The sequence below is a fragment of the Panthera onca genome, chromosome B1 (assembly GCF_046562875.1).
Source record: "Panthera onca isolate mPanOnc1 chromosome B1, mPanOnc1 haplotype 2, whole genome shotgun sequence".
NCBI classification, from domain to species: Eukaryota; Metazoa; Chordata; class Mammalia; order Carnivora; family Felidae; genus Panthera; species Panthera onca.
In genome coordinates this window covers 74,243,027-74,387,205 of record NC_138342.1, presented here as the reverse complement: position 1 = coordinate 74,387,205, position 144,179 = coordinate 74,243,027, and the positions used below count along the sequence as shown (strand labels likewise).

General features: G+C 36.4%; 1 protein-coding gene across 4 annotated transcripts; it reads right to left on the bottom strand.

Annotated features, from left to right (window-relative positions):
- Positions 1-48,739: 48,739 nt before the first annotated feature.
- Positions 48,740-124,701, bottom strand: MMRN1 (multimerin 1). 4 transcript variants are annotated; one of them, XM_078445889.2, is made up of 10 exons: positions 124,286-124,338; positions 123,142-123,247; positions 118,640-119,458; positions 100,013-100,132; positions 96,947-97,053; positions 80,217-80,321; positions 78,209-78,382; positions 68,555-70,543; positions 50,786-50,938; positions 48,740-49,604 (listed from the first exon to the last, which is right to left on the bottom strand). In XM_078445889.2, exons 3-10 carry the CDS (start codon positions 119,212-119,214, stop codon positions 49,183-49,185), a joined length of 3,645 nt encoding a protein of 1,214 aa, XP_078302015.2. In that variant the 5' UTR covers positions 119,215-119,458; positions 123,142-123,247; positions 124,286-124,338; the 3' UTR covers positions 48,740-49,182. The 4 variants fall into 4 exon arrangements, with proteins under 4 accessions (XP_078302015.2, XP_078302017.2, XP_078302016.2 ...); XM_078445891.2 differs by lacking the exons at positions 123,142-123,247; positions 124,286-124,338 and adding an exon at positions 124,601-124,701; XM_078445890.2 differs by lacking the exons at positions 123,142-123,247; positions 124,286-124,338 and adding an exon at positions 124,471-124,577.
- Positions 124,702-144,179: the final 19,478 nt, after the last annotated feature.

The following is a 144,179-nucleotide window of genomic DNA, read 5'->3' as shown; positions in this document are numbered from 1 at the left end:
GTTAGAGCTACAGAAAGTGCTCTAAGTTTCTGGAATGAAGCCCTAATACCTGTGCACTGATAGACGACTGAATTTCATTTGTTAAAGGCACAAATTTAATTTCAAAAATGAAGCAATGATTGTTATTTCAAAATAATGTTAATTCAAACCATTAACAAGTATATAAATTATAAATGCTTTTTAATTTTTAAACATATTCCTTATATTTTTACATAAACCAAACTTCAAACATATTATCCACAATAAATCTACTTTTAAAAAACATAATTCTAGGGGCGCCTGGGTGGCTCTGTCAGTTAAGCGTCCGACTTCGGCTCAGGTCATGATCTCACGGTCCGTGAGTTCGAGCCCCACGTCGGGCTCTGTGCTGATGGCTCAGAGCCTGGAGCCTGTTTCAGATTCTGTGTCTCCCTCTCTCTCTGACACTCCCCCGTTCATGCTCTGTCTCTCTCTGTCTCAAAAATAAACATTAAAAAAAAAATTTAAAAAAAACATAATTCTATCTTACTAGATATCTTTTTATTACTATTTTTATATATAGCAAAGTGATATACCTATAATATGATTAACAGTTCCATATATTAGAATAAAGAAGCAATGAAACTATTCTGCTAAGAGTTCTATTGAAATCTCCCCTCATGAGTATTTGAGGGAACAATGAAAAAAGACAAAACGTTATTCTGCTAAGAGTTCTATTGAAATCTCCCCTCATGAGTATTTGAGGGAACAATGAAAAAAGACAAAACGTTATCCTAGATTCAGTGATTCCATTTCTCCTTTCCCATCCAGTATTCCAAGTGGCAACATTTGTAAAACATACTTCATACAAGATCTGAGAAAAATAAGAGGGGCATGAATATAATCCATATACATAAACAAAATAGAATATTACTTGATCTTTAAATTTTGCCTGTCATCATTTATAAGTTTGAAAATGAGTCTGTGCAGTTCTAAGAAACAAAATTTAGATTAGAATTACCAAAGTATTACCCAACAAAAATAGAACCAATGAAGGAATATGTTATCTAAAAATGACCTAGCTCTACTCCACTGGAAAGGAAAAGATCCATTGTTGGCTCTTGTCCTCAATATTTTATAGAACCTGCTCCCTTCCAGAGTCTTCTCTATTTTTAAAATCTGGGGATTATATTACAATATTATATGGTAACTATATTTCCATTTTATGTGAATAGCTTAGCATCTATACATAGTAGTCGAGCTACACTTTTCTTAATAAAGAAGGAAGAAAGGAAGGGGATGTTTTGTTCGAGGCAAATTATGCTCACACACTGAGATTGTCTTTGACAATAATTTATTTAACACAGGGTCACTGTGGGAATTGTAATTTAAACAATAATATTTTACAAGCCAATAGCATAGAGAATAATATCTCTAATAAGCCAATAGCATAGAGGACAGCAGAGAATCTATTGCTACAGAGATCAAGGGACTAAGAAATAGTCATGAGGAGCTAAAATATGCTATAAATGAGGCACAAAATAAAATGGAGGTGGTCACAGCACAAATTGAAGAGGCAGAGGAGAAAATAGGTGAATTAGAAGATAAAATTATGGAAAAAGAGGAAGCTGAGAGAAAGAGAGATTAAAAAAATCCAGGAGTATGAGGGGAGAATTAGAGAACTAAGTGATGCAGTCAAGTGGAACAATATCTGTATCATAGGAATTCCAGAAGAAGAAGAGAGAAAAGAGCTGAAGGCGTACTTGAAAAATCATAGCTGAGAACTTCCCTGATCTGGGGAAGGAAACAGGTATTGAAATCCAAGAGGCACAGAGAACTCCCTTCAGATGTAACTTGAATCGATCTTCTGCACAACATATCATAGTGAAACTGGCAAAATACAAGGATAAAGAGAAAATTCTGAAAGCAGCTAGGGATAAACACACTCTAACTTATAAAGGGAGACCCACAGGACTAGTGGCAGACCTATCTACTGAAACTTGGCAGGCCAGAAAGGAATGGCAGAATTCTTCAATGTGATGAACAGAAAAAATATGCAGCCGAGAATCCTTTATCCAGCAAGTCTGTCATTCAGAATAGAAGGAGAGATAAAGGTCTTCCCAAACAAACAAAAACTGAAGGAATTCATCACCACTAAACCAGCCCTGCAAGAGATTCTAAGGGGGATTCTGTGAGTGAAATGTTGCAAGGACCACAAAGTACCAGAGACATCACTACAAGCATGAAACCTAAAGACATCACAATGACTCTAAACCCATATCTTTCTATAATAACATTGAATGTCAATGGACTAAATGCTCCAACCAAAAGACATAGGGTATCAGGATGGATAAAAAACAAGACCCGTCTATTTGGTGTCTATGAGACTCATTTTAGACCTGAGGACACCTTCAGATTAAAAGTGAGGGGATGGAGAACTATCTATCATGCTACTGGAAGTCAAAAGAAAGCTGGAGTAGCCATATTTATATCAGACAAACTAGACTTTAAATTAAAGGTTGTAACAAGAGATGAAGAAGGGCATTATATAATAATTATAGGGTCTATCCATCAGGAAGAGCTAACAATTACAAATGTCTATGCGCTGAATATGGGAGCTCCCAAATATATAAAACAATCACAAACATAAGCAACCTTATTGATAAGAATGTGATAATTTCAGGGGACTTTAATACCCCACTTACAACAATGGATAGATCATCTAGACACAGAATAAATAAATAAACAAGGGCCCTGAATGATACATTGGATCAGATGGACTTGACAGATATATTTAGAACTCTGCATCCCAAAGCAACAGAATATACTTTCTTCTCGAGTGCACATGGAACATTCTCCAAGATAGATCACATACTGGGTCACAAAACAGTCCTTCATAAGTATAAAAGAATTGAGATCATATCATGCACACTTGCAGACCACAATGCTATGAAACTTGAAATCAACCACAAGAAAAAGTCTGGAAAACCTCCAAAAGCATGGAGATTAAAGAACACCCTACTAAAGAGTGAATGGGTCAACCAGTCAATTAGAGAAGAAGTTAAAAAATATATGTAAACAAATGAAAATGAAAATACAACAGTCCAAACCCTTGGGATGCAGCGAAGGCAGTCCTGAGAGGAAAATACATTGCAATCCAGGCCTATCTCCAGAAACAAGAAAAATCCCAACTACAAAATCTAACAGCACACCTAAAGGAAATAGAAGCAGAATAGCAAAGACACCCCAAACCCAGCAGAAGAAGAAAAATAATAAAGATCAGAGCAGAAATAAACAATATAGAATCTAAAAACACTGAAGAGCAGATCAATGAAAACAAGAGTTGGTTTTTTGAAAAAATAAACAAAATTGATAAACCTCTAGCCAGGCGTCTCAAAAAAGAAAAGGGAGATGACCCAAATAGATAAAATCATGAATGAAAATGGAATTATTACAACCAATCCCTCAGAAATACAAGCAATTATCAGGGAATACTATTGAAAAGTTATATGCCAACAAACTGGACAACGTGGAAGGAATGGACAAATTCCTAAACACCCACGCACTCCCAAAACTCAAACAGGAAGAAATAGAAAACTTGAACAGACCCATAACCAGCGAAGAAATTGAATCAGTCATCAAAAATCTCCCAACAAATAAGAGTCCAGGACCAGATGGCTTCCCTGGGGAATTCTACCAGACATTTAAAGCAGAGATAATACCTATCCGTCTCAAGCTATTCCAAAAAATAGAAAGGGAAGGAAAACTTCCAGACTCATTCTATGAAGCCATCATTACTTTGATTCCTAAACCAGACAGAGACCCAGAAAAAAAAGAGAACTACAGGCCAATATCCCTGATGAATATGGATGCAAATTTCTCAATAAGATACTAGCAAATCGAATTCAACAGCATATAAAAAGAATTATTCACCATGATCAAGTGGGATTCATTCCTGGGATGCAGGGCGGGTTCAACATTCACAAATCAATCAATGTGATACATCACATTAATAAACGAAAAGAAAAGAACCATATGATCCTGTCAATCAATGCAGAAAAATTATTTGGCAAAATTCAGCATCCTTTCTTAATAAAAGCCCTCGAGAAAGTCAGGATAGGAGGAACATACTTAACCATCATAAAAGCCATTTATGAAAAGCCCACAGCTAATATCATCCTCAATGGGGAAAAACTGAGAGTTTCCCTGCAAGATCAAGAACACGACAGGGATGTCAACTGTCACTGCTATTGTTTAACATAGTGTTGGAAGTTCTAGCATCAGCAATCAGACAACAAAAGGAACTCAAAGGCATCAAAATTGGCAAAGATGATGTCAAGCTTTCACTTTTTGCAGATGACATGATATTATACATGGAAAACCTGATAGACTCCACCAAAAGTCTGCTAGAACTGATACATGAATTCAGCCAGGTCACAGGATATAAAATCAATGTACAGAAATCAGTTACATTCTTATACACTAATAATGAGGTAACAGAAAAAAAATAAAGAAACTGATTCCATTCACAATTGCACCAAGGATGATAAAATACCTAGGAATAAACCTAACCAAAGATGTAAAAGATCTGTATGCTGAAAGGTATAGAAAGCTTATGAAGGAAATTGAAGAAGATACAAAGAAATGAAAAACCATTCCGTGCTCATGGATTGGGAGAATAAATATTGTTAAAATGTCAATACTACCCAAAGCTATCTACACATTCAATGCAATCCCAATCAAAATTGCACCAGCTTTCTTCTTGAAGCTAGAACAAGCAATCCTAAAATTTGTATGGAACCACAAAAAGACCCCGAATAGCCAAAGTAATACTGAAGAAGAAGGCATCAAAATCCCAGTGGGAGGCATCAAAATCCCAGACTTTAGCCTCTACTACAAAGCTGTAATCATTAAGACAGCATGGTATTGGCACAAAAACAGACACATGGACCAATGGAATAGAATAGAGACTCCAGAACTGGACCCACAAAAGTATGGCCAACTAATCTTTGACAAAGCAGGAAAGAACATCCAATGGAAAAAAGACAGTCTCTTTAACAAATGGTGCTGGGAGAACTGGACAGCAACATGCAGAAGGTTGAAACTAGACCACTTTCTCACACCATTCACAAAAAATAAACTCAAAATGGATAAAGGACCTGAATGTGAGACAGGAAACCATCAAAACCGTAGAGGAGAAAGCAGGAAAAGACCTCTCTGACCTCAGCCGTAGCAATTTCTTACTTGACACATCCCCAAAGGCAAGGGAATTGAAAGCAAAAATGAACTACTGGGACCTCATGAAGATAAAAAGCTTCTGCACTGTAAAGGAAACAATCAACAAAACTAAAAATCAAATGATGGAATGGGAAAAGATATTTGCAAACGACATATCGGACAAAGGGCTAGTATCCAAAATCTGTAAAGAACTCACCAAATTCCACACATGAAAAAAGAAATAATCCAATGAAGAAGTGGGCAGAAAACATGAATAGACACTTCTCTAAAGAAGACATCCAAATGGCCAACAGGCACATGAAAAGATGCTCACCGTCGCTCCTCATCAGGGAAATACAAATCAAAACCACACTGAGATACTGCCTCATGCCAGTCAGAGTGGCTAAAATGAACAAATCAGGAGACTATAGATGCTGGCGAGGATGCGGAGAAACGGGAACCCTCTTGCACTGTTGGTGGGAATGCAAACTGGTACAGCCACTCTAGAAAACAGTGTGGAGGTTCCTCAAAATTTAAAAATAGATCAACCCTATGACTCAGCAATAGAACTGCTAGGAATTTACCCAAGGGATACAGGAGTGCTGATGCATAGGGGCACTTGTACCCCAATGTTTATAGCAGCACTTTCAACAATAGTCAAATTATAGAAAGAGCCTAAATGTCCATCAACTGATGATTGGATAAAGAAATTGTGGTTTATCTATACAATGGAATACTACTTGGCAATGAGAAAGAATGAAATATGGCCTTTTGTAGCAACGTGGATGGAACTGGAGAGTGCGATGCTAAGTGAAATAAGTCATACAGAGAAAGACAGATACCATATATTTTCACCCTTATGTAGATCCTGAGAAACTTGACAGAAGACCATGGGGGAGGGGAAGGGGAAAAAAATTTAGGAGAGGGAGGAAGGCAAACCATAAGGGACTCTTAAAGACTGAGAATAAACTGAGGATTGATGGGGGGTGGGAGGGAGGGGAGGGTGGGTGATGGGCATTGAGGAGGGCACCTGTTGGGATGAGCACTGGGTGTTGTATGGAAACCAATTTGACAATAAATTTCATATTAAAAATAAAAAAATAAATAAGCCAGTAAAGAAATAACATACTTCAAACCAATGATAGATCAATCACACTGTTGTTTGAGCAAAGGGGAAATGAAAGATCTAAAATCCAAATTTAGTTGAGGTGTACCTTTCTACTAGTTGATAATCAGTAGATATGGCCCTTCCGATGACTAAACTCTGGGGATCTGCTACTGGCGTAGGACCCTCCCTGCTAGGGTACTTAGCCAGAGGGGGGTGGCACTGGAGCTGACAGGCAAAGTGGGCTGCTCTGAAGGTTATCACTCCAAGGACTGTCACACAGTTTGCACCACTGCCTACAAGGCGTAGCCTGGCCAGTCCACGAACAGATGTCCCTTCCCCTCCTGAGACTACTGCGTGGCTTAACACCACTGATGCACAGGAGCGTCTTGCCCCCTGCAGAAACAGGGTTGCAAGATCTTTGGAGACCTATTTAGATCAGCCAAAAGTAGACTGGCCCAGACTTAACACTGCCAGTAAGTCCTCACAAATTCTTGGTATTTAAAGTTTAAATGTTAATTACATAGTAGAAGCTCTTCCATTTATCATCAACAGGACTTCAGTGGTGCCCACTAAATCAACAGTTGGGCTACTGAGTGCTTATCTACAGCTAATGTCAGTGAAAACATCTTGACACAGCTCCCTCAATGTAAACAAAGTCATCCTTAGATCAAAGCAATGTTGCTTAAGTCATAAACAAGGGGATTTGAAATCATAACAAACCAAGAGACAACAGTGAGGGAGGAAGGAAGGAAAGAACGGAAGAAGGAAGAAAGGTAATTTAAATTTGAAACCGGAAAGGGATTTTTGCCATTGTGCTCCAAAGCCAAAGCCACAACATCATCTGTGGGCAACGGCACAAGTGTTCGTGTGGACAAGTCTAGTGTTGGCATTTGTGGTTTCTGTTGGTGCCAGCCGCTTCAGCAGCTGCAGGAAGCAGTGGTGAAAGAGGTGATAGTAAGTGAGCAGTGGTGCTGACAGAGCTGATGAGGAAGCTTCTGATGGGTGATTCAGCAATGGAGGTCTCAGAATAGAGGACTTACGCAAGAGCGTTCAGGAAGGACTTCTTGGGGACTCTGCAGAAAAGTCTTTGAAGAAGATAAGGATACTCTGTTTCCAATGAAATAGTTTTACTTACTGGGAACATGGCACATTTTTTATACCTGGACCAGAGCAGCTAGAAGAAATGGAAGTTACGTTTGTTAACTTTTTTCCTAAAGAAACTGAAGCTGATAAAAATGAGATATATTTCCCAGAAGTGATTCCTTGGAACAATATTACGTTCAGGGAGGCCACAAAGCCCAAAGCCAAAAGAACCAATCTCTAATTTGAGATCTCATTCATTAGTAATCAGTGTAAGATATTTGCAAGAGATACAAAGGCTCCTTGAGTACTCCTAAAATCAGTCTAAATTTTTCTCTGCCCTAACCCTTTAGTAAGTGTAATAGCCACATCAAGTCTACCAAAACGGCATTGCCTTTCCAGTTGACATTTTTTATAGACATTTTCCTTACAGAACATGTATTCATTCTCCTTTTCAAAAAGTTTATAAGTAGTTGTAAGTTTATTAAAAGAAAATCAAATCCTTCTTTCTTGAGAAATCTGATGGTGCTGGTTAAAAGGAAACTGCACCCTCAAGAAGGGAGAAAGGACTGGTGAGAGCAGATGGAAACATTTTACCTTTTGTGAACTCATTTCACATCAGGTGAGTTTTATAGTAACTAAAAGCAATTTTATTTGAACTTCTCAGTGACCTTTATGAGATTAGGTATTGGCAGCTTGAGGCTACCTCCTAGAGGAACCTGGCCATATTTCAAAAGCACCAACCTAATTGGCACTCGTTCCAATAACCTTTTGTGAGTCACAAGGTTAAGTGGAAACAGGGACGAAACCAAACATCCACAATGGTCTTTCTTGAACAAGGTGAAAGTCTTTTTCGTGGTGTGTGTGTGTGGGTGGGTGGTTGTTGTTTAGTTTTATCCTGTTTTGTGGTTGATTTTCATTACAGGGAGGTCTGTCTACAATTCTGCCAATCTAGAAACTTTTATAAATAGGGAGATAAAATAAAGTCAGTTGAACATTATATTTATTGCCTGTACTATTTACAATCACTGCAAGAGACACACAGATAAAAGTCAAAAACTGACCATAAAAATACCCACTTATGAAGTCTCTTCATAGTCAAAATACTATAGAATGCTATAGTTAAGCGCTGTACGTGAGAAAAATCACAACAGCTTTTTTTCTTTTCTCTTTTTCTGTGCTGGTAAATTGTACAAATGGTATGAAAGTCATAGAGTTGACAGTGTATCATTCTGTTCCTCCACAATTTGGTAATTAGTGGAATGTACCACAGTAAATTAATTGGAAGTATTTTTTTTTTTTTTAATCCTATGCATAGGGAAAGTTAAATTGCTCCTGCTTCTGGCCCAATGTGTTTTGCCATCTGGACTGCCACTAACTGCTGGAAGTGCCCCCTTCCTCCCAAAGAAAAAATAAAAGATAAATGCTTTTGAACACTACCTTATGCCTGTTTAAACATCAATTTCTGACTATACACAGTAGCTCCCTGTGTAGCTCCCTCCTCCCCTCCCCCTCATTCTCATTTTTCCTCCCTCCAACTATCCTGACAAGGAGAAAGAAAGGAGGAAATCTTACATGTAGAACATTTCCATTATGATCCCCAGTGTGGTGCCATTAAATAGTACCCTTTCTGAGTGGGTCTAATTGGCCAATATGTGGTGCTTTCTATTGATGCTTTTTAGTCACTACAGAGTTCGATTTACTTATAGGTATATAATTCATCACGTGAAGGTCACTTTCTTCACTCATTGTTCTGCTGTTTAAATTGTTATTCTATGTGGATTTCCACGTAATTAACTGGTTTGGTTGCAATTTCAAACACTTCAGAAAGACAAAGGGAAAACTGAAAAAAAGCCACATTTGTGAATGGTTTACATTCAGAAGCGTTACTTGTCATTTCCCTAGACCACCAGATGTCAGCCTAAATTGAAGAATGGAAAAGAAACCGTGTATGGTGTGAGTTTCTAGTGTGCCAGATGGAGTTTTACACAGCCCTGCAGGAAGAGTTAGCCAGCAGCAGTTACAATTCAGTGTTAGAAACAGCACAGTGACCCTGCATGCACGGTAGCATTTTTTGATTATGGGACTTAATTATATCATAGATCACTGATAGCTTAATTTATGAGGATTGATTTTGTTAATTCAAGCAGTTCAAAAGTCACTGTTAAAGCTTCAGTCCGTTTAATTGTATCTGACTTAAGCTTTACTCATGCTACCAGAAGACAAATGGCTATACAGAGGTAATACATTTTTATTTTTCCTGCTGTTTGTCCATTTATTTCATTTATTTCTACAAGTATCATTGACTGCGATTTACATTTCGATGAGCAGTAGTTTTCTCTTTTTTTGATTTTCACTGAGCAAAAGAAAATTCAAATATTAAACTATGTTAAAAGTGTATCACTTTTTATTTCACTACCACTGGAGTACCCACCACCTTAAGAAGTTAAGATTTTCCTCTCAATATTACCATCCATTTCAAATTGGGAGATTACAGATGTTACTTCTTAGGACCAAACTGTGCTTTGGGCTAATCTAACAGAAGTGGTTTGCTGTATTTTTTATTAATATATGCAACATTGAACATGTAGGGAAATTCTATTAAAGTATGCGGTAAGAATGGCAGTCAGGAATACATTTAGAATGATTTTACTTATCTTTTGAATTTAACATAGGAGGATGAGTAATACATTAAATTGAATAACAGAGGAGTGAATTTAAAAGATTGAGCCTGTGAGAGAAAAGAGAGAGAGCGAAAATGTATAATTTGCCCTGATAGTTTATTTAGGATTCAATCCTGCTCAAGCTAGCTCTCATTACTGATGTATCAATGAAACAGGGCTTTTCTCCCTGTCTCTTCACCTTCTCCTTGAATTTTAACCCTGACGTTTATTTGAACACCAGCAGCCAGGCTCTTATCTTTTTTCACCCCACAGAGCTATGAAAGCCAAATTCCCTTTGAAGCCAATGATAATGATAATGATAATAAAACCTCACATTTGCTTAACATTCTGAAAATAAAAGAGCTTAAAATACTCTGTGGACATGATCTTATTAACCTCATAATAAAGTCCTTTTTGACATAGTAAATGCGAATTTCAAAAAGGTTAAAGGCCTATTCCATGGTTGCACAGTGTATCGACGGCAGAATCGAATCAAACTTCTTATTTTATCTCAACAGTAGCTTTGACATCTGAAGTTCATTTTAAAATCAGATCAGCAGGAAAGAGGAACAAAATAAGAAGCTAGCTTTTTATTCAGTTTTTCCTAATCCTTAATAAGAAGTTCTTCTATAGTCACTTTGTAGAAAATAAAATCTGAAGATTTAGGTTTGATTATATCTTACATATTATGTTTGCATATTTTGAATCTCAAACATCTATATGTCTTTCAATGTTACCAAATATTGCAATACCCCAGAGCCTTATTAATCTCTAGCACATTACAAAACAGTTTATGATACAGATTTTGTATTATTTCCAAAATTAATAATCTTCAAATGGTAGAGATTTTGATATCCTAAAGAGGGGAGAATATTCTACTTTCCCAACATAACTGCACCATATGTTAAGGAAAAGTAAAGAATGGATTTGATTTGATATGTATAAATCCAGAAATAAATTGTGAAGAAAACTGAAGACATGATGCTTAATACAAGCACATTCAAATTATCTACACCAATAGATGTGGGAGTGACATAATGTGCTCTATCACCAGGGGTGTGTTTAAAGACTGAGTCTAGGGGCACCCGGGTGGCTCAGTTAAGTGTCCCACTTCAGCTCAGGTCATGATCTCATGGGTCGTGGGTTCAAGCCCCGCATCAGGCTTTATGCTGACAGTTTGGAGCCTGGAGCCTGCTACAGATTCTGTGTCTCCCTCTCTCTCTGCCCCTCCTGTACTTGCATGTGCATATGATCTCTCTCTCTCTCTCTCTCTCTCTCTCAAAAATAAAAATAAACATTAAAAATTTTTTGAAAAAAGACTGAGTCTGAACTTCTGCTTTCAGGCACAGAAATGTAACAGTACCCTCATACACAGTGGTTTTGTTTCTGGCGGGTGTTTCTGTTTTGTTTTTCTTGTACAAAGTGGTACAAGAAGGTTTGTTTGTTTGTTTGTTTGTTTTGGATTTTCCTTTGCCTGTCTATGCTCCAAAGTCTCAAGTTTAAATAACGAAATAACTAACTAAATAAATAAATAAGAAAAAAAAAAAAAAAAAAAAAAAAAGAAAAGCTTCTTACTGTGTAGAAGCCACAAAAGAGTAGACAGTAGCAGTTGATGTATTCCAAGTTTCACCAAGTAATTGCTTATAGTTTAGGTCACAAAAAGCTTTGAGAATTTCCATGAGGACCTGTTTGCTACTCCACACAGCCTTGATGCAAATTGAAGCTAGGAATGTGGGGCCCCTCTGTCCCTTGAACTCAGATCAACAGCCCAAGTCCACCACAGGTAGAAAACGTGGGATGATTTCCCTCCCTCTCAATCTGCATCATAATCAAAGCTGTTTTTCTTCCAACTCTGTCAAGTCTCTCAGTCAAGCAAAATACTTCTCAGAATGGCATGCAGCCCCTTTGTTCTCTGCTCATGCACCTTCCCCATTATGTAGCTTTGAATATATAATCTGCAACTTTCTTCTTCCCCTTTCCATTCTCAGAGCTATTCAGCAAATATGTGCTGTTAGACACTGCAGACAGGATTCAAGGGGTCTTACTCTTCCTGCTGTGCACAGTCCGGCAGGCACAGCGGACACAGTGAACTTGGTGCTTTATCAGTGTGGTAAACCTGTGATCGAGGTGCTTAGCAAATGCAACAATCCGTTCTTCCCTAGATGCAAAGGTGGTGTTAGGAAAGACCCAGCCAAGTGGACTGGAAGCATGGGTAAGATGTGAGCAGTTTGAGAGAGGTTATTCTAGAAAGCAGAGGCACATTTACATAAAAATGCAGAGAATGTTTACAGAAAGGTGTGTGTAGAGTGTCCTGGGGGAATGGTATCCCTCAACACTAACTTCATCTAATTGTTTTACTTTAGCTCACAAACCTTCTTTTAAAATGCATTTATTCATTACAACTCCTATTTAACACCTACTATAAGTGTTAGACTATGGGGGGCTACGTATAACCCATATATCGGAACTTTACAATTCTATTTTTTCCCCAATCCTTATAAACTTTACAACAGTCTGTTTATTACCTTCCACGTCATAGGGAAAGTTAGCAGCTCCAACCTTTAATGCCTATTAGAGTCACCAAAAGAGCTTTTTAAGAAACCCATACCCAGAGACCTCTTTGGACAAATGAAAGCACATATTTCGGTGATTCTCATTGAGAACCTCTGGTATAGGTGATCTAAGGAGGTCTGGTCTTGTGTGTTATTTATAAGCAGGGCCCCTGAAAAGAATTAGCCACACAGACCCTTCTACTGCCTCAGGGCTGTAAGTATGCAACAGATTAGCCTCCCTCAATCTCTTGAAATCCTAGTGCTTCTATCTTTCCTGAATATAATTCTTGGAATATCTTTCTTTGGGCCTCCATGGACTTCAGAATGAAGTTAAAATTCTTAACAGAGTATACAAGACCCTTCATTAATTGCTCATGAGTTGCATGTTCAGTCTCATCTTCTGCCACGCACACATGCACGCATGCACACACACATGTATGTGCACACTCACGCACATGCACACAGAGACACACACACATCCCTTTTTGCCCAGTAATATGACACACTTGACATTCTCAGAATATGTCAAGATCCCTCACAACTTCCAGCTTCGAACATATTTTTCCTTCTTATCCCAGGGTTATCCCTTCTTCCGCTTCATACCTGTGCAAGACTAACATTCTTTTAGACTTCATAAGCAAGTGTTCTTTAACCATGCCCGCTTCACCAGGATGGATTAATTAGTCCTTTCTTCTCTCTACCCTCCATGCAGAGATCTGTTGCAGTACTTTTTTCACTATATTATAATTGCTAACTTTTCATTAGTCTTCTTACTAGAAGGCAAGCTCCTGCTGAGTAGGCAGGAGGTCATGTTTACTTCTGAAATCCTTAATATGCATGCTTGGCACAAAAAAGAGGCTCAAGTGTGTATTGGGAAAAAAGAATTATATGACTTCATTGAGACATGTTTCTCTTCCAAAATATTTCCAAATTTCTGCATTCTCACTGAATGGTTTTTAAACTCTTGGCGCATTGAAGAACCAAATTTGTGTAGCATATTTTAGCAAATGCTAGACATATGCATAACTTTCTGTGTATAAAACTCCTTAATTTAGGATTATGTTATTTGAAAGTTATTTGATACTTAAAAAAGACTGAAAGGGTCCTTGGGTGGCTCCGTCATTTATGCGTCCAACTTCAGCTTTGGTCATAATCTCAAGGTCCGTGAGTTTGAGCCCCCTGTCGGGCTCTGTGCTAACAGCTCAGCCTGCTTTGGATTCTGTGTCTCCCTCATTCTCAAAAATAAATAAAATATATTAAAAAAAAAAAAACCCTGAAAATGCAGACTCAGGAAATGCTAAAGAGTGTTGTGATTTCTTCTTTATACTAATAGCAATTACCAGAATATCTTTTCTTTATTTGGAGCAAAATTGCAAGATAAGAAGTAAAGATCTTTTCTTTGCACTTAATTCACTGTTTCTATTTCAGGCTTAATAGGATAAAGGAAATGTGAAAAATAAATTTATTTAACTTGGATAAGCATTGACAGATCAGTAAGAAAGAACCTGTCCTACAAAGATCCCTTTCCTTCGGGTTTTCCCCCATTAGAAGGGCAAAAGAACATTGAAATTGCATAAATAATGCTAATTAATATTTAATGAGTGATTGACCAAATGCCAGATGTAAACCTACCGTGACCAAACACAAGGAAATATCTTTTGATGGTTTCACAGCCAATGTCTTTTGGGAATCATTTTTGAAATAGGCTGTTAAAATATTCCTTGTTTTCATAATTAGGCATTTAACCTCTGCTGCTATATTTAGGCGAAGAGTAAGAATCTTTGGACTTGTATCAATGAACCAAAAATTGTGTCTCATGAAAATACAACATCGTGTACTTCAAAACTGCTGGAAGCACAAAATAATTTAAATCCCACTATGCCACTTTGACTACTATAGAGAAATATTCTTGTAGTAGAATGACACTTTTTTTTTTTTAATTTTTTTTAACGTTTATTTATTTTTGAGACAAAGAGAGATAGAGCATGAATGGGGGAGGGGCAGAGAGAGAGGGAGACACAGAATTGGAAGCAGGCTCCAGGCTCTGAGCCACCAGCCCAGAGCCCGACGCGGGGCTCGAACTCACGGACCATGAGATCGTGACCTGAGCTGAAGTCCGCCGCTTAACCGACTGAGCCACCCAGGCGCCCCAGAATGACACTTTTTAATACACATCATTTCCTTTCTTACTATTTTATCAGCATCAGTTGCTACTTGCTTTCCGATTACCAGACTGATACTGCCAAGATGTTACAACTAAAATTTTCATTCTTAAGTGTTGCAAACCTTAATTATTCTGCTTCATACTCCCTCTCTTATCCTAAATTGTTTTTTTAGGTCTCTCCACGCTAAGGTTTTCTCCATCCCTCTCCAACATCTTTATTTTACTTACTACATATTCCTAATAAGGCACTGTTGCATGTTGTGTTGTACAGAAGCTGACTTTAAGATGAAAAATTCCATTTAGAAAGTTGATTAGAGAGTGGTCTTTGGAAGAACAACTATGGAAAAGAAAGGAGGAAAGCAGGGTTGAGGACAGGGAGGGATTGAACAGTAATATGATCAAAGCAAAGACTTCAGTTGAGACAGCTGGTCCCTCAGGGAGCACCAGGACTGAGGTGGCCTGTTAAAATCTCCTGCGTGTAAGTGAGTGGTTAGGCCTTTATATGTCCACTCAAACCAGTTATTAGTTCTGAGCTGCCCCTAGAATGGCAGCCTCACCCTGGCCAAGGAGATTCTCTATGCCTGAGCCAATTCCAGGACCCACATAGATATGACCAGTGGCTATGGAAGAAGTCCTTCTTGAAGGAGAATCTTGGTGGCACATCATAGTGCCCACTGCAAGATCAAACTGGCTCAACTACGCCTTTTGCCAAAGATCACTCAACTAAAGCTTCCTAAAGGAATTTAAAGACTTTTTCTGACCAACAACTTTAGATAATACAGTGATGTGCAACACGAGAGGCCTCCTTTAGAAAACAATTAGAGGGACTGAATTAAGAAAACAAAACAGAGAAAATGTTGTGGAATGAGAAGAACTGAGTGAGGTAGTTTATGTATAGTCATTCCCTGGAATACAGTGCCAGTGAAAGCCACAAGTAGCATGATAGCCAGAAGAATCTTAAAGAATATGGTTGTCAGCGTCTATTTGGAAATGGTTGGTGTTGCTGCAGTGTAAATCTCCCTCCACTCCACCACTCCCACCAAAGTCTTTAATTAAGTTTACTTCAAGCATGGATCCTGAATGAATGATGGAATTTTAGTGAAGATTAACATACAATCTTGAGATTCACAAATGGGTTGACATAGCATGTGTGTAAATAAAACGCTGGAACTAGAACTGACCATTTAAATATAAACTCTTGAGAATTTTCTTAAATTGTAATAAATATTTTCAAATAAGTCTTTCATAAATCTTAGAGGGGTGTCTGAGTGGCTCAGTTCGTTGAGCGGCTGACTTTGGCTCAAGTCATGATCTTGCTGTCCGTGAGTTCGAGCCCCATGTCGGGCTCTGTGCTGACAGCTCAGAGCCTGGAGCCTGCTTCAGATTCTGTGTCACCTTCTCTCTCTACCCCTCTCCCACTCATGCTCTCTCTCTCCCTCTCCCTCCCTCTCTCTCTCTCTCTCTCAAAAATAAATAAACATTAACAAATTTTCTTAACTCTTAGAAAACTATACATGTGCATAAAATGGGGTTCAAGTTTATCTTAATAGGTTTGAAGGGGTGATGGTATACCAGGTAATAAATGCATTACACTTATGAAAACATATCTAGTACATTTAACATAGTAAGTGAAATACTGATAATTCAGAATTTAGCAAAGAAACGGCTTTTGAATTCATCTGTCTCTGAAATAGTGAAGACACACTAAATATATTAGTAAAGGACATTTTTTTTTTAATTTTATTTTTTAATATATGAAATTTACTGTCAAATTGGTTTCCATACAACACCCAGTGCTCATCCCAAAAGGTGCCCTCCTCAATACCCATCACCCACCCTGCCCTCCCTCCCACCCTGCCCTCCCTCCCACCCCCCATCAACCCTCAGTTTGTTCTCAGTTTTTAACAGTCTCTAATGCTTTGGCTCTCTCCCACTCTAACCTCTTTTTTTTTTTTTTTTTTTTCCCTTCCCCTCCCCCATGGGTTTCTGTTATGTTTCTCAGGATCCACATAAGAGTGAAACCATATGGTATCTGTCTTTCTCTGTATGGCTTATTTCACTTAGCATCACACTCTCCAGTTCCATCCATGTTGCTACAAAAGGCCATATTTCATTTTTTCTCATTGCCACGTAGTATTCCATTGTGTATATAGACCACAATTTCTTTATCCATTCATCAGTTGATGGACATTTAGGCTCTTTCCATAATTTGGCTATTGTTGAGAGTGCCGCTATAAACATTGGGGTACAGGTGCCCCTATGCATCAGTACTCCTGTATCCCTTGGATAAATTCCTAGCAGTGCTATTGCTGGGTCATAGGGTAGGTCTATTTTTAATTTTCTGAGGAACCTCCACACTGCTTTCCAGAGCGGCTGCACCAATTTGCATTCCCACCAACAGTGCAAGAGGGTTCCTGTTTCTCCACATCCTCTCCAGCATCTATAGTCTCCTGATTTCTTCATTTTGGCCACTCTGACTGGCGTGAGGTGGTATCTGAGTGTGGTTTTGATTTGTATTTCCCTGATAAGGAGCGACGTTGAACATCTTTTCATGTGCCTGTTGGCCATCCGGATGTCTTCTTTAGAGAAGTGTCTATTCATGTTTTCTGCCCATTTCTTCACTGGGTTATTTGTTTTTCGGGTGTGGAGTTTGATGAGCTCTTTATAGATTTTGGATACTAGCCCTTTGTCCGATATGTCATTTGCAAATATCTTTTCCCATTCCGTTGGTTGCCTTTTAGTTTTGTTGGTTGTTTCCTTTGCTGTGCAGAAACTTTTTATCTTCATAAGGTCCCAGTAATTCACTTTTGCTTTTAATTCCCTTGCCTTTGGGGATGTGCCGAGTAAGAGATTGCTACGGCTGAGGTCAGAGAGGTCTTTTCCTGCTTTCTCCTCTAAGGTTTTGATGGTTTCCTGTCTCACATTCAGGTCCAGTAAAGGACATTTTTATTAATTGTATGTTCAAGCCACACTTAGCCTAGAAGATGTTTTCCCCCACATAAGTTAGTACTGATAAAACCCCTACTGCAGCTACAGTAGAAGGTATTTTGTGGGAGAAATATGTACCCAGTACTTGTCAATTGTGTCTACACACCTCACAGACCCTTGCTGCCAGAATTCCTCTTCTTACATAGATGTTAGGATTAACAATTTATTTAAGAAATAGAGCAATAAAAATCAGATTAGTAAAATCTGTTTGAGAAAGAAAATCATAGCAGGTTTGAGATTGAACCTAGAACAATTGGAGGGAGAAAAAAAATGAAAGAAAATAAATTTGCCATTTATCGAGTACTTATTCTGCACCAGACTCTGAGCAAGATGTCTCCAATCCTCAAGTGACTCTGAATGGTGAAGTCCCATTTTGTACTGAGGGGTCCACGGATTGGAGGGGTCATGTTACTTGTCCAAAGCCACAGAAACAAGATTTAAACTCAGGTTGGTCTGGCCAAAGATCCATGTTTTTCTCAATTGCTAAGTGGTTTTGGAATTTTCTCATCAATTCTGACGAAAGCAAATGACCAGTCTGACATTTTTCAGCAGAATCCTGTGTAGAATATAATTATCATGAATTCAAGGAACAAAAGCATCCTTACAGAACCGTCAATTGGGCTAAGGTGTCATCAGGACTAAGTAAGAAGGTATTGGTGACTACCAAGAATTTAAATTGTAATTATACCTGCATAGTACTCAAATTTGTTATAAAACACTTATTCTGTTTAGTAAGCTGTAATCATCAATGAATGTCAACATTATTTTGTTGACCTTAAGAGAGGTGTCTGAATTCATGGGCCAAACATATCTGTAGTCATAAAACTGGTGTACCGTGGTGTGACCAGGCAAGGTGTGTTCTTTACCTAGTCTGAATTGAATCTGTCTATGCTTAGTTCTGCTATACCTTAAATTCACAGAGGTCAGAAATACCTTATTTTGAAGGCATCTATTAATAGCTATAATAGAGTTAAACTAATTTTATGTGAATAGCTAGTCACACTACATTTACGGAATTGTTGTGACTTCACTGTGGACACGTTTTGTTTAAACCGGTTTATAAACAATGAATCCATGTAGTGTATAAATATAGGGTTCTATTTAAATTCTAAGGAATTAATGGTGGAGTTTCTGCAATTAGAAGATACCTCTTCAATTCTTATAACATTATTTTTCTAAAGAGGCAGATTAAATAGCTATTTGACACTCCTCATTCAAACTTCTTTTGACTCTAACATATTAATCATAACCCCTACATTAGTACAACTCTACAATACTTTTCCACCCTCTCTTCAAAGAACTATTCAGTCATTTTTTTTTTTCTGTGTCCCTGGACTTTCTGTCTTTGTGACTTTATCTTGTTCATTCTGCACTCAAAAATGAGGTGAACAAATGTAACACTAGAATAGCTTCCTCCCACAAAGCCAGCTTCAGTGTCTTCACTAAAAGAAGATATTACCATACAGTTTAATGAGAACAGATATTTACCAATCAAATCAGGGCTGTCCCCTGTAGGTTCTAGTTCACAAAAGCTTGAATCTCCAATTACCCAGTGTCTGGTCTCAAATATGTTTTCCTTCTAGGCAGGTTTTCAGTAACAGATCCCGTGCCCACAAGACTCTCCCTTGGGCAGAAGCAAGCACAAAGACACCATTGTCTTCTTCTTGAACGGGATTCAAGGCAACAGTCCCAGTTTCTTTGCTTGTGGGTTCTCCAAGCTGTTCAGTGTGACAGGAGGAAGTAGAGTGTGTCTGCGGTCTTCCCACCTGCCACACCACTCCCAGTCAAATGGGAACAAACCTTTGGGTGTCCACGTCATGCGTTTGAAGTCCAGCCCACAAGTCTTAACAGGACTCTTAAAGAAATAATCTTTCTTTTGGTTATGTTTATGATTTGCTTAGCACTATTTCTTCATAAGTACATCATAAAGACACATTATTCTGTCTCAGAGGAAGGACATATTTAAGAAATATCAATAAATACAAATCAATATGTTTTCCACAGGTTAGGAGAAAAAAATAATTTTTTATTTTATGTATTACATACATAAAAGTTCTACATAACATGCCATTCTTTAAGAACCAAAACGTATTGACTTTTCTTCCACAAGTGCACGGAAATGTGTAATGATGGGATGAAACCCCAAGCTTCACACAGGGAAGGCAGGTGTTCTATCAATGAACTACAGACTTTAGGAATTATTGCTTTGTTTGTATGCAACTTGGGTTTCCTTGCTTATTTCTGTTAAGTTAGACTTTATATCCTCTATCCTTCCAACTTAATTTGACAAAATTTGCCAAATGCTATATTTTCCCCTTTGTTATTTTCTGCATTTCTGTTTACCGTGCATTTAATTTACCTTGTTCATCATGCTGTATGATCTATTTAACTTCTCTTTCTAATTCTGAGGCCAACCCATAATCTGTTTCTCTCTGGTGTGTCTATTTTTTATAATCTTTCAACTCTTATTTCTAGTTTTTAAAGATTTTAACCTGTGCTTAGTCACCTTCCCTCTTTATTTCCCTCTTTTTTCATTCTTGCTTTTGGGTTTACATTCCTAGACTGTGATCCCGCTGGGCTACCGCCTGTTACAAAACAGCACAGGAATCTCCCGGGAATAGCCTGTCAAAATTGTCTACTTGGTGATCGTTTACAATGCTTGGCAGGTGGTGTGTGACTGATCACTGCTTGAGCAGAAATGTATTAAACTGATATGTGGCCACATTAGAGTCACCTAAACAACCAATTCTAGATGATAAAGTAGACATGGAGCAGAAAAATAAAATTCTATGAACAAAAAGCAACATTACCAACAAAATCAAATAAAATAATGGTAGAATGCCAAAAATGGGCCAAAATATCCATGTTTCTATTGTTCTGAGCCTTACATTTTCTTATGCCATGAAATAATTCTGTACACATATGTGAAACAGCATATAGTATGGATATAGCTGTGTAAACTGTGATTTTTCAAAACATTTTCCAATTCACATCTTTGTGTTTGTTCCCTGTTTTTTTTTCTCAACATTCACTATAACTGACCTAGATACTCTACATGGAAAGCAGTTAGTAGAAAGGAAAACATATGGCATTATGGAAACGAAGGGGGAAGTGATAAAAACTACTAGGAATATTACCTGGGCCCCTAATGAATCCTGACATTCCATTTAAAGAAAGCAGGTCCCCACAGTATAATGATATGGTGTTCTGCATTTGGGCCTTAATAAAGCCAGAAACTATTCTTTTATATACAGTGAATGAAGAGGAGTAAGGAGTTCAATTTTGGAAAAATAGCAAAGCAACTATGTGAAAAAGAAAATTCATTTTTGAATAACTTCTTCCCCTATAAAACTAGTAATTATAATTAATCACAGGAATGTTTGATTTAAAGACAGCCAGATGGAAAAATAACAGGTGTTGGTGAGGATATGGAGAAATTGGAACCCTCACACTTTGCTGGGGGGAATGTAAAATGGTGCAGCCACTGTGGTAAACAGTTTGGTGGTTCCTCCAAAAATTAAAAATAGAAATACCATATGACCCAGCAATCCCATTTTAGATGTATACCCTGGAAAATTGGAAACAAGTATTCAATAAAATATTTGCATATGAATGTTCAGAGTGGTACTGTTTACAGTAACCCAAAGTGGAAACAGTCCAAATATTTCAACCAATGAATGGACAAACACATTGTGGTGTACACATTCAGTGACACACTTTTAGTAATAAAAAGGAATGAAGTATTGATACATGCTACAGCAAGGATGAGCCCCAAAACATTATAGTGAATGAAATAAGTCAGATGCAAAAACTCACATATTACATGATCTCACTTATATGAAATATCCAGAATAGATAAATCCACAGAGACAGAAAACAAATTAGTGGATGCCAGGGGCTGAGGAAAGAGGGTAGCAGAGAATGATGGCTTAGTGGGTATGGGTTTTCTTCTGGGATGATGAAAATATTTTGGAATTGGATACAGATAGGGATTACACAACATTGTGAATCTGGTAATAAATCCAACTGAATTATTCACTTTAAAGTATGTTTGCTGAATGTCACCTTAATTTAAAAAAAGAGAACCGAGTAAGTCTTTTTCTTGAGAACCAAGAGAAAGGTAAAAATTTTCCTAACAAAGTGTGGAAATATGTATTTTCACAAAATTTTAATAATCTTCTTATATTTAAATGAATGCAATGATAGTTTTGTATCTTTTCTTGAGATTTTTCTCATCATTTATTTATTTAACAAATATTCATAGGGTCCTTAGTATGTTCTGGTTAATTTTAGTATTACTTGATTCCTCCTTCTAGGGAACTTTTCTTTTTTTAAAAGCAATGTTTTATTAGCTTTGGGAATAAAAAGAAATAATCACATGCCAGTTAAAATCTATTTTCATGTTGTCCTAGACTTTAAGAATTGTCAATGAATATTTTACCTTGAAAAGGAATAAATTTGAGACTGGAATCCAGATGAACCTGTCTTCCTCCCTTCCTTTCATTTTTGCTTTCTTACTTCCTTTTTGTTTTAAAATTACTAAATTAGGGGCGCCTGGGTGGCTCAGTCGGTTAAGGGTCCGACTTCTGCTCAGGTCACCATCTCATGGTTCCTGGGTCTGAGCCCCACGTGGGGCACTGTGCTGACAGCTTGGAGCCTGGAGCCTGCTTTGGATTTTGGGTTTCCCTCTCTCTGCTCCTCTCCTGCTAACACTAGGTCTGTCTCTCTCTCTTTCAAAAATAAATAAACATTAAAAAACATTAAAAAATAAAGTTACTAAATAGACATATAAAAACAGTTTTTAAATTATAGCTATAGAGATTTAAAATATTATGTTTATTGATATGTTATGTAGTATTTGAATGTAGCCATGTGGTATATTTTCAAGACATTTCATCTTTTCTATCATTAGAAGACCAATGATTTCCTAATTTACTATAGAGCAGAATCCTGTTTTTTAAATTTAATACCATATAGAAGCTGAATGTAAAAACCAGTTAAAAATGGAGCTGATCTATTTGAACCTGCCTCTGCTTTGCTCTTCTGCGAGTGGCCTCTGACCTTGGAACACAGTTTGAAAACCACTACTTCAACCAGTTCAATACATTTAATGACATTTCTTCTTCCCCTATCTCTATATAATTTGTTGGGCCTCTTACTACAAGAAAGGAATAAATTGCTCATTTTCAGTGATACATGGACTCAGGGATTCCTCCAGAATACATTTAGTAAATTACTCCTAGTGAAGTAAATTGTACTTTAGTGGCCTGAAAGAGATCATGAAATTTAGAAGAAAATAAATATCTATGTCTCATTCAATTCATTCTATTAGGTTCCGGTCATTCTGGACAGTTTGGGTCTTTTAAGTTGTTTTGTTGTTGTTTGTTTGTTTGTTTGTTTCCCATTAGGACAGGTCAAGGATCACAGTCTCAGTCTCTCTCTGGTTTTTCACTGTTAACCTCACAGATCATCTGCCCACTGTATCTTCGTCTAAACACATATGACTTCAAAACTCATTCTTGGGAAATGACCAGACATAGTTAATTGCAGCAGGAAAAGACGGACTGCATTCATTGATCTAATTGCAGCCACCAGGAAGATTTAATTTTAGCAAGATTCATCTCCGTATGGGCTGGAGGAAGACAAAAAGTAAAGTTATCATAGCTGCTTGCATTATAATGTATTAAGGTATTCTACCAAGATAGCTATGTACTAATTAGCAATTCAGAAACTGACCAATGTTTACTCCTACAGAGTCCCAAGACATCTATCTTCCACAAGTATCAGAGACTGTTACTCTTTCCAAGCTGTTTTTCTTTCCAAAACTTAGTAGGGGCCAGGATATTACAAATGACATTCTTTGCTGCCCACCTGTTCTATGGTATAACCATAAATCCAATTAGTCAATATAGAACATGTAATTTTGGAAAGATCTAAGTCCCTCTACCTTCCAATCTCTTCTCCCTCACCCCCCACCCCCAGCAGCATACTGCTTTGACTGATAATTCTGGAAAGCTTGCATCTACATCATCCTTTGTGCTTCACATCCTCCGCTTCTGCTGCCCAGCTTTTTCTTGCCAACATTCATAGTCGTAATCTATTATCTTTTTGTTGTATTCTTTTGGCAAAATGACAATCCTAGATCCACCTAACTCCACCTTTCTTCTCCCACACAGGAGATACTGAATTGTCACAATTGTATAAATTGGTATGATAGCAAATTCACGGTGTCAAATCTTGATGGAACAGACTCCCAATGCTGACTGTTGGTCACTCTATGGTCCATTCTTTAGACGCTTATTAAGTCTTTATTATACATCAGGAGTCATCCTATGCTGTGTAGGTATAAAGATAACAAGAGAGGAGTTTCTTCTCTCATGACACATTACAATTCAGGAGACAGATTATAATCAAGTAACCAATATAAAAGATAATTTTAGTTACTGTGGAGTACAATAAATGGAGTCACCAGGATGATATGATAGAGATATAGGAAGAGTGTCACTTTTAGGTCAATGCTAGGAATGGCATCCTTCTTAGAGAAGGTGACATTTGAGTTGAGCCAACAAGACACAGAATACAGGAAGGCATCTCTATAGCAAATAACCAGATTTGCAGTCGAACAAAGGCTTTCAAGCCAGGGCTTCAAGCCTGGCTTGAACAAAGGCTTTCAAGCCAATGAGCTCAGAGCAGAGTATATAACAGCAAGAGTACAGCAAGCAGGACTTATAACCCATGACAATAATATTATTATGAGTATAAAGGAAAGTCCTTTAAAGGTTTTCAGTATGTTTTTCACTATTAGAAAAAGGGGTTTCAAATAAACAAAATCTAGAATGAAGCCTGTGATGTTGAATTAGGTTAGTACCAGTAGCAACTAATTAAAAATACAAACGTACAAATAGATAGATGCATAAATAAATGGCAGTGTAGATGTGTGAGTAAGGGTTTAGTGTACATGCAAAAATTTCCCAACTCCAACACTGAAAGGAGAGGATTGAAGCAGTCACTAGCTCAATTGCCCAAGAGAACATCTAGTGTCCAGGCATTGGTTTTTGAATGCATTCTCCAATAAGAGAAATAGAGAAACTGTCATTTCAGGGCTGTAGCAGAAAAAAAATTCAGGAGGAGTTTAAAGCATTGTGTGGGACCAGAATGTACAAACATACTAAAAGAAGAAAAAAAAATATGGGGATCAGATGAAAGGGATACCAGATCCAGCCTGGAAGAGTTCCTTGTGGTCATATCTGGATCTATTTGGGAAGCAATATTAATAACCATAGTACTGGATTTTAATCCATAAGGATCAGGGCTGTATTTATCAGTACAAAGCAATCTAGCTTTGATGATTTTTTAGTCTGGCATGTGTTCAATGCTGATTTTCACTCCGGAACACTTTCATGAAGACTTGCATGATACACATTTCATTTACATGGGTTATACATATCTGGCTGAGATCTTGTTACATCTTAACCCCACCTCTGTCCTTTTACGCCAATGACTCTTTGCCTTTGTTGGCCACCCTCTTGGGGAAGGTTCCTTCAAGATGACTCTGGCTCAGTGAAAATATTTATCCTCAGCCCTCACCAAAATTTGCATGCCTGCAGATGTAGTTTAGTTTTTGTTTTCTAATAGAGCCACCTCAACTTATACTGAGGTCAGAGAAGCTAGCCATCCATAATAGTATCTCACCTTTATACTTTCCAGATGTTAATGGCATTGACTAAATACCTCCTAAAAACTCTGGATGACACAAGTTAAACTTGCTGAGTAGTCCTCTTGAGTACTTACTCTATAGGCTCATGGTAAAAGACCAATAACCTGATCTTCTCTTCCTTTGGGAGAAGGAAGAAGGGAGAAGGAGGGGGGGAATGTGAAAGTACTTTATTAGCTTTTCTCAAAGAAACTCTCTCTCCTGTTCGTTCAACTTCAAACCTTTAGAACTCAAAGGGACGATGGTGTATGGGAAGATATACTCAATCAAGAATGAGGAAAGATATTTTAGTCACATAGGGTAACAAAGAATTATGTCTCTTGCACTCTTTCCAAGAGGCTGGAGAAAGTGATCCATTAAAATGAAGGACTAAACCTTGAAAGAGGAAAACAGAACAATTTCAATTTGGAAAGACATGAAGGGAATCTCCACTATGAGAGTAAAAAGAGTCCCTGGCTAATAACTGACATCAGGCTGACAAGGCAATGAAAGTAGATTGGAGTAAAAAAATGAAATTGATGGAATGATTCATGGATATGATCATTTAGGAGAATGATTTAGACAATTGGCAAAGGGTTTAAGACTGGATTAGTGATGAGTATAGAGAAAACTCAGCAAACAAAGATGATTATTAACTCCAGAGAAAACTCATCTGTGACTAGCATTTGCAAAATAATCATAACATACACATAAAGTGTTAATCAAATAATTGAGCTATGTTGGGACGCTTGGTGGTGGGATGGATGTGTGTCTGTGGGACTTAGGAGAAGAAAGTAAATGCTCATCTTCCACAGCAGCAAATAATCAAATGATTTCTAAACCTGAAATATCCAGAAGTAGGAATACAAACATGTTCTTGGGAGCCATGAAGTTAAAGACCACAGTCATCAGTTAGAAGAGAAAATTTTTTTTTGTGATGGAGAAAGGGAATCAATTACAGCCAGTGCTGCTAGGTGGTGTGAAGTTAAAGAGAGGACAGAAATGCATCCCTTGTACTTGGCGGTAGGGAGGATATTAGTGACCTTGAGAAAAATAGTTTTGTCGGAATGGTGGAGGCAGCAGCCAGAGCTGAGCAGATTGAAGAGTGAGAAGGAGGTGAAGAATTAGACAACAATGGAAAACAGAGAAAGAGTGAGTTCCTAAGAAGTATTTGTTGAGTGAATTTGGTATCCAAACCAGCAGGTATCTCAGTAAATGTGAAATGTTGAGCAGGCCACAGAATGAATGGTAGGGTAGGAAATGACAATCGGGAGGGGCCCATATCATAAGGATCTAGAGTGTAAGTATCACAAACTGGCCATTAGGTCAGTTCCAGACTAACAACAAATGACTGGTTTTATTTTTCAAATAAAAAGCATTCACGTAAAGCTAACAAAATTCAAAGCCAATCTCTCTACCCCTCAGAGTCACAGACGTCAAGGAAGCTCTTAACTCCCAGTTGTACGTTAGAATTTTAACTAGCAAAAGTAAGTTGCTCTGAATGCCTACTGACTTTCACATCTTCAGTTTGTTTTTGTCAGTCATACAATTTTAAAGGATCCTGTCTTCATAGAAGGATCCTGTATTTCTTATGACTGCTGTAAACAAATGAATCACAAACTTGGTGGCTTTAAACACAGAAATTTATTTTCTCACAGTTCTGGAGATCAGAGGTCTATAATCAATATCATTAGTCAAAATAAGGTGTCAGTAGCAGGGCCATACTCCCTCCAGAGGCACCAAGGAAGGATCTGTTCCTTGCCTCTTCTGCTTCTTGTCACTCTGGTATTCCTTGGGTATGGCTGCCTCACTCCACAGTCACCTTGCCTTTTCCTCTTTTTTCAAATGTCTTTCTTCTCTCTCTTATAAAGAACGGTGGCTGCATGTAGGGCCCACGAGATAATCCAGGATCATCCCCACATCTCAGGATCCTTACCTTCCGTATTAGATAAACGTTACAGGTTCCAGGAATTATGTTTGAGGGAGAAGGGCATTATTTGGCCTACTCAAGTCCTCAGAGATCACCTAATGTAACATTTCTGATTAATGTAACATTTCTGATGAAGGAAAAAGATGCAGAGTTGAAACGATCTATTCAGGCCCATACTTAGTAACAAAACAGGGCTGAAGCCAGATGCCAGCCTCTTTGCTGCAGAAACCTCACATTAAATTAGAAGCTGGTGACGTGTTGTCCTGTTTTCTGAAACTGTTCTTGTACAGTCAAACGATACATGGAGACTGGGGATGAAAAATTTAAAAAGAAATCATAAATTGTGTGGTTCCATTTCAATGATAGCCTTAAAAACCATTTTTAACAGTTATATAGATGAAACTTCTCACTTATAGCACCAATTCATAATTTAAAGTGTTTTGTTAAATTAAGAGCTTAGTGTCTTCAATTAATGTTTATGAACTGGGATTTGTGGACAATTTTCTTGAGGGTTCTGGAAAATTTTCTTCTAAAGAAACAGTCTTTGGAAGCAGGGTGTAGATCCGTGTTTTAATGTATTAGTCATTCAGATAATTAAATATTATTTCCCCTCAATTACCTGGAGAAATAGAATTAAGCATTGTGTGGCCAAAATCTTCCCTTAGTGAGGGAGCCTGGAGAATTAGCAGGTTTTTCATGCTTCCCAAAGCATTTTTACAGCCAGATCAGCACACTTTTCCATTTTATTTGTTTACACTCCACACATCAGATTTAAATGTGATGATTTAGATGATTAAATCCTACCACTTGAGGGTATTGGTATGGTACAATTACTGTTGTCAGTCATCATTGCAAATGTTTCCAAGTTTCACATCAGTCCTATTAGGTGAAAAACCATAAAATAAGAAAAAAAAAATTCAGATTGAAGTTGAATGTTCCAGTCACTCAAAGCTGTCATAGGGAAGGATGAGAAGATAAAATTGGCATATCTTGAAAATAATTGGGTCGGGCTTAATGCTATTTGAAACTGTCATATGTATCTCTTGAGGAAGCTTTTCCAAATGGTAGCATGTTCAACCCTACCACACCACATTTGAAAGATGAGCTTTGACAAATACCATGTTCTGATTCCTGTTTCTTGATTTTATACTCAGGAAAATTCTTAATTTCATTCCTTACCAATACTTGCTGTATTTGATCATTTTACTTTTAGCAATCCAGTGGTGTGTGCACTTATCTGGTTGCTCCTTCTTCTGCTTCTCTTTGCATTTCCTGATGTTGTGCCTCCTCTTAAATGTTCTGTGTGCATTTGAATATCTTTATTTTGTCAAGCTCCTGTGGAAGACTTATGTCCATTTCTCTCTTAAGCTGTTTTTTTCCTTGTTGATTTATAAGAGTTCTTTGTATGTTCCAAATATAAGTCCTTAATTGGATATAGGTATTGAAAATGATCTGCCATTCTGTAGGTTGCATTTTAGTTTCTTAATGTCAGTTTTGTATGTGGACCAATCGTTAATTTTAGTGTCAGATGAAATACCTATTTTTTTTTTTCTATTTTGATAGGACGTACACAACCTTCTTTAATGCTTGATATCAACCATGTGATCAACCAGCTTGAATGCATTTAAATAGCTATTTTGAAACACCTGGTTTATGGAATAACCTCAGCCTTAAAATAATGAATCTTTAGGTGCAGAACCCAATTAGATTGCATTCCCAATTTTTTAAATGGGTATTATGTGTTAGTGTAGCCTAATAGAGAAGAGAGTGGATTTTGGCATCAGAAATGGTTCATATCCTCCCTCTAACATTCAGCACATAGTAGATAATCTAAACTTTATGAGTGTCTCAGTAACTTCTTTTCTAAAATAGGGATGACAATGTCTACATGGTAGACTCATTTTTAGTTTTAAATGTTATATATAAGATATCTTAATATGATGTTATTTATTTATTTACTTTTTGTTTGAGAGAGCGAGTATGTGACGGGGAGATGGGCAGAGAGAGAGAATCTTAAGCAGGCTTCATGCTCAGCATGGAGTCCAATGTGGGGCTTAATCCCATGACCCTGGGACCATGACCTGAGCGAAAATCAAGAGTCAGACACTTAACTGACTAGCCACTTAGGTGTCCAAATATGATGATATTCTAAGATGCCACTTTTGTAAGCATTTTAAAAAATTAAAGTACCAAAATATCTTCAACCTAAACAATAGTAGGATCCAGTAAAATTTCTTACCGTCACTAAATATATGAATCAAAATGTCCCTATAGCTGTGGAATAAATAAATAAAAGTGCCATTCAAGTGATGGATGGATGCTCACAATTTTACCTTACAAATGACACTCAGGCACTTAATCAATTTTTAAATTGCTTTTTGAGAGATGAAAAATAAACTCATATATCATAAACATAACAATGTCAATTGAAACTGCACTTCAGAATGATGGTCTTAAAAGGAGAATATGACTTAGATTCAACAATTCCAAAACCACCTTTATTCAGCAATTAAATCCCACAGGTCTTAATGGTATGCTTAAAACAAATAGGAAAACGTTTAGCAATATGAGCAGTAAGGTGCTGTATATAATGCGTGAATAAAGAATCAGGCTTATTTAAGGCCGTAACATATGCTATATAGGAATGTGTGGACCTGTGATCAAGTATGTCAAATATAATAGACAGGTCCAACAATGTAGAAGTTGACAGCATGCTGTTATCAGCATACCTGAGCAAATGATTGGTACAATACTCCAAGAGAGGCAGCCATCATGCTGTGGAAAGATCGAAACACAGATAGAAATTTCTCATTAATGTTGTTAGGTTGGAGGCAATTGTATAAGTGTGTTGTCAGCACTTTTTAAAATGCTCTTGGCTGGAGAAGGCAAATTGCTTGGTGGCAAAGTAGAATTAAACTTCCCCTACAAGCTATCTATGAGAAATGATCTCTGCATTCTATTATTATTTTTTTTTAATTCACAGTTAGTGTTTTTCACTATAGACAAATACTTATAAAAATTTGCTTGCTGACATAAATAAGTCATATAGAATTTAATATCTCCTCCTAGTGAATTCATCCAATTTGAACACTTAAAGGTATAGGTGATATGGCATAGATACAATGCTACCAAATTATGTTAACATAAATTAATGTTATATGTTAATATATGTGTCATTGCATATATTGTATATACTTAATACATGTATATATATGATTATATATAATATTACATATAATTATTTTATAATTACATATTATATATGTATTTGCTTGCTAGGGCTGTCGTAACAAAATTCTTTAGCCTAAGTGGCTTAAACAACAGAAATTTATTTTGTCTGGAAGCAAGAAATCCCAGACCAAGATGTTAGCAGGTTTAATTTCTTCTGAGGCCTCTCTCTTTGGTTTAGAGATGGCCATGTTTTCATTGTGCCTTTACATGGTCTTTCTTCTAAGAGTGCACCCTTCTAATTATAAGGACATAGGTCAAAGGATTAGGTCCACTCCAAAGACTAATTTTTAACTTAGTTACTCTTTTTTTTTTTTTTGAGAGAAAGAGAGAGAGAGAGAGAGAGAGAGAGAGAGAGATCCCAATTTTGATCCCACAATCCTGGGATCATGACCCGAGCTGAAGTCAAGAGTTGGATGTTCAACCGACTGAGCAACCCAGGCGTCCTTTCACTTAGTAACCTCTTAAATACAGTCACATTCTGAGGTACTGGCAGTTAGGATTTTAACATATGAATTTTGGGGGGGGGGTGCACAGTTCAGCCCATAGCGATATATTTTATATGAATTATGTGTACAATCTTATGATTCATAGAGTTTGATTATAGTGGCTAAATTTTACCATTAAGTTCAGTGTTTCATGTTCATTTATAGAAATACTCTAAATGATGTGAAATGGTTCTAGACTCATTTTAGATCTCAGCTGCTACACAAGTGGGGAAAGATGTCTATAGTCTTATCTCAAACGATCCTTGAGTGACACTTCCAGGGAAATTGGAAATGTTGAGGGGTGGACATTGGCAATCTCAGTGTCAAGAGCCTGATAACCCTGATAATTCCTGTTCTGAGTTTCCTCCCACATGACATTTGAATTGTTCCTTGGAATACAGCATTGCCTTCTGATGTGACACTCTGAAAGAAGCATTGAGGAACAATAGCAAGACCATGGAAATTATCTTCTATGTGTCAGGCCTATGTGTCTCTATGTGTCAGACCTAAACTCACTTGTGACAATAATAGGAAATCTATTTTACCTTAATATTGAAAACAATATGTGTGCCTTAAAATAGAATGGACTTCTCATTATATAATAACCCCCATTGTCCAATAAAGTATTCAGAGGCAGGCTATCCCTAGAGTGCCTTCCATGAAATACTCTTCTCTTTTAATTTCTACTGTTAGTGTAACTGGATTATTCGCATGTTATCTAAATTCTGTATGTAATTACTGATTTGTCTCCACCCACAGAAAAGAAACCCGTGGATATGTACAAAGCTGCATAACCTTTTAATATCTGAAGGCATTCAGGGTTTTTGGAAGGGCAAAGACTGAAATACAATAAGATAGTTATATTATTGTCCTTAATTTAATAACTTATTATTTATTTTTTAAGTTATTTATTCATTTTGAGACAGAGAGAACACGAGCAGGGAGGGGACAGAGAGAGAGGGAGAGGGAGAATTCCAAGCAGACTCCGCACTGTCAGCACAGAGCCTGACGCGGGGCTTGAACTCACAAACCGTTAGAGACCAAGAACCAAGAGTCAGACACTTAACCAGCTGAGCCACCCAGGCACCCCTAATAATTTATTATAAAATTATTGTTTGAAATAATTGATTATTAAGTTTATTATTAATTTATTACTATTATTAGTTTAATAATTTACAAATCAACATGAGAACTTCTTTTTAGTGACTTCTTTTTGCATGAAGCAGTTATGTTCTCTTCAATATAAAAGCCACTGTACACCGAGGCATTCTTTTTTTTCCTCAGAGAATTAAGTGTGCAGTCCATTGTGTGGCTTAAGAGCTATGATAAAAGAGCTATTTTATTACTATAAAATGCAAATGGATTTTTGGGAATAATTTCAAAAATGTTGACCGCCCCTGATTGTGTATCTACTCTCTGCATTGTCTCCTAATTCATGACAGATCAAATGACTAGACCAAATTGAGTGAAGAAATTTTTATTCTCAATGATTTAGAAAAGCCATTGTGTGGGGGAGCTGCTCTCCGAGAGAGAAGCAGGTGTAGGAAATAAGAAGATGGGGGATGAGGGTTGAGAAGTGTGATTGGATTATATCCCCAAGGGTATTGTGTTCCCTGCACAGGATCATGAAGTCAGGGGTTAGGTTTCACGTGGGGGTGGAGGGAGCCGGTACTAGGAGGAAGGGAAACGGATTTGACACTGTTTGTGACAGACTGATACTTCTACACCTGAAGAGTAACTTTGTCCCTTTTTCATACTGGATGTTCAGTTGAAATTTGTTCCCAATATTTTGTTACAGGCAAGTGAATACATATCATATAAAACGATAAAAAAATGTTACCATTGTGGTTTTTCTTAAAGTCAGGTATTTTTATATAATAAAAATAGTTTGAATCTATAATCATGTTGTAGTTAATGCCAGTGTTATTATTTTCAACTCCAAATGGAACAAAATATTTACTGTATACAACAGCATAAAGATAAGTGGGATTCTGAATTTTAGAAAATAATTTCCTATTACATTATTATAATGTCTTGTCTGTGCTCTCATTTTAAATATCCAGCTTTTTCCTCCCAGATTGACTGTTTTACTAGAGATTAATGACACATTTACATTTCAGAACTAGATGGGACATCCAGACAACAAAATCGTTTTCTCTTGGTGTTTGTTTTCTCTTTCAGTATTTCAGTTTTTTTAGATGTACATGTATATATGTATTTATATATATGTGACCAAAAAACCCCCATAATATCTGTTTTACTATGTTGTCACTTTTCACCTTGTTGCTTTTCTTTCTCTTTGCCAAATCAGTAATCTGACAGCGCAACTGAGTCAGTCTTAACCTAGTTAATTTTAACCCCATCTTGCTCTACCTAACTGCATTCATTCTCAGTGGGTGCAGGGTTGTTTTCATATGCTTATTCCTTCATCAAAGCTCCTTGACTCAGAATACATTTTTATAGTGGCCAACTACTATGATTTGTTTTTTATCTATACAGATACTTCTGACACCTAATGTGTGGGTTTTTCACACCAAGCAATTCTGTATTCTCTGAACACCAACTGGGACTCCTGCAACTTAATTCAATTCTGACACTAATCAGGGTTAGTGTAGAGCGGCAGGGTAAGGGCTCAGTCCCACAAAACTGCCTTCCCACCTTTAGATGTCAATCACACGTGATGGGTCCCCAGATTACCCACATTTCTATCCAACGGGGCTACAAACTGGGGGATCCCATGGCCTCCTCCTCAGGCTTGATAACTTGCGATAGTGGTTCACAGAACTCAGGAGAAAAACTCTACTTGCTATTATCAGGTTATTATAAAGGATAGAGATGAATAGCCAGATTTTGAGTTATATAGGGTGAGGACTGGAATGGTCCCAAGTGCAGGAGCTTCTGTTTCCATAAAGTTTGGGGTACACCATATTCCCACACGTAGATGTATTCATCACCCCCAGAAGCTCTTTGAACCACCTTTGTTTAAGCCTTTAATGGAGGTTTCCATTATCTAGACATGATTGATTTAATCACTGGCCTTTAATGATTAACTCAATCCTCAGCCCCTCTTCCTTCCTGGAGGTCCAGCAGGTGGAGCTGAAAGTTTCAACCCTTTAATCACATGGTTGGTGCCTCTGGCAACCAGCCCTCATCTTGAAGCTTTGTACAGTTCCAGCCACCAGTCATCTAATTAATATAAACTAGGCGTAGTTGAAATGGGTTGATGAATAACAAAAGACAATCCTCTCAACCGTATCACTCAAGAAATTACAAGGGTTTTAGGAACTCTGTGCCAGGAACCTGAGATAAAGACCAAATATATATTTCTTATTATATCACCCACGTCACATGTGGATTTAACCACTCTGTGAAATACCTAATCAGAACATTTCTGACCTTCTGCTTGAGTGACACATAACTAAGTCAAGCAAGCAGGAATCCAAATGGATTAAGTTTGAAATCTGTGATTTACCTGTGCCATAGGGGAGGAACTTCATCAGCTAAAAGAAAGCTTTAGAAGGGCAACAGAGAGAGATGGAAATCATGAGTGGGAAATTCATTTTAGTATCTGAATGTTTCTGTTTTATATTGGCTCACTCTCAAGAGATCCTTTTTTTATTTAAAAATTTTTTTTAATGTTTATTTTTGAGAAAGCGGCATAGAGAAAGAGAGAGACAGAGAGAGAGAGAGAGAGAGAGAGAGAACATGAGTAGGGGAGGGACAGAGAGGGAAACACAGAATCCGAAGCAGATCCCAGGCTCTGAGCTCATGACCTGAGCTGAAGTCAGACACCCAACTGACTGAGCCACCCAGGCACCCCAGAGATTCTTTATAAAATATTTCCTATAACTTTGTTCTTATATTTGCTTCAGGCAAGATTTGGAGAATCTCAAAATATGTGTTTCAGGTAAAATCTTATTTTTTACTTTTATTTATTTTGAGAAAGAGAGATACAAAGCAAGCAGGGGAGGGGCAGAGAGAGGGAGGCAGAGAATCCCAGGCAGGCTGCACAGTGTCAGCACAGAGCCCAATGTGGGGCTTGAATTCACAAACCTGACCTGAGCCAAAATCAGGAGACTGACGCTTAACCGACTCAGCAACCCAGGCACCCTCAGGTGAAATCCTTTTGAAATTAGGAATTGATATTTTGTTAGGGAATAAATTGAAGTGGATAGCTCTGAGCAACACTATACTGACACACAAGTTTGTACTACATTTTCTTAACTTCGAGGTTGTCAAATACTTGTTCCCATTATTATTATTATTATTTATATTAGAGAGAGAGAGAGCATGAGCTGGGGAGAGGGGAAGAGGGAGAGAGAGAGAATCCCAAGCAGGCTCCATGTTCAGTGCAGAGCCTGACACGATGCTTGATTCCAGGACCTTGGGGTCATGACTTGAGCCAAAATCAAGAGTCTGATGTTCAACCGACTGAGCCACCCAGGCACCCCGCCATCATTTTTTACATGAGGAATTCTAGAAACACTACTAGTGAGTACTCAAAGAGTACTTAGTATGTGCCAACCAGTATTCTAAATGTTGCATATGATTTAGTTTAATCTCTGCACCAACCCTAAGAGTTAGATATTATCATTATTATTTATTTTACATACAATTAAATGAGGCTCAGAGAGAGTAAGTTACTAACTAAAGGTCACACAATAAATAAGTGGCAGAGCCAGGTTTTGAGCTAAAGAATCTTGTGGCAATTACCCAATCTGCCTCTTAAATAATACCTTTTAGTTAATCTTTCTTTTTCACGTCTTTTCTAGTGTCCTAGAGTGGGGGATGAATATTTTTATCCAACATTCAAAAATTCTTATCTTAGTTCAATCAAGAAAGTGCAGTGAACCATTTTACCAATACTGAACTAAACAACTTAAAAAAATTTATTTTTAATGTTTATTTATTTTTGAGAGACAGAGAGAAAGAGAAAGAGCACGTGCACACTTGATTGGGGGAGGGGCAGGAAGAGAGGGAGACAGAACCCAAAGCAGGCTCCAGGCTCTGAGCTATCAGCCCAACTTGGGCTCCAACTCACCAACCAGGAGATCATGACCTGAGCCAAAGTCAGACACTTAACCGACTGAGCCACCCAGGCACCCCATGAACTAAAGCAACTTTTAACAATATAAAATTATTTCCTTAATTTTCACGCAACATTGATGCATTAGAACAGCTTGTGAAGTTCCATTGCTTTAACTTCCTGTTCTATGTGATCTGTTATTTTTACATTTCTGATTCATATAACACCTAAAAGAATCTATGAAAACTATGATGAAACTGATTTTTTTAAAAAAATCAACAATCAAGCTAAAGGTAGATTTTTAAAATTTTCTTATGTGAACAATTTTATCTTGGCAATGATTTTTTTCATAGCCTTTCGTAGCTAACCTTTTTTTTAACATCTCTGCAAAGTTAAAACGTGTTACTAAACATAAAGACAAATGAAGAATTAATGTAATTAATATAGCACCTGAAATTCAACAAGTAATTTTCTGTTGCATTTTCTTCTTCATATATCTTCATTCCCTGTATCTCTTCCCTAAACATGGATGTGTTACATTAGGCTATTTCATTTCAGAATTGAAACTGGGGCACGAGGGTGCAAGAACACGTCGCTCTGGGGTGTGGGGGCAGACAGATCAGGTTCAGCCACTCACTACTGACAAAGCCGAAGGTAGACAGGAGTGGTGGAAAAACAAGAAAGGAATTTAACTCAGTGAGGCCAAAATGGGAAGATAGCAGACCAGCATCTCAAACACTGTCTCCCAAGTGCTGAAAATACTTCCAGGTTTATATTAAGAAAACATGGGACAAAGATTGGTGGGTATGTGCAGGTGGGCTGTGGAGATCAAATCGATCACTGTCTTTGGGTCAATCACACGGGGGGGTTGGCTGAAGTCAGGGCTGTCCTCATTGCTTGAAGGGGTAGTTTCCCTTCCCATCACATGATGCTTTGCCTGCCGGGTCTTTTGCCTGAGTCAAAAGATAAGCTGGAAAGAAGAACTTAATCAGTTAGAAAGTACAGACTGAGGTCGAAATGGAGATAGTTAAAGCCCACTTTCAGATGTATGTAATCCAGTGTGTGCGAATATCTTATCTATCTTTTTCCCTTCAGTTTCTCAGCCTGTCACATGATGCTTGTGCAAGTTTTTTCTGGTGACCTGATGTCTTTTGCCCTATTCATTTTCATGAGCTTTATTACTTTACTAATTCTGTTCATTTTGTTGCTTTTCTTTTTCTCTGTGAAAAGACTCCAACAGTAAAGCAGTTATTGAGACCTGGCTAATCGTCTCTTCTTTTCTGTGCATTCCCCTTCCCCTTCACAATCTTCTTTCTAGGGTGACAATGCTAGCCACTCATATATTTGCCAAGCACCAGTCACTGCTTAATGCTTTACATGCATTGTCATCCACATAGGAATCTTAACAATAAGTAGAAACTATTTTTTATGTCTATTTACAGATAAAGAAAATGAGGCACAGGAAAGTTAAAGTCAAATGGCCTATGACTGAGGTTGGAACTCAGTCAATCCTTGCCCATCAGATCTCCCATCCTTTATAGATGGCCTCTCACACAAAATATGTGTGACCTTTGGGTCTGTCCAGCTGACAACTGATTTAATGCAGGCAGGCTGGTCTGAGTATCCAGAGGCGGGGGGGGGGGGGGGGGTCCCACAGGACCAGCCAAGAGGGTCCTTGGCTTTGCACAGTATGGAAATCAAACATGATCAGAGAGGAAGTGAGAGAAGAGTTTACTAAGGACATAAGAGTGCAGGTACAGACAGTGTCTGGGAGACTCAGAAAAGAAAGAAGGGCACACATATGGCTTAGTTGGTTAGGCGTCCCACTTCTCCTCAGGTCGTGATCTCATGGTTCCTGGGTTCAAGCCCTGCATCAAGCTCTGTGCTGATAGCTCAGAGCCAGAAGCCTGCTTGGGATTCTGTGTCTGCCTCTCTCTTTGCCCCTTCTCCCCTCATGTTCTGTCTCTGTTGCTCAAAAATGAATAAACATTAATTTTTTTTAAGAAAAAAGTAAAAAAGAAAGAAGAGTGAGCCGCATTCATCTTTGCTTGGAGTCTGGGGTTTTTATTGAGGATGGTGGTCTGGTGCACCTGTCTTCTCAGGCATCCAGGATCGAATACAAGTGTTTAGATGTTCTCCATAAGTCACTTATGCCCTGTAGCCAGGGGTTCTGATGAGTCACCCATCTTGGAAAACATTCATGCTGCCCCGTCACTCCTTAGATGTTATCTGTTGTTCTGGAGACTCCAAAGAGAACATTAAATCTTTCACCTTTACAACAAGGACATACATTATCTATTGTATAGCTATAGACATACATATCTATTGCATAAGGATTGTATAAGGCAGGGCTGTAGGACCTAGCAAGAATAGAAGCAGGGAAAGGGGCAAAAATAAGTTTTTCATGGGGTCTTTTTAGTTTCCTTGTCTCATTTTCCAGCCTTGTTAATAAAGGAACACCTGATTATCTTGGCATCTAAATCTGTGATTACTTCTGGTCAGAATATTTGATATAAGGTAAAAAATAATGAAATAAAAACTTTTAGCAACATGCAAATAGTCAAACTGTAGTTTTTAAATGATTCGTATAGTCTTCTATTTGGATTTGGTCCAGTTCCATAGATTTAATTTGATTGTTATGCTGAACAGACAGAAGGTCGTGGGAACTGCAGTTATAGAAGAAAGATTGTTTTTATACATATTTGATATGACTTTTAATATTTCACACACCTGTATATATAAACTATGCAATTATTTATGGCATCCTTCTGCTGAAGGAATTTTAGTTACTTTCTTAGGCAACATGATACATTTGTGCACAAGGAAAACATATGTCCTATGAATGTTTCACTCATATATTTATTTTTCAAGTCAGGCATTCAGTAAACAGATACTAAATAAATAAATGCCTGTTCTATGTTGGCCATGGGGCTGGACCTTGTGAATGTTGCAAATATCAAGGAAAACCAATGTTAAAGCCTTGTGAAATAGCTTTAAAATATATAACAAATAAGTAGGTATTTCTGCTTCTGGGATTCTTTTTCTTCCTTTTTTTTTTTTTTAAATTTCTGCCATAGCTCTTCTTGAATATAAATAACTAACTGCCAGTGTTTGTAACGAAAAGCAATATGTATAGGGTTTCAGAAATCTTCTCTTTTTAAAAATTTCCGTCATTTGCAAAGTAGGTTTGATTATTTAGAGAGGTCTATAAATTATCCTTTATTCAAAATGTCTATAATTTTAATCATGTTATTTTAATTGCAATAGGTTGTAAATTTGCAATAAAATAACAAGAAGGGAGGCTGTAACAGATGTTCTGTCAGCACATGTGATTTCGTCTGAGACAATCAAGCATTCATCATGCTTAATCTTCATCAATTGAAATGTACTGATTTTCAATAATGTGAGTTCTGTATACTCAAAAGGCTTCTGATACTTAGGAACAAATTTCTTGACGGGGACATATTTTTATATAATGGCTAATTTACCCTAAGGATTTCTTCAGCTGCTATTATAAATAATTTTATTTAGTGATGAATTATTTTCATATTACTTGATTATAAAGGTAGCTATTGTTCTTTATAGATAGTCTTTTTTTTTTTTTTTTTTTTTGGTCATTCCATGTTTCTTTGCACATGGCAACTATTTCACCTACATAAGTAAAATATCATCTATGCTTAAACTGGATGCAATTTGTAAATAATGATGTTAAATTATTTCTTGGAGATATACTGCTCTGATGGCAGTTTAATTTATTTAGATAGCTGGAGAATCCTAAGAGTGGTACATTAGCAATAATACTTTCATAAAGAAAATACAATTAAGGTCCGCTTCAGTACTATGCACAATGAAATAAATTTCATTGAAAACATAGTACTTCCTAGGCAGTGTTTTGAATTATTGTTGGACCTTAGAAAATACAGGGTAAAAATAAAAGCGGGAAAATGAACATCACAATTTTATAATCTGTACATTCTTTACACTGTGCTTTACAGGAAAGTGTAAGAAATGGAGAGTGGGAAGGAGAAAGGAAGAGGGAGGGAGCAGAAGAGAGACACAAAGAGAAAGAGGAATAGGAGATGAGCAGAGAAAATACAGGCCGTTAGAAACAAGAAGAAAAAGGAGAAAGGAAAAGAGGAGGAAGAGGTGGAGTTGGGGGAGGACAAGGGGAGAAGGTGAAAGAGAGGAAGGGAGTCACAAAAGGAGAAGCAGAATCATGAAAGTTAAAGACTAAAGCTTTTCCTTTCAGGGGCAAGGCCAGACATTCTCTGCAGACATTCAGAGGCTCACGTAGAGAATCAAGCTGTTGGGTAATGGGAAGGTGATCTCCTGCCTTGAGGCTTGCTTTCATAGAGAAGGAGTGGAGGTGGGGGGAGAAATGAATAAAAGTTCCTGCCAAGGGGACCTGGGGAGAGGCAATTAGGTCTTGGCTAGTTCTCAGGTACTGCAAATGCCATTTGTCTGCACCTGGAAGCGTCTTGGTTGCTAGGGAAATGACAGTAGTTTGAGAGGCTCCCAGGGAAACCTGCCGAGTCGCTGAGAAACACAGGGAGTGACTCTGGAGGTCAATGTAAGATTTAAAATGGGCAGTAAAGGAACAGAGTTACTCTCATATCTTTGCCTTTTCCAACCAAATGCTTGGAAAACAAAACAGTGTAACTTCCAGAAAGTCTTTCCATTCATTCTGAAAAATTGTCACTTTAATCTTGCCTGGTGTTCTGTCTCAGGAAGGGAAGATCAGAAGAATGAGCCTCTGATATCTGTTTGGAGATTTTATAGAAACCTCCTCTTCCAAACTCCACCCCCACACTTATTTATTTTTATGTTTGTTTACCAGTATTCTCTCCTTTTCCAAAAGAGATGCAGGTGAAATCAATGAAATGGTATTTTTGGTGGAATTCTCTTATCTTTCGTCACGTGTTTTGGAGAGATAAATATATATTATTACAATCATTTTCTGATCAATTTTTACACAGAACATACTTTATATTAAAGGCAATCTGAATTCAGTACAGATTCATTTTAAAGCCACTACTCTAAGAAATTTTCTAAAAACTTCATAGCATTTTCTTCACTTCTGGAGCTCAAAAAAACATAAAAAGTGTAAGTTTGCTAACTTCTTACATTTATTCAGCAGCAATACCTGGGTAGAAACTTAGCAATTCCATTATTGGAGCTTAAGCTCTATTGATTAAAAAATGTGCCCACTTTCCCCATCCATGCCTTTTATTTTAATGTACAGAGCTACCTCATAGGACTTCAAGAAGTATGAAGAACAGCACACTGATAATCATGTTATTAGGAAACAATTTTGGGATTCTGTTGAAAGATATGTGGGGTGTTAAGTTTTTCTCTTGTTAGATGATTTGTCTGACAATTTGCCAAATTTTAAGAAATAGGGGAATAAAAAATAAGAGCACATTAACCACAAAGAATTTTTGGAGATAGTTATCCATGTTCCTTTCCTTCCTAGTTTTTGAGGCTAGTGTTAGAGTTACTCAGCAAATAGCATACCACAAAGTCCAAAGGGCAACGTATGTCTTAAAAGTTTTTTCAAGACAAATTCACAGGTTTTCAGGTAGCAGCTGGGGTGAGTAGAGACAGTAATAATTTCCCTATCATAAATATTCTCTGCTAGTTTTTTATGTCATGTAGGCTAGAGAGAAGTTGATGAAGTGGTAGCAGTGTCTTACAACTCCACTGTTTTTCACTCTTCTTCCTTGTCTCATCCTGTGTCTGGCCATACTCTCGCTCTCACCATTGACCAATTTAGCTCTTGTTTTTTGTGGTTTTTTCTTCTTTTCCTTTTTCCTGCCTTCCTCCTCTCATCGACATCCACCACCTCCCACTCTTCTTCCTCTTCCTCCTCCTTATTTCTGATTTGCTCTTTTTCTACTTCTTCTTCCTCAAGTTTCTGCTGTCTATTTTCTGACAGTTAGCCACCAGAAGCAATAGGTAAAGAAAATATACAGGCATTTTCTCCCTGAAGTTTGTGTTACTTTTGATTTTGTAATTGTAGGGGGAAATGATGTTATAACTTTTAAATGGTAGTGATATAAGGGAGATTATAACTTGGGGTTTTGTATACTTCAAAGAGAGAATGGCAAACCAAATTCTGCCTAATTCTTGAGAGTGATCACTTCCCTGAGGTGGTAACTGGTCCTATGGAAAATGGTTTTCCCACAAGGTCACTTGCCAAGATAATTTTTCTACTGATGTGAAGATGTATCTTGTTGGCAAAACTGCATGGATATATTAAGGTATATCTAGTGCATGCAGAAGCTGTTTGTTACAGCCCAGAATGGGAGCATTTTAAGAAAATCTGATGCTTCTCATAGACCTAAAACCTCTCCCTAACAAAGATAAGAACATTATCTAAGCATAGATACCACATTTAAATTTTCTAGATACAAAAAGTAAAGGGGTGCGTTGGTGGCTTTGTTTGTTGAGTGTCCGACTCTTGATTTCTGCTCAGATCATGATCCCAGGGTTGTGGGATCAACCCCAGGTAGGGCTCCCTGCACTAAGCATGGAGCCTGCTTTGGATTCTCTCTCTCTCTCTCTCTCTCTCTCTCTCTCTCTCTCTCCCTCTCCCTCTGCCTCCTCCATCACTTGCATACTCTTTCTTTCTAAAACAAAAAAAATTTTGAATAGTTTTGGAATTAATGATTATAAATTCAAGTCTGTCTCCATTTGTCTGAATAAAATGAATTCTCCTAGAAAATTTTCTAAATTTCTAAAATTTGATTAATTTAACACATTTAATTCTTTTCACACTCCCAGCATGTTCTATGCATTTAATAATCTCAATGACTCACCACTAGCTGCCATGCCAAGAACATTATTAATAAGCAACTGGTACCTGGCCTCATGGGATTCTCAGATGCTGTATAAGCATCCTAGTCTATTTTTCAAAATAGACTACAGAACCAGTTTTCAGATACCAATATTACTCATGATATCTATAATGTATTACTTAAATTTAAAAGGCTAGGTTTTTTTTTTATGATACTCATGAATGCCTTTAAGGTATATAGATGTTGTTTTCTCAAACATGTTCTACTTTGAGTATACAGCATGGGAAGAGAGAAGCCAAAATGTTACAGAAACTCAGTGATGGTCTTTGGTTATTGCTTCCATTCATTGCAGGGGGTAGAGTTCATAGTTTGCTGTTAATGTAGAGAGAGCTGTGCGAATGACTAAAACCTACTGATGACCTCTCAGTGTGCTGACCATTTAAAGGAAATAGAATTAGAGCTTATGAAATACAATCCTGATTCAAAAGATTTAATGACAAGATTCAGAAAGGGCAATGAAAGTCACATTAAAAAGACATGCACTCTCTGGAGTGTCTTTTAAATTTCATCTACAGAATAATTTCCACTATTTAGCTGCCTCCTCAGCAGGATTAAAGAGATCTAAATATGTTCGTTAAATAGCAAATCTGCAATGATGGGATAGGGAGTAAGGGATAGTAGGGAATTGAAGGACGATTTGAGATGATGGGAGGCATCTCTGTGGGATATTCTTTGTTAACAGCAAGATAACTCCGTGACAAATCATGAAAATCAGTGCATGTGAATATATCTAAGAAATCAAGATTAAAAAAGACATTTTCTTGGGGCGCCTGGGTGGTTCAGTAGGTTAAGCGTCTAACTCTTGCTTTCGGCTCAGGTCATAATCTCACGGTTCATGAGATAAAACCCCACACCTGGCTCCATGCTGACAGTGTGGAGACTGCTTGGGATTTTGTCTCTCCCTCTCTGTGCCCTCCACTGATTTCTCTCTCTCTCTCTCTCGCTCTCAAAATAAATGAAGAAACATTTTAAAAAGTACATGTCCTTGACATGTATTTGATGTATAAGTAGCCACTATCTTTGTCAAAGTTTGATATTTTTCTTATTTATTATCCATCTAGCAAGCTCAAATCATTTTTGAAAATGGCTAGGTAATAAAAATAAATGAATTCTTTCTACACGTTTTCTAACAAATTACTGTCATCCTAATCCACAGACCTCATTATAGATAAAGAAATAGACATGTGGTCCTCTTTACGCAAACTATGCACAATCAAATGCTTTAGTGGTAACGATGGTGACAGCAAAGATACATGAGGGGAGTAAATTACAAAAAAATAAAATAAAAGTTTAGAGCTATCTGTAATCGTACCCTGGTAAGAAGAATCTAGTGAGTCATTTTGTTAATTCGTGGCTGCAGTAAGGAAAGTAGAATAGTATTTATAAGAACACCCACCCTTTGCATTGTGTCATGTAGTATTTTCACTCAACTTGAATGAATTTGATATAGTATTTATTTTAATCTGAAAAATAGGAAATTCAAGTAAGTGTATGAATCCAAATGTTTGGATTTAGATTCAAATACAATGAAAAGACACTGAAAGAAAAAACGAACAAACCACTAACTCGTAGGTTGTATCAGGTAACACTTTTACTGTGCTCTTCAGTGGGCTTGCTCTAAGTTTCTATTTGGATCTAATAGGAAAAATCACCTTACAACCAGGATCTGCTATAGACTGATATGTTTTCAACCATGAAAGTAAGATTTTAAAATATTCTAAATATTACTACATTCAACACTTGGTAACCGGAAAATGTTTTGACTAAAGCCTTTGACAATTCACGAAGCAATCCATAAAAAAAAAAAGAAAAGAAAAGAAAAGAAAAGAAAAGAAAAGAAAAGAAAAGAAAAGAAAAGAAAAGAAAAAAGAAAAAGTAACAAAAACTCTAAAATTTGGACTCTTTCCGGAGTTTGGGATTGTTTAATTAGGATGTCAGGCCAGAGAAATGAATGCTACTTTGTTGTTGTTTTCTCTAAACACAAACGCGGTATAGCTCAAAAGCTCTCAAGGGAGGGGATTTTAGAACCCTCCTCAGCTTGTTGATGAAACCCTGGGTTTGAAACCACTGCGGCAGCAAACATGTCTGCCTCCGACGGGGGAGATCAACGCCACACTCTAACACGGGTGTGTTGATCATTCCTGCTTTAATGTGTCCTGCACGTGCCTTGCAAGGATAGAGGGTAGAAAGACGAACAGGTTTGAATAATATGGAAAATTTTGTTACATTAAAGATCGCCTTTAATGAAGACAAAGAATATTATTCAACTTGCTTCTAATATGAAAAAGTTGGCACTAAAAGCAATGTTTGTTTTTTTTTAAAGGTACCAAGTTGTCTGTACATTTTCTTTAGACTTGGATGAAAAGTATGTGATAAAAAACTTAAGTTTTATAAATATATATATTATAATTTATATGTTAGATAAAGATATATATTTATATTAGATATATATTAGATAAATGAAAATTTCAACTTTTTAATTATATAACTGAATGTATATATAATGTAAATATATACTATAAATAATATATTTACATATAATGTAATTGAACTTCTACAAATACAAATTCATTTGATTCAGTGAATTTAAATTTTGAAACAGATGAATAATAACAAAAAAATCCCCTCTAAGAAGATTAAATAGGCTAGTCAACCAAAAATCAACATGGCTTATTTTAATAAATTAAGCTTGTCACTTCTTAATGCTCAAATCTTATTAGTTCATTCTTCTAAAATAAGAGTTTTGACTTATGAAAGAGAATAAAGAAGAGTAATTTAGGCACACTTAGCTTTGAATCTGAACTTTCTCAGTTCTTGAGTGATCCAAAGGAGGTAATGGAAGCTTGGTCAGAGATACAGAAAAAGAGGGGATGGTTATTAAAGATACATTTCCCATTGTCACAGAGCTGCTCATGATTTTGTTGGTAGTAAATGCCAGCATGACTCTGGATAATGTATTTCATATGTAGCATCCGTCTGTACTGATTTATTTGGTATTTATTTTTATATTATTTAAAAATATCTATCCTGCCTTCATGAAGTAGGTATTTATTAAATAATCGGTGAATGAATGCATAGGACGTTGTCATGAGTAACTAGGGTCGTATTGTACTTCAGGAGCTTGCTGGGCAGGAAGGTCTGGTGACAGAGAAGGGCTCTGCAATTCAATGTACAAAATAATAGCCATGCAAGTTGCTGTCTCCATGGGAGAAATCAAGAAAACCCCAGTGCTGTATTTTTTATCCATGAGTAAGTTTGGTCATAACAATAACATAACATAACATACTAAATTAATTGTCTTACATTATACTGGCTGGATTAAAAAAAAAAAAAAAAGCCAAACAAGATTACAGCAACTTAAAAGTCACTACAATGACTCTTTGTCATTTATGTATTTCTAAAATATGTCTAAAAACAAAGGATTATATTAATAATTAAAATTCCAAACACCAAAGCATCATTTGATGCTAAATATTCTTAATTATCTAATTACAAACTTAATTAACCAAATTGTTCATGGCAATGAAAAATATTGTCAAATGATTTACTTCCTTCTGTTTTGCTAATATTAAAGTATGTTGAGATCATTAGAATCTATGTTGAAAGTGTCTCTGTAAGACAAAAATTGTATTTAATCTATGAGTACTTGAAAAAATAAAATGAAAAACAGTTTAGATCGTGATGCAATTTTAAGCAGGCACTAAAGAAACTATCAAAACATAATAAATATTTTTGAAAATGACCCATTTACACATAACAGAATTGTGAGTCACCAAGCCTCCACTTGTCAGTATCTAGCTCATACTCTTCCCTGACAGCCCGAGTCTATTACTGAGTGAGGCAAGGGTGTGAATCCCCAGCCATTTCAGCTCAACATGAGATTCTGATGGGCAATACTAAAGTTAACGATACTGGATTGTATATTTGAAAGTGGCTATGAGGGTAATTCTTAAGTGTTCTCATCACTAGGAAAAACTATTAGGTAAAGTGATGAATTTTTTTAAATGTTTATTTATTTCTGAGAGGGAAAGAGACAGAGTGCGAGTGGGCGAAGGGCAGAGAGAGAGGGAGACACAGAATCCCAAGGAAGCAGTCTCCAGGCTCTGAGCTGTCAGCGCAGATACCGATGTAGGGCTTGAACTAAGGAATCGTGAGATCAAGACCTGAACTAAAGTGGGACGCTTAACCAACTGATCCACCCAGGCATCCCTGTGAAATGATGAATGTTAAGTAAACTCATTGTTGTAATCCTTTTGCAATATGTACATATGCCAATTCATCATATAGTATACCTAAAACTAATATGGTATTATATGTCAATTATATCTCATTAAAAAAAACAAACAAACAACTCACTTTATACTTTCCTGCAGGGTTGGCCAAGTTTTATCAGGTTGCAGTTTGAAATCTTCTCCTACATTATTATTAGGAGTTTCATACATGTTGTTGCGTGTTCATTCCTTTTAATTGCTTGGCAGTCTACTGTATGGATATATAAGTGTGCGCTTAACCATTCATCTGTTGCTAGACATGTGGGCGGTACCTTGTTTTTGGCTATCACAAATAAAGCTCCCATGAACATTCATGTACAAGTCTTTGTATGGACATATGTTTTCAAGTTTTGGCCAATTTGAATTCTTCTCAAATTTCTGCTATAAGAAAACATCATTTTCACTTTCAAGATTGGCAATATTTAAAAAATTGTGAATTTTGATGAGGGTGAAGAGGAGCTAAAGAATGCTTTTTTACATGAGCAAAAGGGGACTATGGATCAGCACAAATCTTTTCAAGGGCAATTTGATAGTACTTATCAAAATAAGAAAAATATGCTTGTCCTTTATTACAGAAATTTCCCATAGTTTGCTGTAGTTACCCTCTGTGAGCCTCAGTTTCTTAGCAGTAGAAAGAGGATGATAATACTTAATATGTATGTCATAGGTCTAATATGTATATATCATAGGATTCTAGTGAGCAATAAGTAAATTAATTCCTGAAGAATGTTTGCCAAGCCAGACTTTTTTTCATTATTATTTTTACTATTTACTTATAGGAACCTATTCTTCAGAAATACTTTATTAAACATGAAAAAAATGCATATTTAACGGTGTCCACTACAATAACGGTGTTATAATAAAATACTCTAAACAAGCTAAAGAGGTCATCACGTAAATTGTGGTACATATATGGGAGGCAATAAAGACGAAGGGTGACTCTCCACTCTGGAGAAGACCCGGCCTGGTTCTAAATCCCGCCTCAGTCCTTGCTAGTTGTGGAGCTTGGTCCATCCTATAATCTCCCCGTGTCTGTTTCCTCAACTGTAAAAATGATAATAATAATACCCACTTTACAAGAGTTTTTGTGAGGAATCAAGGAGACATTCCATGTACGTTCCTTAGAAGAGAATCAGGACAGAGCGAACATCACGTAAATCGTAGTATTACTCTGGAATCTTATGTCCCCTTTAAAAGAAGATGAGCAGGCCTGATTGCACTGCCTTGGAAGGATACTCATCAGAGGAAACTTTTATTTTTTTCCGTGTAGATATTGTATAATGGAGGCAGGTAAAAGAACCACTTATACATGCTTAGACATAGATGTAAATGTTCCACTATTTGTCAATTATTACTTTAACCTCTAAATTACAGAGAATGGTAGTTAAGCATATTTCAAGTTTCAAATACAACTTTCTTAAGTTTGATTACAAATGAAAATTTTAATATATAAAACTGATCAACCCAATAATGAAGAGTAAAAATCAAAGTTAAAAAGACAACAACAAAAAAACACTTCTCAGTCTTTCAGTAATTTATTTGAATTTTGAACTTAGGAAATGTATGTTATATATTTATATACATAGGGAATAACAAAAGCTAAGTATTTTATTGTAGAGACTACTGTGACTGACAAAATCGAGTGATTGCCATTTAATCATATTACATTATATTAAAACTACTTAACTGGAGAAGACAAAAATCATTATGTCAACAAATGCACTTCGTTTTCTGTGTCACTAAATCTCTTTACGAGCGAAACTTTTTCGTATACAGGTTATCCGAGAGATAGTGAAATAATTTTATGACATAAACAAACTTACAGGCTTACTCAGATTAAAAGAAAAGTTGATTTTCATTTCATGTAGAAAGCCAAAAACAGAGCAGATGTGCTTGCAAAGATAAAGGAAAACTCTGGCTGCTTCTCAGTGAAGGTGATAGTCTGTCTTTCATACTAATTTATGTACGATATAACAAGTAACCACTAAATGTAGTAGCAGGGGGAAATTTGGCTGGAATTGTTCCTTTTACAAGTCGCAACCACACTTCCTGCCCATAATTTAATTCTAATAAGGCATCCCCAGTTAAAACCCTATCACAGCGTATTTCACTATTAATACTTTCAGATTCAAATGCCAGCTTGTCTCTTCCATCAACCACTAAAAATCCAGAGATATGGGCACTAAATGACTCAATGGTATACTTAAACACATACACCCCAAGATACGGAATTCTGAATTTTCCAGTTCTTGGAGTATACGAAGCTCCATAATTGACATCCAAATTATTAAATAAGATAGGACCAGGTGTAGTCATCCCATATGTGTGAGATGCAAAAAATGCCACCATCGGTGCATATCTGTAAGATCCTTTGGAAAAATCTGTTAGAGGAAAAAAAGTGGAGTCAATTTTCATGTTTTTTTTAAATATTGTCTTTCCTCATTTCTTTATCATTTTATCTCAGTTATAAAAAGGGCTACCAGCAGGGAAAAGGTCATTCATCAGATTTAACAAGGGCATAGGCAGATATGCCTGCCTCTTGGCTGGCTTATCTCAAATCATTTGCCCTCTGTGAGCCTCAGTTTCTCCATTCAGATCCGGCTAGAATGATAATAACGCTTAATACATCCCTCACAGAAATGCCTCAAAGATTAATTTGCGTGTTGCTTTGATCTCTCCAGAGATAAAGGAATTCAAAGCACTCTATGGTTCTTATGTTATGCCAGCATGTTTTAAAGCCCCTAGTAGGAATTGAAGCTGACATGATGTAGAAACAATTTTTCCAGCACCTTGTCAAACAGTTTCTAGAGGCTAAAACGGAAGCCAGACGAAGTCATATGCACTATAGAGAAGTAGACAAAAGCACATTTCTATGTAATTAATGCCAAATGTACTTACAAAGGCTGACATTTAAAAATAGACTAAAACATTTACTCTTTGGCATGCAGCATATTATTGAAGAAAGCCTGAGTTAAAATATGTTTTTGCCATCATTAAAGAAAATATATTTTAAATGTTGCACATATTTTCTTTTATAAAAATCAGAAATGGTACACTCTTAATTTGTAACAAGCAATACTTACGAAGGTAAATGGACAAAAAAGGCATTTGGTTCTACTTAGTACGTCTGAGCATATTCTAAGTCTCACCCAGTCACAATGGCACTGTTAGCTTAACCTTCATAGAAGACATGCTGCTAATTACTTATTAAAGCTTCATTTAAATGACCATATCTGATATGAATCAAAGGTATATTTCTTTATCAACTTGTTTGAGAAGAAAGTTTATATCAGTCAGGTATGTACATCTATGTTTTCTTTTAAGATGTACAAGAAAAAGAAAGACTGCCTCTATTATATCAAAATTGAAAATTTCAACAAGGGTACATCAATATGGATTTACCTGACAGACATTTCCGCTTGTAAACCATGTATGTCATTCGGTAAATTTCAGAAGTAAAAGGAATTAATCCTCACAAGAGTCCAGATTAATCATTTGCGAATATTTTCAAACAATGTTTTTATGACATTGAGCGAATCCAAGGCTGCATGCGCTTTCCTACCTGGAGCCAGAGCATTTTCGTCCACCAGCTTGACGGTGCAGTTACCACCAGTGAACGGATGTCGGCAGGCACAGATAGAGCTAGTCCTTCCGTTTATACATGTGCCTCCGTTCTGGCATGGGGACCTACTGCAGTCTGAATACCCCTCTGTTTCTGAAAAAGAAAGAATCGAGATAAGAGAGGCTGAAAGTGACCTATTTTCTTGTTGATCTTAAATTATAGTTTGCAGCTGAATGGGAAAAACATTGAAGCAGAAATAAGAAAAATGGGTTCCCAGGCCCAGGTTGGCCGCCAGTATAGTCCCAGGACTTCATCAAACCTCTTAACTCTCTGAGCTCCTTTTACTGCTTCTTTGAAGTGAGAATCATTCTGTGATATTCAAAGTGGGGACAATCCATTGTGTGAAAATGTTAAGATTTTGCTTAACTGTAGAACAGAATAGGCTATCTGGACACAGATTTGTATATATTGGAACTGATAAAGGTAGTACTTCAAATCATTGGAGAAGAAAAAACGTGGGTACATACATGGTGCTAATACAAATTAAATATTCCTAAAAACGTACTTTCCACATACAAAAACACTAAATGTAAAAAAAATAAAAAATAAAAAAACAAAAACAGGAACCCAAACAATCCATACAATGATATTACAATCAAGTGAAAAGAATATCTTTGTAGAACTGTAAGATTTTGGAGAACTCAAAGCAAAACAAAACAAAGATCCAGAAGCCATAAGAGAAAATCCTGACCTTTGACCACCCAAGAACAAAACACATTTGCAGTGAAAGTCAATCATCATCAGGTTCAAAGATGAGTGACAGATTAAGAGAAAATTTTTTTGACAAACACAAAGAACGAACGATATCCATAAGATATGAAAAGCTCTGATCAATCCAAAGGATTGTGGGAAAAAAAGTGAAAAATGGACAAGTGATATGAACTGGCCAAATACTGAACAAAACCCACAAAAGTTCATTAACATTTTTAAAGCCTATTCAACTTCACTAATTAAGGAATAGTAAATTTTCACCACCATTTTTATATCAGGTTGCAACATTTAAGAAGACAAAATATTCAGTTATGGAAAAAATGGGCATTCTCATACAATGTTGGTTAGACCTTAAATTGTTAGAACATTTGAGTGAACAATTTAACCATATTTATCAGAATTAAAAAGGCTCATGTGCTCAAAGCCAGAAATTTCTCCTGAAAGAATATAAAATCCAGAGACATTTGCCTATGTATACAAAGAGAATTGTTAAAAAAAATGTTCTCTGTGACATAATTTGCATTAGTGAAAAACTATAAGACACCTAAATGACCATTTCATTGTAAAATAAATTATAGGTATCTTTTCCCTAAGGAATATTAGACAGCAGTTAAAGAATGAGATAGATTTCTGACCCATTTGATTTACCGAAGGCAGAAAGTTCCAGTTCACTCATTAGATATAGAATAATTTCAATTATTTAGAAAACCTCAAATTATAAATATGGTTATAAAGGTAATTCATAATTATGTAAACACAGAGAAAAGGTTAGGGAATACATTACTGGCCACAGTTACCGCTATGGCGCCACCTTGTGACAAAAGTGTAAACAGCTTACAATTTACTCATTTCTAATCCTGATTGTTGATTTTTAAATTTAGGGTTATTTGCTTTGTTTAACCTTTTTCTCAAGAAGTGAGATCTGTAAATATCTTATATACCTTATAATTCATATTGAAGTAATTCAAATTCACATATAATGTGACCAAACTACATGCCTGTATTATTAGAATTTTTTTGCAAAGAAAATATATATTACACAATTAGAAATAGGTTTAAATTATTTTGATGTATTTTCTTCAATATTCCATAAACTGATTTTCTCATTATGGAAAATGCTACATGTATGTATTATCTTTTTAAAAATGTCTCGAACTGGCCTACACTTTTTTTAACATCATTTCTCAACCAAGTGAATAGGTTATTAAACCCTTCCATTTACTGTTACCTATCATTCTAAAACCTAGCTCATTGCTTCCTAGCTTTAAAAATTTCAATGATTCTCCATTACCTATAGAAATGTGAATTCTTTATGTCAAAGCACTGGCTTCATCTGTTCTCATGTTCTCCGAATCTAGCCCAGTGATCGACTCACAGGGTAGTGTTCAATTACAGTGTCTCATTAGGAATGAATTAACTGTGCAGTGGAGCTGAGGGGATACTGAATTATTTATGCAATCTGATCAGCTCTATAAGTCTTATTTTCCCAGATTGGAAAATGCTATTCTCACCTGTAGATTCTGCCCCCATGCGTGAATCAGGGATCAAACCTATTCGAGGCAGGAGAACTTCAGAAATTCTAGAAATGTACTTTTTTGTATTCCTATTGGCTCTACTGTGATTCTATAAAACCGGGGCCTTTGCTTTCTATTTAATGTGTAGGATGTGCTTTTCATTCTTCTCCTCCCTCCCATTCCATTACCTCTAGGAATAGGGTATTTCCTTGTTCTCTCTGAGTTGTTTCAGAGGATGACACTTTATTCTTTATTCTGATTCCTTTGCAGGATCATTCATCTGGAGGAGGGGTTCACTTGAGTCTGATTGCTCCTATTGCTGTAGTAGCTGGAACTTGCTGAGAATACACATGGTTTGCCTTCTGGGGCATCTCATGTTCCTACTGAATACCTGTCCAGGGAGCCTCACACACTGGTCTGCACCTGCTTCTGCCACTTGTGTTTTAAGTCCTTTTCTCTGCCTTCTTTGATGTTTTAGACAACTCTGGTCTCCAAATCCCTGTTTAAACAATCCACACCATGATACATAAAATTATGCCCATGTCTTCCAGAACTGGATATATTGGGAATTGACTCTAATTAGAGCAGGCTACAGTAACAGTTGCCCGTTATGACCTCATACTGAAATGAAATGACCTTATAATTTTGTTAATATTACATAAGTATTAAGTGTTCATTTTCAATTTTTGCAACTGCATTACATTGTGTCATAACAGGTCTTCTATGTTCTGATGTCACCAAAATTATCTAAAATCTCATATTTATTTAATTCATTTTAGTATGGATTTGTAATTATTACCAATAATTACATTTATCTTATTAGACTTGATTTACCATCTGTCCATAGAAACTGTTCTTTAATTCTGTATACAATGTTTTAAATTAACACTCCCAGCTTCATCATTTTCAAACTTATGTTTTATCTAAGTTCATCTAAGTCACTGATGAAAATACTTAATGGATCAGTGTCAAGCACAGAGTTTTATAACAGACAACTAAAGACTGATTGACATTGATTTATAAATTGAAACTATTTATGGTTATACAATCAGTTAAAATCTACTTTTGTACATCATCCGATTCACATTTCTACCCTATTACTAAAATACTTAAAAAGTGGTTAGGCATCTTTATAAGTTCTTGCATACGCTTGTGCTCAAAAGGCAATTTTTTCTTGAATTAACAACAAAAATCAGACCCCCTAAAAGCATCATTTTCTTTTTGAAATCTTCTTTAATCCCTGTCAATAGGATTAATTACATTAATTCTCTTATTGTCAGATGCTGAGAAGTTCTCGTGTTGAATTTATCAAACTTCAGTGTAATTGCTCACGTATCCTCCTGACTCTCGATTAGATTGTGAGCTTTTGTGAAGTCAGGGCTTGGATCCTCTATTAAACTTTGTGTCACTACTGACCAGCACGATGCCTGACATACCAAGTGCTAAAATGTCTTTTTAAAGTGGAATAAAGAAGCACAGGGTGTTGTATGGAATTCTTGAATCACTTATACATCTGAAACTAATAGCACTGTATGTTAACCACCTGGAGTGAAATTAAAAACTGAAAATAATAAAATAAAGTTGAATAAACAGATTAATGAAAGATTGAATAGATGACCACATTCTTAACCCAACACTCTATCCTTTCTTCACATTTTCAAAGACCAGGTAGAGTTTGATGCTATGATGTCATCGGCATGTTTTTCTAGAGACACGGAATCATCTCAAGCAAACTTTCCACAGCTTCTCTCCTACCTTGGGATTCAGTAACCTCTTAAACTCTTTATAACCCATTTATTTTCTTTGGTGGAGGTCAGTATGATTAGTTGAACAGTTCTGCCAACTCAACATTCTACTATCTTGGGTAAGTAGCATAACTAATCTTTCAATATTCATTTCCCTGCTCTGAACATGACTAAAATTCCTTTGCCATTGACTTGGAATGTTTCATAAGCTTCAATTTGTTCTGGTCTTTGCTTTCAGGCTCCTAACATGTACTTAAGTTACACTTTCTTATTAATCCTGCTTCTACATTTCATAAATGTTCATGTAAAACTTGAATTGACTGGAGAACTCCTTACATTTTCAAAGCACTCTACCTTTGCTAATATTTGTCGTTCTCTATTATAATTACTTGTGACATCTATGAGGTCCATGAGAAGAGGGAGTGTGTTGAATTTACCACTCTGTCCACTCAATCTTTCTCAGGGGTCATTCAACACTTACTCAATAGATAGTTAATGAAAAAAATGAAGCAGCAGGGGCACCTGGGTGGCTCAGTTGGTTAAGCGTCCGACTCTTGGTTTCAGCTCAGGTTGTGATATCATGGGTTTGTGGGTTCGAGCCCTGCATCAAGCTCTGCGCTGGCAGCACGGAGCCTGCTTGGGATTCTCTCTCTCTCCCTCTCTATACCCCTCCCCCACTTGTGCTCTCTCTGTCTCTCTCAAAATAAATAAAATTAAGAATAAATCTAAAATAAATAAATAAATAAATAAATAAAATGAAGTGGCCTGTTATATGGATGTCTTCTTCATTTTTATTTTTATTTATAGTACATATAATGTTATATATAATACATTTTATCTAATATATTTTACTGTCATTTTATTTAGTATTTACCTAATTCATTTTGCATTTTTATTCCTTAGTTTTGCTTTAGCATCAAGATCCCTTTCTTTCTTTCTTTCTTTCTTTCTTTCTTTCTTTCTTTCTTTCTTTCTTTCTTTTTCCCTCCTTAAACAATAACATTGCAGAGGGAAGATAACCCTGATCTCTGCTTGGGGCAGAATGGAGTTTCCAAAGAGGAGTGAGGAAACTTGACATTGCCTCTGGGCCAGTTTTGTCATATACAGAGAAGAGTATGATGTACAAATCTACTGCACAACTTAGGTCAAGGTAACATTCCCATACAACATTAGGACTTTATTTTTCATTCCAATTCCGATGCTCTCTAAAATGATTCCACCCTCATACTTATGGATGCATTAACTTTCAGCATTAGTCTGGGTCCGCATTTATCAAAATTGTTCCTTTCAAATAAGGCTTATCCTTCCATTGCTCTAAAATTGCTTCACATGCTCCTTGCCAACAACTTAGAGAAGTGTATTTATTTGCTTGTATTAAGTTTCCAAACTCATTGTTCTAATTACTCATATTCTATCTATTGGTGGATAGATGGATGGAAATACTGTTTCTGACCATCTTTACTACTTTTCCTTCAAGTCATCAGTTTTTACTTTTGTTCTTCTTTTTAACTCACATCTGTTGTTCTTGATACTTTTTCTGGAATCTTTTTTCTCAGCCTTTCAAATATAGCTTTAAAACTCATTTAATCCTATCTGCTATCCTTCGCAAATGTATTCGCTCTGTCCCAGAAGATTTACTCTAACCTTGTCATTAAATTATCATTCACTTATCTTTTTTTTTTTTAAATTAACACTTATTTACTTTTTGAGAGACAAGGACAGAGCATGAGCAGGTGAAGGACAGAGAGAGAGGGAGTCACAGATTCTGAAGCAGGCTCCAGGCTCTGAGATGTCAGCACAGAGCCCGACATAGGGCTCGAACTCACAAACCACAGGATCATGACCTGAGCCAAAGTCAGACACTTAACGGACTGAGCCACCCAGGAGCCCCTATCATTCATTTATCTTAAGACATGACCTAGGAAATTAAATGTTTCTATTTGATATCATCAACTGTTTTCACCTTTTTCTTAAAAGTCATAGCATTTAATCAAAAACAGTATTTAAAAAATGACAAATACATTAAAATGTGTTCAACACTATTAGTCATTAGGAAGATGCAAAATATAATCACAATTAGATACAACTACACACCTACTGAATGGTAAAATAAACAATATTGATGATACCAAGGGTTGGCAAGGTTGTGGAGAAATTCTTGTACATTACTAGTGGAAATGGCAAGTGGTTCGCCATTACTTATAAAAGTAAAACTATGCTTATTTTACAAGCAAGCTATGCTTTTGCTATGTATTTATTCAAAAGAAATGAAAACTTGTGTGCACACAGGAACCTATGCATGAATGTTTATAGCAGCTTTATTCATAATCACCTCACACTGGAAATAACCAAAATATCTTTCAACTGGGAAATGGATGAACAAACTGTGGTGCGTCCATGCAGTGGAATGCTACTGGGAAATAAAAAGGCATGCATTCAACAACACGGATGAATCTCAAACCTAGTGTACTAAGTGGAAGAAGGCAGACTCAAAAGCCTACATACATGCGTTTCATTTATGAAATATTCTGGAAAAGATAAACCTGTGAGGAAAGACAACAGACCACTTGTTGCCAGTGACTGGGAGTAGAGGTAGAGTCTGACTACAAAGGTACATAAGGAAATTTGGAGGGGGTGATGGGTGATGGACAGGTTCTCTGTCTTGATTGCTGTGGTGATCATATGACTGCATTTGTCAAAACTCACAGACTGTGCATCCTTCCACATCCCTATGTTTCTTTTTGTTTGTTTGTTTTCATTTTTTTTTTCTTAAAGATTGAGTTCTGTGATACATATACTTTCCTGATTATTATCACTCCTTTTTTTTCCTTCATTGATCTCTCTCTCTCTTTCTCGCTTTCATCAAACATAGGATATCTCCATGTTTTTATCTTCTTTTCTTTTTCTTTAGCTTTCTAATTTACTTCTGTGTCCTTGAACATCACCTCTGTGCAAGTAATTTCCAACTTTTACCTGCAAACCAGTTTTTGATTTGAGGCTTACATTACTAATTAACTTATGAACTTTTGATAGAAATAGTAGATTTGTTTTAAGTTTATTTATTTATTTTGAGAGAGAGAGAGAGAGAGAGAGAGAGAGGCAGGGAGCAGCAGAGTGAAAGGGAGAGAGAGAGAATCCCAAGTAGGCTCCACACTGTCAGCACAGAGCCCGATGCCAGGCTCCAACTCACAAACCATGAGACACGAGACCATGACCTGAGCTGAAATCAAGAGTTGGCCACTTAACTGATTGAACCACCCAGGCGCCGCTGCAGAAATAATTGATTTTTAAACTAATGTATCACAGACTAAACTTCCCTTCTTGTATATATCTGTGCTTCCTCCTTAATGTTCCTATTTCCATTAGTGGAAATCTTTATGGGATTGATGCTTTATTCAAACTTTGCTGTTATTCTTCATTCTAAGTCTTTGTATTTTCAATTAGATAATTTCTACTAAATATATATTCACATTTAACTGATACTCCCAGCTTCCATTTTATTCCTGTCTTCATCTATTCATGCCAGAGCTGTTATAATGATTTTCTAACTGGTCTGTCTAAAGAACTCAAACTTAATAATGCACATACATGATTAGCCATATTCCTGCTTAAAAATCTTCAGGGTGCCTGGGTGGCTCAGTCTGTTAAGCATCCGACTTCAGCTCAGGTCATGAGCTCAGGTCATGATCTCATGGTTCCTGAGTTCAAGCCCTGTGTCAGGCTCTGTGCTGAGGGTTCAAAGCCTGGAGCCTGCTTTGGATTCTGTGTCTCCCTCTCTCTCTGCTCCTCCCCAGCTTGTGCTGTATCTCTTTACGTCTCTCAAAAATAAATAAATGTTAAAAAAAAAAATCTTTGTTACCAAGAGAATGAATCTGAACATAGTATACTCAACACAGGATGTAAATGGTTGATTAATGAATGTTCAGCCCAAATCTCCCTCTTACATGAGATTTGCCCAAACACCCAGTTCTTAATAAGAAATGAAACCCTTATAATAATGAAAACATATAGCATTCATTTAGTGCTTAGTACATACTTTGGTATATTTCTTTCACATTCAAAATAGTTTTATAACTATGTAGTGTTCATCAGCATATGAAAAATTTTAAAAATAATAAAAATACATAAAACATAACAACAACCAAATGTCACATTGCTCTCTAGGCACATCCTCTATGATCAACTTTTGTTAAAACAAAACTACAAAGTCTCTGAGCCAGAGTCTTGCTTTCTTTATCTTTATATTCCCAGTTTCTTGCCGACTTCACTATTTTTCTATCAATTGAAGCCTATCCTATCATCTTATTTAATAATGTTGTAATCTGCTCCCAGCATATCCTGGTGCATCCTGCAGTACACTGATTCCCTTACCTTCTCTGCTTTTCCTTTTATGCATAGCATTTATTACCTTTTAACATATAATGCAATTTATATTTTTATTAATTGTTTTTTCCTCTATCACTGCGAGAGTGTAAACTTCAGGAAGATAGCTTTTTTTGAAAAAAAAAAAAAACAAAAAACAACATTATGATGTGTCCAAAATACCTAGAACAGTACCTGATTCCACTTAGCACTCAGTTCTATTTGTCGAATTGAATCGAACAGTTAGGAACTATTAGTATTTTCAAATAACAGTAATAATTCTAAAGATAGTTATTTGACCCTAAGAGAAAAACTGCTTAAATTAGTTTGAGCACAACACTTTGGGGTAATATAACACTGAATTATAAAAATTATCTGATGCTTTTACCGCACCTTTAATCTAGGAAGGTATTTTTAAAGATCTAGAGGTAGATATGCAATTTGAGATTTTTAAGAAAATTTCTTAGATTACAATAAAGTCACTGATTTTAGGCGATATTTGGAAAGTAGAGTTGATGCCATCTCATTAGTACCCAGATAACTATTTGGGTTACTTGAGTACTTTTCATAACTTCCAATAATACGGCAGTCTTGCAGAATCTTGCAAGAATCAGATGCTAACATCCACCTGAGGTATGCTTGTCCTACTACTTCTTGCTCTTTTCTCACTATTCTCTCCTCACTTCTCTTTCTCCACCACCCTTGGAGGATGTTGTTCCCCTGACTCTGCTCTATTTCCCATCTCTCTGTAGAATGCATACCTTCCCCTGGCTTATCCCACCCACACCCAGAGTTTCAAAACACTGTCTTTATGCTGATGCCTCTCAAATCTAAATATCCATACATATTTTAAAATTTAACACTTGCTTATGATTATAAAGTCTAGAAAAGAATTCTTAAAGGAGCATTGATTAACCATAAAAATGGCTTCCTTTTTTGGTAAAAGGTAGATGTATATTTTGGTTCCTCTATCATTCTGGCACAATGCCATGCAATAGCTTTCTTTCACTGATTTCTTTAATTCTCCATACACTGTGTAATGATATTATGGGTAATTTTTTGGAGGTGAAGAGTCTTGAGTTTAAATCGATCAATAATGTCGGGGCGCCTGAGTGGCTCAGTTGGTTGAGCATCCAACTTCGGCTCAGGTCATGATCTCACGGCCAGTGAGTTCGAGCCCCGCTTTGGGCTCTGTGCTGACAGCTCAGAGCCTGGAGCCTGTTTCAGATTCTGCGTCTCACTCTCTCTCTGACCCTCCCCTGTTCATACTCTGTCTCTGTCTCTCTGTCTCAAAAATAAATAAACGTTAAAAAAATTAAAAAAAATAAATCGATCAATAATGATATCAGTAAAGGTGACATGTCATATTTTCGCCCCCAAAGAATGGTATTCAACATAAACATATTTGAATAGTTCAAAGTAATCTTATAATAAAATACTTATTACTTCTTTTCAGGGTCACTTTTAAGCTATGTATAGTGAAATTGACAATTAAATGTTTCTCAAACTTCATGTGCAGTTAAAATTTGGTACAGCTATTATGTTTATGCTTCAATTTTTCGTCAAGATGTAACTATAATGTCTGCTCAGACAGTAGTTCACAATATGTGATTTAATAATCCCTACACTTTCCTTCTCGTGTTTGATAACTCATGTATGAAATCATACTATCATGTGCAATTTTCAATTTATAGTGTTTTTGATGCCAGTACAAAGACATCTATTCATTGTATTTAGTTATGGACCTGTTAATTTTTTTTTAATGTTTACTTATTTTTTACAGAGAGACAGAGCATGAGCAGGGGAGGGGCAGAGAGAGAGGGAGACCCAGAATCTGAAGCAGGCTCCAGGCTCTGAGCTGTCAGCACAGAGCCCGACTTGGGGCTCGAACTCAGGAACCGCGAGATCATGACCTGAGCCGAAGTCAGACGCTCAACCGACTGAGCCACCCAGGAGCCCCTAGTTATGGACCAGTTAATAATCAAATCTGTTTTCAACTCTTGGGTGCCAAAGAATAGTCTATTGTAGAAATAGCTCCTGTGATTCAGGAGAAAGAACCTAAGCATGTTCGGTGTCTGTGTAAATGGGGACTTGGTATTCTGTCCCCTTTCCTTTTTTGTGTCAGACCATGTGTTACAAATTTTGGTTCAGATGTGAGTATCAAACACATGGGTTTCTGCCTGCTCACCTCAGATACCATGGACACTTTACTACAAGACAAGGTACAGGAAGGGCCTGTCAGTTTTGTCAGCATCCTCTCCTCAATTGTCATCCTTCCATCTGAAGGAGAATCACATGGAAACCTGGGGAGTCTTTTCTTCTCCCGGGAACCATGAACGAAAATAGTACATTTAATATTCTCTCCAACACTGGTATGTTTTATTGACACAAACTGGGGAGACTCTCCCCAGCAGACAGGCTTGCTAATCAATTCTGACATAATGAATATCTTTACGATCATGAAAAGAAAAGAATTAATGGAGCAGGCCTGAGACTGCTAGCTTTAGAGAGGCCTGCTTGCAAGGTTTTGTCCTTAGCCCACATCTGGGCACTTGGCTTCTTGCCATTTCCTAATTGGTAAGCGTCATTCACCGTGCCCCGACTTTTTGTACAAATAATGTGGGTATCCTGAACATCTGTTTTCTTTCTGAGAGTCTGGAGTTGTGGTAGATGCTAGGCAGAGGGTGCCTACATGACCAGTCCTGTTATAGATGGAATGTTTGTGTTGGCTAAGAATTCATACATTGAAATCCTGACCCCCACCCCCCAGTCTGATAGTATTGGTAGGTAGGGACTCTGGGGGGGGGGGGGTGAGTAGGTCATGAGGGTGAAGTCCTCATGAATGGGATTAATGCCTTTTTTTAAAACAGACCCCAGAGAGCTCTGTCACTCCTTCCCTTTCTGCCATGGGAGAATATAAGACATGTACAGTCTGCAACCTGCAAGAGGGTTCTCTCCAGAACCCAACCATGATGCACCGATGTGAGACTTCCAGCTTCTAGAACTGTGAGGAATAAATTTCTATTGTTTATAAGCCACCTAATCTATCGTACTTTGTTACAGCAGCCTGAATTGACTAAGACAAGCCCCAATAAAACCCTTGAGTGCTGACCATCTGAAGGACTTCTCTGGTAAGAAATATTGCACATACGTTACTGCATTTGTGTGTGTGTGGGGGGGGGGGCAAGGGGGACTAGAGAAAAGAACACACACAAGCGTGCTCCTTTATAGGAGAGAGTGAGCATAAGAAAGCTGGTACAAGATTTCTCCAGACTGCCTGTATCATTTGCCCACTCTGATTCTATCAGGTATCTTCTCACTATAATAAACCTTAGCTCTGTGCATAACTATATGCCAAGTTCCATGAGTGCTTCGGGCAGATCACCAAACTTGTGTGTGGTTTTGGAGACCTTATAAAATATATCATGAATTCTAAATTCAAGCACTTGTCCTTCAAAATTTAATTAGCTTATAGTTAACTATTTTGTACAGAAGTCAACATATTAATTATCTTTTTTTTTTTTTTTTTGAGAGAGAGAGAGAGTACAATCCAGGGAGAGGGGCAGAGGGAGAGAGATGGAGAATTTTAGGCAGGCTCCACACTTAGAATGGAGCCTGACACAGGGCTCAATCCCAGGATCCTGGGATCATGATGTAAGCTGAAATCAAGAGTCAGATACTCAACCAACTGAGCCACCTAGGTGCCCCACCTTATTCGTTATCTTGAGGTATATTTGAAAATGTTAATTTTTTTATAATATGGAAAAACACTTGAAGAGTAGAAATTACCTTGGAAAAGACCATTATTAAACTTTTTGCAGGTATTTTTCAGCAATTGTTAACACAGATACATTTTTTTACACTTAAGCCTTTACATTTTGTATCCTATTCTTTTTGAGTTATCATTATATGATAGGCATTAACTCAGTTATAAACATATGTTGAAGTTATTTTAATATTTATTTATTTATTTTGAGAGAGAGAGAGCAAGCAGGGAAGGGATAGAGAGAGAAGGAAAGAAAGAATCCCAAGCAGGCTCCATGCTGTCACTGTAGAGCCCAATGTGGGCTCCAACCTCCTAACTATGAGAGTGAGAACATGACCTGTGTCATAATCAAGAGTCGGAAGCTCAACCGACTGGGCCACCCAGGCACCCCCATATGTTGAATTTAAAATACAATGACTTATAAAGATAGGGAATGATGGAATACCATGAGTCTGTAAATTATGTTGATATATGTAAATGATTATATGTCAAGTGTTAATTGAAAATATTAGAGAAAAACCATAAACATCAGGTATGGCTAAAAAAATTGTGTCATATGGATGTAACTAATTTAATGAAGTATTGTATACAAGTTAGTTCCATGATCCTCAAAACAAACTTTTGAGGTAGATATATTATTCTATATTTTATAATAAGAAAGCAAGTTTTAGAAAAATAAATGACATGTTAGAAATAAATACATTGCCAGACAGGACCTGAATCTTGGTTTCCTGATTCCAAAATCAGTGCTCCATAGTCATCATAACTGTCTCAATGCACAGTCACAAAAATTAGATATGGTTATAAAGTGGTATAAAACAGTTAAATATCCAGGCTCCTATTTTTCTCTTCTAAATCACTTATATCCTCAGCAATAATTTTACGAAGTGTATTTAGTACACCAGCAAGTCTTATGTAGAATGTAATCTTTCTTAAGAGGAGTGGTTAAAGGGGCAATTATGGATAAAAGAAGTTTATGATGAGAGTTAAGTATATTTGGTAAGCACTGGGAAAGGGTCACAAAAAAAAGTCAGTGGTTTTACGAGGAGGGCGTGCGCGTCCTCAGTGATGTTGCTGCTGACGTGTTGCAGCAGAATTCAGCTCCTCTTAGAAGGCAAGCAGCCAAACCCTCTCTGCAGGGACAAGTCTGCCAATTGCTGTACAAACAAATCTTCAAAGATGAAATAAAACCCTCTTGGTGTCTATGGGAATATTGTGTAGACACAATCAAATATTTAGTGATTCAACTGGAACAGCTTATCAGCACCGGCCTAGGAGGAATCATGATTAACGTAGCTGAATATGGGGATGGCTCACAAGGAACTGATAGGGATGAGGACTCTGAATTTTGCCCTTCTATTGCATCAGTCAGAAAAAGATCTTGTGAATCATTGATGGTGACTTTCAGTGACAACTGCCCACTGGCCATATCACAGAAAATCCAAACTGGAAAGTAGCACCTTTAATTCCTGGTAAGTGCAGGAATGGATGGCAATATTTGGATCTTCAAGAAAGGAAACTCTCTGTGAGTATCAATCCTGGCCATCTGGAATATTCAGGTATGGCCAGACACTGAGATAGATTTGATGCATTGAACAGAAGCAGAAGGAAGAGAAAGGTGGGTGAACGTTACTACACAATCTCTGGGCATAGTGGTTGAGGACTGAGCCCTGAGTCCAAGAGACCAGGGGCGAGGCTTCATCACTAACTAGTTGCACGAACTTAAGCAGAACAGGTCGGTTCATCTCTCTGAGGGTTAGTTTACTTATCGTCAACAATAACAACAATGACAGCTATTTCATAAGTATTGTTAAATGGGCTAATATATAGTATAATTTTTATAGCGCCTGTGATATACTGAGTGTTAATAAGTAGTATTCAATATTATATTATTATAATATTACTATTATTAGGCTTCAAAGGAAGTTATCAGTATGAAAATTAAGATTACATTTTTAAATGACATTTATACGGTTTTTTCATTCTACTAACTGAACTTACTATTCTGCAAATACTGACTATAATCTGAATAATATTATTGTGACATTCATAAGATGATAAATTATCTTCTGATGTTGGTTAGGTAGGGGAACACTCTGGCTACATGGTAGTTATAATAGAATAACAAAGGTCAAAGGACACACAGCCATATTTAGCCAGTGTGCCAGTCTGTCCCACCCCTAGTATGAAGCAGGTTATGAAAAGGAGTAGTTAATTGCAATTGGTTTATTCTTATAGGAGAACTTAGCCTGAGTCCACTGGTTTTATCACCATGCGTAGACTTCACCTGCTCAGCCGTTCAGTGAATGCCATTGGTTTTATGGCCCATAGAAGCCGGCTTAATGAGCTTGCATATCTACGCATCCACTAAAAGGATCCTACGCGTTATGCTGCTGGTCCTACATAAAGTGAATATCTATCTACTCAGTTCACAAATTAGGCCAATATATCTTTATTGCCCTGACATTGTTATTGGCTATCTTTACTGAAATAAAATAAATAACTTTTAATTAATTATTAATTTTGGTAGATAAGCCTATAATTTTTTTTTATTTCCAGTAAATAAAAGAACAGGAAGCAACTTTATCAAGGCATCATTGGAAAAAAGAGGATCAGAACTAAGTTAATTATTAGCCCATTAAGCCCAATACTGAGTCAGCTGCTATATAAATATCTAAATATAATTTTCCTAAGCTCCTAACATGCATTCTTTATACTAAAAAAGTTTATAAGTTCTTAAGTTCTATTAAACATTTTACCTCAACTAATTTTGAAGCTATTCAAATTTTATACTTACTATATGGATCCAGGTATTTTTTGGTTTAAGAAAAAAAAAATGACATGGTTTGCCTGCTGTGTGATCACATGTACTATAGAGCTTAACTGAAACCCATTTGCAGTGTTCACAGGAAGACTGAAGATGGAAATAAAATGCAAAAAAGAACAACTGATTATTTTTTTAAAAATAATTATTATAGGGGTGTCTGGGTGGCTCAGTCGGTTGGGCGTCTGACTTCGTCTCAGTTCATGATGTCATGGTCCGTGGGTTCGAGCCCCGCGTCGGGCTCTGTGCTGACAGCTCAGAGCCTGGAGCCTGCTTCAGATTCTGTGTCTCCCTCTCTCTCTGACCCTCCCCCGTTCATTCTCTGTCTCTGTCTCAAAAATAAATAAACATTAAAAAAATTTAAAATAATTATTATAAGAACATCTTGTAATGAAATACTACTACTTTTGCCTTGGAAACATGTAAGTCTGAATCGTTTATTCTATGATTGCACATGACAAGGTTAGTCTTCCTGGGTCAGACTAATTGGAAGGAAGTCATAAGTAAAATACAATAATTTAGGTAGTCAAGAAACAATTCGACTTTGTATTATTCTGTGATATTTAATATTATCAAAACATCCAGAGATTAAATATGAAGTCATATGATATTAGAATAATGATCACTCATAATTAGAAAGCTATAAAATAAAAAAATTCATCCAACTGGGCGTATAATTTAACAGCAGACTCATGTGAGAGGCACACTGGCATTTCTTTTAGTGAGAATCAGTAGCTATTCTTTTCACTGTGGAAAGATTATTTAATATTATTTATGTGCCAAACATATTCATAAAACACTTCTCTCAGAGAGACTATTAAGTAGTTTATATGCACTGCATTGAATTCCGCCTTCCTCCCAAATTTATGCTTCTCTATGGGTGTTTACAACTTTTATTAATGATATTGCTACCCTCTCATTTCCCAAATTCAAAACCTCAGAATATTCTAGGTTTCTCCCTCCCCAAGTGCCACGCATCCAGGCTGTGATTAGCTCACCTTTTTCACAATAATGCATTATGCAAATATTTCTACCAGTGAGCTCAACAAAACACCTAATGCGATCCCATCACTTAAAAAGAAGAAACAGGGACCCAGACAGGTGAACTTGAGTAAGGTTACAGAGAAACTTACTGAGACCACTAGGACTCGAGTCATGATTTGTTGCTGCCTTGGATCATCAATTTGTCCACTCTTCTGCTGTCTATTAATTTTATTTTTGCAACATGTCTCACATCTGTCCCCTCTGTTTCAACCACCTCTTTCTTAGATCTGGCTCTTATTGTTCTAATACTGTCCTAACTGGTATCTCTAGTTTCATGCTTTGCAGACATGTTGTATACTACTGCTAACTTCATGCTTCTGAGATACAGTTCTTACCACACCCAACCGATTGCTCCAAATTTTCAAAGACCACTTTTTACAAAATCGAGTCTAAATGCCTTAGTGTTTGTGATCTGAATGTGTCTACCCAAAATTTATATGTTGACATTCTCAATCCCAAAGTTGATGATACTAGAAGGTGGAGACTTTGGGAGGTGGAGCTCTCATGAACAGGATTAGCATTCTTTTTTTTTTTTTTAATTTTTTAATGTTTATCTTTAGTTTTGAGACAGAGAGAGACAGAGCATGAGCGGGGGAGAGGCAGAGAGAGTGGGAGACACAGAATCAGAAGGAGGCTCCAGGCTCTGAGCTATCAGCACAGAGCCTGACGCGGGGCTCAAACTTGTCAGCTGTGAGATCATGACCTGAGCTGAAATCGGATGCTCAACCAACTGAACCACCCAGACGCCCCTAGCATTCTTTTAAAAGAGACTGCAGAGAGATCTCTCATAACTTTCACCATGTAAGAGCACAGCCAGAAATCCCCAGCTGTGAGCCAGGAAGAGGGCCCTCATCAGAATATGATCAGGCTGACACCCTGATCTTGGACTTTCCAGCCTCCGAAACATTTCTTGTTATTTGAGAAATACATTTCTTGTTATTTGAAAGCTACCCAGTCTGTGGTATTTTGTTATAGCAGCCTAAATGAACTAAGATGCTTAGCTTGGCATTCATGGCTTTCTGTGATCTACCCAACTGAATTCCTGCTCACTTATGCAGTCATTCAATCAGACAGTCATTGAACAGATATTTACTGAGTTGCTATTGCATACCAGACATTTTGTCAGATGATGCCAAAATGAATAAGACTTAGTATGGTCACATTCATCCAGGAGCTCATTATCTAATAGGTTTCTTAATTACATATGCAAGTAAAAATGTCCTACAGGGGCAAATTTGATTGTATTATAGAGGTCTTGTCAGAAAAGAAGTTAAGAGGGGACCTGGGTGGCTCAGTCAGTTAAGCGTCTGACTTCAGCTCAGGTCATGATCTCATGGTTCGTGAGTTCAAGCCCCATGTTGGGCTCCGTGCTGACAGCTCAGAACCTGGACACTGCTTCAAATTCTATTTCTCCCTCTCTCTCTGCTCCTCCCATGCTAGTGCTCTGTCTCTCTCTCTCTCTCTCAAAAATAAACATTAAAAAAAATAAAAGAAAAAAAAGAAAAGTTAAGAAACATGTAGACAAATATTTGCATTATAAACACTTGTTTTGTTTTGATGCTTAATTTACATCGGATGGAATCTCATTCAAATGGTACATCAGTGACCTTTGAATTACTTAACTATTTACCCAAGTTCAAGAAAGAGCCTTTTATATTTTATGGACTTGATAAACCACACAGATCTACTAAGTACCCTTTAAATTGAAAGAGATTAAAACTTATTTTTTCAGCAATAGCTTACCAGGAACTAGAACGTTGTCTGTGTTTCTTTGGGTCCGGCCTATCAGGACAGTGGTAAGATTCCCTGTTGGTTTTTTAAGTGAATTGGGTTTCTTCAGCAATAGTTTTATTTGCTTCTGAGACTTGACAATATTTGCAAGACTACCAGACAATGTTTGATTCACATACCAAGTTAAATTGGATATGGCAATTCGAGTTTTGATTTCAATTACTGATTCCACAAAGTCCGTCAGACCTTTCTGAAGAAGCTGAATATCTGGCAGGGAACCTTCTATCCACTTAGGTATGGTAGCATTCAGTTCTGATATACTTGTAGAAGCATCATGACACATCATTAAAACTTCATGCAGAGTTTTGTTAAGTAGAGAGAAATTGATTGAAAGGTGAATGGATTTTGCTTCCAGTGCCTTAAATCTGGAACTTAGTACCTGCAGTTGAATACCTTGGTCTCTCTCATTTGTAGCCGTATTGCCTTTTTTTAGTGAAACATAATAAGGTATGAGTGTCTTGGTCACTTTAGACTCAATTCCTTGCAACCTAGTTTCAAAATTTTGGGAAATCTTTGTGGCTGAGAGTATTTTCTCCTCTAAATGACTCATATTTTGCCGGTATTTTGTCACTTGGGAAGTGGTTTCATTGAACATTTGATAAATCTTTTGAAAGTTGGACTGACTTAGTTTCTCATCTTTAGTACTATCTGCAAGGACCTTGGCAACTTGCAAAACAAAGCTGTATCTCTGACTGTCATTGACCAACATCTGAATAGAATCATTCAAACGTTGGAATTGAGGAATAAATGTCAAAATAGTTTCCATATTTTGGGTGCATTTGTGATGGACCTCAGGATCATACTTTATGGTACTTAAAGTCTCTTTTAGCATGTAGTTATCTTGAATGAAATCAATGGCATTGTTTATAATAGTCATTGTCTTATTTAGGCCATCTTCCATTTCCAGGGCATATTCATTGATACGTCTGTCTAAGGCATCACTACGGCTCTGCACTTCATTCCTAAGTAAGTTGTGTCTTTTTGAAAGTTCTTTGATAAGAATATTTAGGGTGTTGACAGCAATAATCAGATTTTCCACTTTTTTCCTTGTAGCTACTGCTTCTTTTGGTTGCTCATATGTCGTTGTCTCTCTAAATGGTGCTCCCCGCTCAAGCAAGGGTTGAAGGATCTCCATATCGTAAGTCAAATCATTTAGCTGCTCATTCATTTTATCCACCTTATTGTCCATGGGAAAGAGAACCTCAGCCAGTGTTTGGTTTAAAACTTGTAAATTCTCTTCTGTGTCCTTAATTTGAAATTTAAAATCATTTCTGCACTTGGATAACATGTCTTCACATTCACTTCTGACAGATTCTTTCTCCATCTCCAAAGCCATGGTGAGATTGTTAATCTTGCTGTCGTGGATGTGCAAATCATCAAACATTTGCAGCATCATCAAACCCTGCTTCTTCATATTCTCATGTAGAGCAGACATGTACTCAGTGACATTATTGCTAAGTGATTCAGCAGCTGGAACACCCTTCTGATCTGATACTTGTTCAGTTGATAAAAGCTGCTCGTGTACTTCCCTCATTTTAGAAAGAGTCTTGTTGAGGGATTCATAATACAGAACACTCCTTGAGTGTTCCTGTTCTAAAGCACCTTCTAAGTGAATTTGCTTTGCTTCTAATTCTTTAATAGGCTTTTCACATGTAAAAGTCATTTCTTGTCTTATATTCACAATGTGATTCTTTAGATCTAGTATATCAGTTAAACTGGGCCTATTTTCTTGCATTAAAACAGACTTTTGCTGGACTGCTATTGAAACCACGGATTCATTAACTTGCCGAATTATTTGTCTGGTGTTTTCAAGGTCCTCTGATAGGCTGGATACAGTCTTGAAGAGCTGTGCTACAGTCTCTTGCATTTCATTTTGAAAAACTTTAAATTGTTCTCTTACTATATTCTTTACCAGATCACTAATGCTTTTGGATTTTAGACCTAAAGAAAGAAATATTAAAAAAACAATAAATGATACATGATTTTAATTATATAAACTTTAGATATCTCTAAACAGATATAAAGTTTGGGACTAAACCCTAATAACATGTAATAATAAAAGTACTTTGCTACATTTACTTATGAAATTTTAAAAGTTACTATAGTTCATAGGAGATCACTTTCTTAATTGGTAAAACTGAAGGAAGAAATCAACTGTGGTGTAGAACGCACCAGAACCATAAACAAAAGATATGAAGAAACTGCTACTGATTTCAATTAATAGGCCCTTGTACCTTACTATTCTAACTCCAGGCTTAGTCTGGTATGAAAATAAATGGCTTTGGGCTTTCTGCCTCAGTAAATAATACCTGGTGTTATCTCATGACTATGTTATTAGGTTTCTAGTAATTAGGTTTCAGAGCTTGTGTTTTGAGCTCATAAAAACTAATAAGCTGACTTCAGAGAAGAAATTTAATGACATTTCCAAATGAGGAACAATATCAAGTAACAGTCACAAGATTCAACGATAGCTTATAACAACAATATAATAATGAGGCGTTTGGGGATCACAAAACAAATCACATGAAAATAGGAATTCAAGATATCCCTCAATTGTCACAATATGACATTAATTCTTAACAAAAATAAGAGTAAACTTGCTACTACTGAAACACATATTAGTATATCCAGTATTAGAAAGCACGGACTGATCCTATATCAGAATTATGGACATCTCAAAGTGGTCTTAAAAAAAAAAAGGAAAAGGAAAAGGGTCCTGAAGTACTCAGAACTCAGAACTATTCAGAATAGGAAATGAGTATTTAAAAATGTAAAAAACCAACCAACCAAACATGTTACATACAAAAACAGGGAAATGGGAAAAAATAAAACATATGCTTGTGGTTTACTTATGGTACGTAGCTACGAAGCACATATAAATGGAAGATATCTCCACTCAAATTCACAATGTAGCAATGGCTGTAATGTAAAATATCGGCAACATACTACAAAGCATTTTGAACAGGAAGTGTACATAATTGTAAAATGTTATGGCTATCATAAAGCGTATTTAAGAAGGGTAATTATAAAATAAAAATATATAGTCTCTACATGTCTCTATTTTGTCAGCATGTTTTAAAAAGTATTTGAGATGCATAAGAGACTTATATAAAAAGCATGTGAAAGATCAATTATAGCAAATAGAATGATGTGTTGCTTAAGCATCTTGATATTAATCTGGCAAAAAGATAAAGCTGTAAATGTTGTTTACATTAATGAACATCTCCCTGGAAATCCTATACCCTAAAGGTCAATATTGGTAACTGATCTTTAGGGAATAGTATTTCTGGGGGGGGGGGGGGGGAGGGAAGAAAAGAAAGTTATTTTACATTTCTAAACATAGCAGAAACTGAAATACATTTAAGAGTCCAAAAAATATAAGTCATTGAAAATCGGTTTGTATGTAATTGAAAAATAAGTATTTTTATTTTCTAAATTTTACTTAGCATTTAACCAGTTGCCTACATATACAAAAAATCTACGTTGAGGATATTCTCTATGCTACACAGAAAATAAAATTTGGAAAGTTAGATTTCTCACACTAAAAATAAAATATATTAGCTTCATTGAGTGTAAGGTACTACTCAATAGTAAAGTTTTTTTTAATTGTACTTCCCACAATATCACTTAGTCATTTCCTGTTAGTTAAAATTGCCTTAAGTTTTCATGATGGCTTGATGAAATACAATAAAATATTTAAGATTAGGGATCAGACATTCTTGGAATTTATAACCTTATCATTTGGCTTTAAAATATTTTTCAAGATTGAAAAGGTAAAATAAAACTGAAGTGTAAGTGAATTGATTAATTGTGGGCAGTAAAAACAGCTGTTTAAATTCAATCAACAAAAACTATGTGATCTGAAAGTCAGGATAAGAAGAGTGAGAGGTAAAAACACTAAACAGGTAAAGTTTAGTTCAGAATCTTGATGGAGGTAACTAGGAAAAAAAAGTGAATGATGAAAATGAAAATTGGGAGGTGCTTTAGCTATTATGTCTTAAATCTTTAATGGAAAAATACATTGGATTAAGGGCAAAATCAGAGCAGTGTCTGAAAAGAAATCAAATAGACTAATAGCTTAAAAACAGATTATTGTTTCTAGAAAAGGAGCTTTAATATATCAAGAATTTGTTGCTAAAAATCATCTGTGTAAGAATCTGATTTTGTGAAAGTATGTCAAAGTGATTTATGTCAATATCTGAGTGGGAACATAGTTTTAACTCTATTTGATTCTGTTTCATGTGACTCATGTGCTTCTACCTCTTAAAAGAGGACATTGCGTTTGGTGACTTAACAGATAGATATGATATCAGACACCTTGGTTGCTCCTCTGTGGTTTTGAATGTATGGCCCATTCATAACATTCAGGTACCTCTTAAGGAACTGGGGCATTTGATGTTGAACATGTTCTATGGCTACTAGTAGATACACAGTGTTTCTCACCTTGGATGTAGAGTAAGCAAGAGAAGAGGATGTGGTTTTGTTAGGCAAGTGCAGTTCCGTGGGGCGGGTTTAGTTTCTGTTGCCTAAATGACCATTCAATAACAACTAGCTCTCTGTTTTTCATAATCAATTGTGCTTAGTACACAACTAATGCCTCCTATTGAGGGGAGGTTTTTTTTCCCTTTGTTATTATTTTTTATTTTTATTTTTATTTTTTTCAATATATGAAATTTATTGTCAAATTGGTTTCCATACAACACCCAGTGCTCATCCCAAAAGGTGCCCTCCTCACTACCCATCACCCACCCTTCCCTCCCTCCCACCCCCCATCAACCCTCAGTTTGTTCTCAGTTTTTAACAGTCTCTTATGCTTTGGCTCTCTCCCACTCTAACCTCTTTTTTTTTCCTTCCCCTCCCCCATGGTTTCTGTTAAGTTTCTCAGGATCCACATAAGAGTGAAAACATATGGTATCTGTCTTTCTCTGTATGGCTTATTTCACTTAGCATCACACTCTCCAGTTCCATCCACGTTGCTACAAAGGGCCATATTTCGTTCTTTCTCATTGCCACGTAGTACTCCATTGTGTATATAAACCACAATTTCTTTATCCATTCATCAGGTGATGGACATTTAGGCTCTTTACATAAATTGGCTATTGTTGGGAGTGCTGCTATAAACATTGGGGTACAAGTGCCCCTATGCATCAGTACTCCTGTATCCCTTGGGTAAATTCCTAGCAGTGCTATTGCTGGGTCATAGTGTAGGTCTATTTTTAATTTTTTTGAGGAACCTCCACACTGTTTTCCAGAGTGGCTGCACCAATTTGCATTCCCACCAACAGTGCAAGAGGGTTCCCATTTCTCCGCATCCCCTCCAGCATCTATAGTCTCCTGATTTGTTCATTTTGGCCACTCTGACTGGCGTGAGGTGATATCTGAGTGTGGTTTTGATTTGTATTTCCCTGATGAGGAGCGACGCTGAGCATCTTTCATGTGCCTGTTGGCCACCCAGATGTCTTCTTTAGAGAAGTGTCTATTCATGCTTTCTGCCCATTTCTTCACTGGGTTATTTGTTTCTCGGGTGTGGAGTTTGGTGAGCTCTTTATAGATTTTGGATACTAGCCCTTTGTCTGATATGTCATTTGCAAATATCTTTTCCCATTCCGTTGGTTGCCTTTTAGTTTTGTTGGTTGTTTCCTTTGCTGTGCAGAAGCTTTTTATCTTCATAAGGTCCCAGTAGTTCATTTTTGCTTTGAATTCCCTTGCCTTTGGGGATGTGTCAAATAAGAAATTGCTACAACTGATGTCAGAGAGGTCTTTTCCTGATTTCTCCTCTTTGGTTTTGATGATTTCCTGTCTCACATTCAGGTTCTTTATCTATTTTGAGTTTATTTTTGTGAATGGTGTGAGAGAGTGGTCTAGTTTCATTCTTCTGCATGTTGCTGTCCAGTTCTCCCAGCACCATTTGTTAAAGAGACTGTCTTTTTTCCATTGGATGTTCTTTCCTGCTTTGTCAAAGATGAGTTGACCATATGTTTGTGGGTCTAGTTCTGGGGTTTCTATTCTATTCCATTGGTCTATGTGTCTGTTTTTGTGCCAATACCATGCTGTCTTGATGATGACAGCTTTATAGTAGAGGCTAAAGTCTGGGATTGTGATGCCTCCTGCTTTGGTCTTCTTCTTCAAAATTACTTTGGCTATTCGGGGCCTTTTGTGGTTCCATATGAATTTTAGGATTGCTTGTTCTAGTTTCGAGAAGAATGCTGGTGCAATTTTGATTGGGATTGCATTGACTGTGTAGATAGCTTTGGGTAGTATTGACATTTTGACAATATTTATTCTTCCAATCCATGAGCAGGGAATGTCTTTCCATTTCTTTATATCTTCTTCAATTACCTTCATAAGCTTTCTATAGTTTTCAGCATACATATCTTTTACATCTTTGGTTAGATTTATTCCCAGATATTTTATGCTTCTTGGTGCAGTTGTGAATGGGATCAGTTTCTTTATTTGTCTTTCTGTTGCTTCATTGTTAGTGTATAAGAATGCAACTGATTTCTGCACATTGATTTTGTATCCTGCAACTTTGCTGAATTCATGTATCAGTTCTAGCAGTCTTTTGGTGGAGTCTATCGGGTTTTTCATGTATAGTATCATGTCATCTGCAAAAAGTGAAAGCTTGACTTCATCTTTGCCAATTTTGATGCCTTTGATTTCCTTTTGTTGTCTGATTGCTGATGCTAGAACTTCCAACACGATGTTAAACAACAGCAGTGAGAGTGGACATCCCTGTCGTGTTCCTGATCTCAGGGAAAAAGCTCTCAGTTTTTCCTCATTGAGGATGATGTTAGCTGTGGGCTTTTCATAAATGGCTTTTATGATGTTTAAGTATGTTCCTTCTATCCCGACTTTCTCAAGGGTTTTTATTAAGAAACGTTGCTGAATTTTGTCAAAGACCTTTTCTGCATTGATTGACAGGATCACATGGTTCTTATCTTTTCTTTTATTAATGTGATGTATCACGTTGATTGACTTGAGAACGTTGAACCAGCCCTGCATCCCAGGAATGAATCCCACTTGATCATGGTGAATAATTCTTTTTATATGCTGTTGAATTCGATTTGCTAGTATCTTATTGAGAATTTTTGCATCCATATTCATCAGGGATATTGGCCTGTAGTTCTCTTTTTTTAATGGGTCTCTGTCTGGTTTAGGAATCAAAGTAATACTGGCTTCATAGAATGAGTCTGGAAGTTTTCCTTCCCTTTCTATTTCTTGGAATAGCTTGAGAAGGATAGGTATTATCTCTGCTTTAAACATCTGTTAGAACTCCCCTGGGAAGCCATCTGGTCCTGGACTCTTATTTGTTGGGAGATTTTTGATAACTGATTCAATTTCTTCGCTGGTTATGGGTCTGTTCAAGCTTTCTATTTCCTCCTGATTGAGTTTTGGAAGCATGTGGGTGTTTAGGAATTTGTCCATTTCTTCCAGGTTGTCCAGTTTGTTGGCATATAATTTTTAATAGTATTCCGTGGTAATTGCTTGTATCTCTGAGGGATTGGTTGTAATAATTCCATTTTCATTCATGATTTTATCTATTTGGGTCATCTCCCTTTTCTTTTTGAGAAGCCTGGCTAGAGGTTTATCAATTTTGTTTATTTTTTCAAAAAACCAACTCTTGGTTTTGTTGATCTGCTCTACAGTTTTTTTAGATTCTATATTGTTTATTTCTGCTCTGATATTTATTATTTCTCTTCTTCTGCTGGGTTTAGGCTGTCTTTGCTGTTCTGCTTCTATTTCCTTTAGGTGTGCTGTTAGATTTTGTATTTGGGATTTTTCTTGTTTCTGGAGATAGGCCTGGATTGCAATGTATTTTCCTCTCAGGACTGCCTTCGCTGCATCCCAAAGCGTTTGGATTGTTGTATTTTCATTTTCGTTTGTTTCCATATTTGAGGGGAGAATTTTGCTGTTTATGTTGTTATGAGTGTATGATTTTTTCCGTGTCATTGCCAGAAATTTTGTTAGTAGTTTCACAAAGAGCTGTTGACAGGCCTAATTCTTTAATTCTCTTTGGTTATGATAACCAAATTTTGTTAAACAAATTTCATTATGGTGGTTATAGTCAATTGTATACTGTTTCTATTTGTTTTCTTTCACATGCTATCACTTCAGGGAAAGTATATTCCTCTCTCATGCTTGCTATTGGTTTAAGTTTAGCCAACGAGGACATGCCAGAAATGTAGGGCGGGGTCTTTCTTTCAGGGGCTTTATAGCACTAATTGTTTATATAATTAAAAAAAAATCATGGTTGCTGCTATACTGGCAAATGTTACACAAACCTCCACCTTATCTCTTTTGCCTGCAAACCACATGTGAAAAATAAAGAAAAACTAACATGTGATATGGGATTGGACAGTGAGGATGTTTTTATGTATAAAATAAAGTGAAAGGACCAGTAATCTTGAAGTTTGGAAACATACAATACACCCAGAGAAGTGAGACATTCCTAGTGATCAAATTACTTAAACCCCTTTGCCTAATTAATTCCTCCTGATCCATAGCTTATTTGTTGAGATAGTTTCTTTTTGTAGAAGCCTTCACTGGTGCCCTTAGACTCGATTTGTTGAAACTATCAAATGGTCCCATAGTGCCCTATGCATAAACTACCATAGCAATTATTCACTATCTATAGATTCCTGTGGTAGGCAGAATAATGCTGTTTCACTCAAAGTGTCCACACCTGAACTTATGAATATGTTACCTCACCTGGCAAAAGGGCCTTGGGAGATATGATTAAGGTTTAAGACCTTGAGATGAGAATATTCTGGATTACCCAGGTGTGTTCAGTGCAATCACTGAGCCCTTCAAAGGGGAAAAGGAAGGTAGAAGAGTGGGTTTGACACATGCCATGAGGACTCAACAGTCTTGCTGGCTTTTGAAGACAGAGGAAGAAAGCCATGAGCCAAGAAATGTAGTTGTGTCTAAAAGCTGGCAACAAGCTTCAGTTTACAGCTATCAAGAAAACAGGACCTCAGTCCTACAACTGCAAGAAAATGAATTTTGGCAACTGGAATTAACAGGATTTGGATTATCCTGTAAAGCCTCCAGAAAGGAACACAGCATGCTGTTTTAAGAGCACAAAACTTGGGCAAAACTAATTCACATTTATAAAGAAATTATTATTTCCATCATCTGAGATGTTTTAGGATATATTTTATTGATTATACTCCATAAACTAGATAATTTCTAGGATAATTATGTATTTTTGATTTATCTTCAATATCTTCATCAATATTATTGAGACAACCATATATCTAGTCCTTGATAATCATTTCTTAGCCTCATCTTTGTCTTGAACTGGAAACCATGATGGAAGTAAATTAAATACAGTTCATTTTACAAGTTAAGATGTAACCAGTACATAATGAAAATAAATTAGATAAAATATTCAGTAAAAGATTTGACTATACAGCAACAAAAAATTTAGATGTTTCAAATTATTTCAGAGATTGATTTACAAATATCTTATTCCAAAATCATAAGCCTTAGAGACTTTACACACCCAGTCTTAAGAAAAAATTCCAAAGCGATATGAGAAAAGATAAATGAGTCATTTACCTTTTGTCTTAACTCAATGAATAATGTATTTGACTTTACTTGTACCTTTTAGAAAAGATTGAAATTCTCTGCCTTTATCTTCATTGATTTTCCCTTCTAGGGAGGAGTATGTGTTTCTTACATCACTAACAGCCAAAGAAATATTGTCAATCTTCTTTTGCAGAAGGGTCAGTTTCATTGCCTGGTGGTTCATCTGCTCAGTCATCTTTTGTGTCACTGCTGCATGGAGAAGAAAGGAATATTGGAAGAATTTAGAAAATGAATATATATATATATATATACATAATATCATTCAAATATTGTGATAGGTTTAAAGTATTTCAAATAAATCATGTTCGTATTATATATTTGAAAACATAGACTACTATATGTGCACTTAGCAAATGGCAGCCTGAACTTTACACTAAGGGTAAAAATTTATAATATATAAATATAAAATACATATAAATGTATACATTTATAATATATTATATTTCTAAAATATTCTAACTTTGCTCAGAGTTTTTAGTCTTTTTTGTTTTGTTTTTAAACCTCAGAGTTATTATTCCATTCTTAAGAGGTGACAAAACTGAGGTACAGAAAACCAAAGTAACTTGCTAAAGGTTGCAGAGCTAATCCCTTATCTTCTGTTTATTTATTTATTAATTTTTATATTAGAGAGAGAGAGAGGTACGAGCCAGGGAGAGGGGCAGAGGGAGAGAGAGAATCTTAAACTCACGCTCATCATGGAGCCTGACTCTGGGCTCATTCCCACGACCCTGGGATCCCGACCTGAGCCGAAATCAAGAATTGGACGATTAACTGACTGAGCCACCCAGGTGCCCCTCATCTTCTGCTTCCAAATCCAGTGTTACAGAATTAAATATGTGTGGCTATATACACATATGTATGTAGTCATATCTATAGTCTAAGGATTTCATACTGTACTGAGCTTTTCTTTCATGAGTGCTAAAGATTCAGATTTACTTTGAATCATTTAACATAACTATGATAGTTTCCATACTTCTACACATGCACTTCACTAATTCAAGGAGGATTTTATAGTATTTTATGAAGATACTGAATTCCAATCCCCTTTAAAAAAGTACAGTTTCTATGATATATTCATCTTTATACCTAAAAAGATCCCCTTAAGTCTCTTTATTCCTAAAGAGATCCCCTTAAGTCACATTTCTCAAGTTGAGTGCCCTAGTTTGTGTGACTAGATCTATGGAAAACACATAGAGGTTTTCAGCAGTAACCAACCTCCTATTTCTAAGAAATAAAGTTAGTCCTAAAAGAAATGGTAAGGGGAGCCTGGGTGGCTCAGTCAGTTGAGCGTCAGACTTTGGCTCAGGTCATGAACTCTTAGTTCGTGAGTTCAAACCCCGTGTCAGGCTCTGTGCTGACAGTTCAGACCCTGGAGCCTGTTGTGGATTCTGTGTCTCCTTCTCTCTCTGTTCTTCCCCTGCTCGCACTCTGTCTCTGTCTCTCTCTCTCAAAAATAAGTAAAGATTTAAAAAAAAATTAAGAAATAAACAAAAATAAAAGAAATGGTAAAATACTTATGATTAGAAAGATGAGAAAATATGGGGCTTCCCAACATTGGATCAACATGAGGTTCTCAATTAGGCACAATGATTTTCCCGAGTCAGTGATCAATATCCTTGGTGATCCCTTGTCAATCAAAGGAAGGGAGGCTTCTTACTTCCTTCAAATGCTCACATCATTCCTTCCACATCAAGATACTTCCATGATTGCACTCTTTGGAGGACAAAAGTTTGACCTTACTTTGGAAGCCTGTGATTTCCTTACAACCTCGTATAACAGCATTTTTAATCGCCTTCTGTGTTTGCACACAGAGCTTTGAAATTATATGTGTTCCCTTCAGGCTGGGAACCTACAGCTCATCCGTGGTTTCTCCCAACGTGGGGCACCAATAGAAAAGGATTGAGAGGTATGTTAATGTGGCACCATGAGACATTTGACAGCCAAGGGATTTCCTGTTTCAAAGTTGTTATAAATAGTGTTGACAATAATTGGGTTAGGGATGTTAGTAATTACAATCTGTGACCTGGGTCACCACAGTCTTTCTGCTGCTCCTGCTTGGCTGTCTCTTTGCCAACAGCTGTGTGACTCTCAGCCTGGTTGCTGTGTATCAAGTGCTGCTGTTCCTGGGCTGGACAGACACAAAAAGAAGAGAGAGAGTTAAGCTTTGGGACTGCCTCATTTTTTCCAACCCCGAGCAGTGCCGTGGCTGCCGTTCATTTTCCCGTGTACTGGAGCATGATGGTCTGCGATGATTGCAGAGTGAGCTGCTCGCCCCCATCCGGGGCGGGGGGAGGGCAACGTGCGTCCACTTTGTGCTGGAAGCGCAGGGCTCTAAATCTGTTTGGCAAAAATAAAATTATTCAGGTCTCCTTTTAGGCACAAATGGATGGTACTTTGTGGCAGCTGTGCGAACCGGGGGACGTAACGTGCCTGCATGATTGAGGGACTTGAAAATCAGCTGTGTGAAAAGCTACAGTGGCTGTATAAATGGACTGCCACAAAGCTGCTTGTTTAACAGTGCGGTTTCCAACTGGTGTCTCTTTGGAAGTAAGGGGGAGCTACAGGTTCCTTAATGAAAGAATATCTGTAAATAAATGGGCCATTCCCAGAATTTTAGGAAATACAGAGACTCAGCATATAGGGAATACAAGTAAAAGTAACTATTACATGACATGTCTCGAGGGGATAGACCTGTAAAATCAGTGAAATTTCAGAAGAATAGAAATGCTTATAAAATAAATCTACTCTGTTGAAGCATTGATTCCTCTTTCCCACGAATCAATATTTTTGATGGAAATATAGTTTTTCACTGAAGAAAATTTAGAGCGAAAATTTACTAGAAATATTGAACACATCAAGTAATGTAGATCTGTAATTTGCAGATCTTTAACCGCAAATTACTTTTACTTTTAATGAACGAATGTATTCATTGAAGTCTGCATTATCAGACATGAGAAAACAAGGGTTTGGTATCTGTGCTTCTAACTATGTGAAATTATGTACCACTGAAACCGTGCCTCTGGCACATGTTAATTATGCTCCTAAGGCATATGTGGCTGTGACAATAATACTAAAGGATCTCTACTCCATAGTAAGAACAATATATTTGTCATTAATGTGAGTTAGTCTCTGTTGTTTGACTGAATTTTCCATTGTCTTTCTTCAGGACATCAAGCTAAACTAACAAATTTCCATTCATGTTCAAGGTTTTTGTTTTGATATTGTTTCTTTTTTTCTCTCCACTGTATTATAGACAGTCCTGTATAATTGATGATTTATTTGGAAGAAAACAATCTGCAGCTTAGGGAGATTATACTTATTTCCAGGCTGTAGTAAGTGGCAACAAGTTCTAATTTTCTGTTAGGTCCTAGCAATAAGGTTCTTAAAGCCTAAATTCAAATGAATTCATACAAATATATCTATTGAATAATTGCATAGATTTTTATCAATTTTCCTCCTTAGATGATGTAAGAAAGCATTTTTCTGGCAGCTAGAATCTAAGTCTACCCATGAGAGTAACTAGAAAGTGAAGTGATGGTTCTCAAACCAGGGTCGCTAGATCAGCAGTATCAGCACCCCCTGGAACCTTTTTTCTTTTCCACCTGCAAATTTTTGAAAGTAACAACTTCTAGGCCCCATCCCAGACCTACTAATTTTTAGAAAGTCTGGAGTGGGGCAATAATTTGTGTTTTAACAAGCGTGGCTGCTGTCTCCAATCCACACTGAAGTTTGAGAACCGCTGAAGAAAGCATCAAGACCTATCTTCCTTAGCAACTGCCCACCTCACAGTCTTCCCGATTTCTCTTAGCAATGGAAGATGGTTCAGGATACAGATGTGCAAGTATTTATAGCAAAAGGAGCATGTGGCTTCAACAGGAGGAACAAATGTTCTTTTCATTTTCTTACTGCTTACCTTTTCGATCAAATCACTCACAAGAAAAGAAAACAAGACAAAACAATCATAGGAAAACAAAAAGAGCTGGTACATTTAAAGGTATTTCCATAATATGATAGGCAGAGGATAGTTTGTTATGAAGTAATGAAAAACAGAAGCTCCTGTAAATTCTGAAACACTAAAAGTGTCCGTGTGCTTTCCATTCCCTCACCTGAAGATTCTGATTCAGTAGATCTGTTCTGGGGAATTGAGCATGTGTGTATATATATATGTGTTTATACATGTATAAATATATATGTGTTATATATATGTGTGTCATATATATATATGTGTGTGTGTATATATAATTTTAAACTCTATAAGTGATTTATAAGTACTGATTTATAATAAAATTTCTAATTCTAATATCTCATTGTTATAAGGCAGAAAATTCCAGATATTTTCATATTAAAATTGTAACCCAGAAATTTATCTTCAGAGATTTTTAATCACACCTGCCTATTGATAACAAAAACGTGTTAAATACCTGATTTATTAAAACTGCAATACATGACAACATGGAGTCTCCTTTTATTCCATAGAGAAGTGGACCTTTATAAGGAGGAAGTAATTTTGATAAAAATAACTGAACAATTTATAGTAAATTATTAAAAACACTAGATAAGAGACAAAAGTTTAAATTTTAGAAGTACTTCTTATGAGTGTGATTTTTTTTTAAAAAGAAAATCATAGAAATTTTATCAATAATGAAATTATTCCTGCATTATCTAATGATATAGTGCAAATCTGGAATGCCTTTTTATATGTAAAATATCAAAGTAAAAATGTCAAATTGATATAAAAATTAATTAATATAAAACAATATTTCTGGAATGAAAATCAACTTGATTTTGTTTTCAATAAAAATTAGTGGATTTTACTTGCTGTATAAATGTTTGATTCAAATAATGCTCTAAACTCGTGTCATTTAAAATTAATATTAAAATTACTTAATTTATTTTTCATAATGACATTCAATTTCTGTTCAATTTCAGTTATAATCAAGAGAAAAATATTAAAGAACCTTATGAAATTAGTTTCATAAGTTTTTGAAATGAAAAGTTTCAAGTAAAGCAAAATTTTTGATATAAAAAATTCCAAAATATTTTATCAAATAATGTTATTAAAAAAATCAGTAAAAGAAAATGTTTAAAAGATAAAATTAGAATTTTAACATTATATAATTGAAATGGCGGAACATTTGAGAAAATAAAATATTATAGAACATACCTAAAATAATTCTGATATAGGCATATCGTTAAGAATCAGTTTTAGGTTTAGCATTTGGAAAATGAGCCTTTTTAAAAAAATGGAGATGACATTCTAATAGAGATGTCAATTATTTTTTTAACTCTATAGGGGAAAAAATATTCACCTTGCTAAACTGGAGATAATTTGAAAACTTAAAGACATTTTAGATATGAAAAAAGTACATATACTATTTGAAACAAAAATTAATAAGAGATGAATTACATGAGAAACATCAATTTTTCTAATTATACAAAATTACATTTACACAACAAAACTCAAAAATATAATAAACGTTTACATTCCTGGATTTATGGTGCCACGAATTTGGCCAAATAATGTTTGCAAAACTGTATGAATTAAATAGGACATCCTTACAGGAATTTTCATGATTTAGTTAGTAACAAATATATCGAATATTTTATTTTATTTTATTTTATTTTATTTTATTTTATTTTATTTTTTATTTTTTAATATATGAAATTTACTGTCAAATTGGTTTCCATACAACACCCAGTGCTCATCCCAAAAGGTGCCCTCCTCAATACCCATCACCCACCCTGCCCTCCCTCCCACCCCCCATCAACCCTCAGTTTGTTCTCAGTTTTTAACAGTCTCTAATGCTTTGGCTCTCTCCCACTCTAACCTCTTTTTTTTTTTTTTTTTTTTTTTCCCTTCCCCTCCCCCATGGGTTTCTGTTATGTTTCTCAGGATCCACATAAGAGTGAAACCATATGGTATCTGTCTTTCTCTGTATGGCTTATTTCACTTAGCATCACACTCTCCAGTTCCATCCATGTTGCTACAAAAGGCCATATTTCATTTTTTCTCATTGCCACGTAGTATTCCATTGTGTATATAGACCACAATTTCTTTATCCATTCATCAGTTGATGGACATTTAGGCTCTTTCCATAATTTGGCTATTGTTGAGAGTGCCGCTATAAACATTGGGGTACAGGTGCCCCTATGCATCAGTACTCCTGTATCCCTTGGATAAATTCCTAGCAGTGCTATTGCTGGGTCATAGGGTAGGTCTATTTTTAATTTTCTGAGGAACCTCCACACTGCTTTCCAGAGCGGCTGCACCAATTTGCATTCCCACCAACAGTGCAAGAGGGTTCCTGTTTCTCCACATCCTCTCCAGCATCTATAGTCTCCTGATTTCTTCATTTTGGCCACTCTGACTGGCGTGAGGTGGTATCTGAGTGTGGTTTTGATTTGTATTTCCCTGATAAGGAGCGACGTTGAACATCTTTTCATGTGCCTGTTGGCCATCCGGATGTCTTCTTTAGAGAAGTGTCTATTCATGTTTTCTGCCCATTTCTTCACTGGGTTATTTGTTTTTCGGGTGTGGAGTTTGATGAGCTCTTTATAGATTTTGGATACTAGCCCTTTGTCCGATGTGTCATTTGCAAATATCTTTTCCCATTCCGTTGGTTGCCTTTTAGTTTTGTTGGTTGTTTCCTTTGCTGTGCAGAAGCTTTTTATCTTCATAAGGTCCCAGTAGTTCATTTTTGCTTTGAATTCCCTTGCCTTTGGGGATGTGTCAAATAAGAAATTGCTACGGCTGAGGTCAGAGAGGTCTTTTCCTGCTTTCTCCTCTAAGGTTTTGATGGTTTCCTGTCTCACATTCAGGTCCTTTATCCATTTTGAGTTTATTTTTGTGAATGGTGTGAGAAAGGGGTCTAGTTTCAACCTTCTGCATGTTGCTGTCCAGTTCTCCCAGCACCATTTGTTAAAGAGACTGTCTTTTTTCCATTGGATGTTCTTTCCTGCTTTGTCAAAGATGAGTTGGCCACACGTTTGTGGGTCTAGTTCTGGGGTTTCTATTCTATTCCATTGGTCTATGTGTCTGTTTTTATGCCAATACCATGCTGTCTTGATGATGACAGCTTTGTAGTAGAGGCTAAAGTCTGGGATTGTGATGCCTCCTGCTTTGGTCTTCTTCTTCAAAATTACTTTGGCTATTCGGGGCCTTTTGTGGTTCCATATGAATTTTAGGATTGCTTGTTCTAGTTTCGAGAAGAATGCTGGTGCAATTTTGATTGGGATTGCATTGAATGTGTAGATAGCTTTGGGTAGTATTGACATTTTGACAATATTTATTCTTCCAATCCATGAGCAGGGAATGTCTTTCCATTTCTTTATATCTTCTTCAATTACCTGCATAAGCTTTCTATAGTTTTCAGCATACAGATCTTTTACATCTTTGGTTAGATTTATTCCTAGGTATTTTATGCTTCTTGGTGCAATTGTGAATGGGATCAGTTTCTTCATTTGTCTTTCTGTTGCTTCATTGTTAGTGTATAAGAATGCAACTGATTTCTGTACATTGATTTTGTATCCTGCAACTTTGCTGAATTCATGTATCAGTTCTAGCAGACTTTTGGTGGAGTCTATCGGATTTTCCATGTATAATATCATGTCATCTGCAAAAAGCGAAAGCTTGACTTCATCTTTGCCAATTTTGATGCCTTTGATTTCCTTTTGTTGTCTGATTGCTGATGCTAGAACTTCCAGCACTATATTAAACAACAGCGGTGACAGTGGGCATCCCTGTCGTGTTCCTGATCTCAGGGAAAAAGCTCTCAGTTTTTCCCCGTTGAGGATGATGTTAGCTGTGGGCTTTTCATAAATGGCCTTTATGATCTTTAAGTATGTTCCTTCTATCCCGACTTTCTCAAGGGTTTTTATTAAGAAAGGGTGCTGGATTTTGTCAAAGGCCTTTTCTGCATCGATTGACAGGATCATATGGTTCTTCTCTTTTTTTTTGTTAATGTGATGTATCACGTTGATCGATTTGCGAATGTTGAACCAGCCCTGCATCCCAGGAATGAATCCCACTTGATCATGGTGAATGATTCTTTTTATATGCTGTTGAATTCGATTTGCTAGTATCTTATTAAGAATTTTTGCATCCATATTCATCAGGGATATTGGCCTGTAGTTCTCTTTTTTTAATGGGTCTCTGTCTGGTTTAGGAATCAAAGTAATGCTGGCTTCATAGAATGAGTCTGAAAGTTTTCCTTCCCTTTCTATTTCTTGGAATAGCTTGAGAAGGATAGGTATTATCTCTGCTTTAAATGTCTGGTAGAACTCCCCTGGGAAGCCATCTGGTCCTGGACTCTTATTTGTTGGGAGATTTTTGATAACCGATTCAATTTCTTCGCTGGTTATGGGTCTGTTCAAGCTTTCTATTTCCTCCTGATTGAGTTTTGGAAGAGTGTGGGTGTTTAGAAATTTGTCCATTTCTTCCAGGTTGTCCAATTTGTTGGCATATAATTTTTCATAGTATTCCCTGATAATTGTTTGTATCTCTGAGGGATTGGTTGTAATCATTCCATTTTCATTCATGATTTTATCTATTTGGGTCATCTCCCTTTTCTTTTTGAGAAGCCTGGCTAGAGGTTTGTCAATTTTGTTTATTTTTTCAAAAAACCAACTCTTGGTTTCGTTGATCTGCTCTACAGTTTTTTTAGATTCTATACTGTTTATTTCTGCTCTGATCTTTATTATTTCTCTTCTTCTGCTGGGTTTAGGCTGCCTTTGCTGTTCTGCTTCTATTTCCTTTAGGTGTGCTGTTAGATTTTGTATTTGGGATTTTTCTTGTTTCTTGAGATAGGCCTGGATTGCAATGTATTTTCCTCTCAGGACTGCCTTCGCTGCATCCCAAAGCGTTTGGATTGTTGTATTTTCATTTTCGTTTGTTTCCATATATATTTTAATTTCTTCTCTAATTGCCTGGTTGACCCACTCATTCGTTAGTAGGGTGTTCTTTAACCTCCATGCTTTTGGAGGTTTTCCAGACTTTTTCCTGTGGTTGATTTCAAGCTTCATAGCATTGTGGTCTGAAAGTATGCATGGTATAATTTCAAGTCTTGTAAACTTATGAAGGGCTGTTTTGTGACCCAGTATATGATCTATCTTGGAGAATGTTCCATGTGCACTCGAGAAGAAAGTATATTCTGTTGCTTTGGGATGCAGAGTTCTAAATATATCTGTCAAGTCCATCTGATCCAATGTATCATTCACGGCCCTTGTTTCTTTATTGACTGTGTGTCTAGATGATCTATCCATTTCTGTAAGTGGGGTGTTAAAGTCCCCTGCAATGACCACCTTCTTATCAATAAGGTTGCTTATGTTTATGAGTAATTGTTTTATATATCTGGGGGCTCGGGTATTTGGCGCATAGACATTTATAATAGTTAGCTCTTCCTGGTGGATAGACCCTGTGATTATTATATAATGCCCTTCTTCATCTCTTGTTACAGCCTTTAATTTAAAGTCTAGTTTGTCTGATATAAGTATGGCTACTCCAGCTTTCTTTTGGCTTCCAGGAGCATGATAAATAGTTCTCCATCCCCTCACTCTCAATCTAAAGGTGTCCTCAGATCTAAAATGAGTCTCTTGTAGACAGCAAATAGATGGGTCTTGTTTTTTTATCCATTCTGATACCCTATGTCTTTTAGTTGGCGCATTTAATCCATTTACATTCAGTGTTATTATAGAAAGATATGGGTTTAGAGTCATTGTGATGTCTGTATGTTTTATGCTTGTAGTGATGTCTCTGGTACTTTGTCTCACAGGATCCCCCTTAGGATCTCTTGTAGGGCTGGTTTCGTGGTGACAAATTCCTTCAGTTTTTGTTTGTTTGGGAAGACCTTTATCTCTCCTTCTATTCTAAATGACAGACTTGCTGGATAAAGGATTCTCGGCTGCATATTTTTTCTGTTTAGCACACTGTAGATATCGTGCCAAGCCTTTCTGGCCTGCCAAGTTTCAAAGGAGAGATCAGTCACGAGTCTTATAGGTCTCCCTTTATATGTGAGGGCATGTTTATCCCTTGCTGCTTTCAGAATTTTCTCTTTATCCTTGTATTTTGCCAGTTTCACTGTGATATGTCGTGCAGAAGATCGATTCAAGTTACGTCTGAAGGGAGTTCTCTGTGCCTCTTGGATTTCAATGCCTTTTTCCTTCCCCAGTTCAGGGAAGTTCTCAGCTATAATTTGTTCAAGTACCCCTTCAGCACCTTTCCCTCTCTCTTCCTCCTCTGGGATACCAATTATGCGTATATTATTTTTTTTTAGTGTATCACTTAGTTCTCTAATTTTCCCCTCATACTCCTGGATTTTTTTATCTCTCTTTCTTTCAGCTTCCTCTTTCTCCATAATTTTATCTTCTAGTTCACCTATTCTCTCCTCTGCCTCTTCAAGCCGAGCCATCGTGGTTTCCATTTTGTTTTGCATTTCGTTTAAAGCGTTTTTCAGCTCCTCGTGACTGTTCCTTAGTCCCTCGATCTTTGTGGCAAGAGATTCTCTGCTGTCCTGTATACTGTTTTCAAGCCCAGCGATTAATTTTATGACTATTATTCTAAATTCACTTTCTGTTATATTATTTAAATCCTTTTGATCAGTTCATTAGCTGTTGTTATTTCCTGGAGATTCTTCTGAGGGGAATTCTTCTGTTTGGTCATTTTGGAGAGTCCCTGGCGTGGTGAGGACCTGCAGGGCACTTCCCCTGTGCTGTGGTGTATAACTGGAGTTAGTGGGCGGGGCCGCAGTCCGACCCGATGTCTGCCCCCAGCCCACTGCTGGGGCCACAGTCAGACTGGTGTGTGCCTTCTCTTCCCCTCTCCTAGGGGCGGGATTCACTGTGGGGTGGCGTGTCCCGTCTGGGCTACTTGCACACTGCCAGGCTTGTGTTGCTGGGGATCTGGCGTATTAGCTGGGGTGGGTAGGCAAGGTGCACGGGGGCTGGAGGGGCAGGCTTAGCTCACTTCTCCTTAGGTGATCCACTTCAGGAGGGGCCCTGTGGCAGCGGGAGGGAGTCAGATCCGCTGCCGGAGGTTTGGCTCCGCAGAAGCACAGAGTTGGGTGTTTGCGCGGAGCAAGCAAGTTCCCTGGCAGGAACTGGTTCCCTTTGGGATTTTGGCTGGGGGATGGGCGGGGGAGATGGCGCTGGCGCCTTTGTTCCCCGCCAAGCTGAGCTCTGCTGTCCGGGGGCTCAGCAGCTCTCCCTCCCTTTGTCCTCCAGCCTTCCCGCTTTCCGAGCAGAGCTGTTAACTTATGACCTCCCAGACGCTAAGTCGCGCTTGCTGTCGGAACACAGTCCGTCCGGCCCCTCCGCTTTTGCCAGCCAGACTCGGGGGCTCTGCTTGGCCGGCGAGCCGCCCCTCCGCCCCGGCTCCCTCCCGCCAGTCCGTGGAGCGCGCACCGCCTCGCCGCCCTTCCTACCCTCTTCCGTGGGCCTCTAGTCTGCGCTTGACTCCAGAGACTCCCTTCTGCTAATCCTCTGGCGGTTTTCTGGGTTCTTTAGGCAGGTGTAGGTGGAATCTAAGTGATCGGCAGGACGCGCTGTGAGCCCCGCGTCCTCCTACGCCGCCATCTTCCGGAACCCCCTCCTGTATTCGCCTGCACAGTTCTGCGCTCTTCTCACCGATGAGTACAGACTCAGCCGCCTCCGTCCCTCGAGCCTGAAGCTGCCTGAACTACCGGCTCCGAGCCGCCAGCCCAGGAGCACATCCTTCCTCGCGTCGCACCAACCCAGGCCCCTATATCGAATATTTTAAAATGCACTTAGTTTTTAGGGGCTGGAAAGATTTGAATGCAATCATTCTTAATTCAGTAAACACTAATAGATAATTCAGCAGGATGCACTATCATTTATGTTAATAGAAATTATCAACTTGCTGAGACCTGATATCACCCATTGACTCTAAATCTGATGGAGAATTCTTTTTTTTTTTTTTTTTTAACATTTATTTATTATTGAGAGACAGAGACAGACAGAGAGTGACCATGGGAGGGGCAGAGAGACAGGGAGACACAGAATCCGAAGCAGGCTCCAGGCTCTGAGCTGTCAGCACAGAGCCTGACACTGGGCTCCAGCTCACAAACCGTGAGATCATGACCTGAGCCTGAGTTGGACGCTTTACCGACTGAGCCACCCAGGTGCCCCTGATGGAGAATGCTTTAAAGGAGGTTGAGGCAGGACTCTGTTTTAAATCATATACCTGATAGACACATCAGTTAGCTGGTGTCATCCATGTCAAAAAAAGGAACACACCAGTAAGTTGTAGAAATTAACACATTATTTAGAAATTACTAGAATAATGAGATGAATGGTTTGTGTTATGGTTTCCATTACTTGGTATGCTTCATAATATATGTTATATTTATAAATATAGATTTATAAGTGTTCTCTTAAATTATTAAATATAATTATTAAATATTTAATTATGTAAATAATCACAATATTTACACTTATGAAATACATTTATACATGAAAATATGTGCATTAACTTAAAAGTAATACATTTTTAACCATTGATTTGCATATTGATTTATATTTTAATTGATGTTATTAAATGAGTTATCTGTTTGAATATGGCCCTGCACCTTCATCCATCCTCAGAATCAAGAGACAGATTGGTTTGGTGCTCATGATCCTGGAGTGGGGTCACTGCAATAAAAATCACAAAGGCATTTGATAAACAGTTCATTTCTAGGGGTTCAAAATCTTTGCTAAAGGTTAATTATAAATAGTAAAGTGTTATTTTAAATTGTTTTATTACATTCTAATGAAGTCAGCTTTATCTCCATGGGTATTACATGTGACATATTTAATGTGGAGATTATAGCATTACTTCACCCAGTATCCTTCCTCATTTGAGAAGGATTGGTAAATTAGAAAATCACACACATACACACACACACACACACACACACACACACACACACACTTCTACAGGAGGAAGTAGAGGGCATTTTAAGTCTTCTAGGGTCATATCTGACTGGAGTTTCTTCATTAAATCATAGTTCTCTCTGTGCCGCCTGGTCCAGGCAAGATCCTAAATGTGCAAGAAATAAAAACAATTCTGGATAAAAGATAAAGGGAGAAAGAATAGAAAGGAGGTAAATGAAAAGCACTCATGTCTGATTTTCTATTGTCTTTAGGGTCAAAAGTATTTCAGATAAACATCATTCATGCAATCTGGAAAAATGCTATTAATTCCATTGTAAGTAAGGAAATAGAAAGTGACAACTAGAGAAAGTCAGCAGATTAGAAATAAAAACTAAAGATTCAAGAAAAAAAAAACTCCAGAATCAGTGACAAATAGAAGAGAAAGCAAATAAAACTGTCAGAGAGAGAGAGAAAAAGAAAGCTATTGAAAGGGACAGAGAATAATACACAGAAGTATCAAGTGAAAGTCTTTAGTTCTCTTGCATACTGATCTTTGGTAATTCACCCCCCATTATATGAAAACATATGTGAAATAAGAAAAATTAAACGTTCTCCATATATTTGAGAAGTTTTCAGAAGGCTGATTGGAAAGAATATGTAATTGGAAAAATACTTTAAATATTAAATGACAAAAACTAATGTGATTGTGTGTGTGCGTATGCATGTGAAACTTTCCATTTGCTTTCAGCTATAATTATTTTTAAATTAATTGCTTAAGAGGAACTAGGTGAGGAAATTGTACTCATAAAAGAAACAACTATTAACCATTGCACAAAGATCCTTGAGATCTGATTGTCATATGAAACTCTTTTCTCTGGAGTTCATTGGATAGGGTCCCTGCCAAGGCTGTTAAAAACTTGAAATGCCTGTTTAACAAATTCAGTGCTTTATTTTATCTTTTCCTAGCTCTGTTTGTTGACTGGAGTTCAATGCCTGCATTCATCCCAGGTGATTTCATAGGTTTTAGCCCAGGGAGAACGCTGATAGGGTCTCTCGCAAGTGGAATCAGTTACTTTCCAGTGATTGATGCTCTTTTATTTTTCCATGTAGCAATCTTTCTGTCTTCCCAAATGTATTCCCTACCACAAGGATTGCTATGAATTCTAGGTTTCCCAGGCAATCTTATCTTATCTTGCACTTCAGCACAGACCTTTGCTTTGTTCTATAGGGTGGATTTCTAAGTCTCTTTTTCTTGGTCCTTTCTGAGAGATAGGTGCTAGGACAGAAGGACATTTATTTAAGTCAAACAACTTTTAAAGAGCTTTATCACTTCAGATTTAAAAAAAAAGCAATATGGGGGCATCTGGGTGGCTCAGTAAGTTAAGCTTCTGACTTCGGTTCAGATCATGATCTCACATTTTGTGGGTTCGAGCCCCACATTGGGCTCTGTGCTGACAGCTCAGAGCCTGAAGCATGCTTTGGATTCTGTGTATCCCTCTCTCTCTGCCCCTCCCCCTCTTGTGCTCTCTCTTGCTGTCTCTCAAAAATAAATAAACATTTAAAAATAAATAAATTAATGAAAATTCAATATATTTAAGAAATCAGATTCCTTTTTTCCCCTTCCCTTCCCTTCCCTTTCCTTCCCTTTCCATTCTCCTCTGATTCCCCCACTCCTCTTCCTCCTTCTATTAGACAGGTGTTATCTATATTTTGTTTTTCTTCCAGACCTTTGAGGCTTATGGAGGAAGTCATTAATGGCAATTCAGTAATGAGGAAGCTTGCTCTTAGTACCAGAAAGCTTCCTATGTGACAAGACCAGTTTCTGGCTGATCCTGTGACATCACGTAAATGCTTATTTGGTGATATTCAATACATATATAAAGATTTACTGACATTTGGTAGTTAAATCAAAGAAAGCAATTGGTGCAACAAAGACTTAAGGTACATGGTGACTTTTGACTAAATGTATCATAATTGAGCAAGATGCTTATAGGAGATAATCTTCTTTCTTAAAGGGGAAAGAATTAATCCCCACTGGGATGAATTAGATATGCAAGTATATAAGAAATATAGGGACTTTTTTCTGTTTAAGTATTTATATTAATTGAAGTAATATTTTAAAATAGTTTTACTGGAGAAGTCCCATATTTAAAATGCTGGTTATAATAGCTTATAAAATTTATTGAACTATCTCACAACATTTATAAAATGAAATATTTTTATATATTCATAACAAATAGCAGAGGTCAATTTATTTCAATAACTGCATAATTGTATTTTTCAGCATTCGTAATATCTGTGGTATGTATTATAAAACATAATTTTATAAAATACCTTTTTCCTACATAAAGGATCTGACTAGAGCTGACTGGATTTTTTCTTAAACAGATTTACAAAGAAGCGTTTCTTTCCTCCTCTCTAATCTAACATTATTTGAACTTAAATTCCCGTCTTTTGTGTCATTAGAGCAAGCCACAATTTCCTTGTTCTACTTCAGAACATTTTAGAGACATCTACTGGAAAAGCACATTATTGCAAATTTTATATAAATGGTTTAAAAACTATATTGTTGCTGACATTCTGAAAAAATGTCTTGGATCCCATCACAAAATTAGGTCCCTTTCTGAAGACAAACTCTTTGATCCTCAAAAAAGTATAACAAATGTAAAATAAATCAAAACTATTGCCTTGCTCTTTGACTTAATGCATCTACCTTTTTTTCCCTAAAAATTTCTATTCATTTACACTTTTAAAAAATTGTTTTCCTCTTGATAGTATGACTAATATTATTAATAATCTAATCTAGAACTTTTTTTTACCAGATTTTTGATTATCGAAATTGTAGCAAAATGAGCATGTATAGAGGCTTAGTCATATTATAGGCAGCATATTGTAGAATAAGACAACGGGAAGAATTGCCTCATTGATTTTGAATCACGGCATCCCTTTCTTTTTTTCAAACATTTTTAATGTGGGGCGCCTGGGTGGCTCGGTCGGTTGAGTGTCCAACTTCAGCTCAGATCATGATCTCGCACTCTGTGGGTTCAGGCCCCGTGTTGGGCTCTGTGCTGGCAGCTGGGAGCCTGGAGCCTGCTTCGAATTCTGGGTCTCCCTCTCTCTCTGCCCCTCCCCTACTCATGCTCTGTCTCTGTCTCTGTCTGTCTGTCTGTCTCTCTCTCTCTCTCTCTCTGTCAAAAATAAATACACATTAAAAAAATTAAAAAAAAATTTTGATATGTATTTATTTTTTGAGAGAGAGGGAGGGATTGAACCCACCTATGGCAAGATCATGACCTGAGCTGAAGTCAGATGCTTAACTGACTGAGCCACCCAGGCACCCCACAATACCCCTTTCTAACAGGTTGGAAGTGAAGCTATAAAGGGGTAGGAGGAGAAAGAAAAAGAGAAAAAGGTATAGAAGTGGAGGAGGAGAAATAAAAGAGAGTACAGTTGCTAGCTGTTCCATTTTATTCCTGACTGATGGATCTTCCCTATATATTTAAAAATATCTCCCTACTGCAATCTAAATGAAAAAGAAATTGTTTTTGTATTATGAAGTTTATTTTATTTGTGGGGATGAAACTTTTGGGGAAGTAGGGATTTGTAAAATTTACGTATTTTCTATTGGATAGAATAATCTGATGTGAAGGGCTAGCACTGAAGTAATTATCACAGTAGCTACATGGGAAGGTTATTCTAAACCCTTGCAGGCTCTGAAGACATTTAAAGAATGGATGAGCCACACTGATTATTCTTGCCATATTTGGGGCTGCTTGTTAAATGAGATAGCGTGGAGAGTGTTGTCAAAGGAAACCTGACAATTTTTTCTTCCGTATAAGAATAAGAGACTATTGGCACATACATAAAGTGTGATAAGAAGAGGGAGAGTTGGAATGTAGTGGGGGAGAAATCAGAAGGGAAAAATGTGTTTAAAAAAAAAAAAAGGAAACAAAGAAAAGAAGACAGGAAGGAAGGAAGAAACCCAGGATAGATGAGATAATGAAGATTGATTCAAGGGACAAAGGGACACAGTAGTTCTTGATACTATCAGTGCATCAACTGCACTAATAAAAAATTGAACTGCTTTCATATACTGCAATACAAGTGAAGAGAAGGATGGTCAGAGTATCATAGGGAGCAAGAGTAGGGGTTTTTGGAATCACAGTCATATTGAATTGATTGTATGACATGACACAATGGGCATATCCACCATCGGAAAATTATTCCTATCATAGATTTCAATAGAAAGATGACCTTTCCACAACAGCTTAATCAGCAGATGCTTGAACTATGAGTAATTCTAATTATAGTATTGTAACAGAAGGTCATAGTCACGTCTGTTCTGGGACATTTTTGTTAATGAGGATTCAAGATAACAATTTGTAAGTCTAGTATTAAAAATATCCACAGGTGGCTTCCAGTTAGAACATGAGATGTCATTAAACAATCAAAGCAAAAACAGTTCTTATCAGCTGCAGCCCATGACATTCTTTGACATAAAGACTTTGCTTTCTGTCACATATCGACATTCAGTCCCCTATGTGCAATAGGGTGTGTAATGACATTCTAAATTTCTAGAGAGGTATAATGTGAACGAACCCTTGAATCTCTAAGAAATAATAATGGAATTGATATTCCTAAGATACCCTTCTTCATTGAAGAAGAGAAATGTAAAAACTACTGTTAGACTTTAGAAATATAATTCTAAGTATTGGTCAGAACTTTTAACCATCTGCCATTTATAGATTAAAAACAAATACGTTTTACCATATTTGTGCACCTCGCAGAAATCAGGGATCATTTGAAAGCAGCATGATATTTGGACTTCTTTAGAATATGCTAAATTGCCTCGTTTTTAAATACGTTTTGTATAGATGATGTTTTATTTAAAAGTTTATTTTACTTGATTATAAATGAAGTACATATCCATATTATACCCTGAAAATGTATTAAATTTTTATATCATCTCTGAAATTCAGGCCAGACCCAGAACAAATAGCCTTATAGTCAAATTCGCCTACAGATTCTCACCGGGTGGGCTGGAAAAACCATACAAAATATCCCTAGCAAAACTGCAAGTTTCCTAGAGCTTTTTGTATTACAACTTCCTTTTTTCAAAATGTGAATCATAATGGTTTCTCCACACTTACGTTAATTTTTAATCACAGTCTCTCATGCTGCTGATTTAATTCCTCACCACTGCTAATGGTCTTTCTCGTAATATTTATTCATTTAAAATACATATGCTGATGCCGTATCTTATTTTTCAAGGCTTTTGGCTGTATTAAGCCAAAAGCAAAATAATAGCCACATGGATGTTAGGCCACGGCAGGTTACCATGTGTTTGATTAGCCTTGCCACCAGAAAATCCTTAAAATTAAAGTTGATAAAATGGCTCTATGAGGATTTAAGGGGAAAAAACCCACAATTATTCATGCCTATTTATATATTCTTTAAAACTGAATTTCATTCATAGACATTATTTCAAATAATTGAACTAGAACAAAACTAGAAATTAGTTTTATTATCACATAGGGTCACTTCTAATGATTATTTAAAAGTATAAAATTAGGATTTCCGATATTTAAATAAGGCATGTCTCCACAGCATACAGTTAAGAAAAAGTGAATAATCAGATCTCCACTTACTCATGCCATAAAACTACCGTAACAATATAAGAATATATAAGATATCTCGTTAAGAGATTTAGGGTGCTAAACTCAGTACTAAGGAAGCCCTAGAGAGGTAACAGTTTTAATGATTTGGCTACGTGTTAATTAACTTTGGTTCAAAAGGGAAAATACAACTCTTCACTGGAATCAGTTGCTTATTCTTCAGAAGTTTTATGCTTCTAATTGTTATTATAAAATTACTATTAGAATATACCTTTTAGCTGACATTTTGCTCCACTGAATCCAGGACAGCACTTCCATTCCAATGAGGTAACGATTTTATGTTGCATCCTGTAGACGGGATTTGGGATCTTCTGAGATCTGTAGAGGAGAGGAAGTATTTGTCTCTCATTAAATTATCAGTTGGGATTGTTAAAGTATTGGAGACATTGCCCCAAATATAATAAGCATTCAATAAATGGTATCTGTTATTGTTAATACTATAATCCTCATCATCAATATTATTGTTAAACTTAGATTTGTTTAAATACATTCTAAAAAGTATTAAGACTTCTGCTGTTGGGGATTTTAAGTTTATATCTATCGTTACATCTTCTACACATAGTAGAACATTTCCCTTGATAATTCTTTTAACTAAAGCAATGTTAAAACTTATTTAAATTTTTTTTAACGTTTATTTATCTTTGAGAGAGAGACAAACAGAGTGTGAGCAGGGGAGGGGCAAAGAGACAAGGAGACACAGAATCCCAAGCAGGCTCCAGGCTCTGAGCTGTCAGCACAGAGCCCGATGCGAGGCTCGAACCCACAACCCTGCAAGGTCGTGACCTGAAACAGTCAGAAGCTCAACTGACTGAGCCACCCAGGTGTCTCTAAAACTTATTTTAAGGAGTGCCTGGGTGGCTCAGTACGTTAAACGCGGGACTCCTGGTTTTGGCTCAGGTCATGATCTCATGGTTTCATGGGTTTGAGTCCCTCATCCGGCTCTACGCTGGCAGCACGGAGCCTGCTTGGGATTCTCTGTCTCCCTTTCTCTCTACGCCTCCCCCACTCGCACTGTCTCTGTCTCTCTCAAAAATAAAATAAACTTAAAAAAATATTTTAATTCTAATTTTTAAACAGCTTATGAGGATAATTTATTTTATTTCAATTCTTATTATTCCTTATATCATTATAGTTAAAAGGACTTGTGTTTTCTCAGATCAACATCAAACAACTTAAACCGTGTATCAATGATCTAACTGAAATTATAGTAACCACTATGATTTTTAACCTGCACTTTCTCTTTTCTCAAGTTTTAAAAGCTTAATTTTTATTATTTCTCTCATATGGTATTTATCTCAGAGAGAGAGATGGGGTAAAGAGAAGGAGAGAAAGAGAGGGGGAGAGACAGGGAACATGAGAAAATATTTTGGAAAAGAAACTGCGCAAGGGAAATCAAGAAGTTATAACATTTTAACACGGCAATCAATAGAAATGGTGAATGGTCCTGAACTGTAGGCGCTATATATGTAAATGTCAATCATAAATACAATTTTGTCATATTTATTCTTACCACACTATCTTAATATTTAGCTAATACTTATCAAGCAGGTCTATAAAATGGGTATATATTATCTTGTTTAATTTTATTCTATTTGGAAAATACTATTCTGATGTGCTGATGAGGAACCTGAGGAAGAGAGATGAAAAAACTTGCTCAAAGTCTTGTATCTAAAAGTGATCCAGGTGGGATTTTACTCCATGCTGCATGGGTTAGCCTCCACTGTTATTATCTAGAGTTTGTCCCATGCAGCTTTGTGGAGACAATGGTCAATTTCATGGGTAAACCCTGATCATGTGGAAGAAAATGTATTGTAAACTGGGCTTTAGGAAACTTGCTGTGATGTGAAGGGTAATTCACTATGTGTGAGGTTGTTCCTCAATTTTAAAATGAGCTGTAAGATTCTTTCCATCTCAAAAAGATAGGCTAATCATTTGTCTGTGTTTATTCCAGTGAATTATATTCAGTAAATAAAACTCTGTCCAGTGAACTATCTCCAGTCCAATAGCTAAAGCCAAATAGAGAGGACAGCTGTTTGGAAAAGGACTCTTTAGAGTCTATTAGGATGAATCCACACAGTTGGTTGCATTATCATAGGAGTAAATGTCCCTGCTTTAGCAAACTGGATCCCTGGTATATGTGGCTCAGGCATAATAAAAGAAAAGTAACAAACATTGCATATATACTGAAATAGTGAATGAATGGAGAGACTCATTCAAAGGTAAAGAAAGATAAGAGATGAGAATAAAGATATGCATTTCTGGTTTGTTTAAAGAGAGAGAGAGAAAAAAAAACTCACCTTGAACTCAGAAGGGCAGTATAATAGGGGTTACTGTGGTAATATTTTCATTACTGAAGAATTAACAATGCATTCTTTGTTTCTCATGTCGGCAAGGAAATTGCCACAAAGGGAGTAAACTGAAAGCAGAACTGGAGCTCAGCTCTCCTAAATCCCTAAGATGTGCTTAGCTCTCTGGACCATGAACCTTAGCTATTCCTCTGGGGAGTAAGAAACACCTTGATTTTACAATCCTTACTGTGCACGGTTCCAGATTGCCAATGTGTCAGATTCATTGCCTGAGTTATTTGTATGACAATTTGCATAACATGAGCCATCATGGCCTGAATAATAATTTTAGTTTTTATTTCAGGCTCTTCTGAAACACTCTCAGATAAGCTACTGTGACTGTGTGAATTCAGAGCACTTATCAATTACTCAGCCCCACATTTGAGGGCAATTTTTTAATGTCCTAAATAGATTTTTTAAAAAATGAAAATTAAATAATATGAATCATTAAAATACACAGGTAAAGAAAGGCCCTCCTTAGCCATTTTATTGTGCATAATCTCAATTAGTGGCTTGCCAAATTACAGACTTCTCTCTGACCTGGTAGGAAAGGGAAATTATCAATAAAATTTTAGAACTGTATGTGAGTTTCATAAGAATTAAAAGACAGGATTATTGGTCAGGTTATAGAATAAAAATAATAGTAATAGTAAAAATGGAAATAAGCATGAGAATTAACATTTATTGAAGACTCTGTCAGTAGGCTAAGGTTATTACTGCATTGTCTCACACATTCTAAAAACTCCCAATGAGGCATGTATTATTAGTATCTGCATTTTAACTTACCCAAGATCATGCGTCTCATTTAATGTAATGACCCTACTCTGACCTTATTATACGTATGTACCTGGGATGATTAGCTTTCTCTACATATTCCAGGACATACATGAATATAGCACAAGCAGTGGCTATTTTCAAACAATATCACATACCTCTGAGGACAGGATCTCCCGGTTGAGCCACAAGGCCCTCTCCCATTTGGAAGATAAGTGACTTGGTTGTCCAATATCACTGTGGGTGATAATCTGGTATGTACATAAGCACACCAATTCCTAAGGAAGAGAGAATTTTTGTTAGAAAAAAATCATTGTCAAAAAGAATTCTTTTCCTTAAAATTATTTTCACGGACCTCTGTCTACGGCTGCAAGTATTATGGGGTAGATACTTGTGTACATATGAAAAGTAAAGAAACACTACAATATCAAAGTAAATTGAGAATAAATAAGACTTAAAACCAGAATCTGTATGTCAGCTGTAAGCTAAGTCAAAATAGAAGATTGCCCTTATGTCAAATATCAATATATATTTTTTTTAATGTTTATTTATTTTTGAGACAGGAGAGACAGAGCATGAGCAGGGGAGAGGCAGAGAGAGACTGAGAGGGAGACACAGAATCAGAAGAAGTTTCCAGGCGCTGAGCTGTTAGTACAGAGCCTGATGCAGGGCTCGAACTCACAAGCTGTGAGATCATGACCTGGGCTGAAGTCGGATGCTCAACCAACTGAGCCATCCAGGCACCCCTGTCAAATATCAATATTAGTACTTAGATTGGAGACTCAGACCTAGGCCCATTACTTCTGGTGAACAATGTGCAGTAAGACAAAAGCAAAAAAATACATGCTGTAATAATCAAAAAGAGGAAAAAAAAACCCTGTTACTAGGAGCAGATGATATGATTGTGAATAAAGAGAATATGAGTCTAGATGCAAATGATTATAAGAGTTCAGCTATGTAGTTAAAATTCATATAAATTTTTTATAACTAATAAAAAGTATGGCCACATAGTTAAGATCAGTTACAGACAGTTCAATGTACCAAAAAAATTTTTAAAAAGATACTATTTACAACAGCAAAAATACCATTATTTTTATTAAATCCAACAAAAGAAGTGTAAGACTTAATATATATAACTTTTAAGCTTTATTGAAAGGCCTGAAAGAAAATCCAATAAATACTATTAATGGATGGGAAGAGTCAATTTAAATATATCGATTCTCCTCAAGTTAATCTACAGATTTAGTGCACTTTTAAATCAAACCTTAATTTGATACAAGTTTAATAAGCTTATTCTATTGTTTATGTAATAAACTAAAAATATGAATTTTAGAAATGTCTGGCTCTGGCCATAACAGAGCATCAGATGTACTTTCCCTTGGTAAAAAAAAATCTATAAAGCTGGACAAGCTATATAAAGCAATAATTTTTAGAAGTTGAACAACAGACAACTCAGTGATATTATTTTTTGAGAAAAGGGGACAACATGATGTGAATTCCATACCGACTCTAATTTTCTGCCTGCAAACAATTTTCAAACTGCATCACAAAGGGGTGGGCCCCAAAGACAGAGAAAGCACTGGGTGAATGAAACAGAGATCTGAGTTTGGGGCTGCTGAGATGGTTAGAATATGTGGATAAGTGAATAAAATGAGGATGATGACAGAGATGCCATTTTTTTGTGTTTTGTTTTGTTTTTCTCTTTATTTTTATTTTTTTTAATATGAAATTTATTGTCACATTGGTTTCCATACAACATCCAGTGCTCATCCCAACAGGTGCCTCCTCAATGACCATCACCCACCCTCCCATCCTTCCCACCCCCCATCAACCCTCAGTTTATTCTCAGTTTTTAAGAGTCTCTTATGGTTTGGCTCTCTCCCTAACTTTTTTTTTCCTTCCCTTCCCCTCCCCCATGGTCTTCAGTTGAGTTTCTCAGGATCCACATATGAGTGAAAACATATGGTATCTGTCTTTCTCTGCCTGACTTATTTCACTTAGCATAGCACTCTCCAGTTCCGTCCACGTTGCTACAAATGGCCAGATTTCATTCTTTCTCATTGCCAAGTAGCATTCCATTGTATATATAAAACACATCTTTTTTATCCATTCGCAGTTGATGGGCATTTAGGCTCTTTCCATAATTCAGCTATTGTTGAAAGTGCTGCTATAAACATTGGGGTACAAGTGCCCCTATGCATCAGCACTCCTGTATCCCTTGAGCAAATTCCTGGCAGTGCTATTGCTGGGTCATAGGGTAGGTCTGTTTTTGATTTTCTGACGAACCTCCACACTGTTTTCCAGAGTGGCTGCACCAGTCTGCATTCCCACCAACAGTGCAAAAGGGTTCCCGTTTCTCCTATCCTCTCCAGCGTCTATAGTCTCACGATTTGTTCATTTTAGCCACTCTGACTGGCATGAGGTGATATCTCAGTGTGGTTTTGATTTGTATTTCCCTGATGAGGAGTGATGTTGAGCATCTTTTCATGTGCCTGTTGGCCATCTGGATGTCTTCTTTAGAGAAGTGTCTATTCATGTTTTCTGCCCATTTCTTCACTGGATTATTTGTTTTCCGGGTGTGGAATTGGTGAGTTCTTTATAGATTTTGGATACTAGCCCTTTGTATGATATGTCATTTACAAATATCTTTTCCCATTCCGTTGGTTGCCATTTAGTTTTGTTGATTGTTTCCTTTGCAGTGCAGAAACTTTTTATCTTCATAAGGTCCCAATAGTTCATTTTTGCTTTTAATTCCCTTGCTGTTGGAGTTGTGTCAAGTAAGAAATTGCTACAGCTGAGATCAGAGAGGTCTTTTCCTGCTTTCTCCTCTAGAGTTTTGATGATTTCCTGTCTCACATTCAGGTCCTTTATCTATTTTGAGTTTATTTTTGTGAATGGTGTAAGAAAGTGGTCTAGTTTCATTCTTCTGCATGTTGCTGTCCAGTTCTCCCAGCACCATTTGTTAAAGAGACTGTCTTTTTTCCATTGGATATTCTTTCCTGCTTTGTCAAAGATTGGTTGGCCATACTTTTTTGGGTCCAGTTCTGGAGTCTCTATTCTATTCCATTGTTCTATGTATCTGTTTTTGTGCCAATACCATGCTGTCTTAATGATTTGTAGTAGAGGCTAAAGTCTGGGATTGTGATGCCTTCCACTTTGGTCTTCTTCTTCAATATTACTTTGGCTATTCGGGGTCTTTTGTGGTTCCATACAAATTTTAGGATTGCTTGTTCTAGCTTCGAGAAGAAAGCTGGTGCAATTTTGGTTGGGATTGCATTGAATGTGTAGATTGCTTTGGGTAGTATTGACATTTTAACAATATTTATTCTTCCAATCCATGAGCATGGAATGTTTTTCCATTTCTTTGTATCTTCTTCAATTTCCTTCATACACTTTCTATAGTTTTCAACATACATATCTTTTACATCTTTGGTTAGGTTTATTCCTAGGTATTTTATGCCTCTTGGTGCAATTGTGAATGGGATCAGTTTCTTTACTTGTCTTTCTGTTGCTTCATTATTAGTGTATAAGAATGCAACTGATTTCTGTACATTAATTTTGTATCCTGCGACTTGGCTGAACTCATGTATCAGCTCTAGCAGACTTTTGGTGGAGTCTATCGGGTTTTTCATGTATAGTATCATGTCATCTACAAAAAGTGAAAGGTTGGCTTCATCTTTGTCAATTTTGATGCCTTTGATTTCCTTTTGTTGTCTGGTTGCTGATGCTAGCACTTCCAACACTATGTTAAACAACAGCAGTGAGAATGGACATCCCAGTTGTATTCCTGATCTCAGGAGGAAAGCTCTCAGTTTTTCCTCATTGAGGATGATGTTAGCTGTGGGCTCTTCAGAAATGGCTTTTATGATGGTTAAGTATGTTCCTTCTATCCCGACTTTCTCGAGGGTTTTTATTAAGAAAGAATGCTGAATTTTGTCAGATGCTTTTGCTGCATCGATTGACAGGATCATATGGTTCTTTTATTTTCTTTTATTAATGTGATGTATCACATTGATTATTTTGCGATGTTGAACCAGCCCTGCATCCCAGGAATGAATCCCACTTGATCAGGGTGAATAATTCTTTTTATATGCTGTTGAATTCGATTTGCTAGTATCTTATTGAGAATTTTTGCATCCATAGTCATCAGGGATATTGGCCTGTAGTTCTCTTTTTCTACTGGGTCTCTGGTCTAGGTATCAAAGTAACACTGGCTTCATGGAATGAGTCTGGAAGTTTTCCTTCCCTTTCTATTTTTTAGAACAGCTTGAGAAGGATAGGTATTAACTCTGCTTTAAATGTATGGTAGAATTCCCCTGGGAAGCCATCTGGCCCAGGACTCTTATTTGTTGGGAGATTTTTGATAACTGATTCAATTTCTTCGCTGGTTATGGGTCTGTTCAAGCTTTCTATTTCCTCCTGATTGAGTTTTGGAAGCATGTGGGTGTTTAGGAATTTGTCCATTCCTTCCACGTTGTCCAGTTTGTTGGCATATAATCTTTCATAGTATTCCCTGATATTTGCCTGTATTTCTGAGGAATTGTTTGTAACAATTCCATTTTCATTCATGATTTTATCTATTCCGGTCCTCTCCCTTTTCTTTTGAGAAGCCTGGCTAGAGGTTTATCAATTTTGTTTATTTTTTCAAAAAACCGACTCTTGGTTTTGTTGATCTGCTCTACAGTTTTTTTTAGATTCTATATTTTTTATTTCTGCTCTGATCCTTATTATTTCTCTTCTTCTGCTGGGGTTGGGGTGTCTTTGCTGTTCTGCTTCTATTTCCTTTAGGTGTGCTGTTAGATTTTGTATTTGGGATTTTTCTTGTTTCTTGAGATAGGCCTGGATTGCAATGTATTTTCCTCTCAGGACTGCCTTCACTGCCTCCCAAAGTGTTTGGATGGTTGTATTTTCATTTTCATTTGTTTCCATATATTTTTTTGATTTCTTCTCTATTGACTGGTTGACCCATTCACTCTTTAGTAGGGTGTTCTTTAACCTCCTTTGAAGGTTTCCAGACTTGTTCCTGTGGCTGATTTCAAGTTTCATAGCATTGTGGTCTGAAAATGCATGGTATGATCTCAATTATTTTATACTTATGAAGGGCTGTTTTGTGACCCAGTAAATGATCTATCTTGGAGAATGTTCCATGTGCACTCGAGAAGAAAGTATTTTCTGTTGCTTTGGGATGCAGAGTTCTAAATATATCTGTCAAGTCCATCTGATCCAATGTATCATTCAGGGCCCTTGTTTATTTATTTATTCTGCGTCTAGATGATCTATCCATTGTTGTAAGTGGGGTATTAAAGTCCCCTGCAATTACCATATTCTTATCAATAAGGTTACTTATGTTTGTGATTGTTTTATATATTTGGGGGGTCCCATATATGGCACATAGACATTTATAACTGTTATCTCTTCCTGATGTATAGACCCTATAATTATTATATAATGCCCTTCTTCATCTCTTGTTACAGCCTTTAATTTAAAGTCTAGTTTGTCTGATATAAATATGGCTACTCCAGCTTTCTTTTGACTTCCAGTAGCATGATAGATAGTTCTCCATCCCCTCACTTTCAATCTGAAGGTGTCCTCAGGTCTAAAGTGAGTCTCTTGTAGACACCAAATAGACGGGTCTTGTTTTTTTATCCATTCTGATACCCTATGTCTTTTGGTTGGAGCATTTAGTCCATTGACATTCAATGTTATTATAGAAAGATATGGATTTAGAGTCATTGTGATGTCTGTAGGTTTCATGCTTGTAGTGATGTCTCTGGTACTTTGTGGTCCTTGCAACATTTCACTCACAGAATCCTCCTTAGGATCTCTTGTAGCGCTGGTTTAGTGGTGATGAATTCCTTCAGTTTTTGTTTGTTTGGGAAGACCTGTATCTCTCCTTCTATTCTGAATGACAGACTTGCTGGATAAAGGATTCTCGGCTGCATATTTTTTCTGTTCATCACATTGAAGAAATCTGCCATTCCTTTCTGGCCTTCCAAGTTTCAGTAGATAGGTCTGCCACTAGTCCTGTGGGTCTCCCTTTATAAGTTAGAGTGTGTTTATTCCTAGCTGCTTTCAGAATTTTCTCTTTATCCTTGTATTTTGCCAGTTTCACTATGATATGTCATACAGAAGATTGATTTAAGTTACGTCTGAATGGAGTTCTCTGTGCCTCTTGGATTTCAATACCTGTTTCCTTCCCCAGATCAGGTAAGTTCTCAGCTATGATTTTTTCAAGTACATCTTCAGCCCCTTTCTATGTCTCTTCTTCTGAAATTCCTATGATACAAATATCATTCTGTTTGATTGCATCACTTAGTTCTGTGGATTTAGTTCTCTTAGTACTCCTGGATTTTTTTATCTGTCTTTTTCTTAGCTTCCTCTTTTTCTATAATTGTATCTTCTAATTCACCTATTCTCTCCTCTGCCTCTTCAATCTGTCTATGGCTACCTACATCTTATTTTGCACCTCATTTATAGCATTTTTAGCTCCTCATGACTATTTCTTAGTCCCTTGATCTCTGTAGCAATAGATTCCCTGCTGTCCTCTATGCTTTTTCAAGCCCAGCAATTAATTAATTTTATGACTATTATTGTAAATTCTTGTTCCGTTATATTGTAAATCGTTTTTGATCAATTTGTTAGCTGTTGCTACTTCCTGGAGTTTCTTTTGAGGAGAATCCTTCCGTTTCATCATTTGGGGTATTCTCTGAGGTGGCTCCAAACTGCAGGACACTTCCTCTGTGCTGTGCAGAGTAACTTGTGTTGGTGAGTGGGGCCACAACCAGACCCGATGTCTGCCTCCAGCCCACCACTAGGGCCACAGTCAGACTGGTGTGTACCTTATCTTCCTCTCTCCCAGGGGCAGGACTCACTGTGGAGTGGTGTGGCCCTTGTCTGGGCTACTTACACACTGCCAGGCTTGTGGTGCTGCTTCGATGGGATCTGGCATATTAGCCAGGGTGGATCTGCAAGGTGCATAGGGGCAAGAGGGGCAGACTCAGCTCACTTTGATGTCGGCGTCCCCTGCAGGAGGGGCCCTGCAGCATCGGGATGGAGGCAGGCCGGTCGGAGGGATGGATCCACAGAAGTACAGCATTGGGCGTTTGCACAGTATAAGCAAGTTCGTTGAGGAGAACTGGTTCCCTTTGGAGTTTCGGCGCCTCTCTGCCCTTCCTACCCTCTTCCGTGGGCCTCTTGTCTACGCTTGGCTCCAGAGAGTCCTCTGCTAGTCTTCTGGCAGTTTTCTGGGTTTTAGGCAGATGTGGGTGGAATCTAAACAATCAGCAGGAGGAGGTGAACCCAGCATCCTGCTATGCCACCATCTTCCCCTCCTCTCCCAGAGATGCCATTTTAAACGTCAGCATAGGTTTTCTCTTAAATCTTGGGTTGAATACCACGCAGTGCTTGCAAAGCATAGTTTTTTCAAGGCCACCAGTGAACAACTATTAGAAAGCTTCATGAGCTGAACAGAGATTCCAGATTTTACCCAGTTGTGGAGAATTCTGACCAGCCAAAGAGAATAGTTCTCATTAAACATCTGAGCATTTGTCTGAACCTAACAAAGACTGCATCCAGGAGAGTAAGGATAATCTAGACACACTCTCACAAAGCCTTAAAAAAAATCCTTGATATAAATAACTCCATGTCAGAACAGAGGTCAATGCTCTTTAATGGAAGACAACAAAATCTGTTCATAACATATCAGCCCAGCATAAAAAAATGAACAACAAGAAAAACTAAGCATCTAGGACCAATATGTGAGTAAAAATCCAATGAACAAAGACAATAAAACAGAGATGACATAGATGTTGAATTAGCAACCAATGACTAAAATAGCTATTTAAATCTATTCGATATTGTAAAAGACAAAATGACCATAGTGAATAAATTCATTGCAAATCTCAGAAAACCCACTAAATAGAACAAAAATACACAAGATATGAATAAAAATGAACTAGATTGGGTTTAACAGACATTGGGACCCTAGACATTAACATCAATGTACTTGGAGGCAGAACACAGGAAACCATCCAAACTGAAGTACAGAGGGAAAAATATTAAAACATAAATGAACAGAAACTCAAGTGGTCTAAAATATATGTGGTTAGATTTCTTATGCAAATCCACTGACTATCCTAAATACAGAGAATGACTAAATTCAACAGAAGCAGTTAAATAGTCTGTCAAATAAGCACTGGCTGCACGATGGTTGAGGATTGTGTGTATGAGGCAGGAAAAAAGTACCATCATCTATACATACTCCGGGCTTTGGAAAAAAAATGGTAGATAGATAGATAGATAGATAGATAGATAGATAGATAACAGATAGGTAGTAGATACATACATAGATAATAGATAGATGATAGATATAGATATCGCTTATGAGGATAAATCACAGCGTTGCCTGCAGAGATCTTTTAAATTTCTAAATAGTAAAGCAATCTCATGACTAAAAGAGTTGAGCAGGCAAAAAGCAGACCAGCAGATTGCTCATGGCCCAGAAATCTTTGATCCAGTATAAACTGAAAGAACTATCCACAGCAAAAGAGCCCCTGGTGTGACTCATAATTAGGTTTATGCTACTGATGAAATAAGCTTATTAAGGGATGTTAAAAATGTAAATTGAAACTTTAAAACAAAATTATTAGAAAACATAAGTTTAAAACTAGAAAATTAAGCAAGATAAAATAGTGACAGGCAGTATAAAGGCAAAAGTAATGATCCCAGACAAACATTTGGCTTAAATCTAGAAGTCTTTTTACCTTTCCAGACTGATTATGGTGGATGGAGAGCAGTTACTTTGAAGTGTTTAGCTTTCCATGGGGTCGTAACCCTACAAATAGAAGACTGCATTTGGGATTCTCTTTAAGGGTAATAACGCCGTTTCTTTTGTGCGGCAACATGTACTGAAAAAAGCTTGTATTGATTCTTTGGGTTTTCTTTTTCTTTTTTTTTTCTTTTTAATTTTTTTTTAAAGTTTATTCATTTTTGAGAGACAGAGAGAGACAGAGCATGAGTGGGGAAAGCGGCAGAGAGAGAAGGAGACACAGAATCCAAAACAGGCTCCAGGCTCCGAGCTGTCAGCACAGAGCCTGACGCGGGGCTTGAACTCACGGACCGCGAGATCATAACCTGAGCCGAAGTCGGACACTCAACAGACTGAGCCACCCAGGTGCCCCAATTCTTTGGATTTTCCAAGTTAATAGGTAAAGGTTTCTTCTAGGGAAAAGCAGGCAGCTTTGGTTATTTATGAACACCAGCCTAGCTTGCAGACCACACAGACTAGAAGGTAGAGAAAGGATTCTAGTTTGACTCATACAACTTGAAATCTTGTGGGTAAAGAATTAAGAGAAACGTTGTAAATAAACAATTTATTGTACTTTTTATTGGAATGTTTTAGAAACCTAGTCTTTCAAGGAGCTAGTAAACAGACAAAATTTAAAAAAAATGTTTTTCATTAACTTGTGATTTGCCATTTGAAGCATATCCTGACCAAACCATGACTCAATCACATCCATTCTTATCCTGAACCAAGAGTGGACTGAAGCAAAAAAAGGATTTATTTAAATAATGACCACAATGAATATTTTCTTTAATAAATAAAAGACAACAATCTATCAGTTAACATTGTCCATTTATACTAGTCTTTAAAACTCAGGTTAATAAATTGTTTTCCATCCTATTCATAAAAGGTTGAATGTTTAAACTTGTATACTGATAATCTGTGGCTTGAGTTGACACAATAGCATGAAAATAATAGGTCCTGAGGATATTCACGAGACATCAATAAAGCCCCCACCATAAAGTTGCCAATGGTATGTAATTTTTTCTAAGAAGTTGGAGAAGATTTATGTTTGGGGAGACTTTCTGAACGGAGGGGCCTTTATGATTTTGTTTTCTGTCATCTCCTTATTGAGATGAATTTAAGAATTCAAAGAAGAACAAGAGGAAAATGAAACCAAGCAAGACAGACATGGCTACCTCTGAAAATTAAAACATTCTCAAAGAAAGAGGATTGTTTTGTAATTCTCATATCAGCTTCCCACACCTCACCTAACATCCACCTATGCCCCCCTGACTTGAGAATCATTCTTTACCTTGTGACTAAAGATGACTAAAAATTACATATGATAAAAATATATACATGTATGAATGAACTCATAAATGCTTCAGGGAAAGGGCTAAGTTGCCCATGGGATTTAATTTATAGATAAAAATATTAATTAATCTTCACAAGAGAATAATTCATTCATTCTGCCACTGATTTATCTTATGAAGAACACGTTTGTTTTAATTATAGGATGATGATTGTATGGAAATACATCCCAACAAAAACCTACCTGAACTGAGTGTGACCATTACTAACAGCAAAATTATGAATTGATGTACATCATTGAACGACACTAAACCCCTCAAATACATAACAATTAAATCCCCACCAAATTCAGTGATAAGTGAAATAGACATATTCTAAATATATCAAAAGTAGTCATGTGTTTTTAATGGCAAGTATTTGCTACTTTTGTAAATCCAACCTGCTCATTTCTCCACTCAATAACATATGTGGTCAACTCCTTCTCTTTCTATCTCTTTCTGTCATATAAATTAGTAAAAAGGAATTTATTTTAAAGGCAAGAATATATCCTAACAAGCCTAAAATTGTTGGTGTCAATAATTAGGGAGGAAAATATCAAATAAAGCCTTATTTAGTTCAATAGTCTAATTACTAAGTTCCAGAGGATAAATATGTGTTTCTAAGTTTGTAAGAAGAGGACAGATTTCAGATAACACCACTAGTCGGGGGAAATGTTCTCCCTAGCGCATTATCCTAATTTAAGAACATCGTTAAAATATCATGAATAACAATAGCCAAAAGGTGGAAACAATCAAAGGGCCTACAGACAGATGAATGGAAAAACAAAATGTGGTATATATGTATCTATCTATCATCTGTCTATCTACAATGGAATATTATTCAGCTTTAAAAAGGAAGGGGATTCTGTCACATGCTACAATATGAATGGACGAAAAGGGAAGAGAAGGGAAAGAAAGCATTTCTCTCAGCTTCACAGCCATCATAAACACATGCTTTTCCCACCCCTGTAAGTCAGATTTGGAAGGTCATTTCTGATGATGAAGGGTGGCCTCCTGAACAATATTTTCATTCTCTTTTACTCCACAAATGCAGGCAAAGGAAGAGAATGTTGAATTTCCTTTTTTTTTTTAAGTTTATGTACTATTTTTAGAGAGAGGGGGGTGGGCAGAGAGAGAGAGGGAGAGGGAGAGTCCCAAGCAGGCTCTTCGTGCTGTCAGTATGGAGCCAGATGCTGGGCTCGACCCCACAAACAGCAGGATCATGACCTGACCAAATTCCAGAGTCAGACGCTTAATTGACTAAGCCACCCAGGTGTCCTGAAAGAGATTGCATTTCTGTGTCCAGAGTTTTGTTTCTGTGTTTTCCCTGAAGGAAGTGGAAGGGGAAGAGCAGTGGCTGGGATACCTACATAATGAAACAAAATAATAAGGAAAAAATTTTCCTGAATAGAGAGGCATGTTATGTAATTGTTGACTTATGCTTAAGCCAGACTGCCTCCTTATACATTTTGACTCTACAACTATTAGTCATTACCTTGTTCATGAAATGTGCCGTCTTCATATATACAATAAATATAATAATATTACCTATCTTACAGGATGGTTGTGAGACCAAATGAATTAACCCTTGCTGCTGCTGCTGATTAAATGAGTCAGAGAGTTAGTAGGATTTTTTTATGAAGGGAATAGATATCTGTATATCTATTTATATATTTATGTATCTTCCAATTTTGCCTTATATAGAGAGACATGGCTCCTTTTTCATTTCTTTAATGACCTGATAAATTTATCTTAGTCACAATTATATATATGTATATGTATATATATATATATATATATATAATGTATATGTATATATCTGTATATATAATTACGTATGTATAATGGGTCAAAATAATTTCCAGAAAGCCATTACAGAACATTATCATCATCATTTAGATCCATTTCATATGATGAAGCTTAGCTCTTAGATTATATATCTATATATACTGATATCTATTAATAGATTATATACCTATATATACTGATACATAGATATATCTATATATATATAGATATATATCTGTTCAAAATGTTTCTACAGTCTTAAAAATTATAACATAAATACTTCCCAAATGTTATTGTCTTTATTTTTTTAATCGAACTATAACAAGAACACCATTATGAGATTATTAATATGAGAGGCTAGAATTTACATGAGAACACCAGTCATCAATGAGAAAGTTCTCCAAAGGAAATGTACACAATATGAAAGAAGAAATAATAGAAACTGAAGGTAAGTATTTAGATTTAGTAAAAAGATTCTTTATATGTAAAACACACACGAATAAATCATTAAACTTTTGTATTTAGTTTTGGCTATTAGTCCAAAGGTAAGTTCATCTAGATACTAATCTCCTTAAGAAAATAACTTATTTTCAAACAAACAAAATTTATGTTTGTGATTCATTTTATTTTAGTGGAAGTACCTTTATATAGTCCATCTTTTTCAAAATTCTACATAATATTTAAACTTGGATAGAAGTATTAGTTTTATTAAAATACCATGTAAAACAAATTTTGAAAGGCAATCATACAAAGCTCAGATCATGGGGAATTTCTGATATTCTGATACTTTAATTTTCTGGTTAATTTAGGTTTTAAAAAGAAACTTTTCTTTATATGCCAATGTTTGCAATTAGAGCCTTTTGTCAGGCATCATCAATTTGCCTTCTACAGTGGACACATTACGATAAATATAATTGAGTTTTTGATGATAGATTATGGTACAGGGCCTTGGAGTCACAAATTATTGTATATATACAATATTTTCAGTGTAAAATTTTAGGAGAATGAACTGAATATGTCCCCATTCCAGGGACTGTATATGGGTTTGCTTTTTGATCCAACCTACTTTTTAACTTTGAAAGCTAATGATAGTAAATTTTTAAGAGATACGTTGAGTTAGAAGTGTACAACATATATACATATATAAGTAACAATTCTTAAAAGTACTTAAATATAACCTTTTTTCATAAATTTGTTTTATTTTATCTCATTTTATTTTATTTTTTGTTTCTTTTCCCCACACTGTGACTTCAGGCCATTCAGGGACATTGTCAACTGCTTCTATTCCAGTAGGTGTCAGGCTCTCCCAGTGTGCACACCAGAAGGCCTCAGAAAAGGCAGGCAAACAGAAACTATGATGCTCTATGCCATACTGAATCCAGTTGCTTTTGTAAACGGGCTCTTGTAGCATTTCCTCTTAAATAATGTTTAAAATAATATTTTCATACTGAAAAAACTAAAATGTGTGGAAATACAAAAATTTCTCATTTAATCACCTAGACTATATAAGCAGTTGTTAAATTCCAGCATGTATAATTTGATATGTATTTATATATTCAGTAGTAATTTAGTGAGGAAAATATCAAAGAAATGATAAAAAGGAGATGATTAATTAGAAAAAATTAAGACAAAGAATATATTGAGTATCAGTTTTCACTGGCAGTAATCTAGGAGATGCATTAATTTCCCAAGGAACTTTTAAAAATATTCTTTAACATATGGTGTGTTTCTCTTGAGAATTTTACAGCTTGTGAGAATAATTTCCTTTGGATGCTGTTAGGTTGGATAATAAGTTTGCAAAATTCACACGACATCGATTGAATGTTTGTGTCTCCCTCAAATTTATATGTTGAAATCCAAATGCCCAATATGATAATATTGGGACTGGGGCCGTTGGGCGATGATAGTGTCCTCTTGATGGGATTATTGCCCTTATTAAAGAGGCCCAAAATCGAAATCTGGAAACCCAGAAAAGGGCTCTCACTTGCTCGTGCTGGCAACCTGATCTCAGACGCCCAGTTTTCAGAACTATGAGAAGTAAATTTCTGTTGTTTATAAACCACCCAGTCCGTGTTATTTTGGTATAGCAGTCTCAATGAACTGAGACAACATACAAATTTAATTGATCAGACTTTTCATATCCAGAACCTACTCGTAATTCAAAGAAATAAGCAGAAAAATGCATATTATGATAGAATTAATTTAATGGTTAGTTTTTGTAATTTTAAACATCACTTTTTAAAGTGTGGTGTTTAGGGGCGCCTGGGTGGCGCAGTCGGTTAAGCGTCCGACTTCAGCCAGGTCACGATCTCGCGGTCTGTGAGTTCGAGCCCCGCGTCAGGCTCTGGGCTGATGGCTCGGAGCCTGGAGCCTGTTTCCGATTCTGTGTCTCCCTCTCTCTCTGCCCCTCCCCCGTTCATGCTCTGTCTCTCTCTGTCCCAAAAATAAAAATACAAAACGTTGAAAAAAAAAAAAAAAAAAAAAATAAAGTGTGGTGTTTAAAATTTTTATTTACAAGTGGTCTAGAGAAAGATTTGTAGAACTTACCATTTTAGACATTATATTAGAAATCATAACTCATTTAAAGTAAGCTACCTATTTGTACATCAAACAAATTACATAGCTTATATAAAAAAAATAAAGTTCTAAAAGACACCTCATTAAACTCAGCAAATAAAATGTTCCTCTTGTTCAGTATTCAACTTTTTTTTCCTGTATGCCACCTTTCATTAACATTTTACCATATTTATGACCATTATGTATATAAAATAAGATAAAATAACAAAAAATGTAGAAAACTCTCTGACTAGCCCTGGTTTCTGCTTTGTTCTCTCCTCCCTTTCAATAAAACAAACAAACAAAAACACCCAAAAGGAAACAAACAAAAACAAAAAAACTCTCCTCAGTCAAGTGTCCATATTTCTATGTTTTCCAGATTTATATCTCTAGTCTTAATCTCTGCCCTTAACTCAAAATCCATCCAATAATTAGCTATTGCACAGAGTTTTGTTGAGCTCTCTTTCTAGGTGCCTGGCACTGTTTTGGGCAGTAAATACAATAGTAAATAAGAAAAGCAAAGTTTCTATTTTCACGGGATGTATGTTCTTTTATGAAAAGATAGAGAATACATAACTGCCTACAGAAATTAACCAAGTCATTTCAGGTAAATGCCATGAAAAAAATAAGGGTGAAAAAACAAGGATGGTAAATTTATACTAGATAATCAGAGTTCTCATTGAGGAGGGACATTAAAGATGAAGTTGCAGGAGGAAAAGAAATCTTTCTATACTGAAAGGAGAGCATTCTAGCACAAGCAAACAGGAAGTTTCCTTGAGATGCAAATTGACTTGACAAGTTCAGTACCCACACAGAAGGCCAATGCGACGGGAAGAAATGATGTTGAATGAACTTGGAGTGTGCTGAAAGATGAGATCATAGAGATAGGGGGAGTATCAAGCAAGACCTTGTGGGCCATGATGAGGATTTAGGAGTTTATTCTAAATGGAATGGAAAGCTACTGAGTAATCTTCAGCATGTGAGCAAAATGCTAAATATCACAGATTTTAAGACAGTATCTCTGAAATCAAGAACATATTTTAAAGTCATGGGGCACCTGGGTGGCTCAGTCAGTTGAGCATCCAGCTCTTGGTTTCAGCTCAGGTCATGATCCCAGGGTCATGGGATTAAGCCACTCATTAGGCTCTACACTGAGCATATGGGGCTTACTTAAGATTCTCTCTCTCTCTCTCTCTCTCTCTCTCTCTCTCTCTTTCCTTCTGCCCCCTCTCTAAAATAAAAAATAATAAAATAATAAAATAAAAGCAATGGCATCATTCAGTCACTATTGTAAGACAGTGGTTTTTGCCATTGCCTTGGAAATACCTTAACCAATTTCATTTACATTTTCATTTTCAGTATGCAAATATATATATATATGTAACATATATATGTAACATATATATATGACATATATATATGATAAATAAACCTAAACATTCTAAGAAATAATGTCATACTTTTCTTTCTTATTACTATGTAAAATAATGTGTCACAAAAGATGAAGTCTTACATCAAATGAAAGACATTAACCCAATTTAAAAGTTTAAACACCTTAAATATACACAATGACATATGTCAAATTTATTTATTTATTTATTTTAACGTTTTGTTTATTTTCGAGACAGAGAGAGACAGAGCATGAACGGGGAAGGGGCAGAGAGAGAGGGAGACACAGAATCGGAAACAGGCTCCAGGCTCCGAGCCATCAGCCCAGAGCCCGACGCGGGCTCAAACTCACGGACCGCGAGATCGTGACCTGAGCTGAAGTCGGATGCCTAACCAACTGAGCCACCCAGGCACCCCGCCCCTTTTTTTAACGTTTTATTTAGTCAAATTTATTTTTTAAAAAGTTATAGGATCCCTCACTTGTGTGGGACATGGATTACAGGAGGTGAGAGAGGTAACATGGACAAGGTAGCAGTCTGGGGTAGATAATGGTTGCTAGCAAAGGATGGTGTAGTAAAGGTAGAGAGGGATTTAGGATATACTGGAGGGAGTACTAGGAAGACTTTGTGATAGGTTAGATAAAAGCTAGGAGGGAAAGAAAGGTGTCAAGGAGGCATCAAGGGTTTCTAGTTATGGAACAAAGCATTTACTGAGATGGTGAAGATTCATGCACATGTGTGCAGGAGTTGGGATTGTGGGAGATGGTAAGTAGGCAATCGATGTCTATCAATACCTCATTTCAATTTCACCTAATATCCTCCTTTCAGGGATGGCTTACTGGCCTTCAGAGTAGTCCATTCACTCTGTTACATATTCTCAAAAGCTTCATTTAGAATGTTTATCACCATTTGGATTCTCCATCAGCATTTGTGATTCACTGTTTTACCTCCCCATGTCCTTCCCACTGAACTGGAGACTCCGTGGGGGCAGAACAGGTGGGAGGTTTCATTCACTATTTTACCCTCAGCACAAGCACACTGCTGAGTACAGTTTACGTTCTCAGCAAATATTTGCTCAATGCACAAATATGTTAATTCTAATTTCTTCTTTTTATCCTGCCTATTTCAAAGTGCTTGGTCACTGACCAACAACCACTCTGCCAGATAGGAAACCACAGCTTTGGTGTACCCAGGAGTTTCTACAGCACTAGGACAAGAGGAAGTACAAAATGAGACAAAAATATGCCAGAAAAATCCTGTAGAAAGAGGTGGTATTCCTTTTACTTAGAATCACTATAAAATTGCAAGAGCAGTAAGGAAAAAACAAACAAACAAACAAACAAACAAAAAACCCAAACACAATAACAACAAAAACCTAAAATGAATCAGCCAGATTTCATCATAGAGAAATAAGAATATGTCTTTGGGAAAGATTCTTCTTTATATTCACATATTAATCTATAAATTTTACATTCAGTTTGTTAAATATTTATTATGTACCTAATATAAGTCAGGGACTTTGCCAGCACTCAAAATACATCTCTGTAAGAAAGGAGATTGCAAAGTTCACTCTAATTGTAATATACTATTATAAGTGCAGTGAAAGAAGAATTCAAGGAGAGCTCTCTCAAAGTTAGAAGGGCCACCTACCAGCCTGAGAGGGCTTCCTGAGAAGCCCTGAGAGGGCTATTACTATTGGGGGTAAAGGAAATAGATGGTGAGAAAAGAAGAAGATGTTATCCAAAGGGACGATCAGGGAACAAAGACAGGTTTAGCAAACAGCATACTGTGGACCCAAGAGCTACAAATTTTACTGGCCAGGAAGTCACACAAGATGAGGCTGGGGAGGTAGGCAGAAGCCAGATCAAGAATGGCATTGTATGACCAACTGAGTAAGGATCTGGGCTGTACTCTGGAAACAAAGGATAGCCTCTAAATGCTCATAGGCATGGATATAAACTGGTCACTCTCATTTACCCACTTAGGAGAACAGTCTGCACTGGCTGAAGAAATATCATGTAGGGGTAGATGGCCATGTCGCTGCAGCCACCCAACCTGGGTTTGAATCTTTGCCCTAAGATTTACTTTTAGGTGAACTTGGTTAAATTATTTAACTTCTCTGGAAAGAAAAAAAATAACAGAATATTCTTCATGGAGTTACGGTAGTGATTCAATGATAGGAGATATATATATATATATATATATGTGTGTGTGTGTGTGTGTGTGTGTGTGTGTGTGTATTCACTCAGAGCAGTAGAGTAGGAACAAATGTCATAAAGTGTTTGCTATTATTTGCTGATCAAATGAAAATATGGAAGACATTATCAAGGCTTCTTTGCATCAGCATTGTGTCCATAGGGGATGGAACTGTTTTCTTTACTCTACTACCATTATCAATTACATAACATAAGGAGTAAGAAGGTTTGAACTTGATGGAAAGGATTAGCAAAAGAAAGCCTCAGGCTTTCTAGGACCACGAGCTGTAGAATCTCGAAGTACAGTGGATACTTTTCTCTAGGAATAATTTAAGATTATTTTCACTGGAAAATCCATGGGATGAAGTTCTGTTCACATCCCAACTGTATTGTTTTTTTTTTCTTTCATGTGATGGGTGTAGTTCTGAGCACCACCAACATACCCTTGAGTTGAATTAACAATAACAACTAACAGTCACTGGAGTTACACTGTTAGTGAATAACTCCAGTAAAAAACCCTTTATAAGTGACTTTGACCACTTCAATTAAAACAAAATTGCTGCATTTTTTTGTTCATCTTTTCTCCATTACATAAAGTATTGCTTGATTTACCTTATCTAATTGGAATGTGATTGAATTTTATCTTGACCATGAAAACATTTTCTGACAGTGAGACAGTGGACTTTATAGTTAGGGAGAAGAAAAAAAAGAAAATGTTTCTTACTTTCCTCTAGTTGTTTCAAAGCTTGATTTTTGATTGTTGGTTTTCTGGCTTCCACTGCTGTCACCTCTGCTGAGGTACGTTTCCCGTGGGGATCGATTTCCCACACCGCCTGCAACCGAGTCAGGAGAGATTGCCTGTTGGTTCGACTTTCTGGCAAAGCTCTGAAGAAATTTCAGTGTAGAGTTGGAAAGGACCACTGACTCTTCTCTTGGACTGAACTTGAGGCTAGGTTTGGTTGGGAGGGCAAGCGTCTGTAACTTCAGCACCCCTTCTGTCTTCCCTGTGGGTGTGAGAGTTTGGTTTCTTACACCCTCAGGAGGTGTGCCTGTCTCTGAGGGAGGCATTGTTGATTTTAGAAGACTATCTTCAGAGGTTCTTGTCTCAGGAATTGTGGCTATCTCAGCAGACGTGATCTGAGGGATTGGCAGCACTTTATTTAGAGGAATTGTAGCAGAGGCCATATTCTCCTGGGAGCTTGCATCCTCTGATGTAGTCCAAGTATACGTGGTGTTGGTAAGACCAAAGCCCCCAATCCATAAACTCGAAAGCAGGACAAATAGCCCTGCTCCCTTCATCTCAGTAGTTTGAAGGAAGAAAGCTCAGGTGAAATTAGGAGACACAGTCCTTCTAGTCTTTTCGACAGCTGCTCCACACTGAATCCACTTTCAGAGCTTTGCCAATTTGAGATATGTAAAGGAAACAAGTTTCTGTGTTTTGTAGTGGACTCAGGAAGTTTGATTTCCTGTTTCTGTAGATTTTGTGTGATCCGTGATCTCTGTAGGATGTGTCTATGGAAGTGGTGAAGGGTGTCTGACGAAGCTAAGGGTAAATGGGAAAACACAGGCAATTATTATCAGGAAAACCCATGAGAAAAACATGAAGTAAATTTCCTTTCCTAGGTCCACTCCTGTTTCATCTGTTGCTGATACTGAAGAGTAATTTTACAAGATAATGGGAAGCATGGAATTTTGTTTGGATAGGCTGAATCAAGGAACTTAACATTTTGTTCTACTACACAAGGACATTGAGAAAAAAAATGGTGACACTTCTTTTCCACTGTGCCCCATCCAGAGAATCACATTTTGTTCAAGTGCTTATATCCATGCACATACACAAACACAAACTCACTAACAGGGTCTCTGCCCTTTTACACATCAGAGGCTGAATTATGAAAAAAATAATGTAAATACCCCTATTCTTATAAATATGCTTCAGCCAAAGCATTACTTGAAGTCACTCTTGAGGATAAGTAACAACAAAAAAGAAAAGTATAAATTATTGAATTATACAGATATACAAGGAACTCACTTTAAACTTTGCTCTCAAAACTTCTACCAGAACCAGTTAATGGAATGAATAATCAGAATTTTGGATAATAATGGATGAAGAAACAGTGAAGTTACACAAAAATAAATTAAAATGGGATCATATATAATGTTTTTTTTTTACTTTGTGGTGCAAAAATATATTTGCTTCAGGTAATAGAGAATTAAATTGGTCTAATTTAATATGGCTGTTTTCCTAGTAGAAATGCTTCATGGGATTTATGATTTCATTACTACAGTAAATCTCTGATTCTCAGGCTTCAGTTAAGCTCTCTCATCTGTAAAAAGTTCCACAGCAGACCCATTGGACATATAAATAATATAACAGTTCATCCATTCATTCATTCTTTCAGTAATTACCCAAACCTTCAGTCAGCTTCACAGCAAGGTGCTCTCTTAGGTGCTGAGATTATAAAGCAAGAATATTCTTGGCTCTCTATTTGCTTATGGTTTATTCTATTATCTGAAGACCAGATATACGTGTAATTAATCTTTCTGCCAATTTTTGTGCCAGGCATTATGTTCTTGCTGAATATTCAGCTATAGAATTATTTTTTTTTTTCAGAATTGGATAACCAGAAACCTTGTGCCTATTGGGTTATGTAGTATTGTAGATGCACACTACTGTCCCAAATCCTGGATACGAACACCAGGATTTGAAAGAAGGTCTAATTTGCTCTGAACTACTACCTACTTGGCCTTAATACTTTTTTTCCCCTTAATTTTTGTCACTCACTTCTGCAAGTATATTAACATATTAGAGATATATAATATGAGATTATTTAAACTAAGACACATAGTAATCAGTATCAACTCTAATTAACTTTGATATGAAGTACAAAGCATCTGTTTCTTAGATATACCACAGAATAATCCCACAAGCCTTGCATTAGTAAAAGAGAAAATAGGTGCAGCACAGACAATCCAGACAGCAATTCATCACTAAACAGAGCAATGAAACTGCATAATTTTCACAAGACAAACATGGTTTTCAGTACTAAAAAAAAGACATTACAGCATCTTTATCTGTAAGATATACAAACTACCTGGGGCTTAAAGCAGACTAGTAATTCTGAAAAGCCCAAGTAAAATTTTTCTTATAGTGTAAAATTTTAAATCCATTTTCTTAGATTTAGTAAAAGTAGATGAACAGACTTTCCTGAAAGTATAAGAAACAACCAGAATAATGGCACACATAGATTAGTTTGTTTCTATGGTTTGTGAAAAACATCTTGATCCTGTTCAGGACAAGTGAACTTTTGTGGTAAAGGGTCACTCACTGGATCTATAACTGGTAACAAATAGCTCTCAAATGGTAATAAAAACTGAACTGAGCTAAGCAATTCATTTTGCTCTTGTAAGGTATTGACCAATAACGACTTTTGGTTATCCCCATCCTAGCTTACAAATGACCTTGTGATCAAAAAGCTAAAGGTTCTGTATCTCATTATCAGTTCACCAAGGCATCTTTTGATGTAACTCCCCAGAGAATCCCAAGCTCATTTGAAGGCTTTAGATGTATGGATCATCCCTTAATTGGAGACATAAAATATCTGTACTCCAGAAACTGTCAGAGGCCTAACCTCAGATTTTGCTTTCTAAGACTTGTTACTACTTATCAAATAAAAATTAACAAAAATAATATTCCTGTGATTGCTGCCTAAAGGCTACTCCATCCATTCTTCTAGTTACTTGAAATACTATCTGTGGATGAGACTATACCATCAGAGTTTTATATACATATATCCCATCATTGTGCTACAGCCTTCATTGCCCACTAGATTGTTTATATTATGGTTTACCCTATTACCATTTATTCACTTTAAGTAGTTTTATAAGAAAGAAACTAAGAAACTCATCATATTATGTGCTATCAGGAGGTTTTTATGTCATTTTTCATTGTATCATAAACATAGGATTGAATTACATATCGCAAAATGAGTTCTCTCTAGGTAATGAGATAATGGATTCATTGTATTTTTCCCTTATAATATGCATGAATCAATTTTCTAATCACTAGAAAAAAAAGATTAATAAGTTGAAATAAACATATAAGTGAGTTAAAAGAGAATTTTAGATTAAGGATTTCATTGTTTATAGATGGTGCCATCTATTATTTAAAGCCACATTTATGACTGTGAAAGTATTATCTGTGTAGAATAACTTCCACTAGATTAGTAGGATTTCTTAGCAGCTTCTTTATTTCCTCTTAACACGAGAAATTCTTATTTTTAAAAATAGTTTAAAACATTTAAAATAATATTTCATGATCACCCTCCTCCATAAATTGTCACTGTCAAAAAATAACTACAGAAAACAAAGTTCTAAGCATTTTTCAATTTTATGTTGCTTGAAAGTATTGGAAAACTGTTGAATGTATATATAGACAAAGGGAATTATAACCATACATTAATAGGGCTAGGGGAAGGAGAAAAATAGATTTAAGTGAGATTTTGATAAAGCAAACAGTTAAATTTGGCATATTATTTAATTCTCCCAGGTAAGTATTCTACCCTCATTTTGCTGATAAAAAATTAGGTTGAAAGAAGTTAAATAATTTCAAGGGGTAACACACTGTTAATTGACAGAACAGATATTTATATCTTATTCTGATTCTTTCCACCATCTAATAATACACTCCCAAAAAGAATTGATAACTTCTAAATTCACAGAAATTTAAGGAAAAGAATTGTCATATTGTCTTAAATTCATTTTTTCAGTGGTTTTTAACTTCCTTACTTGTTGCTTTATCTCACAGCTAAAACATATGTTGAGGCACACTAATGAGTTAATGATTTCTATTAGTTTGAATTTATGGAATTAGAAGGGAATATCTGTATTTTTATAAGTTTGCTTTTAGTGTAATCTTTTCTGATTTTTTTTCCTCTTTGGTTGGGTGCCTTCTTCAATTTCTGTACAGTATTGTAAGGGATGACAGTGTCTTATTTTTGACAGCCCAACAATAATTTTCTTTCATTTGTTAAATGGAACCTCCAGGACAGCAGAAGACTGCTATATCCTCAGCATCTAGAACAGTGTTTGGTGAGCATTCAATAAATATTTGTTGAATAAACAAATGAGTGGTTGAAACTGAATGTACTGAGTATATTCCAACTCATAGCTACACACACACACACACACACACACACACACAATCTAAATAAACAATATACTTACTGAATACAGCTTCAGAAGTCTCCTAGAATATCCATCCCTTCAGCCAGATTGTCTCTTGTAAATCTTTCCTAAATAAATTTTAGGAAGCCCACTGTTTTAAACTCACCTGTTTTCAAAATACATTTTAGATAGTTTATTTTGAAGCCATAATCAAAGCAAAGACTAACAGCTATGTAATAAGGATCATGAAGCAGTAAGAATGCCAGAGAAAAAACCAAGGTATCAAACAAATTAAAATTAAGAACAAAATTTAGGTCTTAGTGGGCTGATAGGAAAGAGAATATGGAAGTATAGTGAATTATGTAATTCTTAATATTAAGTGAGAGAAGCATATTAGTTTCTCAGGAAACAAAAATACAACATAGCTTGTCTTAATGTTAAATTTTTAATTTTAAAATTAAGAACATTAAGAACACATTGATAAGACAAGACAAAATATCCCTTATTAGTGAATGTATATTGATAGTTTGTAAAATCATCCTAGTGTGTAACTTATATTTCCCATTTAAATAAAACAGTACACTTCAAATGAAAGAGATAATTTTAAAATTCTTTAAGACCAATTTCTTTTGAAAATTTTGGAAATAATAATATGTCACTTCCCAATTTATGTCTGGCTATTGAGTGACTTCTCCAGGAAATATGGAATACATACAATTTTCCCTTATTCCTCCCGCCAAGTACATATTAAAATCCAGGACACTATATGTAAAACAAATATAAGAAGACTCTGAAAGGTGGAGAAAAAAAGGCAGACTGGCTAGGAGGACCCAAGGAAGAACACAAGATTGAGTTCTATGGATTTTCTTTTTTTCTCATCTTCCAGTGCTGGAGAATTTAGCAAACTAGAAACACCAATGGCACAAAAAATAAAAGTTGCGAGAAAGGCCAAAAGAACTAAAAAATGGTCAGCTTAGAAAGACAGGAATCTATTTAGACAAAAACTTCACTATTCCCACCAACCACTACAGAAAAAAAAAAATGTGATACTATCCCCACACTTGCCAGCAAAGGCTGAATGGAGAGCCTTAGATTTCCACCCTCACAAAATTGTAACAAGGTGTCAGCCCCCATTCTCCCCCTGGGTGTCAGAAAAGGCCAATAGGGAAGCCAGAAATTTCATTATCAAGAGAGCTCCACTCACTGTGATAACCGTCCAAAGGCTGGGGAAAGGGCAAGAGAACTTAAAGACATAATGGCTTTGAGTCATGCCAGGTCTTCACCGAGTACACTTCAATGGTCCCCCCCCCGAAGGCTGGAGATAAGGAAAAGTTTGAAGAAATTGGTGTAGAAATTCACAGATAGGTCTGGAAAAATAAGAAAACTCACCAGAAATTTTTAAGAAATGATTTCTTACTGTGATTTTGGAGGTCTTCCCTAGTGTTTTAATCTTTCTCTTCACCCCACTGATGAGGGAGAATTCCCACCCTAGGGTTATGGGGATACATGTGATACTTGCCACTGGATGAATGAGACTGGCAGCAGTCCATATATATATTCACACTGGGGAGGACAACATCTCATACCACACTGGTCGCACAGAGGTAGCATGTAGGAACAGAGTGAACAACCAGGGGCTACATGAACCAGGCTTTGTAATAACGAGAGGGTGGGCTGCCTCCTGGCTCCCATGGGAGGATGCAATTGGCTTGTTTAAATAATTCTACAGGCTAGCAGGGAATCGAAACCCATGACTTAGAGACAAGGAGGAACTGAGCCTGGTCCCTTTGATAAGGAGGACTGTTTGACTAAGGGACCTTATCCACCAGAGCAGAGTGTGGAAGGCAACTTGTGGTTAGGCCATCTAAGCCTCCTGGGTTTCACATGTCAAGGAAGCACATAATATTGCACTTTTTTTTTTTTTTTTTTTACATAATATTGCACTTTAATGTTAGATCTTATGCTGCACAAAGTTCAGAGAGTCTTTTTCTGTGTGGTAAAGGATAAGAGCTCTCTGGAGTTTTGCCTGTACTCAGAAAACTTAGTTGGAAGGAAAATCCTGATCATGCTGTTGAAGTATTTTAAGACTGTGTTGACTTAAAACTAATAAGAGATGAAACAATGTTAGTATAGATTAGACCCAGCTCAACTACAAATTGGTGTGACTCAGCCCCCACACTCAAGGCCTGACAGGAGTAAGGGTATGCTCTCCTCTGAGGCAAAGTTTACCTACTATAGCTCTTTTACACATAATGCTTCTAAAAAATTATGAGACAAATGAAGGAATAAGAAAATGTGACCATCATCAAGAAAGAAAACATCAGGGGAGCCTGGGTGACTCAGACATTTAAGCGTTGGCTCTTGATTTCAGCTCAGGTCAGGATCTCACAGTTTGTGCGATTCAGCCCCTCATCGAGCTCTGTGCTGAGACCATGGAGTCGCTTAGGATTCTCTCTCTCTCTCTCTCTCTCTCTCTCTCTCTCTCCCTCCCCTGCTAATGCTCTCTCAGTCACTCTCTCAAAATAAATAAATAAGCATTAAAAAAAAAGGAAAACAGCAACAGAAAAAGATTCAGGAAAGTCTGAGATATTAGGTATATTAGGAAGACAATTTAACATAACTATGACAGAATACAGTAAAGAATGAGGGCAACCCATCTGACCACAAAAAAACTTTCAGCAGAGAAAAAAGCTATTAAAAAATTAAATAGAAATGCTAGATATAAAAAGTATGATATCAGAAATAAAGAACTCATTTGATAAGCTTAATAGCACAGTGGAAATATCAAAGAAAAGAAAACAATCAACTAATTTGAAGTCAGGTAAAAAAAATCAAATGGAAACACAAAAAACGTAAGCGTGTAGAGAACAGGAAGGAATAGTGTCTAAGGTCTGTGGGACATCTTCATACAGTAGACATACATATAATCTGAGTAAATATGAAAATAAAGGAGAAAGATTAGGACCAAAGAGAAATTTTTAAAGATAACAGACAAAAATTTTCCAAAATTGATAAATGACATCAATCCAAACACTCAAGAAGTTCAGAAAACTCCAAGAAGGAAATTATGCCTCGGCATATTGCAGTAAAATCCTGAAACACCAAAGTAAAAAGAAAATATTGAAAGCATTCAACAATTAAAAAAAAAAAACAATTGTATTACAAAAAGGTTAGAACAATTAATGTTGACTTTTCATTGCAGTTAATGCAAGATGACAATAAAATGACTTTTTTAAAGTATTCAAAGGAAAAACTGACCTGTTAATTTAGAATTACATATCTAGTAAAAATATCTTTCATAGTAAAGGGGAGATAAAGACATCTTCCTCAGGCAAAACCTGAAAGAATTTGTCTCCAGAAGACCTGCATACCAATCCACTGACAATTTAAATGAAATGGATGTATTCTTTTAAAAAAAATTACTAAAAGTGATAGAAAGAGACATAGAAATCTAAAAAGCCCCATTCATAATGAAAACTTTTCAACAAAGAAAACTCCAGGCCCAAATGGCTTTCCTTGAAAATTCTATCAAAAATCTAAGGAAGAAATATCACAAGTCTTCATGAACTTTGATAAAAAAAAAAAAAAGAAGAGAAAATAATATATCACAGCTCAATTTATGAGGCCAGAAAAACATGAATATCAAATACTACAAAACCAAATATTTCAAGAAAAATAAAACCACAAACCACTATCCTTCACAGAAATGAAAACAAATACTCTAACTAAACAGCACTATGTAAAAGCTAATATATCATAACCACAAGGGGATTATTCTAAGAATTCAAGGTTGGTTTACATTTGGAAATCAAGCAATGTAATTCTAAAAACAAAAGAAAATAAATTAATGTTTAAAAAGTATGTGTATGTTTCTAAATAGGTACAGCAAAAGCACTGGAAACAATTAAATACTGGTTTATATTAAAATCCCTGTGAACACTAGAAATACAAAAGCATCCACAAAAAAATGTACTGATAATATGTTTATTAATCATGGAAGATTACATGCTTGTCCCTAATATAAAGAGCAATCAAAAATATTTGCTCTTACAACTTCTGCTCACTATTGTGTTTGAAGTCTTAACCATTGCAACCAGGTAAACAAAAGAAACAACAAGCAGAGTGATTGGAAAGGAAAAAGTAAAATGCCATTATATAGAGATGGTGTAACTATGCACATAGAAACTCTATGTAATCTTCAAAACTAAAAAAATAACAACAACCACCTACTAATTAGGCAAGTTCACAATATAATGAATCTAAAATAGTCAATTTTTAAAAAGAACTAAATCGAATTGTTCACACTGATTTTAAGATTTAATCTACAGTAGTTAGAAGAGTATAATAATGGTGTTCTAAATGTAAGGGAAAGAGAGTTTTCTCTAAAAATAGAACACTCAAAGAAAAGAGTGAGTCCAGAAATCAACCCACACGGATTTTGAACAAAAGCACTGTCAATTCAATGGTAATAATAAAAAAATCTTATTAACAAAAGATGCTGGAGCAAATAAATATGTAATTTTTAAAAGTCAACCTTCACCTCTAATGCACTCAAAACTTTAATTTAAGATGGATCATAGGCTAAATACTAAATAAAAACTAAACCATAACCTTCAAGTAGCAAACATAGAATAGCTTTATGATCGTTAAAAAGATTTCTTTGATGGGGCACAGAAAGCATGCACCATAATAAAAGGTGATGCATTGAATCCCTTCAAAATTAAGAACTTCAGCTGATCAAAGGACACAATTAAGAAAATGAATAGCAAGTCCTACATTGGAGAAAAATTAGGAATTTAGATATTTATCCATCCAGAATATAAAATGAATTCCTATAAATCAATAATAAAAAGACAAGTGATCCAATTAATAAATAAGCAAAAGCCCTTTGCAAAGACACATAACAAGGGAAGATATACAAATGGCCAACATACATATGAAAAGGTATCCAGCATATTCATTTATCAGAGCAAAGCAAAGTAATTAAAACCATAATTAGATAACATTTCTAGGCCATTAGAAGAACTAAAAACAAAACAAAACAAAACACCTCACAGCACTAAGTGCTGGAAGGGAGTAAGGCAATCAAAGCTCTCATATATTTCCAATAGAAATGTAAAACGGGGGGCACCTGGGTGGCTCAGTCTATTAAGCATCCAGCTTCAGCTTAGGTCATGATCTTGTAGTCCGTGAGTTTGAGCCCCACATTGGGCTCTGTGCTGACAGCTCAGAGACTGGAACCTGCTTCAGTTTCTGTGCTCCCTCTCTCTCTGCCGCTCCCTAACTCACATTCAGTCTCTGTCTCTCAAAAATGAATAAACATTAAAAAAAAAGAAGAAATGTAAAATGGTACCACCACTTTAGAGAACTGTGTGGCAATTATAAAGTTGAAAGTACATGCATCTCACCCTTGACAAAGGAATTTTACACGGACATATTTACCCAAGAGAAATAAAACATGTCCACAGGGGCGCCTGGGTGGCTCAGGTTAAGTGTCCAACTACGGCTCAGGTCATGATCTCATGGTACATGAGTTCAAGCCCCACAACAGGCTCTCTGCTGACAGCTCAGAGCCTGGAGCCTGCTTCAGATTCAGTGTCTCCCTCTCTCTGCCCCTCTTCTACTCATGGTCTCTCTCTCACTGTCTCAAAAGTGAATAAACATAAAAAAAAAAAAAAAAAGTTCACAAAAAGACTTGTACAAGAGGATTTAGAAAAGCCTTATTCATAGTAGTAGCCCCAAACTGGAAACAACCCAAATGTCCATTAAGAGAAGATATAAATAAAGAGTGAAATGTCCATACAATGAAATACAATTCTCCAATAAAAAGAATAAAATGCGGATATATGTAAGAACATGAATGAATATCAAAACCAATATGTTGAGTAAAAGATTTGAAACAGAAGAGAATTTCTGTGCTATAGTTCTCTATGCATATGAAGTCCAAGAACTGGAAATGCTAATTTATGGTGGTAGAAATCAGAAAGTAGTTTCTTCTGGGAGTAGGAGGATTTTTTTTAATGTTTATTTATTTTGGAGGGGAGAGGAAGAGGCAGAGAAAGAGGCAGACACAGAATCTGAAGCAGGCTCCAGGCTCCCAGCTGACAGCACAGAGCCTGACACGGGGTTCAAATTCATGAACAACAAGATCATGACCTGAGCCGAAGTCCGGCGCTTAACTAACTGAGCCACGCAGGTGCCCCGTGGGAGTAGAAGGATTTATCACAATGGACATGAAAGATAGTTCTGGGATAATGGAAATAATTTACATTTTGCTTTGGGTTGTGGGTATTGAATATATGCAATTGTCAAAATCATTGAATTGAACACTTAAGAGCTGAGCATTTAATTGTATATAATATATACATTAATTTTTTAAGTGTGAGAAAAATAATTTAATAAGCTTGAAATCAAGAATGTTTGCCCCTTTCTAGCAGTGAGCTGATCTTTCTTAAATCAAGTATACAGTTTTCCTTTTCCAAATACAACAAATCTAATTCTTCCATTCATCTGTGGAGCAGAGATGATCACCAAGGGCAGAAAGTCAACTTAAATTGGCTTGATATTTACCAAAAATTTAATACGCCTGGAACATGATAGGGAGGAAAAGAATACAGTGGGAAACTAAGAAAACTTCACTGTTAGAATCAGGACTAAAATTAGGTTTTCTAAAACCAAGTCAGTAGGCTTTCTGTACTTAACTCTGTCTTTATAATATATTCTCTTTAAACTACCTAAACCCAGTTCAATTTAGAGCTTAGAAGATTTTTTTTTCTAATTTTATTGATGGGGGAAAATGTTAAACTACTGTTTAAACAGCAAATATATTTACATATATATACACACACATATGCAATTACATACATCTATATATCTGTATATCTATATCTATATCTATATCTATATCTATATCTATCTCTCTATTTACACTTAAGCCAAAATATTGGTAAAAATGGTTCAATATCAAGAATATGATATCAAGTTTAAATGCAATTCAACAATTGCTATTTTTTTTTTACCATGCCAAAAACACATTTAAGGTAGGAAAATGAAAAGCCAATAATATTTCCCTAATTTATAGAACTAAAGAAGTATGGTCCTTCCACTAAATGTCATTGTAACATTTAGATGTCCTCAAAATATGAAAGTGATCTTTTGATGAGGATTACTTTTCTTAAGCAGCAGGAAAATGGTTAATATAACACCCAAATTTAAGTAAACATAGCTTAAATTTAGAGATATATCAGCTACTGACAAACTCTCATCAGTAATAAATTTAGGAAATGGCCAGATGTCATAAACAAGTGCAATAAGCAGAACAAAAATAGCTCGCCAGGCACTTCACTTTCACCTCAAGTATTCTCAGTAACTGTGATGTGTAACTTATTATACCCCATTCCTTCATTAGTTGTATCATTACTGTTCACTTCTCACAAGCCAAATTATAAATCAAAAGGTAGCCTTGTGGAAGTGGATTCAGTATATAATTTGTAACAATACATCAACAGATTGAAGAAGATGTACAGTATTAAGTATGTAGCCATACGAATCAATGCTAGGTACACCATTACTAGAGTTGTAGTAACAGTACTGATTACAATGACATCTTACGTTCACCCTGGGCAACTCTAAGGAACACAAAACACCTTTCATTACTATTCCTTTCTCAGGCCTTCATTTAAAAAAAAAAAGGAAAGAAAAGACATATGATCTATTCGTGTATTATCATTCACACAAAATGAGAACACTTGCTTTTATAGTCAGAAGAACTCATTTTAACAACATAAGTATGCTCAACATTAATTCTCATATTTTGGAGATTTTGTATGTCATGACTAGAAACAGCCACATTCCCTTGGAGTCCTTTAATACCTTAGAATAAGCAGTTCCTGAATTTAAGAAATGTGTTATAAATGTGTTGGCTTCAAATTTACAGGTGACATTTTAATTTGTATTTTAAATATTTAAGTATGTATTTAAGTATGCATTTGCCAGATTAGAATTTAAAGTCAATTTAAATTTAACAACACACCAATAAAATTAAGAAATTACCTCCATCGGCAGTTATAGTTTGGTGCTTCTCTTACTGTATGCAAATCTGTGTATCACTGGTGAAATTAGAGAAGCAGAAAGGGAAAATATCTGCTCAAAACATTCTGATGAATATGGGCAAAGAAATTCTCCAGATTTTCATTGAAAAAGCCAAGAAATAACCTTCCCTTTAATTTTATCAGTGTTTTTGCCTCCAAATCCCGATAGATAATAATCTCTATTCTGAGTACGTCTACCCTAATAAACATAAAGTTTTTCTCATATTTCCATTGACCACTTTCTTCTGAATTCTTTAACTATTCCTTTTAGAACCATAGGCAGTATACTGTAGAAAGAGGGAAGCATGGCAAATTGCTTCAGGTTTGAACCTGAGATCTTTTTTTCTCATCCCTGCTCTGTCATGTACCACTGGTATGGTTTTAGATCCGTCTCTTGATCTTGCCAAGCTTCGGTTATCACCTCTGTGTTCTTCCTCCAATGATTAAATGGCTCAGTGCATATGAGACCATTTTATACAAGGTAAAGTAACACATTGGTAAAAGTTGGAATCTTTTTATCTCAAGAAACCAGAGCTATACTTTGCCAATCCATGCTTAATTTCCATTAAGTTTCCTCTCCCCTTGCCTGGGCAAGAGCCTGGGCAAGACCCACCTACCCTTGAATGTCTTTAATCCTTATTGTTACTCTACACACTAGAAAGCCTTCTGTGTGCCCACCCTGTTTTATAAACTCTCACTGAACAGATAATAACGGTTTCTGGATTTTCCCTTCTGAGGCCAAAAGAAGGACAGATTAGCACTGATTTGCCTTCTCCTGACAATTATAATACTTGCTAGCTCACTATGCACTGATTCTGTGCTAAGCATTGTATTAAGTGGCACGTTAGCAATATTAATCTTATTTAATTTCTCTAACAACCTGTGACAATATGACTCACAATCCTCATTTTACCAGGAAATTGATTGTCAAAGGTATAGTTGCTGATGGGGCTCCTGATGGGGTGCTGACTTTGGCTCAGGTTGTGATCTCAGTTCCTGAGTTTGAACCTCATGTCAAGCTCTGTGCTGACAGCTCAGAGCCTAGAGCCTACTTTGAAATCTGTGTGTCCCTCTCTCTCTCTCTCTCTCTCTCTCTCTCAGCCCCTCCCCCACTCATGCTCTGTCTCTCTCTCAAAACTAAAATAAAACATTAAAAAAAAAAAAGGTATAGTTGCTGAAAAGTGTCAGACTGCCATTTGAATCCGGGTCCTTTACATCTACCGCTTAAACTAAACAAACCCTCTCCCCCAGGTTAACCTGATCTCATGTATTAATTTAGATTCTTAATTTTTGTTAAGTCAACTTCTCTTACATTAGGAAACTGGTGGAAACAGCAAACATAGATCCTGGTTTCAAAAGAGAGCAGCCGTATTTGCAAACGCACTGATTGTCTTCCCCTGTGGCTTCTACCCCAGAACAATTGGAATATGTGTAAAATTCAAGGAGCAACATGCTGTGTCCAAAGAAGCAACAGTTTCACAAGCAAATGCTGTTGATTTAGTAGATGATTCAGTCAATCCACTGGAAGAATAGGTGAACAACTGACTGGGCCACGAGCAAAAAATAATAACCTTGCAACAGTTTTCAGTATAATGCTTTTCTTAAGGCTATTTTCATAAATATTGTTAAATTCTGCCAGAAGATTTTCTCTACCCACATTCCTACTGGATTATGATGTGTCATACATTTTAAAGGAAATAAGTGCTTTAAAATTCTTTTTCATTGTATGTTACACAAAGTGCTAACACTACTAATACTCAAAATAGACCTGTAATCTCATTAGAAGCAACAATAGCAAACTTCCTTGTCTTGATTTTATTTTCTTTCAAGTAGCATGTTGATTAAAAAAAAAATCATTGGTCGCTCTTACCTTAATATCCTTTTCATGTGGGTATATACTAAATGCTGATACGTGGAAACTTCTGCTGGCCTCTCTTCAGGCTGTCTCCGAATACTCACTTATTTTCAGAAGCAGAGAAACAGGAGCTTAAGAGGGGCAGGGGGAAAAGCACCCTTACAATGGCCTTGCCATTATTCTCTCTGTGAATGCCTAGCAATAGAAGCCCAGAGACCAAGAAACTAAGATGCCTGAGGGCACTGACCCCAGCACGCCTTGTGTCTTTTCAGTGTGGCATTTGATCCTAGAGTCTTACTAAAAAGTGTTATCCAAGCTGAAGGTTTAGTCACCATTGTGATTAGCATATTCCAAATAATGCAAGGCTAAGAGACTTTTCTCAAAATTCTTGAGGGCAACATATTTTCATAATTAGCAATATTTAAGCCTGCATGAAAGCAGGCATGATATGGAAATCATAGTTATTAAGATTTAGACTTTTAATTCAATCCCATTTAGAAACAAGAAAAATAAAATGGAAACTAGGGTAAACTGCTCTAGCTTTTTTGATTAACACCCTTATTGCAGCCCTGGGCTGCATTCCTGAGAGAATTTCATAGTCACACCTCACTGATAAATCTAATGCTAGAGCATTCTATAGTTTCTTGTACAGATCCTGTAAGTGGGTGGAAAATGAGTTCTTAAGAGTCTTCATCTTAGACAGAATTTTTCTAAGACAGAGAAATTTCAGTCAGCTGAATCCCTTTACTCAGCTTCTGTCTGTTTCAGCCTTTGTCACCTTTCTTCTGTTGAGTAAGCAGATCTTCCTCTGTGAGCTGGGGCCAGGGCCTGTGCTTTGTCGTCTTTTAAATTCTTCAGGACCAGTCTTGCACAGGATAGGTGATCCATAAATACATAGTGTCTGCCTCGTAGTTAAAGTAGTGGAAACTTTGACATACGTTTGAGTTCTTCCTCACATATAATGTACTCCCTTAGAGATTTTTCTTTCCAATTAGCTGAAACTCCCCAACTAAGCACAATGTTCATTTTTGAAAAACAGTCTCCAGATTTTAGCACATTCAAATACCTCTGTGTGAAACATTTTGGGAAGTTTAGATGCATATGGGTGGAAGTTTGATTGTAACTACATTTCAGTGAGTTTTTAGTGTCTGCTTTTGAGGGACAATATATATACACACACACACACACACATATGTGTATATATACACACATATATATATACATATATATCCATTCAGGAAAAAGGAACACAGTAGGTTTTTTGTTTGTTTGTTTTGTTTGAGGCCAGTATTCTATTAGCTACCTAGCTTTTAGGAACTAGGTACAACCATAACATAATATCATTAATCTCTCACATGAAGTAATTCATTTTTTTAATGTTTATTTATTTTTGAGAGAGAGAGAGAGAGAGAGAGAGAGACAGAGTGTGAGTGGGGGAGGGGCAGAGAGAGAGGGAGACACAGAATCTGAAGAGACTCCAGGGTCTGAGCTGTCAGCACAGGGACTGATGCAGGGCTTGAACTCAAGAATCGCGAGATCATGACCTGAGCGGAGTCGGACCCTTAACTGACTGAGCCACCCAGGTGCCCCTCACATGAAGTAATTCAAAATTTGATCACAGAACTCTATAAAAATACAAAGTCTTGAAGAGCATGGCATTCAGCCCTCCTCTGTGCTCCACTACACTGCCCTATTTAGAGTCTAGGTAGAAAACTCCCGAATTGCTTTGTAAATACATTATCCCATCACAAATAGGATGAATTAAATAGTCATAGGTGAATAAAAATATGTTTGCTCTGACACTAATGTCTGACTTAAACATTACATTGTAAAATTAAAAATTATGCCTGGATGCCCATAATTCCACATAAAATTGAAAAAGATGAAAAGGTTTTTGAAACAATAATTGTTTTTTATGAGAAAAATATAAAATGATATTCATAGAAATATATAAACAGAACTATGTGAATTCAATAGAAAATATTGTGTGACCATTGGGCATGACAACATTGAGATTCTACTGTTCAAGTTATTCTAGTAAAGTTAGTATCTTACTCAAATTTTTTAAAAATATGAAAACTCAATATTTTTACATAATTTAGTATACAGCACATGTTATACAATGTCTATGTAGTATTATGTATGTACTATATCATATCTGTATACATGTATCCATATATAATCTACATGCATAGCATATAGAATATATAAATAATTTAGTTTGTGTGTGTATACACACACACACACAGAGGGAGAGTATATGTGTGTATATATATCCCAAATAACTCTAATACAAAGTAAAGAAATAAGCATTTTAAAGAGCCAAAAGAAAATAAATAGGGGAGTCATTCAGAGGTCACTTTTCATCCATTCATTCTCATAAATGTATGTGCATGTGTGTGTATGTATGGAAAGAGAGACAGAGAATCTCTATGTGGAAAAGTAACTTTGTGAGTCAAATTTTCTTTGTATCTCATCACTGTATCTCTAGAACGTGACACATTTATGTGTTTATTAAATACTTGTTGAAAGCAGTTTTCAAAACTAACGTCAAGTTTTCTGAAACTTTCTCAATCCCCAAATATCACTTTTTCTATAGCAGCCAGAGGTAATTTATGTAAAATGTTAATCAGATTATGTACACTCCTGTGTGTATTAAATTCTTGTCTTCCCCATTACGTCTAAAACACAACCCAGATTCTCAGATGCTAATGATCTTACCACTTCAATCTCATCTGACACCACTCTCTTCTCTGCTTACGATGTCCCTGTCATGTTGATGTTCCTTCAGTTCTCAAACTTGTCACTTTGTCATTGAACATTTGAGGCCCCTTGCCTACAAATCTGTCTTCCCAGTCTTCCCAAGGCTGCTTTTTTCTCATGATTAATTCTCAAATTATATAGTTCCCTCGTCCCTACAAGTATCTCCTTCAAATATGTATTTTACAATTAGTTGTTCATTTACTGTTCATTTCCTTCCTACTATATATCACAATTAGCTGTTATTTCATTTATTTATTTGTTCTCTTTAAAAAAAAAGTTAAATGTTTATTCATTTCTGAGAAACAGACAGAGCATGAGCAGGGGAAGGGCAGAGAGAGAGAGGGAAACACAGAATCCGAAACAAGCTGCAGTCTCTGAGTTATCATCACAGAGCCCAACCTGGGGCTCAAATTCACAAATCGTGAGATCATGAGCCAAAGTCAGACACTTAACTGAATAAGCCAACCAGGCGCTCCTTGCTTATTTATTAGTTTTTAAGCATTGTCCCCCAGATGAGTCACTAAATTCCATGATGGCAAAGGAACATGTTAATCACATTCAGTTATTTTATCTCATTGCTTAGCACAATATCTAACATACAGTGGGTTCTTAATAAGAATTGAAATTGAGAGGCACCTGCGTGGCTCAGTCAGTTGAGCATAGGACTCTTGATTTTGGCTCAGGTAATGATCCCAGGGTTGTGGGATTGAGCCCTGTGTCAGGCTCTGTGCTGAGCATGAAGCCTGCTTGGGATTCTCTCCATTTGCCCCTCCCTCCTGCTTGTGCTTTCTCTCTGTCAAAAAGAGAAAAAATAAAAAATAAAATTGAGTGAATTAAAAGTAACTTCTGAATACCCGTAACTCTTTATTTGTATTTCTCTTTAAACAATTCTTTCTACTTGTGTTAGAGCTATTTGGAATATAATTGGAATATAAAGTGCTCACGTATCCAGGGCAAGACATGCTCTTTATTTCCTTTTTTTATTATCCATAGCACAAATATGCAGTCTTCTGAGGTAGATACTGTGATATGCTACTCAGTTTCCTCTCCAGGAATAGAGAATTCATTCCCCCAACTGCTGGAAGACAGCCTACAACCATCAGCTTTCTTTGGGAATTATCTCAGCCTTGCTCAGTGCCATACCTCCTTCCGACAGTTGCCTGCAAAAAACAATCAGAGTTGAAATATGAAGACTCAGCTTCCTCAGTCTGACTAGGGCTGATTCTAAATGGGATTGACTTAAGTCTTTGCTGGGACTGAAAAGCATCTCACCTTGTCTCTCAACCCACAACTATTCCCTCAACCTTATGTAAGTGTTGATCTCAGGAACACTCTCTAATAAACTTCCTTGGAAGTAATCTCCATCTCATAATCTTTTCCAGACAACTTGACCTGCATCATCTGCAAATATTTATTTCCCCCTTTTCCACAGTAATAGAGACCCCTTTTTTTTGGCTGAATTAAGGTCACATGTCCTAGTATTCCCTGCAGTAAGTTGTGGCCATGTGACTAAGTTTAGTGGGTTATAGCAGAAATTGTGTGTCCACCTGCCAGAATATGTCCTTAAAAATTACATTTGCATCTTTCTTTGCCCCTTCCTCCTTCTTACTGGATGGAATATCTGGAGTTACCTTGAATCCTGAGAATAACTTGGAATCAAAATCCATGCAGGGCATAGCATTAGCATGGAGGAGTCTGGGTCCTGGAAGTTGTGATCTATCACTCCAGTGCTGGACTGACCATGTCCAGACTTCCTGAATAGAGAGAAAAGTAAACTTCTATCTAGTTTAAGCCATGCTTAATGGGGATTTCCAGTGATTGGCGTCCAACCCAAATGCTAACTGAGTACATGACACAGAGCTTCAAACATTGTTTTGAAAGTTGAATCAATAGGGGTGCATGGGTGGTTCTGTCAGTTAAGCAGTCAATTCTTGATTTCAGCTTAGGTCGTGATATCGCAGTTCATGAGTTTGAGCCCCGCATTGGGCTCTGTGCTCACAGTGTGGAGACTGCTTGAGATTCTTTCCTCTCCCTTTCTCTCTCTCTGCCCCTCCCCCACTCATACTACCGCTCTCTGTCTCTCTCTCTCTTTCTCAAAAATAAATAAACGTTAAATATATACAAAGAAAGTTGAATTAATAAATGAATAATTATAGGAAAGTTAATATTTTAGGCAAATTTTCACTGTGAATGTGAATAAGAAATGATGGGAGAACAGACGAAGGTAAAGATACCTTAACAATGGGACTCATTCCTTGAATGGCACCTTAACAATTTATATTTGAAGGCAGAAAAAAAAAGTAATATAAAATGTTATGCTCTAGTTAAATCACCTTGAATACAAGACTATAAAAAATCTATTCTCTATAGTGCCCCAATTTCCCTCTTTGCTTGAATCTTTACTATAAACATGAATTTATGTCTTCTAAGATGTATTTGGTAAGGCCTAAAAAAAGAGGGATAAAATATCTATATTTTAAAGATCTTTATCTATAAAGAGGGATAAAATAAAAATTTAGACAATCCTCTAAGAGCAATACTATTAAAATTATTCAATTTCAAAGGGAATAAATCATGCTAAAAATGTTGACATTCTCTCTGCACTTGGTGAAAAACAATTGGCTCCTAAGAAACTAGTGTGCTAGTAAAATATAACAAATTTAACTTTTCATCTGACGATAGAAGAAAAAGAGAATTTGATACTACAAAATGATCTTATTTATATTAGAAATTTCATTGTGATAAAATACATCATTATACAGGGGAGAAAAATAGTCCCAGGTGTTGACTCTGGAGCTGGAATTCAGTCAAATCTGAGTTCAATTCTTGACTCCAGCATTTATTTGCTATATGATCTTGGTGAACTTTTTCAGGTACCTATATTTCAATTTCCTTATCTCTTAAGTGGGACATACCTACTAATGCTTTCTTCACATATCGAGGCTATAATAGGTTAACTTGGATCTTCAATTTTTCCTAATTCTTGAGATCATACTACTTATTAAAAAAAATAATAATAATGACATTGACATAACCCATCTTTTCAACTTTGTGTCCCCAAACTCTCTCAATGGAAAAACTCATGATACCTTACATTTAAAGCATATCTATGGAAGTGAAAAAACAATTCCACCTATGGGAAGTTGATGTCATGATATTCAATGTTAGTCAGAGATCAATCTACATCATGAAAAATTTACATGGTGGCTTGAACATGTCAGAATTCTCAGATCCCCTCTTCCTCATACTTGAGTGACACAGGAAAGTTTGCCATCAGTTAGCATACAACTTTTGGAAAAGGAGAAGAGGGTTAATTAAAGTTGTCTCCTTCATTCAGTTCAGATTCAGTAATGTACACTGGAAGATGACACAAAATCATATTTTTCTGGTATTTGATAAATGGGGTCATCAGCATCAAATCATTTTCTACATTCTCTATACCAAGTAGTTTGCTATTGAAGAGTATTTAATGAAGGAAGGTGAAACTCAACACATACATGAAAAGAGAGAGAGAGAGAGAGAGAGAGAGAGAGAGATGTTATCATTGATTTTGAACTAAAAAGGGAGAGAAACTTTTAATTTTTATAAAAATGTATCCACAAGCTTGAGGAAAATATATGAAGGGAAAATTGGAGTCTTTTAAGATTCCTGCTAAGTGTTCATATGACCTAAATCAAATGCTACTTTGTAAATGCATTGCAATAATGTTGGAACTAAGACCTAATACTCCTAATTGTAATATATAAAATAAATGCTTATTTGAAAGGACACTGGGCCTCCACTTATCCCCCACTGGGGCCATTTTCATGTTCTATGATGTAATCACCTGTGCTGCTATTTTAATTTTCTTTTCTGTAGTGATTTCATGTAAAGTTAAAATGTATCTAAGCTATATGTATGTAAGCCAAGTCCTTTATGACTAACAACAAATAATAAAACAACAGATCTATGATTTAGGTAATAGTATAATAAATTAGTTGTATTAGTAATAATAATGATATTAATGCATTATTTTTGAGCATCTTCATTTAAAGTCACATATAGTATAGAATTCAAGATGCTTGTAATTATAATCAACATCTTAATTCTCTAATTTAATACTAAAATATTTTAATAATAAGATGATTCAAGGTGAGACTACATGGACAGTAAAATTGCCATTAGTTTTTAGGAAGTGTCATTGTGTTTGGATATCAGTGCAAACCATTTGCAAAAAGACATTTTGAAAAATCAGGGAGGGGCGCCTGGGTGGCTTGGTCCATTAAGCGTCCGACTTCAGCTCAGGTCATGGTCTCATGGTCCGTGAGTTCGAGCCCCGCCTCGGGCTCTGTGCTGACCGCTCAGAGTCTGGAGCCTGTTTCGGATTCTGTGTCTCCCTCTCTCTCTGCCCCTCCCCTGTTCATGCTCTGTCTCTCTCTGTCTCAAAAATAAATAAACGTTAAAAAAAAAAATTTAAAAAAAAAGAAAAAGAAAAATCAGGGAAATTTGGTTATGGACTGAGTGTTAGATGAACAGGAATAATCTGATATAGTTGCATGTGATAATGGTTTTATTGTTACATAAGTATATGGCTCTGTTTTTAGAAATGCAGACTAAAGTACTTGGGTAAAATGGATAGATCTGGAATTGCTTTAAAATATTTCAGCAAAGGAGAAAAAGAATACAAAACACAATTTTATCAAAATATTTTTTTGAGTATAGGATATGTGGGAGTTTATATTATTATTTTCTCTTTTTCGAATACATTTTTAAAGGAAGACTGAGTGCAAAAGCAATGAAAAGTTGATGTCTTGGAAATGCATTAAAGAAAAGAAATATCTTGCTAATTTTTTTAAATGCTATCTATTTTGCTTTCTTATATTATTGCTCTTGCAGTGCAATAATGCTAACTGAAAGTTAAATTCCCTCCATAGGAATTTGTGTCATGTGTCACCCTAGACCACTTGATTACCTTTATAGAATGGCATATGTGGCCACACAGCTATGCCCCAACCACATCCGACCATGACTCTACTCTTGCTTACTGTGAGCAGCACAGGTCTCTTTGGATGGTTTTACCACAAGGCCTTTGCACAAGCTGCTTCTTTGGTCAGGAACATACTTCTCCAGATATCCACATGCTTGCCCCCTCATTCCTTTAGGTCTTTTCTTAATTGTCTCATTGAGGCTTTTCCTGATTATTTTATGTATTCACTTATTTTTAAAATTGAGGTGTCATTGACAAATAAATTTAAGATATTTAAAGTGCATGACATGATGATTTGATAGACGTATACACTGTGAACAGATTCCCTCCATCCAGTTAATTAACACTTCTATCACCTCACATATTTACCTTTTCGTGTTCGTGAGAGATTTATGTTCCATTCTTTAGCAGTTTCAATTATGCAATACAGTGTTATTTATAGTCACATTACACATTAGATCTGATTGTTTTCTTTAAAACAGTAACACCCACCTGCCTTATCCCAATATTCTGTATCTGCTTTATTTTTCTTATATAGCACTTATTATTATATCATATACTCTATAATACACTTATAATTTTGTGTGTTGTCTGCTCCTTCTCCACAACACTGTAAACGCCATGAAGGCAGAATTTTGTTCCTGTGTAGTCACTATAGTATTTCAAGTACTTGTTAAATACGTTAATGGGGCAGATTTTGAAGAGAGAAGAGTAGAGATACAGCAATTGTTACATTTTCATCTCTGGTTACTAGGCAAGGATTTTGGCAGTGGGAGAGGGTATTGAAGGCAGAAGAGCGGTGTTCCAAATGTGGTTCATCTCAAAAGGGCCAAGAAGCACAGAAACATTCTCCTTGTTCACAAATATCTCAGACAACATTCCACACCATAAGATTCCATTTGAGTCAAAGTTATGTTTTAAAATATAAGCTCTTTGTAGAGTTAAATCTTTTATTTTTTCATACTTTATGATGAATTTCTTAGATGAGATTAAGTACAGTGACAATTAAGAAATGATGAATGTTTTCATGTGACAGTGATGAATGAAGAAGTCATTTGGAACATATACCAGACAGGATGGAGCACTTTAAACACAGAGGCCTGTGGGAGACAGAGAGAACAAAGTGGAAATGGGATCCCAAGTATGTAAAATACTGGCACTTTAATCAATTTTATTTTATTATTTCTAAATCAATTTTATTTTATCTATAAATATAACCTATAAATATAAAATATATCTATAAATAGTACATATAAGATATTTATACATTATGTATGTTTTGTACAACATAATATATTAATTATGAAATAAGTATAATACCTATAAATATTAATATATACATTTTTATAACAAAATGCTATGTTAAGAAACTGATAGCTTAAAAAACATATTTGAAATCTGAAACCAAGTCAGCAAAACTAAAAGGCAATGCATGGAATGGGACAAGATATTTGCAAATGACATATCCAATAACAGGCTAATATCCAAAATATACAAAAAACTTATAAAACTCAACACCAAAACAACCAAATAATCCAATTTAAAAATGGGCAGAAGTTAAGAATATACATTTCTCCAAAGAAGACATCCAGATGGCCAACAGACACGTGAAAAGATGCTCAGCACCACTCATCATCAGGGAATGGCTAAAATCAACAACACAGGAAACAATAGATGTCGGTGAGGATGTGGAGAAAAAGAAACCCTGGTGCACTGCTGATGGGAATGCAAACTGGTGCAATCACTCTGGAAAATGGTATGGAGTTTCCTCAAAAAATTAAAAATAGAACTACCCTATGCTCCAACAATCACACTACCGGGTATTTACTCAAAGAATACAAAAACATTAATTCAAAGGGATACATGCACCCCTATATTTATAGCAGCATTATTTACAATTGCCAAGATGTGGGAGCAACCCAAGTGTCCATTAATTGAAGATATGGTTTATATACGCACGCAATGGAATATTACTCAGCCATGAAAAAGAAGGAAATCTTGACATTTGCAATGACATGGGTGGAGTTAGAGAGTATAATGCAAAGTGAAATAAGCCAGAGAAATAACATGATTTCAGTCCTATGTGGAATTTAAGAAACAAAACAAATGAGCAAAGGGGAAGAAAAAGAGAGAGAGAAAGAGAAATCAAGAAACAGACTAAATTATAGAGAGCAAAATGATGGTTACCAGAAGGGAGGAAGTTTGGGTGATGAGTTAAATATGTGATGGGAATTAAGGAGTGCACTTGTGATGAACACCAGGTGATATATGGAATTGTTGAATCACTATGTAGAAAAGAAGGGGGGATCTGAAACCAGAGTCATCATCCTATCTGTAAAGTGTTATTAAATATATTTAATAAATGTATTATCTCATAGTTCACAGAAATATTCTTTGAAATACCTTTATTTCTTTATGGTTTTCATATTTTCTGAAATTTCACCTGAATACATGCTTGAATTGTCTTGCACCTAAATCTGAGACAAAATTTTCATCATATTTAATATTACATTTTCTGGTCAGGTACCCATTTCAACAAATATCAGAGCCAGAAACAGATCCTAAGTAAGAGAAGTTTAATAGAAAAACAGTATAGAGGGGAAAGAGAGAAAGCAACAAGATAAGGAAAAAATGATAGATGAAGACAATGATACTCATTTAAAGGATTTTCTTGTTTTGATTTTCTAAACTGTTTTTTGCACTAGTTAGCAGTAGGCTTGAGAAAGTAGTAGGACCTCAGTTGCCTTAAGTATAAACTAAAGAGGTCCAACTAATGATCTCTAAAGTTAGTGATGGTAAAATGTTTAACCACTGTTTTTGTAGGAGGTGAGGAGAAGCCTTGAAATCAAGTTTCAACTTGAAAGCAACTGTCATTTGTCAGTTTCTTGTATATAAACACTTCTGCCATAGCTACCAATATGAAGGTAGTGAATGCAAATTTGCTTTCATAAACTGGTTAGCTGGCTCCATCACACCACTGAGGTTCTCTCCAAATCTAAATTATGTGACTCCAGTCCATATGAGCATGGGTGTATCCCAAGACTTGAGCAGCACCTCTACTTTCTGATTAATTGATTCCCTTAATGGTGCCTTTCCCTTTGAACTCTAAATAGATACTGAATATAACCAAAGTATTTTAGACTCATGTGAACAATAATTTTACTGCATGTATGCATCTGCTCTTTAAATCTAGTTTGGTTTACTTATCTCAGGAGTTATTTTTTTAAATTTACATCCAAGTTAGCATATAGTGCAACAATGATTTCAGGAGTAGATTCCTTAATGACCCTTACCCCATTTAGCCCATCCCCCCTCCCACAACCCCTCCAGTAACCCTCTGTTTGTTCTCCATATTTAAGAGTCTCTTATGTTTTGTCCCCCTCCCTGTTTTTATATATTTATATTTGCTTTCCTTCCCTTATGT

What these genes read in the sequence shown, in the direction of transcription:
- MMRN1 (XM_078445891.2), bottom strand. Translation starts at nt 119,214, where the DNA reads ATGAAGGGAGCAGGGCTATTTGTCCTGCTTTCGAGTTTATGGATTGGG. An exon ending in ATTTCAATCTTTTCTAAAAG is followed by an intron (nt 70,544 to 78,208) that starts GTACAAGTAAAG and finishes TTCTTTCTTTAG; the next exon opens with GTCTAAAATCCAAAAGCATT. An exon ending in CGAAAATGCTCTGGCTCCAG is followed by an intron (nt 49,605 to 50,785) that starts GTAGGAAAGCGC and finishes TTCCTCTAACAG; the next exon opens with ATTTTTCCAAAGGATCTTAC.